Source organism: Megalops cyprinoides, chromosome 1 (assembly GCF_013368585.1).
Source record: "Megalops cyprinoides isolate fMegCyp1 chromosome 1, fMegCyp1.pri, whole genome shotgun sequence".
Taxonomy (NCBI): Eukaryota; Metazoa; Chordata; class Actinopteri; order Elopiformes; family Megalopidae; genus Megalops; species Megalops cyprinoides.
The window spans coordinates 17,850,396-17,994,574 of record NC_050583.1 but is presented as its reverse complement, the minus strand read 5'-3'; the positions used below and the strand labels follow the sequence as shown (position 1 = coordinate 17,994,574).

At 41.4% G+C, this 144,179-nt stretch overlaps 1 protein-coding gene and 1 non-coding gene across 6 annotated transcripts; both read left to right on the top strand.

Moving 5' to 3' along the window:
• Positions 1-77,574: 77,574 nt before the first annotated feature.
• Positions 77,575-141,644, top strand: LOC118779527 (axin-2-like). Of its 5 annotated transcripts, none has more exons than XM_036531689.1 (15): positions 77,575-77,621; positions 80,248-80,322; positions 83,947-84,105; positions 95,529-95,597; positions 104,548-104,640; positions 124,094-125,019; positions 127,781-127,921; positions 131,335-131,437; positions 133,171-133,311; positions 134,101-134,594; positions 135,177-135,359; positions 135,787-136,017; positions 136,433-136,528; positions 137,339-137,506; positions 140,202-141,644. In XM_036531689.1, the coding sequence occupies exons 6-15, from the start codon at positions 124,196-124,198 to the stop codon at positions 140,326-140,328; spliced, it is 2,508 nt and encodes an 835-aa protein (XP_036387582.1). In that variant the 5' UTR covers positions 77,575-77,621; positions 80,248-80,322; positions 83,947-84,105; positions 95,529-95,597; positions 104,548-104,640; positions 124,094-124,195; the 3' UTR covers positions 140,329-141,644. The 5 variants fall into 5 exon arrangements, with proteins under 5 accessions (XP_036387582.1, XP_036387574.1, XP_036387591.1 ...); XM_036531681.1 differs by having other exon boundaries at positions 104,548-104,648; positions 140,202-140,328; XM_036531698.1 differs by lacking the exons at positions 77,575-77,621; positions 80,248-80,322; positions 83,947-84,105; positions 95,529-95,597; positions 104,548-104,640 and adding an exon at positions 122,050-122,360 and having other exon boundaries at positions 140,202-140,328.
• trnas-aga lies at positions 96,973-97,054 on the top strand. Its single transcript has one exon. It is a non-coding gene; the product is annotated as a tRNA-Ser (tRNA).
• Positions 141,645-144,179: the final 2,535 nt, after the last annotated feature.

Genomic DNA, 144,179 nt, shown 5'->3' with positions numbered 1-144,179 from the left:
TTCGCTAAAAAAGTTTTAGATTTGCTGTTGTACTATTTGCTATTTTCATTCTCAGTGCTGAAAGCTTTTTGTTTTTTCTTGTCCCCCAAGAGCAAATAATAATGTATTACTTGTAACTTGTTCCTGCATGATATTCAATAAACTATATGGAAAGTGATCCATACAAGACAACAAGACAAGCTACAAGACAATAACTTTGTCTTGAATGGGCTATATCAAATTAAAATTGATTGACTGATTGATTGATTCCCATCATAAATGTAAGAGCACATGACACCGCTGCTCATGACAGTAGCACAATTATGCATTCAAAGCCCATGCCGTCTAAGACCATCTATTCAATGTCTGACAGGAGCTGTGGGTGGTTACAGTATATATGAAACAAAAACAATAAAATAGCATCACTCTTGGTTTTCAATTTGTGTTTAATTGTTGAAATGAATACAAAATTTTCATTACTTTGTGTCTCATTGCAAGTGGCATAGGCCTAGCTGAAATCAGCAAGCCACACTTAGGTATGCTTGTGCAAAGCTAATAGTACAGTTAACAATTCTAAATATAAGTTGTTTGTTTATACAGCTGTACATTTACTGAAGTAGTTTAGGGTAAGTACCTTAATGATACAACAGTGGGTCACCTTGAAATTGAACTTGTCCCTCTCTGGTTAGGGGTGTAACAACTTAACGACTCACACTGACTCACACGAATCACACTGCCAGCCATGTAGTGAAATTGTGCTATATATCTCACAAGGAAAGAAGAAACATAGATAAATTCATACTCAAAGAGATTAGGTTAAACCTTGCAGTGTACTGAAAATAACTGAAAATAATGTAAGAATAAGTTTCTTTAAATATTCACAATGTAACTGTCCAAAAGTCCATACCATCTCTTGACTTCAGGTAAGAACAATACTAATATACAGTATGTACAGTAAGATCACACAATGAGAATTCATTATTGGAGGTCATTAAAGAGCATGCCCTCCTTCAGCAGGAAGTGAATCATGATGTTTTATGTACGTAATGAAGGAAGGAATTTTTTTCCTCTTTTTTCCCCCTTTATACACCTCTCATTTAGGAATGGGCAACTGGACACTGTTGTATCTCACCATTGCAACCACTGTATTCATACAGGAGCATGGGGAGCACTAAAGACAACCATCCCATGTGTTAGCTTGCCAATTCACACTGCAAGTCACCCAATGCACTACAGTGAGATAAGTGCCTATTGGCCCTTATCCTATCCTTACCCTTTCCTAAGTGGAATGAAACCAATTTCCTCCACTGTTCATGGTCTCCCGGTCATCGTCAGCTAGTGACATGACTGGAATTGAACCAGAGCCATAGAGCTCAGCTTGCTCTCAAAGCAAGTGCCTTAACCACTGACCTACCCAGGAAGGAATATTTAGTAGGATACAATGTTAATGTGTTTTTGAGTGAGACAAATCTTTTTTTTTTGCTAATTTGCATAATGAATGTAGGAGGATATTTAATGTATTAGCATATATAAGGCCTAAATTCGTTGTCTTATATATTTGATAATGCTAATTTTCTACATATAAACCCTCAAATTTTACTGGCAGTCTCCAAAGTATCAAATCTACCATGGTTTAGACAGATTCCTATGGTGCTCCTGTGACCACACAATGTTGGCCCACAAAACGGTTTTGGGTGTTCAGAAACCCATAATTAGGTTCATGAGTCAGAGTCAAGATAAGAAGTCAATGTATCCTGAGCAGCCGACCATGGGCTGGCTGCCATATGCAAGTGGTTGTCTGTGACATGGGATTGTTGTTTTTGTCTTTCCCATAAGTGCATCTCAAGTTATGCAAATAAAATATGTGATCACATCAGGTGTAATGATACTTGACTGGGTAGATTACAGTTAAATTTTGTCATTCTGTAATTATTTTCATTACCTGACCCTGGCTTTTCCATGGTGAACACACAGTAAAACACTTCACAACACAAATAAAAATGACTTTTTTGCATTGTTCATTACATCAGACACATTTTCTGGATACATATAAATATCTACAAGTAAAAAAAAATGTCTACAAGTACAATGATAATACTATACAAATATGTCACAGATACACTATGTATATATAGTATACAGTATATATGTACAGTACAATATACTGTAATACAGCACATTCTTGCAGATACTGCATTTTGAAAATTATATAGGTAGATATAAAGATGCTGTTAGATAGATGGGCTGTTGTCATGTAATTATATACCATGTCTTTTTCGAACACATGGGTGTACCTGTACCCTATGAGCCATAGAAAGAAAGTAATTACTTTCTTACCGTTAACAGTGCAGATGAGATCAATCGTTTACAGTCATTCCAATTACTGAATTGAAATACAGGAGACAAAAGTCACTGTTAAGACATTTTCTTGTGATGGCCAACATTATCTGTTCCCAGATTGCTTCTACGCAATTTCACATACCCGTGGGGAGCCGGGGGGGGGGGGTTTACACATTTGTAAAACCTTGTCGATATCTATATAAATAACAGACTCACATTATTTCTCTCTTAAAGCTGCATTATTCCCCCTGAATGCTTACTGTAGAAGATGGGCAGTGCGGACATAATGATAAAAAAATTAATGCAGTCTCTCTGAGAGAGCACAACTCACAATCAACAAAAGAGGAATCCCCTTTCATGCCCTCATGCTGCACGGTTTTAGAAACATGTGGTATCCGTGATCATTACACCCCCCATGTACTAATCTTCAAAGTCTGTAGGATTATGCAGATGAGAGGATCCTTCTGATTTAAAATTTTGCCATGCATTTAGGAGTTAGAGGACTTGTTTGTCTGCAGACAGCATCTCATCAGGCAAGGGGTCTCAGCAACAACGAACAGAGCTGGGACTGAGTTCTGTGCAGCATCTTGTCCTCCGCACTTACATTCAAAAACGTGCAGCATCTGATGATTAAAAGCTGATCAGCCTAGGGGTTGACTAGTGCCATAATTAAAATAATTAGCATCAAATACTAGGCATACATTACGCATTGAGTAAAATATATGCACACACAAAACAGCCCTTTGATTTGGAGTCATTAGTGGAATATCATGGTGTTCCATTGTGAGTATGCATCACTGCTTCTTCAGTGCTGCACTTTGGAGTATAAAGGGCTGTATTTCTGCAGAATGTAATAAAGTGTTGGCACCTCTCCATACCTAAATGACTTGGAAATAGAAAGAAAGTCAGTGGCAATGGATAAACAATGTAAAGAATATAGAAGGACAGGCATAATTACACAAATTCTAAACAAAATCAAGTTTCCAATTATTTTAGTTGTTTTAGCAAGTTGATCAGAGAAAATGGAGCAATGCTCTGGTCATCAACCTGGAGTCTTGTTTGATGTAGAAATCCCGTAAAAAACCTGAAATGGCCGTCTTAAAAGCTGGTACCATGCTTCTCTCCCAGGAAGATTTTGACTGGACTCTCTCTCTGACTCTCTGACCCACTGCTAAGAATGCGACCAAAAATCGCTACTTCAGGAAAAAGTAGTCAGAGAAAATTGTCTTTCCTCCAACATCCACCAAACGAACTTCCCATCCCTTTCCTTTCGGCAGCCTTCATCTCCTCTCTGACTCATTTTGAGGATGACAGGCTCTGAACAAGAGAGCATCTCTAATGGAGGAAAAAGAGGGAAGATGTAGTGATGTCTTCTGTGACTTCTTTGGAGAAAATAAATCATTTTTCATTGTTTGTAGGCTTCTCTTCCTTCAAACACAAGCCTGTGTTCTGTCGTTCCCTTGCCTCTCTCCCCCACTCTCTCCTGTGAGCATTTGTGGCATCTAGTTTCACAAAGGCATATGTACATCAGTTAACTTCTGCAGCCTGTCGGCAAAAACAGTGCAACAAAAAAATCAGAAGAATACCCGCCTTACACAACCATATGTATGTATTCCCTGGATTATTGACATGATGACTATCCAGTTCCTAACATGTGTGACTGCACAATCTCAGATCAATGAAGCCGTTGCTGATATGTCACTGATTGTCTATAATATACAGGTGTGCTCATGTGACAATTACCAGACAGAGACAGAATGGTTGAAACATTGTCACTATTCTAAAGATCACTTGAGAGCATAATAGCATATGTGGCTTCTAAACAGTGAGACCAATGCACCTCTTTACCTTACCTCTTTGACAGGAATCAACGAGCATGTTTCCATCCTCACCAGCATTAGCATATTTACCTTCTTTCATTATAGCTTTTTTCATTTAGACAGCACAAAGATGAAGCAACGACATGCTTTCACTCACCATTTGCAATAGTTTCATAGCTGTACAGACATACATTGCATATGTATTTGAATAAAAAAAAACAGGTTGGTGGTAGGCCTCTCTGCCTGGTTCCATTACTGGCAGGCTTCTATTACTGGTCCTCCTTCGGCCAGCTTTAGTGTTGACTCTCCTGTCATGGTTTCCCAGTCCAACAGCAGACAGTGAGGTCAGCTGGTCCAGGCCGCCATGCCGGACATCAAAGCACCTCATGGAGGATGTTAATATTTGCTCAGGTGCATCTTTCAGTCTCTGTTCTGGGTTTATAAATATATCTAGAGCAAAGATCCGTCTGAAGACGGCATCCTGGTGAGAAAAGGGGGAGTGAACATCACGCCCCCCCTCCTGCCCTCCGCACTCTGCACTTTGAAACCCATCTTTTCTTCTCAGCGACTCTGTGATCTGTGTCAGCCCTCTGGTGGGACCGTGTCTCAGGGGCAGGGCGACACGGCCCCGAGCAGCTGGGGGACAATGAGCGCCCGCCTTTGAACTCCTGTTGCGGCACGGAGCGGTGCGTGGAAAGCACGCCCTTGAAGGGGACTACTCAAAGGAAAACAAATATTTTCCAATGTCCAGCCAGGAGGTGAGGGGGGGGGGGGACGCGTCAGATGAAACGTGCCACCCCCTGAAAGTCACCCTGCCTCCCTGAAAACGTGCACCCTCCCCGTGGTCACACTGGCCAGGGCGTGGGAGGCATGCCGCCGCTCACGTTGCTCGCGTTCACAACCCGCGGCTTCCAGCGGCCCGAGTGGCCCGCGAGCGGCGCGCTGCAGATCTGTTGTTTATTTTGTGTTCTCTAAATAAGGTCTAACCCTGGCCACATCCCATCAGGCCGTGCAGACAGAGACTGAGGATCTTGGAATTCCAGTCCCTCATCAAAGAGTGGCGGTACATCTGTGGAACAATAACACGGTTCTCTCTCTCTGCCAGACAATAGGCGGATTGTTGGAGACTGGCAGAACTGGTCCAGTAGGTCGGCGCGTAAACTCCTCCAAACAGAGGAAACATGGCAGCTCTAAAGGTCTCAGGGAGGTGAGAGTCTGAACGGTCTCTGTCTCAGAGTGGGGCCTTGCTGCCTGGTATGCTTGTTGAAAATAATGGCCATATTGTACATGTGGAGTAGGGTGCCTGTCCCTCTCTTTTTCAGTTCTTCTTCCATCATTTCTTTAGGCCCTATACTTAATGCAGGTTTAAATAATCATGTTCTTGATGGGGCAGGAAAAAGAGTAGTTGCTCAGACATCTCAGAAGTACTGAATAAAAGTAACCTTAGCATAAATACATAAATACACACACACACACACACACACATATATATATATGTCAGTGTATGAGTCTCTCTGTCTCTCTCATATACATACAGCTGTACTAAGGAGATACAGTAAACCACTTGTATTGCCCCTTTAATCTTAGTGCAGCTCTATGAGTCTTATCTATTCGGTCCAATACCAGTCACCACATCAATAAATTAGCTTGAAAGTGGGAGGTAGTTCAGAATTATTCCTGCCTAGTGGCATGAGTTACTGTATGCTGATATTGTCCATCACTGCTATTTCAAAATCACTGTTTGAGAAAGACATTCCTTATGATAACACTGAGGAACTGAGAGCTTTCAGGCATTACATGTATGCAATGAAAAAATCTTGGAAAATGCTGTTGGTCATTATTTTTATTAACATGATGAAAATTGAAGATTAAGGGTTTTTCTATTATGCAATTCATCTTTCAATTAGTTCTTGCTGAACTCTTGATGAAGCCATCTGTTCAGTTACAAGCTTGTGAAGGTAACCATATCTTCAAGGAAAATTAATGACAATGTTTTTCTACAAATTGAAAAATTATTCCTTTGTACTATATGATGCTTCCACTTTTCTTTGCTACAGACAGTCTATATGCAGGAGAAAAGAGGCAATAAGCAGAGTGGATGAACTGCTCACAATGGTCTATCTGCAAGACCCCTTGTTCTTCTGTCTGGTGGAACACTTGGATGATATTGAAATCCCTGTTAAAAAGACCCCCCACTGAATATCATGTCATCAGATATTAAGTAGGTTATACCATACTGATATTTGTAAACACAAATTGTGTTTACTAAAAACTGAAACTTTCATGAGACCCTGACATTAAACATATTTCTGAAAAGTAAGCACAATGCACACTCCGGTTAGAACAAATAATTACTTAAGCTTGGTTTCAAGATAATAACTGTAGAAGTAGTCAGAATCCACACAAAGTGGCAACTTCTCCTTCGAAGGGTTCTGACATATTGTTGTGGATCTAAATTAATCAGAATTACTAACTTCACAACCCGAAGGCCTATGCGTAGCAAGACAATTAAATGCAGATTTGTAAAATTCTGCTACAATTAACGTTGTTTTGCTGCTTTGCTTGAATTAAAAAGAGGGCTGTGTGCATCGTGGGAGACAGCAGTATATGTTGTGGAGATGAAGTTGCCAGTACTTGTTTTGTTATAGGAGAGTTGGCTGAGCTCAGGAGACTCTCGGTTACTACTGTTCTGACACAACGTAATGGGCAGTTTTACCCTGGACCAACTTGTGAATGATAAAGCCAAAACAAGACCATGTCTTTGCGACATAAAGGTCACTAGAAAAGTGCAAGGTTTTGGAGGTTTGTTTTGGTTTTTTGGCCTCTGACTGGCACAAAGAGGTTTGGTATTCTTGACATCCTGTTGTAGTCACTTTACAGGAAACACCGCAGCACACATACAGTACACTGGCACATTTTAGCTTGGTCTCTGTTCACACAAGAGTTTAAACTAGTGTAAATGACTTATCGTTTTTATCATTTTCTAAAATTAGGGGAAATCAGGTGAGTCTGAATTTGTTTCCAGTGAAATAAAGAACCAAAAAATAACAAGATACGATTCCATATTACAGTTATCGGTTTAAATAAAGAAAACTAAGAATTGAAGGGTATTTTTGAAAATCGTTTTATCGCCATCCTTCACTACCTAGCTTAATTGGATAATGTCATTATCAATGTCAAGGTTTTATATGTGAATGATCTTAGCTAAATATACTATGCAGAATAAGTTACTGTTTTAAAAACATTAGCTAAATGCCAACAGTGTTTTCTTATTATAATTAGAGAACCAAATTAACCCTAGAAAGTTAATTCTTCCAGACAGTTTTCAAACAGGAAAAAAAAACATTACCTAGGCATAAACATGCAAAGTGCATTAACATGGGGGAGTGAAGGAGTCTGCATACATAAAGACTGATTTGAACTGAAGTTTTGGTCAAATATGCTCAGAGCCATAATAGAGGAAATTTTAAGTGAGCTGTGTTTTTAAGTCTTCCTGTACTGATAAGACTGTGTTCCGAGTGTTCATTCCAAGTTTACTTCTTAATTCAAAAATGATAGAGGAAAACTTACAATATCTGGCTAGCTAGGCAGGGTGTACTCAGTAAAAACCAAAGCTAAACGGATGTGTGTCCTCTGACTTTCCTTTGAAGAAGCGGTTCAGATGTTTACCAGTTGTGATACTAACACGTTGCTTATGATGTAAAAAAAAATTCTCATTATGGGGTTATGGTTCTTTGTTCTGAAGACATCAGCTCAGTATCCTCTCCAGGTTTGTGGGAGGGTATCCGTTTTTTCTACAGATGGTTGGGTTATGGTGCCACTACTGCTGTGCTCCTGCTACCAGGGCCATGTTTGGTATTCATATAACCCACACCTCTTTGAGCAGCTCAGGATTTTTGACAGAGTACGATGAGACCTGTCTGGCCTTTTTAAGCTTTACACCAAGGCTTTTTTTCATCTCACCTTGAAAAAGTTTTAAAGGAATCAATATTCTTCCCAATATTTGAGGACGTACAGTGAGGCCTACCCCTTGCCAAGAAAAGCCTTTGATTTTTGCAAACCGGAGGGTCACTCAAAAACACCAACTCAGGACAAAAAGAGATAATCTTGTACAAGCACAGCCAAAGAAGTGAGGAGTCCAGCGCAGACCCTTAAGTTGCCTTTAATATATTTGGAAAATTAGCATTCAGCGGCTGTCACAGGTAAGTGTAAATACAGGGGCCAGTGGCCGCTGTCCTGTCAGCAGGAATGAATTTAAGAACCATCAAAAGCAGCCGGATCCTGCCGAGCAAGCCCCCTATTTAATAATTAAACAAGGTACAGTTCAAGGCATGGCTTAAGATGAAAGGGGCTTCTGTCACTGGAAATTAGCTTTTCTTAGTTTAGTTTTTGTGTGTGTGTGTGTGTGTGTGTGTGTGTGTGTGTGTGTGTGTGTGTGTATTCTTAGTTTATTCTGATCCCTCCTCTCACTTTTCATAAGTTTGAGGTTGTCAATATTTCGGTTAAAAGAAGATGGTGTTTGCCGCTCTCTAGTTGGTGATTGATGTCTTGATATCAAGCTCTTTGATATCTTTTGTTTATCTTTCTTTTCTCTTCTCCTCTTTGATTAGTGCACTGCATGCTGGTGTTATCTTTGTTGGTGCATAAAGCAAAGCATATCAAAGATATGCTATACTTATGATGATGTCATAGTTGCCTTTTTGGATTCTCATTGGAGAGCAAAAGAAAAGTACAGTGTTTGATCAAAGACTGCATCTTAATATCCTATCCTGATTGCATGATTCTTTAAAAAAGTTACTTCTAAGCTTTGTTTGACTTATTCAACCACTCTCCCCTTGATATTCAAATTCACACACAAACCTCAATCTTAATGTAGTGATCTGATCAATGGTAACGCAGCCGTTTAAGCACTGTAAAACTTCAAATGGGTCATTTAAGTAAATCTTTTTTATTATGTCCTCATAGAAAGAGTTTGAGGAGAATAACATCAGTGAGGCTAGGCAAAATAAAGCATTACATCTGAGTTAGACGTACTGATTGAATGAGCATTAAAGTAGAATCAGTCACCTCTTTATTTCCCCCATGACCCACACATGCAATCAATGCATTCCAATGAAAGAGATTCCAAGTATTCAAGAGCCAAAGTGCTGGAAAGAAAGCTCCGTGCCCCCTCTCCACGGCTCTGCCTTCTGCAGCGCACCGGCCGCTGTGTTGACATCAGTCCGTGTGGTTGTGTGGGTCCAACGACACGCGGAGCAGAGCACGTCCATGGCAAGCTGCCCCCATGGGAGATGTCCCTTGTTTGGCTGTAGTGCGCTGTGATGCTGTCCTGGGCAGATAAGAGCACCAATGCCTTTTATCTCACCTCCCGAGGCTTTTATGGCGGTAGTGCATCAGCCATCCTCTGACTCGAATAAAGACGAAGAAGTGATGTTTTAAACCCGGCTGTTAGCCTCTAAATCTGGGATTTTACTGTGCTGTAACTGTTACTTGGTAAATTGGTGAATGAATGCTCTTTTGTGTCTTTTTCATCAATATTTTGGGCACACATATTTTATATTCAGTAAGATTTTGAGTGGAGAGATTCAGGGATTCTTCCTACTATGCATAAGCAGTACCTTCACATAGGATTTACGAATCCTTGAGTTGTATCCCACCTGTAATTCCAACTCACATAGCCTCTGAATCTGACATCTCCTAACACCACCAGGTTATCCTCCCCCCCTAGAATCCTTCCCAAGTCATTTTCACTTAGCTATAGACTGCCTACTCCTAATTTCAATGCTCAGAAGTTGAGTCAGTAGAGTGGAATTGTGTATAAGAGACCAGATTTCTGCATAGATTCCGGATCGAACCTTCAGGATGGCAGTTTCCCTGAATGACAAAATATATCCACATAGATAACTATGAACTATGTAAGTCACCTTGAGTAAGGGCATATGCTAGGTAAATAAAGAAATAAATTATTCACAGTATAGATCCTTTTGTATGCCTTGTGCACCTGTTTCACATAAATAAATGACATTGTAGGCAGAGCTGCTTCCAGCACATTCCAGGTACTTCACTTAGTGTCCCTATGTGTTTTGCAGCAAGGAATAAATCCAAATTTTGTGTTAGTATATACAAATAATTATTTGCCCACTCTGTACAGAGTCATAATATAAAGTTGGTATTCTCATCTTATGCTTGATTGTTGGTAGGTGTTGAAGTGTGTGATGGTGTACAGGAGTGTACAGGAGTGTTCAATGTTATCAGGCATCAAAGAATTAAGTACCCCCACATCAGCAAAGGTTTCACTTTTCCTTGAATAGTTTTTGTTGGGTACGAAGACAAAGACCTACTGTCAACATATACTTTGCTGACCGTTCAAAATGCTGCCTCCATCAGCACCATCCATTTTCATCGGCGCAAAAGGCTGTAGGTGTATATCTTTAATCAAACGTCTGTCATCAGGCATATAAAGCTGCACCTTCTGCATTCCAAAATGCTAGCAGCTATGTGTAGGACATTAGCAGCTATAATTCCTTTTCATTAGAGGGTATTACGGGGAAGATCTGTTTGACTGTAACTGCCAGGAGAACCACAAACCGACTCAAATATGAGGAATTGTAAATCTATATATAAATCTCTCATGGCTCAGATTCTTTGAAAAATGAACTTCAAGCTTAGGTTATGAAAAATGTTCTTTTTTCTCTTCCTCTCCTATGTGGCAATGTGTGAGCATTGGCCTATTCCTCGGAGCATGTACACATAAATTTTACACAGCGAGGCTTCTGAAATAAATCTGAGGGCTGTCCTCTATCTTTTACGTTTAGAGGTTAATGGAACCTCAGACCAGGTAGAGACGGCCTGTTTAAAGACTGTAAGCGCTTACTGTTAACAATGTGTCTCAGGGACAAAAAAATGCAACACAGGAAAAAAAAAAAGAAGGAATCTGGGAGTTTTCAAAAGGCACTACAAATATCATTGTCTAACATTGTTAGTTTCCCAAGTCCCTTTATCTTATTCCTAGTAAGAATGTTCTGTAACATTTATATTTTGTATAGAACAAAGGGATCACGGCAACATCAAAGGTAACTTTTGAAAATAACATCAGATAAAATCTGAAAGGCCTTTAAAGTAGGCCTCTGAACGCTGCATGAAATTGGAATTGGATTTGTGGTCCGCGGTGCATAGCCTGCTGAGTAGCACACAGCACAGTTCAGTTGTACTGAAACGTGTTTCTGCAGACCATGTCAGGGAAGACAGAAGTAAGATGCTTTGCACCGAGCAGACGAAAGAAAGGCACTCTCCTTTTTTCTATTCCCCTTGATTAAAATTACAATAATTCGCAAAAAAGGGATAGAAATAACAATGATAGAAATAATTTTGCATGTAGAAGCGAAGTCAACACAAACAAAATCAGTATATAAATACACAGGCCACAGGATGCTCCTCTTTGTTTTACATAATGGAGGTTTTGCAATTATTGTCGACTTATATTGAAAGGGGAATTCTGAGTTGTGGCTGTGGTTGGAAAACCATAATTACTGTTGTGCAACTGTTTAGTATGCCTCGAAATTCCTCAATCTCTGAAAATATATATTCATCTCTAGGTTTTGGACACTCATGAAACAGAGCTATCTGTGCACAAGCGTTGTCATCGTTGCTATTAGCATACTGGGCTGTTATGGTGAATATCAGTATTTTTCGATTTCTTCTCCTTGTCCCTGATGTAAAAGAAGGAGTGAAAGCTAGTTATAGTTAGTTCTGCTCTCAGGCCTAGCACACACTGAGAGAGGCAATAACAGAGGGCATGTGCTCTGCCAGTGACAGTCGTTAAAATTCTAGACTTGTGACAATGGGGCCTTGGGTTCAAATCCCCTCTGTAGGCATTGCTACTTTAACCTTCTGTGAGATACCTTTCTCTGACTGCTTGAGTGAAATTCTCAACTGGATTAATCGGCTTCAAAAAACATCTGCCAGTTTCCAAAGTGAGGAGGGAAACTTTAAAGGCAAAAGATAGCTGCTGTGATGACCTCCGGTGCAGGAGAGAATGGTGAGTCGCTGGTGAACCGTGGAGGAGGACCATGGAGCCACGCTGTGTCAGGGGGCTGAGCGGGAGCTCCACATTGTAGCCATCAGCTCCGAGCTGCAGGAGTCCCACTGCAGGTAAGCGTGTCCCTGCTGTCACTTGCTCCTCAGGCCTCTGTGTATGTGTCCGTGCTGGGGGGCTCATGTGACCCGTGACACCTCATTGTGACACACGTGGCATCCCTTCTCCACTGATTGGGCCAGGGAGGTCACTAGGAAAAATGGACCATGAAGTTTATGCACACAGCCGTGGATTCGTCTTTATATAATATCTGATACGACGTGGCTGTTTAGATTAAAAGATCACAAAGATCAGGTTGTAATCAACTAATAAACCAAATGCAGCTGTTGAAGTTTTGGTGCTTTCTATGGAAGCAACAGGGTGTTTTGGGTCTCCCTGCACCCATGAATATCACTTGAAGTCCTCGCATTGTTATGCAAGTGGGGGAATAAAAGATTAATGAGCCAAGATATGTAGATTAAAGTGGATGACTCGCTTGATTCCATGACTTCAGTGATTCTCAGTGCAATAATAGTACACACCCAAGGTATTAGGTAAACCTGCCCAAGAGCTTTGTAACTCATTCAGCTTGCCCTCCTAGGTCCTTCAGGCATGCACATCTTTTTCCCCATTCATTATGAAATCCATGGAAATGTTGATCTATGTCCTACTTCCTCATGTCTTACCCATGAGAAATACTGTCTGGCCCTCAGCTATCCTAGCTGTTTAATTTCAGTACGTTCAGCTTTGAATGTTTTAAACTGTTTTTTACCTGTATAATCATTATTATCCTCAGGAGCATTAAGGGCTGTACTTTTTTCTGCACTCTGTATATGTGTATATATTTTTTTGGTCTTTGCTTTTCTGAAGCATGGCCACTCGGGGAGGTGCAGAATGACCTAGGAAGAGTATGACTTATGTCTTGTCCCTTATTTGATTTGCAGTGAAAACTTCATAGACAAATGGGATGGCCTCTAAACATATTTCCCTTTGTCCTTGGAACATTGGTTTGTGAAAACTGCTGCCCATGCAAATTCACATCCAGGCCTGCACTGGTGATAGCCCTGTCCTTTAGAAGGTACCCCAAGGCTACGCCAGTGCGCCTGAGTGATAAGGCTTGATGATAAGGACAAGATCTGACAATGAAGCAGTCACATCAGTGAGGGGCCAGTACAGGCAACATCTGTTATTCACGGGTAATAAATGTGGAATTTCGTTTCCCTTTCACTTTGAGTACAAAAGCAGCAGGTAAGGCGACATTGCTTTATCCATATTTGTTATCGACTGTGTTTAGTATAAAAATGTATGGTTCAGCTGCTGGCCAAATATGACACAGATATGGGACTTTAAAACAGGAACATGCTTTAACAGCTGCCAAGGCAACCAGATGTCATGACAACTGAGGCTTCTCTTGTTATGCACCTGATGTCAGATAGAAGCCTGTAAATATAAGCATTTGAGTACACCGATTTAATTTAAATGGAGGTAATATATGACTGATCAGTATGTTGGCAGGGGATATTTTTATCAGTTAAATTATTCTAATTATTTTCTGGTATAGATAAAAATTAAGTTGTGGAGACCCCTGAAATCAAGGTAATATTTAACACTAGCAAAACATGATCGAAGAATGATCAAATTTAACGGTTCGGTTAGTTGTTCTTGCAAGCATGTAAAGTTGCAGAGGACCTGGAAAATTTTGTCTCAGTATAACTAGCGGATGCAAGACATAGAAGCAGTTCTCTGTGAAATCTGAATTTTCTCTCGTTTCTTTTTCTTTAGCAGGTTTTCTAAACCAGGGAAGATCATCTTAACCTCTGAGTGCAGGGTGTGTGCATTGAGCCCACTCATAGACCTCATTAAAGTCACACAATTCCAGAAAACACATTCAAAGCCATTTCCCAAATGCAGCCCACGACATCCACAGCTTTCAAGACTTCTAAGACTCCTGTCAGACTGAGTTGTGTTTGTGTGGAGTTGGTTTTGGATAAGGAATAGAGAACAACAGAAAAAGGGGGGAGAAGCCTTTCATGTAGCTGTCAACATTTGTCTTTTTATGTTTTAAAACACCATCTTGTCTTTTCTTACCCAAGACCAGGAGGGCAAATTTCAACAGAGTCAGGCTTTCAGCGTAGAAGTGAAAAAAGGGTTACCACCATAACCAGTGAGACCTTGCAAGGGCCTGTTGAGGCGTCCTCTGAATCAAGCAAGAAAAATGCCTTATCTATATATTGCCTTTACACTTTATTAGACTTCACTTTGTCCCCTTAAATATTTTAAAACTTGATTAGAGTATGAAGAAATGTAGCTTATGAAAAGACATTTGAGAAATGAAAACGAAGGAATTTAACTGCGCGTATATGCCATTTTCTTCAAATGATTTCGATCACTTAAAGAAAATGGTTTCCCTGTAAAATCCATTTAGCCGCCTAACGATAAGGTAAAATCTGAGCGCTGAACCTGGGCGGGTGCCTCAGGTGGGGGTAATTGTGTTTTGTTAAACGGAATGAAAGCAGTTGTGGCAGGAGCGTGCGGCCCGACGCGGTTGTGCTGGGAGCAGACCTCGTAAAGATCAAATGCGCCGTGGACAGATCAAAGCATGCAGCACGCAGTAAAAAAAAAAGGGAGAAGCGATGGCTTAAATGAATTGGCCTTCATCCACTATATCAGGTGGTGGTGGTGGGGGGGATATGCATGTTAAAAAGCAGGGGAAACACCTGGTTTTTGAAGGCAGACGCGCACTCCCACTGTCTGAATGGGGTTGTAGAGCGGGCCAGCAGGAGGCTGTGCGGAGCTTGCAATATGTACAGAGGCAGGCTGAGTGCACCTGCAGGCCACTCGGTCAACAACCTCTTACAACCCTTGGGCTTCTCCACTCCACCCCCTTTGCACCCCTTTGCGCGGGACATATCCCCAGTGAGCTGCTTTAGCACCGCCATCGTTGCACGCGTGTCGTAGGTTCTGAACACAAGCGTGGAGAGCTGTTGCTCTTGCTCGGGTTCCGTGCTTCAAAGTGAGATTTGGATGGCCACAGGAACACAGAGTAGGAAGGGAGAGGGTCTTTTCTTCTAGGGAAGGGATACAGAAGGAGCAGAGACAGAGAGGCACAAGCTGGGTGAAGTCTTCAGGTGAGCGATTTTCCCCAGTTTCACCCTCCTAGTTACAGAGGAATGCTGTTTTTGACAGATTCATATGAACTGAATTCAGTCCCTTTGCTTTCTTACACACACCATGATCATGTTGTTTTCCCCTCTTGTTTTCACAGTTTTTTTTTTTCTTTTTCCCATCACATATGATGTCCTCATTTTAATTAGTTCCATCTTATCTTGTTGCCTTGACTATGTATAATTTATTCTAGTTATATTTTTTCATGCGTGCCCCCCCACCCCCCAACTCCCCCACCCCCTCCCCCTCCTCAGTAGGGGATGACATTCTTTGGGTATACAAGGCATACATCATTATAACAATAGCACCCCCACCCGCTATCCATAACATACGGAATGTCCCCACCACCAGCCTCCTCCCGCAAGCACAAAACAACTCTGAATCCCAACCTCTCTTTCCCCTCCCATGGATGTATACTGTCACTGCGAGTCACAAATGACACAAACCTGTGTTGTTTGTGTCAAGGATTTAATAACAGTTTGATGAGAAGTCTGTGAGGGTTATACAGCGTAATGTTTTGTATGTGTTTTATGGTTAAAACATTCTTCTAACTGACACATAGCTGCTGTGATTTTGACATAGTTTGTTTTCTGAATAAAATGTTGCTTCTTACTCAATAAATAAAGTGCCTTTGTTTGCTTAAAATGACTTTATATGAAGACGAATGACTGCTTATTGGGTCTCCAAGTATAGAGGAAAAGGACACTACACATGCAGAACTCCTCATTACTCATCTGCCAGTGTCATTTCAGTTTCCTGAAGCTCTTGCATTCCCCAAATAAACTTTATAAATCATCTTTCCCTTTTGCATATTATCAGCAAATGCCATTGTTGTGCATTAAAACCTCCAGATAGTTTCTTCTTCTCTGTTGTGTCATACACACTGTTCAGCATGTTTAATAATTTAGTATTTGGAATTGTAATAGTTTGTTGTAAGTAAACCTGAAGGGCTGTCACACATTTTTTTTCCAAATTTTTAATTCTTCTGGGGAATGTTTATATCAGTGTCTGTTTATTCATTGTCCATTGTGAAGCGCAGCTATCAAACAAGCGATCAGTTAAGCTGTTTAGCATGCAGTAGGTAGAATAGATTAACTTCCTCTCTGTGTTTTTTTCTCGAGATGCCATCAGTTCCTTTTTATGCTTGAGGCTGTAGCCAATGAGATTATGAGATGTTTGTGATTTTGTGAAGGTTCCATAAAATCTAGAATTATTTAAGAATTATTTTTGTTGGAAATGTGTTTTTTTTTTAACAAGATCAGAAAACTAGATGTACAGTTTTGTTGACACAGAGGTCATTTACATTTCCCTTTTTTCTACTTCATTTTTTCAGCCATTGCTAATGTGCAATGGAGATGGAATTGCTTGGTATAACATAATTAATACAACCTCTATTAAAGTCTTGTTCTATTGTCCCTTTTATCAGTTCATTATCATTTATTATCTCACCTGTTACATTTGAAATACCTTTGTGGTTCAAAGTAATGTCTAAACAGCAAAATAATGAAAATATAAGTACTTAGAGATAGGTATCAATTTTAGAATTAATCTTTTTTGATGGTAAACCGTACACAGAGGTAAAATATCAATTACTCAAGAGAAAAGATATCACAAAGGTTGTCCTGTACTGTTGTGAGAGTCATGACCAATCACTGGTTTTGTAGTTGTGGAAATTGCAAGGTTTCAGTCCATCTTCATTCCAAAGTTTCATTTCTTGGCAATGAGCAACCTCTCAGACACAGGGTTATCTTAGTCAACAAATCACTCTCTAAGATCTCATCAGGACCACAAAAATTTCAAGGGAGAACTCACTCATCACTTGGAAAAAATACTGGAAGAAGCTTTTTATTGATTATTTAGGGCATAAAGTACAAAAAAACATGACTCTGGTTCTCCCTAATCTATAGAGAAGTAGTCACCAATCTGGTATGTATAATACAAAATGCTACACTCTCAGCCCGAAGGACATTCCTGAAGTGATCCCTAGTGATGTCATTTTTGGTTTGTTCCCACATATGATGTCATTATTTACTGCTTGTTTACTTGGCTTTTGCCCGTGAGATATCACACTCCACTAGCATTTGCTTTCCAGAGTTAATTACTGTACACTGTAGTCAGCCCAAGCCCTTATTTGGTGTCCGTATTTGGCCTGGAAAAACAAAAATGACATCATCAGCAATTTGGCTGGTTGTTGCGAGGATGGGGGAGAAGGCTGTGGGGTTTGTCTTTGCACCCATTTCCTAATCCCATCGAAGGCCATTAGGACCACCATTCGATGTTTTACTGTGGAACGGCCATGTTCACCTCTGTGGAAAAGTCCCTCCCAGGCTCCCAGAGTTTCTGCCCCAGCTTTGTGTTTCCTATTCCTTCCTGAAGCATTAGTAAGTCCCTGAGAGCTTTTCCTCACTGCCAAGCATAAAACAGCATCTTATTCAAAAGCACTGTACAGTAAAGAGCCCTTTTATGAGATCCTTGCTGTAATTAATAACATACTGTACATTACCAGGTCATGCACAGATTAATGACCTCCTAAAGAAATCTGAATGCGTTCTGCACAATTAAACACTAGGCATGCAAATGTCAAATATGCTTGAGTGGCAGCCAAACTTGTTTAGCTCCTTTTATGTCTCAATGCTCCACCCAAGCAGAACCGCCACCTCTGGGATGCATGTTACCACTAAAATATTATGCTGCTGATCTTTTTTAATATTGAATGGATTAAAGAGCGGGGTTGTTACTGTATTGAGTTTCTCTTTTTTATTTCCCCTGTGACCTGATTGAAATAAAAAAAAACTTTTAACAAATCACAAATTGCAAACTCCCAAATCAAACAGTGCCCAGAGAGTCAGTATCACTTCCATTTTTACATGTTGATGTGTGTAAAATGGTGCCAGCTCTAATGGTTAATACAATGGCATGCAGCGTCAGGCCATCTGATGCCCTTGTCATTAAACATTTATCATCATCAAACAGTTATCATACTTCATTATGCCATTAAACATCACACATAACAACATATGATTACACCCTTTTTTGTCTTTGCAGAAAGAAAAAGTTGTTTTTTAGAAGTGTCACACAGTGCATTTACATTTTATCAGTAATATGTTTAGAAAACTATTTGTCTTTTTCTTTTCAAGGACATCAAATAAAGATTTTAGTTTCAAAGACTGAAATCATCTATAAAAAATAAGATCATCATCTTTTCTTTTTTTAACCACAGAACTCCATGCAGTGTAGCCCACCCATGTCTCAGTGTAATAAGTACACAGTATTATTGCCGGATGTGCACCTCCCAAAAAGATCATCTTGTGTGTCTTCTCTCGCAGTCCTCCCAGACACTGCAGAGCATCATGTTGAAATTGCAAACAGATTGGCATGAATAAATTATCCATCTTTAATAATGAGGCACGCAAGCTGGGATTTGTGTAAACGGCGAGAAATGGCGAGTGTCATGCCGGCCGCTCGGCAAGCGAAACACTCAACGGGCTAATGAGGTGAGGTCTCAGCCCGCCGCGCGGTGCCGAGGACAGTCTGACTCCGCGTCCATAACGAGCTGTCACACCCCGGCTCCAGCGCGGCGAGGCCAGTAGCTCCCAGCTTTAAAGCCTATCCGGGACTTCAAAGAGGAGTCATCATGTGCATATCAAGTCAGCGCTGCCTGATCGGATGGGGGCTGGAGTGAGACGGAAGCAGGCGCAGGGACCAAACGGAGGGCTTCCTGTTTGGTGCAATGTTAAAAAGAACGTTGCCGTGCGCGTGCTGTTTCTCTGCATTTCAGACAAATGCTGCAACCAACTGCTTGCATTCACTGTTGTCTTTTTTTTCCCTAATGCATATTGTTTCTGTTGCTGTTATTGTTTTGTATAGCTGGACAAGGTGCCTTTTTGTGGGAGAGGCCATTGGTTTGTCCTCTGTCACCTCTCTCCTCTCTCTCTATTTCATGTCTCTATTCCTACATGCAAATGAGGGCCAGTGCATTGATTTGATTTCCAGTTTCATGTTACTATAGCAACAGCATAAAGAACTACAAAGCGCAAAAAAAAAAAAAAAAAAAAACAGCAAAGTTTCTTTCTCTGCAGTACTTTCATCCCTGTGTGACTCTGATCATCACAGGAAATTAGCATACCGGGAAAGAGGGAGCTCGCTGTGGAAACCAATTGTTCCTTTGGAAGGCTGCTCTGGCGGTTTGGAGTCATAATACGAAAAAAAGAGAGAAGAGAAAAAAATAATCATGAAGGAAAAAAAAAACAACATCCTCCACTCAGGAGAGGGTTTCAGGGCATTGGCATTTCCTTCTCCGTCAGGAATCCAGCTGTTTGTGCAGAATCCTCCTTGTCTCCCCCACCCCTCTCTTTATCAAAACCATGCGCCTCTCAAAGGTGCAGTACCGCCCCTCGTCCACCGCTGCGCGGTGCTCTGCAGCTGACTCTACCTGCTGTTTCGCACCAAAGCCGTGCGGTGCAGGGCAGGGGCAGCGGCCGCACAGGCCTGGAGGGGGCACAGGGAGGGGGGAGTCAGAGGAGATTTGAAGGCCGACATCAAACAACAGATCAATTCATTAATGCTTGCTCAATAGGCTGAGGTGGAGGGAAAAAAAAAATGCAGAATGGAAGAAAAAAAAAAACATCAAAACATCATGAACTGAAGATCTTGACCAGTGTATGTGATGTGGATTGTTGTGGGCTCTGTCTGCAAGCCTGAAGATTTGTGTTTTTCATTCATATTTTACAAAGCTTCAAAAAGGAACAAAGCCCAGATGTAGAGTGGAAGGAGTGGATGGAGCTTGTAAGAAGTCGCAGGAGTGCCCATCTTAACTGCAGCTGTGTTTTGCCGCTGAATGTAACGTACAATGAAATTGCTATGCAGAATGAAAACAGTCTGCTGAGAGCATTTCAACTTGTGAAGTGCATAGCAATTAAAAAATGTAGGAAAGGTAATTTATAGTTATTATTTTTTTCATTACTATAAAAGCGGGTTAGGCACAGTTGAAAGGCGTGCATTTCAAACCTGAGGCACTCACACAGAACAGTCTGCCTGACAGCTACCCAGCATGCAATTCTGAAACAAAGAGCCCCTTTTGATTTTTACACAGTGTGAACTTTTTTGATTGGGAGAGATTGGTCGGCATGGAAATCAATAAGCCGATGTGCATTTGAAGCTGCCTTATCTCTCCCCACATTCCTCCACGCTGTCTGCAGGTAGACAGGGGAGAGCAGAATAATGAAGCTCTCCTCATTGGCCAGAAATGGAGCTTCTCTGATAGCTGGAGAAATTGCCTGCTTGGCACCTCAGGGGGCCTTTATAAACAGCGTTTACAAAATCTAATGCTGTCTGAAATTGGTTTGAATGGGGACAGGCCTGGAAAATCGAGAAGCAGGAGAACTGTGGTGACCCCTCTGATTAGACCTATTCCAGCGCATCCCCTGATTGGACGATCAGGGGCTGCCTTATCACCTTCATCTGTATTATTTTACCCATTGCCAGTCTTTGAACAGCTAGAGTTGTTACCAGCTGGCAGACAGACAGATACTTCATACTCAGATTTGTACTTCTAAAATACATCTTGACACCTCCCGGTACCTCAGCAAAGGTGTAATTCTTTGCAGTGTAACTTCAAGGTGTTTTAATCTGAGGGGAAATCCAATATAAATAAAATCTGGTGTGTGTTTTCTACTTCGTATACAGTGTGCTTAAATTTATTCTTCTTAAAGTTCTTTAGTGTTCTTATTTTTCATTTTATTCCATGTTGTTCACTACCATAGCATTTTCTGAAATGATTTTACAATATGGATAAAATGCACTCAGCTAAGCATTTTGGGATGATGATGATTTCAAATTGTGATTTAAAACTCAATACACTAGTACATGAAACATCAGATGGTATAAATAAGGATTTTGAAACTTTAAAGGATTTTGAGTGAAAAATAAATTAAGAAGGGAGATACAAATAAATAAATGAATGGAGAAAAAAACTGGTCTTAGTGTGTGCAGAGTCCAAGGATTTTGGATGTTGACATGATTAATTTGCAAAGAGTAAATAGTATTTGATTGAAAGGATTTCTTTTTTGTATCAAAATATTTTTTTCACTTTACTACCCAAGCACAGGGCAAGGGTGCATGTAATCCTCATATACATACACAAGACAATGCTATTATTTTAGGCTACAAGGCAGACACTGGACAAAGGATAGGTGCATCCTCCCAACAGTAGCTGACATGCCCAAGTGAGTTGCAAGGTGCTAGCAGTGTGCTGAACGAACAGTGGTCAACCCCCGTCCCCCATGTCTGAGGGAACTGTGGGCTCCCTATCATTGTTGGCAAATGACATTGCCAGTTTGCAGCCCCGCTCATATGGCTTGACCAGCACTGATAGCAAGTGCTTTTATCATCACTTGGGACTAAAATGGCAAGATTTCTAAAATAGCGAGTTATGATCCCTCTGTAAAATGAAGTCACTGTACATGTTCTCAGTGTGAGCTGAGCTCTGTGAAGTTAGAATCCCTCTGTAAAATGAGGCTGCTGTGTATGTACCACAGAATCTTTCCTAATTGACCTGGATCTCACATTTGGCAAAGCTTGTAACAGCAATCATTAGCCTACTGGGTAGTCTGGATCACACATTGTTTTATTTTCTGTCCTTCTTTTCCTTTGGGCATTGGATTCAGTAGTTGCAAAGAGGACACATACCCCCCTTTGGTGGTTTGACAGTAATAGATATTTTCAAAATCTCACAAAAATACTCACAGTGAGAAATGGAAGATTCTCTCCTTCCTTTGGTGAGGAGGCCTTCTATCAGTCACTGAAAGTGGGTGCCTGTGTGATGTACCTGTACTGGAGTGGTATGACACCTGAGCGTAAATGCAACACTTAAATGGAAAACAGTGGATTTATGTCTTCATCTGGCTGGGCCAGAAAAGCCACCCTCAAGCAAAAGATGGCCGCTCTCCAAAATACTGATTACCAGGTTTTGCCATTCATTGTTGTGACAGTATTATAATACTGGATGGCCTGTTTCCTGTGGATACAGATTCTGGGCCATTCAAAAGTGAACACAAACTTCTGTGTGCAGTCAGGTGTTTTGATGTGATTGGAGAAGTGTGGTGTATCTCTGTGCTGCAATTGGAGCAAAGGTGAGGGTCAGGACTGGGCTCTCAGTGGAGTTTGGCCCTGGATCAGACTGGGTCACTTTCCTCTGACTCTCTCTGCCTGGTCAGGCACTCACCCGTTCCACTCTGCTGCCATGCTGTGGGAACCCACTGAGGGTCAGTGAAACTCAAGGCAACTCAAGGCAAGCAGCAGGGACCCAGAAGGTAATTGAACTTCATTCAACACACAAGGAGGTCTGTTCTTTTCCCTCTCAGTTAATGCAAAGAACACAACAAGGAGAAAATGTCCAGGCTCTTTTATTCAGCAGTCGCTTCAAATGGTTTTAGAAACTTTTCAAAAGTCAGTATCTTTGTAAGAATTTGGCCAGTGAAGAAAACATTGGTGTTGCGAGGTGCCTGCATCTATTTTATAAAGACAACTTCAAGGTTTTATCGAGCCACTGACTGTAGATGAAAACACTTCCAACTTCAAACCATGCCATTTACAGTCTTTCTGAAGTGTTTCTTCAGAAGAAAATATTTCTTTGAAGATGCATGTAGCAGTCCAGTTTATCCCCAGTCAAATCCTGGTCAGCAGGCCCAGGTGGAGGTTAAGCTGAATCATTTCTGTCTTAATAATTCAGCCGCCATTCCCCCTCCCTCCGGAGACTGCAGCATTTTTGGAATATTTCACACTTCAAGTGGCAGAAAATTAAGCTTTTTCCTGGGTTTGTCTGTCATAACATCACATGAAATGAGTTCTTCTGTACTGGAAGACAAAGACATTTCTTTCTTCTTATAAATGAAATTGTCGAGTTTTTGCAGAGTGACTTGCAAAACAAGTCTACACACTAAATTAAAACGTTGACATGGAAAGAAAAGCAATATATATTACAATACTGCAGACTGACATCAAAGTTTAAGCATTCAGTCACCTTTTTAAAATGTGCATGCTCAGAAATAGAGGAACAAAAGGGCCACATGTTGAAATCATTATTACAAATAGCATTCAATTTATGTGCTTATTTGCTCTAAATTGTCAAATTTAGTCTTTCAGTCAGAATTAAGTTTTGCTTGGGTGATAAGATACACATCTACAAAACATGCAGCAAAAGTACAAAACAATGCATAAAAATGCATATTAATTTTATGTATGAAATACCTAAAATTACAGAATGAATGGATGAATTAATGAACGAAAATTCTATATTGGGACTACAAAAGATGAACGTGTCCTCTAATTAGATGGATGGACATTCTGTGTCCAGTTTCCTTTGAGAGATAGAGCTCTATTGTGCGTATCAATGGAAAACCAACCAGCTGTTTTCGCTATGCGCCTCCAAAGAGCATCTGAAACCATTTAAATCAAAAGCAGTCACAGTTTCCACAGTGCATTATAGGCATTCCATCAGCCCTTCCTGCATGCTGGGCTGACTCTCTCTGTATGGGGCACAATATAAAGTGGGCACACAGCACTCAAATATGCAGCCCACCATGTTCCCGTCAGGAGCCTTCAATAACGCAATGCCAGAATAGCCTTTGAGTCATCACCCTGGCTCAGGGTTCAAACCCTCCTGAACTCAGGGAAGACCCTGTCTTTTCTTTCTTTGCCTCCATCTTGGAGAAAATATATATATTTTTGGTACATGCGTACATCTCAATATATGCTTTTGAGGCAATGCTGGATTGCAAGCAGCAGATTTTTGTGTGTGCCAAATTATATATTACATTGTTCATATTGTGGTTGTCAACATAAATATATCTGTATTTTATTTATCAACCCAAAGTAGATCAAATCAAAGATAGAAGCTGTCTTTGTACAATGTACAAGAGCTTATTGCTTATTTTATTGATCATTGTTAGTATGGTATAAGTATGTTGCTGTTGAGGATTATTGTTTGACATCATGTACCCATTGCTGTTGTTACTGTAATATGCATCTATTTGATCTTGGCATGATACCCTTATGAGTCACTCTGGATATGAGCATCTGCAAAATATAAATCAATAACAATCAATTTGAATGAAAACAGACACAAGAAAAAACAATGATAACATTTTTTTGTTCATGTAAGTTTCCATATGTGCTGCTTTGCCAGGACGCTGTACTGTACTGACGAAACATACCAAGGCCTCGCACATAATTACTGTACATCCACTTGGATCCAAATTCACTAAAACAATACTCCTATTAAGGTTGTTGTTACATGTCTCAGTTTGGTGTTTTCTCTTGAATATAACTTGACATGGCTACGTAGTCCACTCAGACAGATGAATGTGTGTTCCCATATTTGAGACTGAAGTGCTACTAGTATTGAGCTGGTGACTTCTGTTTTCCTTATTGTTGAAAAAGATCACAGCCCAACATGCTAAAGGACTCATTTCAAATCAACCAAGCATGGATGGCATGAAATCAAATACATGGAGGGATGACAAGATAGTAATATTATATGCTTTGTGGATTACATTTTATGTTGTTAAATATATACTGGAGTATAATAATAACCCTTCTGCACTAAATAACAGTTCAAATGAAATGCAGAAACTGTTTCCGCTAGCGGTGTATTTTCAAGCAAAAATGAGTAGGTATTCTTAAGACGAAACTGTAGTGAAGACTGTTCTATAAGCAGCAGCACTGCAACCAGAGACCATCTGTCCAAGGTAACTGAAAAGCATAGTGGGATGCATTATTCTCCATGTTGTGAGTAATTGCTATTCACATTGTACACACTAAATAGACAATGCAGACAGACAAATATGATTTTTGCATCAGTAATTTAATAATCTGGCAACTGTTCAAGGGTAAAATGGGAAAAGACAGATGGCAATTTACCAGATGCCCCAAGGGTAACATTGGGCTGCATAGCATTAATAATTGCTCTGATATAGTTTATGTCAATCCAGGTGAAATCATGTGTGAGACCTTGGCATGTTTTTGATATCACAAGTTAAGCCAACTGAAGTGGCACAGACTTGGCTGTTTGTTTTGTTTTGTTCTCTTTCTTTTTTACATCAAAGATGTCTTGGATAGATATAAGTTTTTATTGCTTTGATATTGATGGGAGTAATGATGATAGCAAAGTCAAAAGATAACAGAAACACAAAAGAATGTTGCTGAGTGAAACACAAAGAAACAACAACACCGCACTATCACTATAGCCTTCTTTTGTTATTGAACAATCATAAGTGGATTATAAATATTATATCATATATATATATATATATATATATATATATATATATATATATATATATATGAAATATATATATATGAAACATATATATATATATATATATATATATATATATATATATACACACACACATATATATGTGTATTTACACACATACACATACACATATATATGTGTGTGTGTGTGTGTGTGTGTGTGTGTGTAAAAGACTAGATGTAGGCAATACTTTATAAACTTTACCTGATGAATCTCTTTTGAAAGAGATCAATCATGTTTTGTGGGAATTACTTGAGCAGTTTGACTCCAAGGCCTTTATTGTACAAGCATAAGAAAATGAACCAGAAGCTACAATTTTAACAAACGCATCATGGATAGCATCCTGCTCACGTGCATGCTGGGAAGCCATCTGCATCTTCTATGCATCATGTGAGCTAAAAACTTTTTACTGCAAAAGAGTACTGGGGAAAGGGTGGTATTTTTAAAGCATGTATAATCTGAGTTCTTGTGGTGATGTCTATAGAAACCATATGAAGCTTTATGCCTCTTTATTTCTGCTGCCTGGGGCTATGGAGACATGTAATTTCTATCATTACCTGATATGTTTTTAAAAATTGGTGTCAGCCCTGTGGAGTGACCTTAACGGAGGTTCCTGTCCACCACCTTGCATTTAAATGCTAAATGATGTATTATTTTAACACACAATCAAAAGGAGATAATGACTGCAGGAACCTGAAGAGTCGTTAAGGTTACTAAGGTATTCAGACCCATTTATTAACCCCATATTTCACTGTCCAACTATGGGCATATTACTCAAGTTAAACTTTTAATAGCAGTTATGAGGCATCGCAGTGGCTGTGACTGGGGAAAGTGGGGGTGACAAATGGTGTCCATCAAACAACTGCTGGATCCTCCTCAGCCCCCAGCAACCACTGATTACTGTAGTGAAATAATCCCTGCTATCTGTCTAAGGCTAGCATAAAAAGGAGTTAAAACTTCAAAATGGCCACTAGCCAGAATTAATTATTCTAATACCTGACACTACACCTGTGGCAAGAATTTTAAAGCATTTCTTGACCACTGACACCACTGACTCTGAGATCCTGACTCAATTCATGGTTTCTAAAAATCTGTGTTTGAAAAAGTCATTCAGTGTAGCTGCCGGGAAACATGAATGAACTATTGCCATACCTCTGGCATGGCAGAAACTTTTGAAACATATGTAAAGTAACATGAAATGGACAAAATCCTGACCATTGCCCATTGGCATCAAAATTTACACTTCATCTCTCATACTTCCTTTGGAAATTTCAGTTTCACATCAGTATGCACAACAGCTCTGATTTATGTATGTAGTCATTTGTGGAATCCTTACTAATCTGAGTTTATGATTTACAAATAAGTGTGGTGTCCTCCTTAGACTCACCCACAACTATGATTTAGGATTTTTCAGTATTTTCTACATAGGTACTGGACACACTCAGTCCCCTTAGGGAACAATGATTAGGTAAAGAAATAACAAGTCTCTTACACTATACTGTTTGCTCTTTCCTACAGTATAAACATGATGGGTCCCCCCCGATCGTATTACAACATTTGTTTTCTAGAATTCTGCTCCAAATTATCTCCCAACATGGCCACATGGTTAAGGTCATATTTTGAGGCATTCCTTCCAGATTGAATTGATTTATTTTCCTTTCATTGACCAAAATGTCTCATCTTGAGAGAGTTTTTTTTCTCCCTCTCTATTTTCTCTGCTGCTTCCGCAATTGTCATGTTTGAATGTATGTGTTTACTTGTCAGTTATGAAGCCTCAGAGTTGTAATGCCTCACTAGCAGCAGTGTTTCTCCATCTCCCGGGAGGGAAAAGAGCCCTGTTTTGAAGCAATGAATATTTCAGTTTTGCATTTCTCTCTTTTCTTCTCTTTTTTTCTGTGGTCCTTTGATCTGGCTTTGGTTTCGTTATCATTCCATTTGGATGAGTTCACACAGCCCCTCTCCATCCCTACACCAGAACGAAGGAGTCTACACAGATTCCATATGTTTCTGCACTTTTTCAGCCCCCACATATATATCCACCCACATACCACACATATGTAAGGGTGAATCAGAAAGCTTGAAGCCTATAGGTTGAGGTTCTCAACAACATTGATATCCCAGCTGCTCTGTGTACTCACCCCAGTGCACTCCAGTCAGGGTTCAGGAATTGCTTTGCCCAGTTTTAGTGTTTAGATACCAAACTATAAATTATGCTTAAAAATGGAAACATAAAAGAGAACATTAAGCTTTGCAACATCGGAAATGCATAAAGCTTAGGAACTGTGTGTACTTTAAGGACTTTCCAGCTGAAAGCCTTTGTGCATTTCAAGACATTAACACCAAGATCATGGTGACTTGTTTGAATAAAAATCCCGAGAAAACGGGTACATGTACCTTTAAACCTGAAGTTCAGTGAAGTAAAGTTGGAGTAAAATGTGGTGGCATTAGGTGGGGATGGGTGAGTTATTTTTTAATAACCACCATATGTTCCTTTATTCATCTGGCTGCTGAAACCTGAAGGAACTCTGATTGACACCAAAGGCCTTGGGGTTGCTTATTCCTGCTTCACATTCAAGGAAGACATAACATTAATGAGTGGAAAGAAGAAAGACTAGGATTGTCACTAATTGCTGTGTTGGACGTTTGTTGGTAATGGTGCCCTTGATGGTAATTGTGAGAAGAATGCTCACCGCAGTTCATATTCACACCTCATTAAAGTCACCTAAACATTTAATCATTTCAGTTTTAAAGAGAATACATTTACATATTTTTCCTCAACCTTTTGCGGTCCAACTACAAAATTAATTTGTGGTTGATGAGTAAGTACAGTATAATGGGCTCTGTATCCGTGTGCTTTCAGGCTTGACTCAGAGCCTTCCTCCATCCTCTGTCTCAACATCAGTTTTTGAATTGTTGTACAGATATATGTTGAACAAATGAGATTTACACACTGAATAATGTATAAATACATTAAATGTAAAGACCGTCATTAAATGAGGTATTATTCTTTTAATTTTCTGTTTCTGGCTTTGGTGTGCCTCTATATGCCTGGTAATCACAGAGAAATAGCCTGGTCATATTGAGGACATCTTCATGACCTGTTAAAATGCCATTTAGTTTTACATTTCATTCATATAGGAGTATGCAGTGGATATTTTCTCAGTCAAAATTTCAAGCGTGCCTAACCCAACCCATTCTAATGTCTGAACACATGGTTCTAAAGCTCTACCTTGTAGAGGAAGAATGCATTTTAAGGGCGTATTTACATAATATAAATACTCCTACAAAAGAGTTGATAAATTGCTATCTGTTAATTTAGTAAGACTTGTTTTGGAAATAGTAAACACATAGGGAGCACACACAGTAACAGATGAACAACATGAATAGATACAGTAGTGGATTAATAATTAGAAAATGTAAAAATGTCTTTGTGTATCTATGTTATAGTTAACTTCTAACACTGGTAAACATCAAGCCCCTGGATGTGGTCTTTTGTCCCTCTTTTGTGAAATTAAATACGTGGAAGTGCATTTGAGAGTTTTATGTAATTGGGTATGTGGCAGTTTACTTCCATGTGTGAGGTCTGTGGTAGCAATATACTGTATTTGGAAAGGTATAGTCCTAAAGTTGTACATATTGCTTTGCCCTTTTCATGCCACTTTATTGGATGCACTGCGGAAGTCATTCTGGATAAGAGCTTCTGCTAAATGATAATAGTGTAATGTAACATTGATATTTACAATTAAACTAAAGACAGCTTAGTCACTGTCCAAAAAAAGCAGTCTACCAACAAGGAAAATGGAATCATATTACCTGTTTACTACAGGTTTATGAACTACCATACTTAGTGAATAGGTTATAACTTATGTATTAAATGTGTCATAACACTATAAAGAGCCTGTTAAAGTAAAGCGCGATCTGAAACAAATCTCACCGCTGTCCTCATGGAATTCTAGAAGGGTATCTTAAACTGTCTTGTTCAAGAGTAAGCAGAAAAGGGTAACCAAATCGATAGTTCTAGGGCTCTGACTCAAGTTGTCATGTGGTTTTCGAGGTTGGGAAAATCTGCCACGAAGTGGGCCCTCCCGTCTCGTCTGCAACAAGCAACACTGGCCTTCGCTCAGACGTGCTGGCGGTACGTCACTCCGCTTAAAAAACCACAGCTTGAAGGATGAGAGGATTTCCTCGATTCTGCTGAGGCGTCTCTAATTTGGGTCGCCTCTCCTGCCACTTGCCCGACCAGAAACCATTTTAAGTCGTCGACCACAGAGGAGCTGGCATTCCCCTTTTCCTCCCTGCTTCTCCCTCTCCTTCTCCCTCTCTCAGTGCATCTCTCTGCCACCCCATTGCACGGTGCCGAAGGCCTAGCTCTTCTTCATCTCCCCACCCTTTCAGTCTCTGTCACCACACTTTGTGGCTCTCAATTGATACCAACATGTACATCCCCAAACACACCTACCAGGGATTCAGTGAAGCGCTTACGAGGGGACTACCTCAAAAGGATACATCGAGCAAATATTTTTCATACTATTTTAACAATAGCAATTAAATGTGCAAACGTCTCCAGGATTCCATTGAAACATGTTCAAAAATCTCTCCTGGATTAAAAATTAAAAGTACCTAATTATTAACAACACGCCCCAGGATTTGATCAGAATCACCTACCCTGTGATGGGAAAGTCACTTGTTTTTTGTTGTTGTTTTGATTGAACAGCTCTTTGCCTTGTGATGACTTGGCCATTTTGACTGAGCACAGGGGGTGTGTTGTGGCAGCTGAGGTGGGTATGACAGTATCAGGAGGTCAGGCTGCTGCAGCCTTATCTTCCCCTTCATCACTGCAATGTTGTGGCGGACAGGTGAGAGACAGGAGGTCTCTATTAACCGCTCTCTCCTCTCAGGAGTGCTTCCAGTCCACAGTGTAACAAACCGAAACCCCTTCAGGCTGTTCAAAGGGAAATCCAAATGAATAGCAAGGCAAGGCAAACACCGAGAACATGAAGGATGAATGTTTCTATGGCGATTTCTCTCTCGGACATAAAATGGGGGTGAAGCCGCGGTGTCCTCCAGTGAGTCCTATGCAAGGGCTGCAGAAAATTCACAGCAAGGAGAACCAGTTGAATAATAAGTAGCAAGTGCTGAATAACAAGTGAAACCTAAAATTTGCTGGTTCACGTTCAATTTGACAACTGCTATTGAGCCATGGAGCAATGTACTTAAATTGCCTCTGACAATACCTAGCTGTATAAATACATAACATTGGTAAGCTATGTATGTCACGCTGGATAAGGTTAAGCAAAATAAATAAAAATTTCCTGTTGTCACCAGTCCCTTTCTTGTGATTCACAACACTCCAACTTTCCTTTTTCCCTCGCAAAGTTTGAAACTGTTGTCAGAAAGTTAACACATCTATTTTGGTAGCAGCATTTTACTTCTTTTTTTGCACTGCTCTACATCAGAGATCCAGAAAAGGTCCTTTTGTGTCTGGGTTTGCCCTGAAGGGAGTCGTGTTGCGAGGCAGATTAATAATTACAGAGTACACAACATCGGGGAAAACAATTTCTGGATCTTTGATGTCAAACATGAGAGAGACCAAAATTACAAAGAAAAGGGTATAAAGAGGAAAGGTCCTACAGTTTTTCTTTCTTTCTTTCTTTCTTTTTTTGTTGGCTGTATTTCCTGTTTTTGTTACTGTCTACTGTTTGGCAGTACATTAAAAAAAATTAAAAGGAATCTATAAAGAAGGGGCCCCTTTCCCTGGGGGTGGGAGGTTGGGTTGGGTTGGGGATGGGGGGGGGGGCATATTTGTGACCAAAATATCAGGAGAGCAGTAGAACAAAGACACTATCTTATGTTCTTATTCTAATTGTGATCATAATGTTTATGCAGTTTTTGTCCATTTTGTCTTTTTTTTCAGATGCATTTAATTGGCTCATCCAGTATTGTGGGTCACAAATTGGATGGTTTATTTAAAGTGGAGCTTGCTGTGCTGTCATTTTTCTGCTGCCACATCCTGATCATGAGTTTTGATTATGAGGCAAAGTCTGAAATTAGAGGTGCTCCTCTCTTCCTCCTGATATGTTTGCTGGGGACACGTTTTAGGGAGTGTCTTACAAATGCATTTTTTCCCCTCTAGATGCAAAGAGGTCTTTTCTGAAAATTCAAATCAGCTCAGCTTCTATGAGTAATGAGGGAAACATCTTAACTCCAAGAGTCAATGGATCAACCATAAAATCCTATCACCTAATTTACTTCGTACTCCATAGGTTTATCTTGTGGATACATGCAAATTTTGGATTTGCACCATTTGCCTTGCTCATGCTCTGGGCTTGTCTGGGAAAGAAAGCTGACTATTTCAGGGAGAGAGGGGTGTGCTCACACTGCATGATATTCCTCATCCAGCACAAATCCACAAATGAAGGGAGGCAGTCGGCAGCAACATGACAGCTACTCTGTAGGAGTCTCTCCTTAGCAGAAGACGCTTTTAAATGTGACAGTGCTTTTGACTGGTGTCAGTCAGTCATGCAGTCTGTGGAAAGACGAGTGAGGAGACTTTGTTTTACACATCAAAAATAACACACAAAGTCTGATGGCCTGTTTGAAAATTGGTGAAGGGTGCTGTTGTGTCTAAATAATGTGTCCCTGAAAAGAAACCTTTCTTGTTTATTAGAATCATGACAGTTTAATCTACCTTATTTTTTGTCAATGTGAGTGTCAACACAATTGTTTACTTTAACAATGAAAGGGAACCTTCACATTTGAATATGTTATTCTTTGTGTGCCTTATTTTTAGGATTGTGCTCTATTGGCTTATCTTTCAGGGTTTCAACTTTTAAATTGACTTTTCCTTTGTAATATTTATCAATTTTGTTTTTTTTATCTTGAGTATAGGTCATTCTATTAACAAAATCATTTCTGTACAGTGGCTATTTCATTTGCTCTTCGATCAAGTAAAATGCATATATCTTCCATTGTGTTATCTTTATATTGGAATAATAATTTGATTTACATGGAATATATTCCTTAGATTTAAATGATCAGAGTGTACTGTGTGCAGCACAAAGCCTAGTGTGGTGTTGGGCCTTACCTTTAATACTGCTGCTATATGTTGCAGAGAGAATGAGTAGTGGATGGGGAGATAGGGAGACACAAAGGAAACAGGCCCAGAAGGCAGAGATTGCACTGGATCAGAATAAGAAGCAGGTGGAGCCCAGCCTAGGAGACGTTTAAACTAGCATTTTGCATGAAGTGCAGCCCAGCCGACAAGAAGCCTAACCCAACATTTGCACCAGATGGCTGAGGAATGATTTGAGGCCATTATTCCAGAAAATTCTGTGTTTACCACTTCAGTGTGGAAAAAGAAGATTGCTCACAATATGACGAAATGTACCAAAGAGGACTACTTCTGTCCAAGATGATATGTCTTTGAGGTCTATGATGACAACAAATTAATAAGAACATACCAATGAGATTGGGCAAGATTTCTGTTTGTGAAAGATTTAATCAGAGCCAATCACATCACCAACACAAAGACAAAATGCCCCTTCAGAGATTTGGCAAACATGTATCTATCCCAATATGGTTTCAATTTCAAACTGTCTATACTTGAATATATTTAGATTAGATTTCAGAAGAGTTAGTATATTTTCACATTTTGTAGTCAATATTACAGAGCACTCAGGTAAAAAAGGCTTAACCTTCATTACCACATCCACTGTTTAACAACAAACTATACTGAGAAGTTAGAAATAAATTTTAGAATCACAACACCCCATGGGTGTCCTGAAGACTTGAATTGCAACGAACACTGATGTAAACATTTTGGAGTCGCAGGGACAGTGTTCATGAGCACAGTGCCAGCCAAAGGAAATGGTCAGGTCGTAAATCAATACATTGTAGAAGATCTCTTTGGGGATTTTGTATCTTGCAGTATTTAAAAAATCACGATCTCCACAATGGTGATCGTCACACCACATGCTGAGTGCTTGTGTTTCCTGTTTATCAAAAAAGATCATGGAAAACATCTTTCTGAGAGAGGAGAGGAAGAGCTCAACAAAACAAAAATACATGTTTGCATAGTGAGAGTTGGCATAAACAGGATTTTTTTTTCTCTCCTCAATAGTCAAGTTGTTGACACATTTTGTATATATGAAGAAATGTGGAAACACTTGTTTTTTTTTTTGCCTCTTGATGTCATCTTCCCTGACCCCCAAATTGCATTCTCTTACCCGACTCATCTGGCTTCACCGCAAGAATTTAAATAACGAGTCACTTTTGATCAAACCAAGATAATACAGATGACTGGAGGGCTGTTTTACTCAATGCTGAAGGAACACATCCCAACTGCAGATGTGTCTTTGAAAGAGAGGGACGCCACTCTGTCGAATGGAAGTTCCTTCCCTTCCTTTTCCAGCACAGCTGGCGTGAACATGGGCTCCCTCCTATGACATTGCTCAAGGGTGTGGCCATTGCCCTGGTGGTACTATCCCTTTCCAGCCAAACACCAGACCTCCTCCAGGCACCTGTGTTTCTCAGTGTTCTTATTAAGATCATGGGTGCCTATGAAAGAGAAAGCTGAAAAAAAAGAATAACAACACACCAACAAATAACAAAACAGCTGCATTTGATTTCCACCCCCCTGCTGTTTCCATTTACACTGAAGGTTAGAGGACGTCTGCGAACACTAAGCCTGACTTTCTTTTGGGAGCATCAGCAGGGTGAGGTACACATAGGCATTGCTGATCTCCCATCATGATCACACTGTGGGTTTCAGTATAGGTATTAAATGGGTGGGAGTATGTTTCTAGCAGATGCAAGTATTTTTTCTGTAATCACTTATGTTTGTTTGTCCTTGCATCATAAAGAAGTATATGAAATCCATACTGATTCTTTCCATACTGAAAGTGAGCCAGGTGTTATTAAATTCAACAGTGCTTTATGGAAATTAAGTTAAATTTAAGTACTTAAGTTTAACATTTATGATGGTTCGTTTACTCTCTGCTGTAAAGTAATCATCTCAGATATCACCTGCACTCGCTGTCCTCCCTCAAGGGTCTTTGAGCTAAAGATCTAGATATTCAGATTGAAACCGGGACAAAATGATAGAGCTTGACAGAGCAATCTTTCTATGGCATGTTTTCATACAGTTTAAAATAATTCAGCTCCTTCACTGGTCTAACGTGAGGCTTTCAAGACTCAAACCAAAGGTGACAGATGTAAATTTCCATCACCTTGTCACATATGTTTTAGTCATGTCTTAGGAAGGAATATTTTTGCCAATCAATATTTGAGGCATTTTCAGATACCTTAGGGAGACCCCTGGAGCTCTGAATTTCTTTGAATGTTGAGCAGGACAGTCTTCTGGATTTTTCAACTTTAGTGTTGGAAGGGGGTTCATATGGGGTAAGATTTGTCAGTTCTGTCTTAATTCTGCCTCAACACAAACAACAATAAGACATTTCTTCAAAACAACATGAAGTCCTGCTTACTCAACCAAATGGAATGACTTTCCACAAACTGTAAGCATCTCTCTTGATCTATTTCAGTTAGTCAAGACCAGACACTTTTTGGGAAGTGAAATTAAAACTTGAGTATCAGTATGCTACCAGAACTCTTTTGGAAAAACTAGGTGGGTTGGTACGTTGGTAGTCAGGTCCAGCAGTTTTTTTATGGGGGATTCCTCCTTCACATAGTCTTGCACAACCCTGGGAAGACATGGCACAGTGTAGGAGGGAATGAAAGGAGATTATTTCAGCAAACAATAGATTTGTTTTCCTGCTGCTGGCAATGAGGCATATTACTTTGGACCTCATTATCTGCCGGCCTTATTAAAAGTCTCCTTGCTCTGCAGTGTGGCCTCTCTGCTGCTCCCAAAGTGAAAACCTGCCCACATCACCCCGATCGCTCCGTCAGTGTGCCCTTTACTCCCAGTCTCAATCTCCACCTCACTTCAAAGCTGTGCGAGAGCCTGGCTCTTTTCTCACTGTTAAGAATGTTTTTTTTTCATCTAATCATTTTCTTCTGCAGAATGATATTAATTAAAAAAAAAAAACAGTATCACTTAGTGTGATGGAAGGAAACGAAAAGAAAGAGTCTGACGATCTGTATCTGCTTCATGACCTTTCAGCTGAGGAATGCGTTACATTATCATTCCACAGTACACGTGTCTCAAACTGTTTCAAATTCTACAAGCAACATGCTGTTTTAAAAGACAGCAGGTTCTAGCAGCATTGATTTGATCTCATTTGCATAGTTTTATCTGTGAAGTAAAATCCTGTGGGGAAGTTAATTATGTTCATGATGTATGGATTCTGAATTTTTAAATACTATTGGTATATTGTGCATTATCCATATTTCATTTGGATGTCTATTTGCATTGTAACACTGGTGTAAATATCGAAGGCGCAACCGGTGCAGCGCACCGGGGCCCAGAAGCTGTCAGGGGTCCATGTCGGAAGGCGATTTTTTTTGCTGCTTTACTGTTGTAGGTGGGCCCTCTCACACATCGACCTTTTCACACAGTCTTCAAAGTAACCATTCAACAATATTACTAAAATTACTTGTAATTGTGATAGCTATATATACCACTATATATACCACCGTTTTAAGTCATAGTGCACGAGCGTGCGCTTGTGTTTGGGAGGGGGATGGGCAAGAAAAAATATTTGCACCAGGGCCAATCACAATTATGTTACGCTAAAGAATTGTAATATCCAAACAATCTTAGAGTTTTTCATAACTATGTGTGTGTGTGTCTGTCTGTCTGTCTGTGTCTGGGTGTGTGTCTCTGTGTGTGCTGTTCAGGTTTCAAACATAATTTTTTTGATCAATTCCTTGAAAGTCGTAACTTTAAAATTAATTTAATCAATGATCCATACTACACTCTGCTAACTGTGTTTGGCAAATGACTAATGAATACTTCTGTATCTATTTCTTCATTTAAATGTTAGACAACTGAATCCTGCTCATCATTTGTGTGATGTTTCCCTTTCTTAAAATGAATCAACAAAGCTTTGCGATTGCTATGCTGGCATGATCTATGGTATCAACTCAGAGCACGTATTGGACCTTAGATCAATGTTGCCTGAGCTATTTATAGATCAAAAACAGAAAGCATATTTGTGTGAAGTGAGGAATTCTACCTTCATCATGCTATGCGAACCCCTACGTATTATTGTGTATGATTATATATGTATATATGTATGCTTATGGAAAAAAATGAATTAAAGGAAATGCACATGGACCAGTGTAAATGAATAAGTACCCCAAAAGGCATCTAGAGCAGAGTGACAGAATAAAGCACTAAATCACGAGGGAAACTGCTGTTAGTCTGCTTTGTAAGGACCAATAACCTAGTACATCCTTGGCATGTCTTCCTTGGGAAAATTAATGTCAAAATTTATTGTGAGAAATACTGTCTACATTTTCTAAAATATTTTAATGCACCCCACTCAACTGTTGCTAGTAGCCTTATGCCCCTATTAGCATGTATATTGTCTACTGAAAACTTGCAGCTTTGCCTGCATTTCTGTAAATTAGTCATAAAATACACAAAACCCCAGTGCTTTGTCTATAAAATAGAAAATTCAAACATTTAGTGGAAATGACAGATACAGCAATTACATATTAGGATGATAATGCAATAGAGCTTGGAATTATGCAGAGATATACAAATAGGCTGAGTGTACTGATTCCATAAAAATTTAGTCAGATGCATATTACTTTCAGATATTATTTCCTTAGAATCCTATGAGTTGAACACTTGGGGAAAATTTGTCTTTGGAAATTTAAAGAATCAAATGAAGAAAGATGTTAATTACCAGGCAAATAAATATTGCCTCATTATTCCAGCCTCTATAGATAAGCAGTTCTGAAATACACCAATTGTAACGAAATGTGCCCATGCACCTGCTTATTCCTTCCACGCTGCTTGGAAATCACTAGATTTTACCAAAGGACTATATATGTAGTGACATACAAACAACTTGGAGGAAAAAGTCTTATTTATTAACGTAAAAGTCTAACTAAAAATCGTTATCAGACAACCATGATCACATTTTTCCATGTACAGACTTAAAGCTTCCACGTGAGATGGTTGACTTCATCTTTCCAGAAGGCGCCTGTACACAGGCGGCAGCAACGCATGTACAGGGACGTATGTAGAAGGTTTTCAAGGATGCCTTTGCTGAACGTTTTGAATTGATGGCCTGTTTACAGGTGGGTTAACTGAAAATGACATTAGATGGCTGGCTAAAATATGTCAATAAATCACCACTTGGTAGCCACATATCAAGTATGCTAACTAGTCTACATTTTAAACTCTCCCTAATGCTACCTAAATTAACTAGCTAATTAGTAGTCAGTACGTTTTTACAATTAAAATGAACGTTACTTTTTAAATTCATAAGCCAAGAATAAAACGTGTATGATTTAAGGAGGAAAAGCGGAAGGATTTTGATGTAGATCTGTCTTTCAGAGACAAAGGTTGTACACGGACACGTAGTAAGCTATCTGTGTCATGTCGTCGCTGCTTCGGGGAGTTTGTCAACTACTATGCTCCTGACACCTTGTTTGCGAGGCTAGCCTGAAAATACATGGTAACATGTGTTGCTTAAGCAGACGTTCTTACTGAGAGAGGTTTACAAAACGTGCTGCCAGCAGGGTTATACAAGTAGTCGTATAGATACTCAACCACTAGTGTAGTGTCATACTTGAAATATACAGCCATTGTTAGAAACGTTAGCACAAAAGCACCACAGCCACTACTACCGCCAATTTCTATCCACCAAGTTTGTAAACGTTATCGCTACAAAATGTTCATCTTCAGCTGTTATAGCAGACTGTCTTTTGCCTCGGTGTTAGGAAGGAAAGCAGCTGGAGTTTGGGGAGCCAAAGTGTAGTATGAATATGTGGGTTTTTAGACTGCATAAAATGGGCAGTGACACTACTGTGCCAACTTGAGGGGAGTAGGAGAAAGGCATGGTCAACATGAGCGACCAGAGCTAGCGCGGTTGAGCGCATTATACTCAATATACTCCCACCTGGCTCATTTACAAAACTGCCTTTGCTGAAAGTGTGCAAGTTAATGTCTATCTGCATCACAACTTAGAATTTCCATTCTGGAAGATTTTCAGGGTGCTGGTAAAATTCATGTTAACCCTTGCTTATGTGTTTTAGTTTGTATGTATTTGCGCTTTTGTGATCCAAATGTAAATAGTACAGATTTAGGGTGCAATGTCTGATGCACTGTCACCAGGTTAAACATCCAGGTGAGTTGGAGAGAAGAGTGTTTTGTTGACCAAAGGTAACTACACAGATTTTGAGACTTACATTGTTGCTTTGTTGAAAGCACAGTGTAGATAATACATCGTTTTGGTTGGGTGTATAAACAAATGAATACAGTGCAATTTTAACTCTGTTGTAGTCTCATTTTTCCCTAAACACCCACAATCCAAATAGTTCATACTATACCTGCATCAGCTGGATCCCCCAGCCTCAAGTACCCACTAAGCCTCCGGCTGGCACATGACTATGTTGTAATTTCAATGGTGGAGCAATTTACAGTGTTTCTTCTTTTACTCAGCTGTGATTATCTACAGAACTGTGGAGGAGGAAATTGCAGCTACTCAGTGGTGTTGCTTTTCCTTGTTTAATCCCAGTATCCACTGTATGCAAGGTGATAGTAGACAGCATCACATCCTCACATTTTCAAGTTAGATATGATTACTTCCAAACAAATTACATTTATGTCTTCTGCATTTCAAAAATGTAGTGAAAAGACCATTGTATATGTTATAAAAGAATACCAGCACAGTGGTAGTTTCCAGGTGGAATGCTGAATCTTTGAAGTAAGCCTTATCTTGGGGCGTGCAAGTCTACAGGAGCTTAGACTGCACTCCTAGAGCAGTGACATCAGCAGGGTCCCATCCAGAGGTCAGATGTCAACAGGTAGGAGAATGTCAGCAGCACATCAGGCATGTTAGGCCCCACACCACTGTTACTGAGCTGCTGTTGAGGTTGGTAGCTCTTTCTACAGGGCCACAAGTATGGAAAATGACCGATTCTCTTTCATTGCCTTTGCAGATGGGAAAAGTGGAATCTGATCGGGTGAGATCAAAATGCCTCTGCAGTGTGCCAACTTGACAAGTTCTCCTGGTAGACGGATAAGCATGAGCAAAGGTACAAGCAACAGGTTTGTGCTTTTCCATGTTGGTCCTGGCATCGGTGAATCTCCATTGACTTGTGCTTAACCTCGCTGTTGACCTTTGTCTGTCACTCAGTCTTTGTTTTGGCTGATTTGTGCATTTACTTGCTCATCTGTTTATCCCTCCAACTCTGTCAATCAATATGTATGATCAATGTGATGATCTGTCAAAAGATAAACATCCCAGCATATCTCTCTGCCTAGCAATAAATCAATCTGTTCATCTCTGTTAATGAGTTTGCTTTGCAAATCACTACACAATAAATGTGTGGCACAGAGATATTCATAGAATGCTAGATGACGACAGCTTGATAAAAAAAATTTTCACCTTATTTTTTGTATTATAAATAAAAAATCCTTAGAATCTAGAGCCATTTAATATACATTACAGCAATCTAATCTCATCCTCTGGGCATTTTATTAAAACATGTGGATTCTCTCTGTTTTTCTGATGCAGACTTCACTGTGAAGAGAAAGGCTAATCTTCAGGAGAGATCGAAGTGTTGGTCTATGAAATATTTTACAGTTTGCCCAGATGGGAAATGAGAGCTTTATTTGATGTTTTATCTGATGGCTCCATCATTTTGTCTTGATTAAAAATCTAATAGCACTGTTTAATATTTTGATTAAAATTTAATGTGTTGCTAATTGTTTGCACAAGGTGAAAATACATTCCTATTGCGGTGCAGAAAGTCACCTTTGATGCATGTATAATTTTAATTAACACACCTGAATGTCTGTTATTTCTGTGACGGGACCGTTTGAGAAAAAGGAAGAATACTCTCATACATCCAGCAGGACATCTTTATGACCAGTTTTTTTTTTTTTTTTTTTTTTTTTCCACTAACTGCACATTACAGCAGAGAATTGTTAGGAGGTTTGAGTCAAACCCCAGGCTTTAAATGGCATCCTTTAAAAATACATTCCAATGAAATATCCAATAGAATCTTTCAACAAAAGATTTTTGTAGTGTAAAAATAAAACATTAGCTCCAAATTGTTCAGCACTTACCCTGGATTAGGTAACATAGCAATCACAATGCTATTTTAGAATAACAGCATGAATCAGGGCTTTCGGGGAGTTAGGCAAGCCTGAGACTGAAATTGTGCTACTTTAAAAAAGATTTTGCATCATCTTTTTTCCATGAAGCTGGGCACTGCCTAAATCCACCAGTGGCAAACAAAAATAATGCATTTACCTTAAGCCATCTGAAAATACAAAGGAAAAATAAACAGACACTCGATATTTTTAAAAAAAACAGCCATAGAAAAGAATCAGAATGCCAAAATTGTGGACATGCAGTGGGCCCATCATTCTTAGTCCTCTTCTTTGCCAAATAGTCTTAATTTTTTGTTTCACTACAATATCAAGTCTTCCCTTCATTTGACTGGATTTCAGTGTGCACTTTTTAAATAAATATTATGACCAGGTTTTAACTCATTGAAGCATCTGAAGAATCTGCCAATTTCATGATGACTCTGCCTATCACAGAAGACTAGCCCAGTTCTGGTGGGAGGGTGCCCATGACAAGTTTTCATGTAGCATGAGTATATGTATCAGTGAGTATATAATGTCTGTGTCCAAGTTTAGACTGAATTTGAGCCTTTGAAAGATGGCACATCTGACCTTGTTGACCAGTGTCACCTCACAAATAAAAACCACATTGCTTTGGTTTTTGGCACATATGCATAAAATGTAGGTGAATTGCAGTAGATTCCATTGAGAATGAATGTAAGTACCAAATGCCAGTTGATCAGCAGACGAGGGATCACGTCTTGAAATTGTGTCAGGTGTATTTGAATATGATTTACCATTAGTCTACACAAAAAAGCAGAAGTTTTAGTCAAGCTTGTAAATTCCATGACAGTACTTACTGTGAGCAGATGGGGGGCAACATCCAAATATAATTCCCCTGCAATATTGTCATCTGATCATCAGTTGCTCTTGGGTAGCACAGACGGAACTGTTTGCGTAGCCCATCTAACAGCAGGAAATAAGTTTGTGCCATGACTATTTCTGATCTCTTTGAAGTCTTATTTTACACTGCCTCAGGGGGGGAGCAGCCAAGGCTGGGGCACATGCTGAAAGGCTTGATAACCCAAACTGCAAAACCTCATATTCATCATTGGGTGCCAGGAGGAAAGGAGGTGTTACTGAGCCTGGTTTTGGGGCTTTGTTCAGCCTGGATTGCGTTTCCACAGTATGCCCTTCCACCTGCTTCGCCAGTATTGACATTACAATTACACTGTGCGTTGCTTTTGCACTTAGCAGGCCTGTGCTGCTGACATGACCTTCCCATATCTACTCTAGGGCATTTGCAGAGGTGTATACAAGGCATCATGCTGAAGGTTACAATGACTTACTCCCACTTGAAATTCAGACCCATGGCTAAGTCGAAGTCCCATGCTCTGTCTACACAGGACTTAAGTCCAAATGAGTTTCCATCTGGAGAGCTGGAATCAGTGCATATGCAGTGGCTCCTTTTCATGTCAGTCCCTTCCTTCCTGACCAGCCCAGGAAGAGCTGAGCCATCACAGATATGATATTGTTATTCTCTGTCTAATGTCTGTTTTATGAACCCTTTCATGTTCTTGCTTGACATCTGTATATGTTACTGATGCTGAAATGATAACCCACAAAGACTTTCAAATCGCACCTTTTTTTGAAAAGATTACACGTACTATGTCCTATATGAAGATGTAGAGAATGAACCATGACAGGACTATCATGGTTATTCAGCCAGAGGCTTTGCCGAGGGCTTTTTACCACCCCGGCAGTAGAGTATACCATAAGAACCACACTGTTTGTGTATCAGTGTGGTCTGAGCGGGAATAGACCCTGCAAATATCCCAACCACATGACACAACTTCCTGACAAGGGATGTGATTAGCTCAATGTGAAAAAAAAGTCCCAGGTCCCATGCAGAAAGAACTAATCGGGCTCTTATCTTGTCTCTAGGGAGGTGATGTCACTGTCTGCAGTGGGTTTAAGTGCACAATGATGATGGAATGGGAAAATGACAGAAGCACTGCTACTGAAGTAGATTTGAGAGATGATCTGGACAGGGTTTCAAAGGAAACTTGCTGACGTTGCGCTTGCAGTCACGAAGCCCCTCAGCCTGTCATTGACTTAACATCCTTTTTTCTATTACTGTTTCCATATTATGTGACAAGCACACACATTCATGTCTGTGTTCAGCTTATCTGATGGGGAAGGACTTTGAGTTAAACATTTAGTTAGGTATAGTGTTACCAAAAAAAAAAAAAACAATCAAAATGGCTTTGTTTCCTGCCTTTTCACTCTGTTACTTTTTTGTTAGTTATATTTTCTTGTGGAGGTTTGGCAGAAGATCCTTTAGAAAGTTAAATGGTTTTCATTTTGTTTCACTCACTGGTGAAACTGCACTGCACTCCAAGTTTCAGCTGGAAGAACTCAACAGCAATTTATTCTGTTGCCACATTGTTTCCTTGCTAGGGACATAATCTGTATTTTCATTTTTTTTTTTCAAAAATCTCTGATCTCTGTTGGTATTCTTCTCTGTTAAGAGAATGTTTTTGGGTAAATTGTTTAACTTCATGGGTTCACTTCACTTAATATTATTTATTTTGTTGCATTTCTATTGCCAGACTCACTTAGCTTGAATACCTTAATTATTTAATTAATTTTGACTTAATTTAATGGGAGTTGTGGTGATTTCTTTATTGCAGGTCAGAGAAAAATACAGAAAGCTACAAAAACGTAATATTAACATATGTCCAGTAAGGACAGATTCATCTTTGAAGAAGATATCTATCTCAGCAAGACAGCATTATTAATTGCTATATTTTCATTCACTTTTTGCTGATGACTAAGAATTTTATGCCAGTCCATATTTGAGCTATATATTTTAAAAGTGGCTTTTGCTGAAATGCATGTAGTTGCTGTTTCAAACCATTCCTAATAATTTTAAATTAAAATCTCCTGTCATATGCCATACCCAGTCCTGTTAAAAACACATACATGTACTCATACAGTTCATAAAGTGGCTTCTACACATATAGACACGTATTGCAAACTTTGCAGGCCTGGTAAAGCCAGCAGTGCGGCATCGTTTTAAGAAAAAGGGTTCATAACCTAAATGTTGCTGGTTCGAAGTTCCAAGCTTCGACAGAGAGTTCCAATGTCTGTTGTTGAGCAAAATATGAATTGTCTCAGTAAATATCCACCTGTATAAATAGATGACATATGGAAATGATAAGATATGTAAGCTGCAATGGATAGGAGTGTGTTCTAAGCAAGAAGTGTAAAGTATCGTGCAGTCACATGAAAACTGTGTACATCTTAAACGGCTCCACCTTTATCTGAAGTACAATCAATCAACTGATTTTAAATGTGGCAGTAAATAGTTAGTTGAAGTGAATCCATTTTTTTAATCAGGTAAACATCTTGCAAATCAGTTATAATTGCTCCTCTGTCATTGCATCATAAAACGGAATTAGTGTAACATTATGAATGAGAATGAGTGTCAGCATGAAGCAGCAGCATTTAATATTGGCACGAGCGCACATTCAATCATATGTATTGACAGTCAAGCAGTACACTATGTTATTCCTTGTGTAGCTTTGTGTAGTGTGATGTCAGCTTAAAAACTGGGAATATGAGTACAAAGTGCAGTATACAGAACATCTTGTACTCCTGCTGCGCAGCAGTAAAAATGATGTCAGCACTTGCGAAAAATATTACATGTTGAAATATTATTTTTGTCTTGCTTTAACACATTTGCTGGAATGTAGTGCTGCATTTAAAAGCAGCTTGAGCTTGAGGCTTGAGCATGTCACAGAAAAATGAAGCAAAGTTCAGAGAGTATCACAATCCATCTGGAAAGGACTTGCTCTATCCCAAGCTTTTCTTTTGTTTACTTTAGATAATTAACTTTAATTACTTGATTATTATGAGCCTGGAGAAAATGCAAGTGGAGAGGATTTTATTTGGAAATGTAGAGATCAAACAACACCTCCACATGTAGTGTTTAATTATTTCCCCCTCAGCTGTACAACAAATAAATCTATTATTGAAGTTGTACTCTCATGGTATCACTCAAAAGAATATCACAAATAATTATCTTCTTCTAAGTTCACCCACTGCAACAAAGAACATGTTTTATGAACAGTAACCATGTAGTTTTGCTGTGCAAAATGAAAAGCATGTGACAACACAGAACATTTTTTTCCACATTAAATTTCTCTTTAACTCGTTTTCAAACATACTTTTATGATGTTTCTATTTTTGATGTTTTGCAAACTATTTTCTAATTAAAAAGCTATCAGAATAAATTTATTCAGTGGGCATGTAAGTGCATGTATAAATGCAGGCCCCCATAACAGACCACAAGTGAAGAAGCACATAAGTTTCTCATGCAGTCGTGAACATGTTCATTTCTCTAATTTATGGGTAGAGAATGATACCAAAATGATGTGCCACAGATGTTGTCAGTCATGTAGTTTCACACAGTTTTATACCAGGAGTGTAACAGTGTGGCATAGAGCTAAGGAAAATGAGCTGCAACCTAAAAGATTCCAAGGTGGGGTTACTGCTATGTACTGTACCCTTGTGCAAAGTACTTAACCCAAACCGCCCCAGTAAATACCCAACTGTATGAATGGATAAGATATAAAACATTGTAAATTATATAAGTTGCTCTAGCTGAAAGTGTCTGCTAAGCAAATCAGATGAGCATCAGATTAGTGCACATTGGCTACGCTGTACTAAAGTTTTGTGAATTTAAATCTGTTTCAATTGTTTTTCGGCAGAATGAAGGCACCACATTATACAGGGTGGTGGAAAATAAATGACAGAGACCCAAAATTAAAGAAACGAGCAACCTCTGAGTTCCAAAGCATGGACATTTACTGAACTTTGGTGCAAAGCTAAGGATTGCTTATGCAGCACTCAAATAAATGAGGGCGTACAGAATATGGTAAATTGGCTTGCAGCTGCAATGCTTTTCAACCAGGCTTCTTCACACAGCACAAATCAAGGCACTGCTTGACCATTTGCAACTGTGCTTTCCTTAAATCCAGACACTGGGATCTTACCACGGCTGCAACTGTAGCTGATATATGTCTACATTAATGTGTCACAGCTCTCCATTGTTTTGAATACAGATAGCTTTTGTCCATTAATATAGGTCTGTAACTGGTGATTGAATGTTGCAAAGTTTGTAAGTGGATAAGCAGATCATCTTGCAAGTCTGAGCACATTAGGTGTTGAAAATGTGTTGTCTGTGTTGTTAAGTGTTTAGGCCTGTACTTGGTGACTGGAGACTGCCAAATTCAATGCACTTGCTAGAACAGCAGAATGTAACTAGCTAGAATGGTGCAAATCAGGTCAAGTTAAAAGTTTTTCCCAGATTACTTGTATCTACATGTAATGCTGACAGCTACCTTAAAGTGATTATAAATATGAAGCATACATGAAATTAGAAATTATTTATGGGGAAAAAAGGATGTATGGATTTTTTTCCTCATAGAAAAATCATAGCTAATATTCCTGTTCCTCAAACAGGCCTATCTGTCTATTTGTTTTAGAGAGTGAGGAAACTGTTACATATTCAGCTACAAGTGATTGTGTGGTGTGAGGCTGAGGATCACCCTTTTCATTTTCATTTTATGAAAATAATTTTCTATTTAGCTAATTATTTTAGCCAGCCTTTTTGAATGGTGGGCATGTGCTCCATTTTGAAAGAGGGGCCAGTATCCATATGCATTGTTCCCACAACAATGACCCCCAGTAACCCTCAGACGTCACCCGGACAGCACTAGCACTGTCCCTTGACACTGAACCGTTGTAGCTGGATTGTCGAGCGGGCGAGGGGGTCCCCGGTCCAATTCCCTGTACGGCTTGCCAGCGACAAATTTGTCCCACACTTCAGATCTCCGGGAACAGCGACGACAACAACAACAAAAAAAGTGGAACGGACCCACACCAGGCCTTTTTTTTTTCGACACCCCTCTGAGAAGAATTGATGCCCCCCGCTGGGGCCAGAGCAGGCCCCGCTCTGTTTCCAGACTGGGGCGGGCGAGGGCGGCCTGTGGTGCCGTTTGAGCTGCCTTTGCCAGCTCCAGACAACTTCACTGTTCCTGCCCTAGCAGGGGGCGATAATCACATCAAGCTCCCTGACAAGATGCATTGAATTCAGCTTCGGTCCCCTTAAGAGCCGGGCACCCAGCAGCCTTTTCTTCAGCGTGGTGACGTTACAATGAGATGGCTGCGCTTTCATTTTTCCATCTCTTTTTCTCCCCCCTCCTTCGCAATTTGTTTTGATACGGATTTACGATTTCACGTCACGAAGCGAAAACGTGAATTTTTGGACGTAAACGCTACCTCTTGTTATGGTCTGACAGTGCAATGTAAAAAATGGTCTCTGATAGGTTTTTGAACATACAGTAAGCAGGGTTTTTAACTTCAGATATCTGCTGAACAGTAAATTAAACCTGCTATGGGAAAAAAAAAACATGATTTTGACATGAATCATTTTCCAGAGCGTGTATTTGGAAGAGCTTGCTTTTGCTTGTGTAACTTAGTGTGAGTAACTTGCAATGTCCATATGTACAATTCGTAAAACTGTATGTACTCTGAAGCAGCCGAGGCATCAAAGACAGCCGATAAGATAAAATCATTTAAATGCAAGTTACCTGCTGTGTAGTCGCTTTGTCGGGTACTTTTCCTCTTTTTATGGCGAAAAACAGAAGGGCGGTGGTCATGAAAAAGGGATGCTATCACTTTAAGAATAAGAAGTCCAGGCGCTATCCTTTAGCATACACTCGATCAATTCATGCAGGCTCCTACGGTTAGCTGCTTTATATTTCTCTAGTTGTTTATTTATGTGTGTGTGTGCATGTGTCTTAGTGTGTATGTGTGTGCATGTGTGTGTGTGTGTATGTGCATGTGTGTCAATGCACAAGTGTGCGCGTGCATGCGTATGTGTGTGTTTCCCGGAAGATTTTATTTTCACCCTTTATATCGCATTCAAATATATATGCATATATTTGCAAATCAGGAAAAAAAAAAGAAACTCATCCTTTTTCTAGCGAAATCCACCAAAACTGAAGAAAAACGCGACTGACTGTTTTAAGCAGCTTTTGTGGCCTGCACTTTTTGCTGGGGGAATCTGGCTTCCTGCAGAAACCCCATTCATCACCTGCTTTCAATGGCTGCCGCGCAGCCTCTGGCTGGCAGGCCAGGTAGGGTGCCGTGGCGCACAATGTGGGAGGATTAGTATCAAAGCTGCGAGGACCAGGCCCTCGGTCTGGGGCTGCCTTTCAGTCCTGGCGGGGAGAGAACGTGGGACCGGCCAAGGTCATCGTCTCCAGCGTGGAGGGGACTGGGAACGGACCCTGGGAATCGCCAGCTTTCCTTCTCATCATGGCGCGGGCTTGCAGCACAGCAGGTGTCTCTCTGTTAAATGTACATCTGTTTGTGCGGGGATACCGTAGCTGACAACGAGATAATGCCTCTGCTTTCTTCCTTTTTTTCTTCTTTTTTTTTTTTTTGTTTTCCTGTCTTCCTAGCTTTATTTTTTTGTTTTTTTTCGAGCGTGTTTTTTTTTTTTTTTTTCCTCCAAATGACAACTGTATGTAGGTACCGTTCGTGGAATTACGCTTTGTCTTCAGAACTTTGAGATATAGAAATAATAATGTACTAATGATAAAGGAGTAATATGTGGAAAAATGAGACGGATTTAATGACGATGGGGGGGGAGGGGGGTGTGGCAGTTGAATGGAAGAGAGGGGGCGAAGGCAACTTTTTGAAGTGCCTTTTAAATAAGAGAATTGCACAAACTGTAATGGTATTAAGGATAGATTAGACCTGCAGAATTAACCCTTGTATCACATTCATCACGTTTATTTCTTGTATGCAGTCTGTCGGAAAGAATTGGATTACAGGTAAAAGTAGCCTGCTGGAGCACATCTCAGCTTTTGTAGGTTTTTTCTGTGTTTTCACTATTCTTTAACCGCCTTGTATTATATGAATAAAGCGTATAATAATGATTACAGGCATCATTTTAAGCCGATTTCGCGAAGTGCTGAATCGGACAAGGCTAGCTGGAAGGGGCAGATGGCTACAGCTCCAAAGAAACCGCCGCAGTGGCCTACTCTGAAAGATCGCAGGATGTAGAGATTAGTAACGAGGGTGGGAATAAATATAAAGAATGAGGTAACGATGATGTAAAAGCGTGTGTCGTCGTCTTAGATTTTGAGGCAAAAAGCGAACATGTTTTTTTTTTTTTAAACGGGGATATGGGCAAGTTGTCATGACGACAGGGATGTTCTGCTGATGAAGTCTTGCTCCTCGTTGTCCAATCAGATTGTGGAGCTAAAACTGCAGCACGAACAGGAGAGGACGCACCTATTCCAGCAGCACAATGCCGAGAAGGACAGCCTGGTCCTGGACCACCAACGGGAAATTGACAATTTGGGGCGGCAGTCAAGGGCCACGATGCTACCCCACAAAACGCGAACCCAGGAGTGGCGGATGCGGGACAGCCAGGTAGGGGGTCATTGTCATGTCCGACGCTAGTAATATCACAATTCGGAGCTGTTGTGAAGATTGTGTTAACATTATTTTTTGTGTTATCAAATATATCCTTATTGACAATTTTCGTATGGGCGGCATTACATATAGTATGATTTTAGGGGTATGTACAAGGCGGAGATTGAATGGGGCGAAAAAAAGAGTTTTCCATTTTTTGTCCTCGTTTTACAACGCACTCTGGCAGGTGGTTTCTGCTGATGTGAACAGCCGAAAGAAAATAAGAAATGTGAATAAAATGACAAAAAAGTGAAAAAGCGCACATTTTACGCAATTCTGTGTTTGCCCGTTTCGCAGCGGGTTTCAACGCAAGAACAGAAAAGATTAATATGCAGAAACCACAGGTTGCCAAACGGAGAAAAAACTCTCCTAGCGCAATGTAATTCGGGCCTTTTATTCCAAACCCTGGGTTGCATTTTTCTTTTCTTCCCCGGTTTGGCTGAATTCGCACCAGCCATGTTTAAGCGCGGATGCCTGTAGCCCTGTAAAATATGGTGCGCTTGGTGGGGGCGCCCTCTGTTTTTTTCTCAGCACTGCAGGTAGCCATTACGGTCATCCTTTCAAACACCATTTCTCTCCTTATTAAATCATAGCTGCCTATTATGAATATGGGACATTTCCAAACACTGATTAGGGACCTGGTGATAAGGTTATTAAAATTTCCATCTTTCCATCAGTAGGCTTGTTGTGCCCTCTCCCACCCACCCCCTTCCCTGCCTCCTCCTCCTAGTCTCCCCCCAAACTTGCTATGATGGGCTTTGGAGTCTCTGTGGGAATCCATTTGACTGACTGACCCCCAACTGTGGATGTATTTGACTCTTCAGACTTGGAGAAGAAATGTATATTGTCAGCATGGAAAGGCCATCTTTATTGGCTCCTAGCTGGAAGTCAGCAGAGTTGATGCTGTGTGGAGGACAGTGACTTAATGGTAGGGACACACAGATAGGTCTCTATGAAAGAGGGTAGTCTGGAACCTCACTAGCTTTACCTGGCAATACACAAAATACACACCACATATCGCAGTCACACGCAACTTCATAGTGATCTTGATGTAATTTTATATGTGCAGATGTTAAGCACAGAAAAATCAGTTTAATTCAGAACAAAGTACAAGGTAATAACTTCATGGCTATAATTATCTGAAATTCTTCCTCTATCCTTGATAGTGTACTACTAGATCAACAAGTCATGAGCACAATTTACAATGTGTCCCAGAAATCTCAACATAATTTTAGTGTAAGACTTTAAAGCAGAAGTTTGTTTCTGAAAATGAATCAGAGTTCATAAGACCTTCATCTTTGAGCATATTTACTCAGTTGCTTTTTCAGAACTGTGGGCGCTCTAGTACTGTACAGTGATATTCAACCAATAGTATGTGTACTTACTGTTGGTATCTCCCTTGGGGTACATATTTTAATTTGCCTGCAGTCTCTGGAGCTCTGCATAATCAGCAGAAAAAGAAAAAGAATTCAAACAGCACTTGCAAAGACAATTATTCATTTGCAGCATTCTGCTCTATAACATGCATGTACCTGTGGACACCAGGGGTAACTGATTCTCAAGAGTGCATGCTGTGCTGCATATTTGCTGCATATTCAAAATGCAATTTTGAATTGCATTCAGTGCTAAGATGTGCCTAAAAACATGTATGGACAATGAAAGCAGAAGTTCATAAAATGGGTGGAAATTATTATTATAACCATTCACAAAGAGCAAAGCAAATTCATTAATTTGCTGAATCATGACCTGTTTGTCTCTAATTGCGTACTGCTGTTTGTTTATCATGTCACATGTGAAGGTGAATTTTAAGTGAAGTGGAATTGGGGAATTGGGAGTCCTTGTAGTCCTTGGTACAGTCCTTTTTAGTTGAACAAACACTACCTAGCATTTTCTAGTCCACCATGTGTGAACTGTGATAGCTTGTATGTGGCTTGTGAGTCCAACCATTGACTAGCTGAGTTTAAGATTTAATTTATAGACACTTACTTTTTTCCTGTAGCCTTAAAATGTGTTTCACCCTTTGCTTGAGCAAAACGATTAATTATTTTCCAGCATCAACCAAAGGAACACTTTAACCATGCATTATCTCAAAATTTGTCACAACGTGGGTTGTACTTTTGTCTGAATAACTTTTATTTTACAGCTCCAGATATGCGTTTGATTTCAGTTGGAGTAATGTTAATGGGCTGATATTATGAACTGATTGGCTACCTCACTGTACATTAAGCCTTAATAAAAAGTCACTGGTGACTTGTATTCTTTGCTTAGCATGTGTGTACAAAAAGAGACAACGTATTTTGAAGATGTAACTACTACTGCTTCGAAGTTGCACAGTCTTATGGGAACTTCACTGCTGTGGCAACACAAATAATACTTGAAATTCTTACATTTATCCTTAAAATGTCATTGAAAGGTCCTGGTTTAATTTGAATGTGTGTAAAATGTGAAGTTCTGGGCTAAACAGGAAACAAGTTGACTGATTCAAATTTCTAGGCCTGAAGCATAGAGTAAGATGTTTGCTGGCATGACTTTAACTGTCTTTGAGGCTTGGCTGATCTGTTTGTGCACCTTAGTTTCAGGATGGGATTGAGGTCAGTAGTGTGTTAAAGTTCTACACCCCCGCAATTTGCCTCAGAAAAGTAAGCATCTGACTGCATGGAAACAGCTTTTCTTTTTGTTTTGAAATGCTGTCACTAATTTGTTGCGAGAAACTCAAGTTTACATGTTAGATTTCAAAAATCAGACGGAAATATTGTGGTTTGTGATGCATGATTCCATCAGGGGTGCACAATTTTGCAATGAGCAGTGTTATGCTATGTTTTTATGGTGACAATCTGGAAAGAGACAGTGACAAAATATTGAATCTGCCATTGTTACAGCTCAGGCTGTTTGCTGGCACTTACGAGGGAAAGCAGAATTTAAATATTAAGTGAATTTTAAAAATTGTACCTTGGCACTCCCTTGGAGAAGCACATATAGGTATATTCCGGCCATGTTGCAATGGAAGTGTGAAACGTTCTATCGGAGGAGAGTCTGTTTATCTTTTCCCAATGGACTTAAGTACCCAGTACATGGCTAAGCATGTCAATCTTACAAACCAATTTGAGATACAGTGGGCTACAGTGGGTGTTTGGATTGAAAAGGTAGATATGGGAAGGGGTAGCAGGATTTAGGTGAATGCTCCCGGAACTGCTACCATTACTGGGAGGCAATTTCTGGACTATGACCAGTCTTTTGCTTGTTTAGATTCCAATCAAGACTGGATGGGACTGCTGACAGGTTGACGAAGAACATCTTTTCACAATTCAAGCTCAGAAAGATTGTGCTCAGTCAGGGACAAAGAGAAAGATGGGGGTACTAAAAGAAGCATATCAACCAATGTTATAGCATATATATTTTATGTGTGGGTGAGTGTGTGCATGCAGGTGTGTGTGTATGTTATGTGTGCGTGTGTGTGTGTGTGTGTGTGTGTGTATTTTTTATGCTGTGCTGTTATCTTTGCATGGCTGTGCACAGACCATAATTCATGAATGCACTTTCATGTTGGCAGTAGACCCATTAAGATGGATTCTATGCTTTGAAGTATCATCTGAAAGAGTGAAGTAAAATAAGTATCCAATCATAATGCCATCTTCAACTTAAGCAATGGTTCAAGGGCAGAAAATGTAAGAAAGATACTGAATGATTCTTTTACTCAGTGTTATTGCTTCTCCACTGCAAATTTGCTTCTCTACAGTTTCATCAGTTTTAAAGTCGTCTGAATTCAAAGTTACATTTAAGTCAAAAGGAAATATTCAGCAGAACACAATCACTGAAGTCTTACCACTGGTGGCCCAGTAACTTTCAATATTATTTTGACAATTTATTATCATATCAATAAGTGCCTTTGATTTACTTGCTGTTGCGTAAAACGCTTCACATGTTGAAGGAAACAATATTTTATGACCTAGTTACATTTCCAATGTTTCAAAACATTACAAAATGAAATGAGTGCTCAGAAACCTCTCAGTCGTTGTGTCAGCACTCTGGTCAAGAGTTAGAGACCTGCAACTTTGTGTACAGAGCAGCAATATGGTGGCTTGCGTGAAGCGAATCCTCTTGAGGGAGGGTTTTAGCGTGGAAAGCAGGCGGGGAAGTGGTTCTCTTGTGAAGATGAGTAAGACTCCACTACCAGCAGATGGAATTCAGACTCATCCATTGATGTGGTGAGTTTTCTCTGAAAAGGGGGATTGTCTGGCCATGTGTTTGGGAGAAGGAAAGAATGAGTCTTGCCCACGTGAGATCTTCCTGAAGAGCACAGGGGCTTTTGTCATAGGAAACTGTGGGCTGTGGCATTTCTGTCCCAGGAAAGTGCTGGGAAGATCCCTCTGCTGAATCTTCTGGTACTGGTGATCAAACAGAGCTCAATAAAAGCAAAGGGATTGTGAGGCCACTCTATACTGTGTTGGATGAAAGAAAAAGCATCCAGCTTCCTTGGATGTGTCTAATGTGCTGTATTTTGTTGTATTGAATCTGTAGTCCTGGTGGAGTCCTTTGTTCAACTCCTCTCTTCTTTCCACAGTCTGACTCACCATAATGTCACTTTCGTTGACTCAAATGTGGCACAAAATGGCCCATTCTGACATCTGGTTTGCGCTGCATTGGTGATGACCCCAGAGGCCACCAAGTGCACATGCTAGATCACCATCCCAGGGGCCACATCGGCATGTTTTAGAGGGAGGAGGGACTACTTCATTTCAGAACCTGGAAGTGGAAGTTTGATGCCCTCAAGGCTTGGATTTTCTTTTTTCTTTTCTTTTTTTAAAGATGAAAGGACAAACAAACAAAATCAAACATTATGGTAGTCTCCGGAGATGGAGGTTTTACTGTTGGCAGTCACTATACGATAGCTGTTTATCCAAAAAATGGTCGCCTGGAGCCAGTTCTCAATCCACACTCTCTGGCCCAAGAGACTGCCGGAGCTTTCTCCATCCACACGCTTTCACAACTCTGCTCTAAATCCAGAATTTCTCTTGTACAACAGATACGCTCTGTCTGTGCCTTTGATTTACTTGCTGTTGCATAAAACACTTCACATGTTGAAGGAAACAATATTTTATGACCTGGTTGCAATTCCAATGTTTCAAAACATTACAAAACACTTTCAGCTGTATCTTTGCAGATTTGAGCATCTGAAGGATATGCAAAAGTGACAGGCATGTAGTACAAAGAACTGCTTCACAGGCCGTGATCAATCTTCTCTGACACATGTGTTGGTATCTATCAAACTGGGTTGATTGGCCCACCCCAGGGTCTGCCATTAAAAGCCACAGAGCGAGCGCAGGACCTCCGGCTCCGTACACAGAGTGCGCCTGTCGCCACTCCGCCGACAGCCTCTAATCAAGGACAAGGGTCTCCGAAATCACTGGCATCTCATTCATAACAATTACACTGAGTGCTGTGCTAGGAGGAGCCCATTACCGAAACACCATTATTACAATAAAGAGGCATCAGCGTCTCCGTTTGAGGTTTGACCTGACTTGCCGAAGCCCGAAGCCAGGCCCTAAATGCTTTATACATATTGAATGATGGAGCACCGAAAACGATGCTCTCTTCCGGTGATTTGGGGGATTCTGTCAGGCCCTGGCGCTCGAGATGATTTGTGTTGGTGCGTTTTGTTTCTCCTTCGTGTGTAAAGAGGTTTTCCTGAGCCCGGTAATGGACAGCTGCGCGGCAGCGTGCAGAGTTCACACTGGAAACATTTCGGACGCGGGAAGGGAAAGGCCCTGTTACGGACGGGGTTTGATCTTCGCAGAGCTGTCCCCTTCTTCTGACAGGATGGAAAGAGATGAATCAGTTTTGTCTCTTTAATCCTGTTTTTCTACCCAACTTTCTTTGGCTTATTTCGCCAACAGCGCTTTCGGATTCGGCTCTGTCGTTTACTGTGTCCAGTTAGATTTTAGAATTTAAGCTTAAAAGGAGAAAATCAACCGGGAAGACATCATTCCCTGGAGGCTGTGAAGCTGTTTTTCCTATAAACAGCCATGTAGAACATTGCATCGTATCCAACACAGATTATTCTACCTTTTAATTTCCCACAGGACAGCAAATATTGTGCAGCACTCATGGTCCACTGTAGCCATCCTCCTTTACCACCCTGTGATTCCACCATGCCAGGTAAAATGTCTGCTTTGTGCCACATTGTCCAGCACGGTAAACACAGTGGGAAATCTCACTTCTACCTCATTTAATGTAGTGATTTATTGGAATAAGCAGCTTTAATTTTGAAAGGACAAAGCTGAAGCTCTCCTTTTATACTCAGGCGTACCCTGTGCATGTAACTGCATTCTGCGTATTGCATTTGTGAATTCTCTACTATTGTAGCTTTACACCTCATTAACAGAAAGCACCAAATATAGTGCACAGGCACATGCAAGAACACATTGTACTGGATCTCCTCAATGAAAGACAGTCAATACCAAGTACTCATAGACCAGTTTTAATTGCAAGGAAAACAACCCTTCATTAGTCTTGTTACAGGCTGATATTAACATTCTCTTTGATATTGGTGGATTTGGATAAGTCATATATGTGAGCTTGTATTTCAGGGAGAAGAAACTAACAATAGAAATTCTTTAGGGCTGTTGTCTTTGGAAACATAAATATTTAATTGGGTCATTCCACGTCAGTGTTTTATTCCTTATACTTTGGAGGCAGTATAGTGATATTTCTCCAGCTGCGTTCTCCTTGCCTCTTCTATTTTCCTTTTTTTTCAACAAATTATTCTTGTTCTCAATACCATTAACATCATATGGACTTCAAACAGTTCAGAAAAGAAAGATCACAAGAAGATAAAAAGCAGCCTTTTTTCCAAAGCTGTGACTGGCAAAATTATCACTCTGTCAGACTTTCACAGAGCTTTCTTCCCAAGTAGCTAATTAAGACACGAAAAATGAAAAGCTTTACCGCAGAGGAAATCCTGCCTGTTTTTCGGATTTGTGAATTTTTGAAACAGCTTGTGACAAAACGCCAGACGTCTCACCTAATAGACTCAGCCTACCTCTCTTTTTTTCATTCTGGTGTCATGTACCAGGATACCAGCGATCTGTCTCACTCATTTTGCTAATTTCATGTGAGATGACAGATCAGCTAGATTTTTTTTTTTTTCCGTTGAATTACATTTTACATAGACTAGTAGTCTCATCTAGATTGACACAGATGCATAACTGTGGTACTGGATTTTCTCCACTTGGTTTCCCTCTAATGTTTCACCTGTAAACTTGTAGCAATAACATTTGCTATTATGTTGTTGTATATCTTATATGTATGTAGCTCAGATGTGTGTTGTAGTAGTGTGTTGTTCTTTTCAGGGAATCTGTCTGATTCGACAGTTGAACACCTCCAAGTTCATTACTGTGTTGATGTCCTAAATAGTATGTGACAGTTGACCTTAGTGAAGAATATTCTACATAAGGCCTTATTTTTAGTAGAGACAAAGGCAACAACAGTGCATTAAAAATTAAAACCTTTGAGACACAGGATAGGTGTCAAGTGAGCATACCTCATCATACATCAGTGTAATTTACTTGTTTTACTCCTTCTCTCAATTAGTCCTCCACAGTGCTATGGAAAAGGTGTGTTTTAAAAAGTTCCAATCCATTTTCCCTACTGGTCAGTTTATGTTCTAGTTGTAATAGTATTTACTGATATAGCACAGGTAAATTTTTGTACAGGAATTTTTGTACCTTGTTTTAATAGCACTGCATTGACAGACATGACTATTGTAACAAATCCATTCCACATCACTAAGACCAGTTAACATCTCTTTTGAGAAGTAAGTAGTTCTTGTAGTAACCCAGCAAATGAACTCTGATGTGTAATGTTAATAGGCTGTGAAATAAATAATGTCTCAAAAAGCCAGTTTGTTAACAAGCTCCTTCACAGGCTAGCTAGGTGAATCCAGCAGCATCATTTAGATAATGCTGAGAAAGTTACTGTGAGCTAAGACTTTCACTGGCGGTTTAATTTAATAGTACAATGTATTAATTTCAGTCACTTTTCATATTTTATGTTGACTCTAGCTAAGCAGGGTTCAGCCAGTTGTAGATCCTTTTTATAAAAGCATTATGGCACTCAAACCCATGTTACACCATGAATAGTGCACAGATAGGGGTTTTACTGTATACAGTATCTGAGGAAAGAAAAGTAATCGAATACTTGTCATGTATGTATTTGTTTTGTTATCAGTATTTCCTAGGGGAATATTGTTGTATTATATATGTATGTTTGTATGTATTTATGGTGACAAATGAAGACCTGGGCTGTCTCGTGTCTTAAACTGGGGCTGCTTATGACTACTGCTTATGCCTAGGATAGGGAAGCCCTTCTGATCCTCAAACAGCATAAAGAAATTGTAGACCATATTACCCTCCGCACTGTATGGTTCAGCCTGAAAAGCTTTTTCTTCATCACACATTTTTTGTTATTACAGTTTTGGGCAGCCTTGATAAAACTGCTACTCACCCTAGGGCAAGGTACTTAACCCACAGTTGTCTCAGTAAAATATCCAGCTGTATAATGGATAACATTGTAAGTCGCTCTGGATAAGAGCATCTGCAAAATGCCAATAATGTAACAAAAAGTAATGTCTTTGAAATCTGCAAGAGCCCATAGTCATGCCATACCTGTACCAGTTAAAGTGGCCATCATTCTTCACTGCACTACACTCTTGTCATTTAGCAGACACTCTTTTCCAGACTTACATAGGTTACAATATTTACATGTTGCCCATGTACACAGCTGGATGTTTACTGAGCCAATTCTGGGTTAAGTACCTTGTCCAGGGGTACAGCAGCAGTGCCCCAACAGGGAATTGAACCACCAACCTTTCATATATATATTCATATATCAGTTATAAGCCCTGCTCTTTGCCACCATGCTATATTGCCGGCCCTTATTTTCATAAGATTAACACGCAGGCAACAATTTAATTTGGGACAGGTTAGGCGGCCCCCAGCCATCCATGTCAATGAGAATGCGTGATGCCATAGATGCTCTTACTGTTCATATTACCATCTAAACTAAGAGTATGTGGCTTTTAAAACAATGCATTAGAGCAAAGTGTGAAAGGAAAGTGTCAGTGGAAGATGTCTGCAATTCAGCTAGCCTATGCTGCTGTACACTGTTGAAGCCCAATTATTTAAATGAGGTAGTAATACTCTATACATTAGATACAATTAAACCATTGTTCCAGAGTCTGTCCCCTATGTAACATATACATTTGAATTGTATTCAAAAAAGTTAATGGTCGTTTTGTAGAGGCAATAAATTGCTTTTTATTAATCTTTGAGTGTGTTAGGGTCATGTATAGTATGAGCACTATATAATACTCATAGTAGTACATATGTTACTATTGGAAAGTTTTTATTAAGAATATCCCCTTGAGATGTACCATCTCATTTTTGAGGGGGTCCTCAGAACTGTACTGTATGCTGTTAAGTGTTACTTATAGTGATAGTGTTACTAGCATTAGTAGTGCTGTTAATATGATTAAGGATAAGTTCTAGAAAAAGATGAAAAATAGTGAGAACTTGGTTTTGCTTGATTTTTTCTTTGTCATTCCAACTTATCTGCATGCATGACTGTGGGTTTTCCTCTGATCAGTGGAATGTTACTAGTTGGCTTGTTAAGGAGCCCATTAATCAGTAGCTGTTTCAATTAAATCGGTCCTTTGCAGGTGCTGCACCAGGTGTTACAAGTAGTGCAAATAGCCCCTTTTGAAAATCGAGCCATATAATTTGGGAGCAAAACTTGCAGTCAAAACGCACTGGGACCTCTGTTAATTTGCTCCCTCTAAAACTCCCTCTAAAGCTGGCTGATGGCGTGCTTTACATTCACAAGGTTTGGAAGCATTTTTTATTCTAATGATGGCATCACAAGGGCCAAAGTTTAAACTAAAGGAACACATTCCAGTTTTCTCTTGCTCCTAGAAGCTATGGCTTCCCCTCCTGAGATACATGTTGCAGCAAATTCCTCACAGACTGCCTCTTCCCACATTTATGTGCAATTGCCATTGCAGTATGCCCTCATGAATTATCTCTATCAAAGATTAATCCCTTCCTCATGGTGCGTGCTGTGCTGCATATTGGATGTTCTTTTCAGGTCAGACAAAACTCAAATGTTATCTCTGAGTATCTGAGTAATGTAATATTAGAGTTTCTCATGGCCCTATCAGTTTAAATGGGCTTATATACAATATCTACATCTGTTAAAGTTAGAAACCCCTGCGAAATCACAGTGGTCTCTGGGCCACTGTGCATTCCCTGAAGTCAAATTTAATGATTGCTTTTTTTTGCCTCAGCTCACTAACATCTTAGAAAGTTGTAACATCTGTTGGACTGAGGGCCACTGGTGGAGTTGAAGGGGAAAGGGAGGGAGGGATTACTATCCATTTATCATTCTTTCATGTCCATTGTTTTTAATTATAGCTGCCCCTTTCAAGATGGAAATATGCGCAGTTCAGATTGGTGCCATCCTTTTGTGTGTGTGTGTGTGTGTGTGTGTGTGTGCGTGCGCGTGCGCGTGCGTGCGTGTGTGCGTTCAAGTGCATGTGTGTATGTCTTATTTTTTTTTGCACAGCTGCGATAGAAATAAATTGATGTGGAATCCAAGCTGGGACTTTAAAGGCAGAGGCTCTGACAGACGTGGTCTTGGTACCAGATGGGGCTACATGATGAAAAGGGTCTAATCCCTGCCCGGGCATCACTTCCATCAGTCCGGCAGTACAAAGTGATTCATATAGGCCTTTCGCAAGAAATTATCTCTTTTTTTTCCCAAACAGCACAAGTTTTTTTTTTCTCTTGAAGACTTGCAAATGTGGCATTAGCTAATATTCAGAGAACGGCTCTCCTTTTACCCACCAGGGACCTCTGATTGCGCTACAGTTCTCGAATTGGAAATGAGAGCTGCGCCACAGATATAAAGCTCCTGCTTCTGATTTGTATTCAATATACATGTCACTGCAGGACATGCTAGTTGGAGGCTGTAGGATTTTTTTTTTCCTCCTCTTCCCAGTAGAAAAACAGCTTTCTTGGCTGTACTTTTTTATTGTACAAAGAGGCAGCAAATTAGGTACAGCAGCAATTAAAGCGTTAGATGCTCTGACATGTGTGTCAGTGTACAGCAGTTTTATCAAATGTTTTATATATATTAGGGCTGCAGTATTAATCTGTTACTATCTGGCTTATTAATGTGTTTTTTTGGGGGGAGGCATGCTGGGCCTAGGTTAATTGAACTGTGGAGTGGGAGCTGGGTTTATAGAGTAAAGAGAAAGTCTTGGTTATCTTTTTTACAGTTATTTCCTGCCGAAGTAAATTGCTGAAAAGACATGCTGTCCAAACTATCCACAGTTTACCTCCACACACCGGGTTCACTCTCTGATATCGAATGAAGTTATCTATGTGTCTCCCAGTGCAAGGGTTAGTCTGGGAATGGTAGAAAAATAAATATTTTAAAGGAATTGCTGCTTGCACATGTATTCTGTTACTTTAAAGGAAGCCAGCTTGTTGCTAAAACTATTTAGCTAACAGTGCAACATGCCATTCACAAGCAACAAGCCAACTTGTCAGCGATAGCTCATTGCAAAATCACAACAGTGCAGGTACAGTGCAAACTGTACTGAAAATAAACACAAAAAAGTACTGCTAGACTTACCCACAATGAAAATAGTAGTCTTACAATGGTAATTAGAATGCACAAATGTGCAGGAACTCATATACATCTAAGTAACTAAATCATAACTTAGTAATCTATCCACAGGGTTGTTTTTAATAACTGACAGCACTCTCTCTCTTTCTGTTTCCCTCTCTCTCTCCCTACACAAACACACACACATATACATGTATATGTAGAGAGAGAGATGATGTGGGTTCTCTCAGTTGCACATTTTTATTTATACTAGAGAGAATGCCATACCTAAATGTACAGTCTTGATATTTCAAATTTTGCTGTATCATTCTCAAGTAAGGCAGATGGTCTCCATTTGAGTTGCTAGGATTTGATAGTGAGGCTGAGGCCATAACAGGCCAGCACAGAGACCTCCCTATGACTTCCCAATTCCTATAATATTTCCTAACAGAAGTTTGTCTCTGGTCTAAGTCACAGGTGGGCAACCAGTACCGTGTTCACAGTTGTTAGGTCCATCCTGAGGAATGAAGACTGGAAAAAATTTTATTCCAGAGTGAAAAAGAATTATAACAGAAACAAAGAGGATGTTCAACTGGCTTCAGCAGAGCTCTTCTCATCTTCTCTGTTTTAATTAAGTTAAGGAAAACATCACCCGATACAATCCAGTCAGCATCCCTGTGAAAATCTGTGTGCTTTATCTGCGGTGCTCGAATTTTGGTTGGCCTCCTTCCAGGTGGGGAACTGAAGTGTAAACAGTTTATGGATCTGGCTAGGAGGGTGTAGTTTGCTGTTGGAATGTAACTTGAACCCGACTTCACAGGGAGGCTAAAAATGTTCATTCACGCATGGCATCAGGTTCACAGGAAATGGCACAATGTTCCAGGAGACCCACGTAAATCTGACGCGTCTGGGCCTTGTGTGATCTGGCTCATGGGCTTACCGCTCTGAGCCCTGGTCAGAGGGCATTTGGTATGAGCAGGCATCTCTGACTCACGCCTGTCTTAAATCACATGAATCATATGATCATACCATGCTGTGTAGCCCTGAACGTGCCTCCATAGCCTCAGTCAGTGATCGCGGTGAACAGGAAAAAGCATGCCCAAAATTAATCGATACGCCATAATTCTGAGAGGAAACAAACTGACCTTAAACATAAAAGGCAGAAAGTATTAAGCAGAATTTTAAAAAGCAAAAACTAGGATACCTGCCAATGAATGTTCACTGTGGGTTTCACAGCCTTCTGATAGTGGAGTTTGAAGTGGGGAGTTTGTGGAGGTGGAGATCCCTGGAGATAGGACTGGGGGAAATGACGCACCCTGTCCTGACAAAGGCTAACTGAAGCTGTATTGAAGTTGCTGAGATAATAAAAGTCATACAAATCTGGCTTTGTTATCTGCTTTGAAGATATTTTTAAAGTAATTTTAATTTCCTTTAATCTATAGCTCAAAGGCCCATTACAGTGGAGATCCACAACGGAGATATCATTGTGTCTTCCCAGCAATGGATCTGGTGGGTTTTTATGTCATAGGTTTGTTTCCTGGTCTCTGCAAGCCTTAATTCTGGATTGTTTGTCATTCAAATATCAAATATTACTTCATAGTCCTCCTTAATTATAGTTTGATTGGTCTCAAAAAAAAAGCACTTAATTAAAACCTTTGCATTTGCATTACGTCATTCCTCATCCAAACAATACCAGTCTTTTTTTTTTTTTTCCTTGGAGTTATTTTATGTCCCTGCCAATGTTTTCTTTTTTCATTTTGTTTTATTTTGTCTTCTAAGATGATTTCCAAACCCATGAAAAGCAAAAAGGCAGAGGGAATGAGGCAATGTAAGACACTTCAGAAAGCTGAGGCCTAATAACTGGGTGCCAGTGGAATGGATGTGGACAAACCCGACCGCAGCTCCAAGCGTGACATGGAGGCCTGGCATCTGGGCCGGTCTGCTTTTGAAGTGGCAGTGGCAGAGAATCGCCTCCATGCCCACAGCTTGAGAAAATCTCTTGTATGTTTGCCATGTGATTCCCTAACAAGTCCCTTCCCTGGGGAGGATCAAGACAGGAAGCCCGGGCGTCTGAAGAGCAGGGAATCGTAGTCTGATGTGAGTTACCGCGGATCTGCCAGGATCTGAGCCCAAACCACTTTCACATGGCAGACACGCACTGTCTCTGCTGAGCCCCGCACAGCGAACGCCGTGATTGATGTCACATGTTATATGTTTTATTGTCCCTGAGACGTGATCATCAGGCTGAGGGTTCCTTTTGCAAGAGATAGGAATATTGAGGTATTTGCTTTTAATTATTTTTTAATGAAGTTCTGTGTTTGTCCATGCATGAAATCTTAGACAGCTCTGCTAATACTTTAAAGCTAAATTTTCATTCAGAGGTTCATTGCTATTGAGCAAACAGTTTCTACAGTGATCCAATTTTTATGATTTCCCCATCTATGCACCAAATGACTGGTTAGGCTTTGAAGGGGAAATTGCATGCATTCCTCCATAATCTTTAAGAGTTATTTACATACACTCCCTAAGTCATTATGTGGTATGCTGGAGCATCAATAGATTTTTCACAAAAGTATTTTCTATTATTTACATTCCTAAAATGTAATGCGGTTTATTTATGCAGCTGGATGCAAAATCAAAGCATTCATTCCGGCAAAGTCAATGCTGAAAAAAAAATCAAAGCTTGCAAGGTCAAGCATGAGGTCACCCTATCAGAGTCACTGTAGCAGACATGAATGCATAACTACCAATTGACTTTCTAATGGAGGTCCTCATAAAATATGCAGTTTAATAATGGTTATCATGAGCCCCTTTTTGTTCCTTTTTTTTAATCCATCCTCCATTTAAGTGAGCAGTGCGATGAATAATGAACCACTGCTAGCAGTGAGTTCGGCCCTTGTTTTTGTTCAGAAAATATTAAATGGGAAAAAGCATCCATTCCTTTTGGGTAACAGACCATAGGAATCTTGCTGATTGCTTTCATTGAATCAAAGCTCTGACGTTGTCGTGAGAGTTGCCTCTGATCTTGGACTCCGTGACCATGATACATAAATTCTCTCCTTGGCGGAGATTTGGAAATTCTCAGCTCGGCTTGATTTGATTCGAACCACAGGACTTTTTTTTATCATAGCAACCAGTGCTTCCAAAGCATGATGGATCTGCTGTTGCAGCTCTTGCAGAGCCGTTTTCCCAACAGCTTTCCCAACATGACTTTCTCTTGTTCTCCTCTTCCTCGGCAGAGCATGCTGGCGGTGGGGGCTGAGGGCCACACCCAGATCCTGCACCAGCTGATGGAGCAGGGGTTGGACGCAGGACTACCCCAAAGCAGGAGGCTGCACTGGGACAGGGTGAGGGTCAGGACCGAACAGACAGGCTGGACCTGGGGAGGACCAGGTCCTGGTGGGAACGACATGGTAAGAGAGGAGATTTAGCGCGGCTACATTGTACATTATCATCTCAATGTCATTTCCATAAAACACACCACAGACCAATGTTACATGGCAATACTACCATTGAAGCATGCAAATCTTAAAAGTGCAAATTAAAAATTTAACCACCCATCAACCCAGCAGGAACCCTGTAGGCCTAAGCTCTGACGCAAAGACCCTTCATACAACTAGCACCTGCATTTTCTTAATGCTGTTATGTTGATGTGGATTGTAATATTTGGTTCCTGAAACCTACATTTTAAGTATTCATTTGAAACAATGCAAGTTACTACATGAACAGAGTCAGCGACTGACATTTTGAACATTGTAATATATCATTCAAAATATGCAACAAAAATGGTTTGAATAATATTATGACTAATTTCAATAGTTAAATACCTGTTGATAATCAGTAAAAAGCTAGGATGCATGTGTGGCCAAATTCAGGTGTTCTTTCTCATGTGGATTACATTTCCCTTACAGTGAAATAATTCCAATGAATGATGTAGGAAAAAAAAGGGAAAAAAAAGTATATGTGTTCAAGGCCTGGGAAAGGAAGAGGGCCAACAAGATAAGTTGATGCGCTGATTTAATCTGGCCTAAAACATAAATTAGTTAAGTGAGCTGCTGGGCTGCTTGGTTATCACCACTCAATTAGGAATTCAGTCTTAGACAATAATGTTGTCTGATAGGGAAATCTTCATTTTAAGCTTCTCTGCCCTTGGTAATTTTTAATAGTATCACTGCCACAGCTGTTTGCTCAGCCCTCTCAGAGCGCTGGTTTACAACTCCTGATTACTGATGGGGAAGTGACACAAACAGCAGGCAAATTAAATAAGTGACATACAAAGATGAAGTCAGTACTCAGGGGTATAACATTCCTGTAGAGCCAATTTCTCAACAGACGGTAAGAGTAGACCACTACTCTGCAAGGAATCGGAGCCAGCTAATACTATGTGCAATAAGTGTCTCTCGGAAGTTGGTCTTCACCAAGTTGTTATTTTTACAGGTTGCGATGGTGTGTGAGGTTTTAGGCTTTGGCAGTGGGGAGCACAGACGTGGAGCTGGGGCTGGACCGGTTTAGCTTGGCAGCCATCTGACTGTGGTTTGGAAAAATGTGTCGCTGTTTCGTGAAACCCTGTCTCTTGCATCACCATACAATAAATATATGAAGTCAGTTAGTTAAGGAAGTGGCCAGCAGCATATTAGTTTTGTGCAGAAGGATGGAAAGACAGATAGACATACAGACAGATGTCCCAGTACAAAAATTGATAAACACCACCCTGCCTTTTAATAGTACACACTCCCTCCGAACTGTGTCGTGATTGATTTTGCACCACACAGAGTTCAGTATGCCAGAAGAAATACACATATTACCTGTGCTTACTGTCTTGGTTGATAGGATTTGAGTTCTCCATGAGTCAAAGTAATGTTGAATCTTATCATTCAATTCACTGTTTAAGATCACACATCTGTCTAAGAATTGTAACAGAATGATCCAAATAGCAGTTATTAAAACTGATGCAGAATTATTGCTCTGTTCTCATGTGCACTTTTACTTTTGGATACAGAGCACAAACAATCTCCTAATCTTACGCACCTTACAGAATGTCCAGTTTTACCATTTGTTTGCTTTTGCCCATGGAATAGGAAAAGGGCTCATCTAATAATTTATCTCAGTTTTTTTAATGTAAGAGTTTTATTTATACTTCATCTTGGTAACAGAAACCAGAACTGGAGCATTGTGGTAATTCTGTGCTGGGCCCACAGAAACTGGATGAAGGTGGCATTGATCAGGGCTTGCAGGCCTGATTAGGCCCATCAAAGCGATCATCTTTTCATTAGAACGCATGCGTCACTGGTGGCAGGCTCCCAGAAGACATCTGCTGTACATTACAGTGGTATTTGTGTGTGTGTAAATCCAGACTCCGTTTTGGTCCCATATGTAAGTGCATCAGTCCAAATCAATCTCAGTAACATCAGATGCATAAATTTGCCGAGTTCATTTCTACTTTTAACTCGCGACTCGTATTGAAATTATTACCTGTGGCCCTTAGACTTAGGAGCAGCAGCAGAGTGAAAGAATACATACGGGTAATGGTAGTAGACAAAGGCAAGGAGTATCACACGATATGGACATAGTCAGCCAAGGTTGTGGTTATGGTTCTCTGTCCTTCTTCACTGGATGAAACAGTACAGACTGAAAGAGCAATTGCAGGAGCTGAAAGGTCACTGAGGGATAAAGTTTATCACAAGCTAACCATGATGGGAACTATCAGAAGCTAACTGAATATATGGTGACTATCACCAGTTGCCAGAATGATGTGATTTTCACAGGTTAATGGAATGGAAAGCCAAATGAATCATGGTGGCTACCATAGGCTAAAAGAGTGGCAGTGTGATGGCTACTATCAGAAATTAATGGATTTGATGGACTGATAGAGGCTATCATAGTCTGAAGTAATGGAGATTGCCAGAGGCTCTACAAGACCAGGTTCAACCATTGCCTGGAAAAAAAGACATCAAAGAGACTCCTCCAGTCTGAGCAATGTCTCAGCTATGTGGATAAACAGGAATATGTGGGTATGCCCCATTTCTATATATCATGTCTTTGCTGGTTGTTTAAGAAGAGGAAGTACGGTCTACACTTCTGGTGCAGTCGATGATTCCCCTCTTCCCCTCATTGCTTTTATCATCCAACAATGCAGATGGTGATTAAAGTCTTCCCATGGAAGGGAACATTTATTATTAAACAAGGGCAACAGTGACAATAATAGAGATTTGTCATACTGTTCTACGGAATAATTACTGATGTGTTTATAATGTTTAGTCCGCTCTCAGAAACAACCGAACAAATTTGCTGTATTAATGTTCCATTTGGCTCTATTTATTTAAATGGGAACAGATTTTTGTCAGTATGTGAGTTTTGCTCAACCTACCAATTCTGTAGATTTTTATTGGGTTTTTTTTTTTTTGAGAAGTGACTTGGTCGTGTTCTGTAAGTTGAAATTTCTCATTGCTTTTAACGCTGACAGAAATACTCTCTCTTCTGGAGTCAGCAGTTCTTAAAATGGGCTGCCGGAGCTCCAGCACATTCTACAAATCCTGGAAAAAGAGACGAAAATCCATTAAACCCATGAAACCCAGGAATGTATTTTCATTAAATAAGCTTGTTTGAAGGGATTGTGGAGAATAATACCGAGAAACAGAATATCAAAAACGATCAGATCGTATAGTTGATTGCCCCAGTGTCTGAGCGCTTTTGAAAAGGAGAGAGAAAGAAAAGATAAATTACAGAATAAAAGGACGTCGAAAAAAGGAATTTATTTTGCTGGCTGGTTGCTAACGAGGTTTATCACCCTGTGTGAAAAGCCCCAGGTTTCCAATCCCCAGCCGCCACAGAGCAGACGGGAGGATCGAGAGCCCTGGACCACCAGATAAACCTGTCTTCCCTCTGGAACACCCATTACTGAGTTCCCGCACGTTCTCTTATTTATTTATTTCCTTTTTTTCTTTTTCCTTGAGAAGTAATTACAAACCAAGGAGAGCCAGGACTTCCTTGAAGGAGCTTGGCTTATCAGAATATGCGCCCACCCTAGAGTGTGTTTAGGGAAGGTGTGACTGAGAAGACACACGCATGCACCCCCCTCCCCACACACGCACACCCACACACACTCCTTCTCTCTCTCCCTCCCTCTCTCTCTCTCTCGCTCTCTCTCTCTCCCTCTCTCTCTCTCTCTCTCTCTCTCTCTCTCTCTCTCTCTCTCTCTCTCTCTCTCTCTCCCCTTTCTGTATGTTAAGTCACTGGCTCTAATTTCACCACAGTGTAGCACTTAACTTTGTATCTTACTGACCTCTTGTAGTACTTTGCGATAACTACTCTTAGCATATTGATGCACTTATTTGTAAGTCTAAATGAAGTTAATGTAATGTAATGTACAGTTTAAGAAGAGCACCCTTCTCAAACTTAGATTTCTTCTTCTGATTTGAAACCTGATTTGATCCCCACAGGTACAGAATTTACTCCCTCCCTTTACGACTGATCAACAAGTTTACCACTTTTTGTGAATCAACAACTTCTTTGAAATAGAACACAATAACAATAAAACAATAAACAATGAACAATAACACTTTTAATTATGATTCTTACAGAAAATGATACCCACATAAAGACTTCATAAGCTCTACATAACACATTCATAAGCCTTATATGAACATTCAAAAACACTTATGCAAACAGATATAGGCGATCATAGACTGTTCTGTGTTACAATCCATGTCATAAGTGACATTACCCAGACATTTGGTATATCATGTCACTCCTCACATTGATTGTAACATTTCATACCCTATGACAGGTGTGTTTATAAAAGTAAATACACTCCTTATAAAGCCTTCATGCATTTTTAACATAGGTCCAAAAAACATAAAAAATAGAATTCATTCATTCAAGTTTCTACCCATACATTTATGGCTTTGAACCTATTATGAAACATATTGAACCAGAGAACAAACTACAAAGTATGACCTTTTGTGTTTTTTTTTCCAAAGGTAAAATTTTGTGTGGCATATTTCTCTATTCATCCACTTGAGCAATTTTTGTTGGTGTTGGTGTAGTAAATGTAACATGTTTTAACAAGCACCTTAACCAAAGTTCTGTTGTGACAATTTGTTAATGGAGCTGTTTATCAATTTTGTGTATATCCCATATGAACTCCTTTGCTAATGGTATGGAAATTGTTACAAAGCAACACAAGTTAAAGTACCCCAGGCTGTCATATAGCAGAGATAGTGAGTGCAGTGTTGAAAACACCATTGACTACAATGGACTGAGATTTTTTTTAACCAAGCTTAAAAATTGCCCATTGGTGTGAAAGCCCTGTTAGATACAGTATTTAAAATCAAGGGGTGCAGGCTGAGCCTCACAATGCATTGTGGGAAGTATTATGTCTTACATTATCTCCTTGCGGGCAGAACTCAGAAACACAAATACCCCTCCGTAAATTTCTTAATATAGAGCAGTGTGACTTACTCACGGCTTATGACTTCGACATGAGGCTTCTGCAGAGAAGAGAGGTGGCTAATAGAGTCACTGCAAATGTTTTGAATCAGTGCCTGAATAATCACACCCACCTCTGTGTTTCCCTTAGCTGTACAGTCCTGCTACTACTGTGCTGTTTACTATACAACACATACACACACACACACACACACACACACATACACACACACCATAGATTCTCTCAGCTTCCCAGCACCATAACACAAAATGATCGAGCTTCACCTGCCATCAGTTGTGTACAGTGTACTCAAAGTATTTACCTGAAATCTGAGGAGTGTTTCTTTTTGACCTGTTAAAATGAATTGGAGCTGTGCTTGCTCTCTTTGAAGTTTCTGAATCTAGTGTGATTTCCAAGTGCTCGAGAGAGGATCACAGCGATGCTCAAAGTGTGCTGGAATGAAATGTGACCCAGCTAGCCAACAAAACACAGGTTTTCTTTGACCCCGTTCTCTGACCTGAACAGTAGTGTATTAAACCGTTGTGACTGCACAAAACAGGAAGTGCAAGCAGGCAGATACAGTAGCTTGGTTGGCACACAGATCAGCACAGTAGAGTTCAGAGTGAGGGTCATTTCAGCTGTGCATAAGTGTCAGCGGAGGCATAATCGCTGAAATGGCAGTGTGGATTCTTATGAGGGCACTGACCACTCGCTGCACCCCCTACCTCCTCTTGTTTATCCCACAGCTGAGGGTCTGAGGGACCACCCCTGAATAAAAGGCCGTCTTGCTTCCCCAATCAATGGGAACAGCCCATAAACCCCCTACCCCCCACCCCGACAAAGGCCCAGTGCGCAAGGACGTGCAATAGGTGTTATGATCAGAGGGGGTGTAAACTGATACACTGATGTTTTTTTTTTAAATGTTTCAATCTGTGGACCATATGAGTTTCATCTTCAGAAGTACACGGTCTCCCTGTCAGTCCTCCCCATTTCTCCTGTCAATCTTGTGTGCGTGAAAGGAGCAAACGACGCCAAAGCGCTGTAGCAGTACCTACCAAGCGAGGCATTTTTTTATATTGTTCTGCCCCGTGTATATTTTGGTCTCTCTGTGCTTAGCTGGTAGAAACAGCAGAATCCCTGCTCTGTCTTGGCATTGAAATCTCCACGGTAACTAGGTGTACAGTACACAATCGGCGCAGATATTTTTAAGTTTCAAAGGAATGGAAACAACAACAAGGATGACAAAGGGAAGTGAAAAGGAGGAGAGCAGAGGCAGCTCGGATAAGTGCGAGCAGATGTGCGTTTTCTGGACTCGGGGTGTTGTTCAGAACCATCTGCAGCGCCTCTTCTTGTCGAGGGGAGGTGGAGCGCTTGACAAGCGTGACCCGCAGCACATCAGAAGACGCTGGAACAATGCTCTGCGGAAGTAACCTTGGACTGCTGAAAAACAGCTTCGGAAACTGCCATATCTCAGTGCCTCTCTGCAGTATTTATATTAAAGAAAGAAAGAAAGAACGGAATGCACCAATGAGCGTTCCAAGTGCCGGCACTCCTTTTCAAACTCCCGCAGCTTGCTTCCTCTGCTTGTGACGGTGCCCATTATCTCCTTTCCTGCCCTGCGCCTAATGCCAAGATGGGTTACTTGGGGTTGAGGGGGGACACAGCCCTGGACCTGGGGTCCGGCTAGGAGGGCTGGGAACTGCGCAGGTTGCCGTGGCACGGACCACCAACGATGACGTCTGACAAATGAATTAAAGCCGCTGTGGGCTGTTCCATGAGCCTGTGTGAACATACTGAGTCATTACGGGGCCAATACTGCTCTCTCTCTCTGCCAGCAACGACCAATAAAAATTCCATCTGGCCTACCTTTTACAGCATCTTTATGGATTGCATACAGCTTGACATCTTCAATAATCCTCCTTGCCGGGATATCATAGCCAGGTCACGCCTACAAGCCCTTATTTAGTCAATCCTCAACCTTATATGTAAGTATAGTATGATTATGTATTGTCCTCAATATTTTCATCAGATTCTTTATTTTTGAAAGTGTCTCTGTAAATAAAGTAGGTCTTATTAAACAAAAGGCACACAAATAAATCCCTGGCTGTCAGGCTTGAACAGAGTGCAAATAAACCCATCCAAATAAACAGTCTTCTGCCAAAGTCTGTGGATGTATACACCCGCCCCAACAACAGACATGCCGACATGTAGAGTTCAAAGTCAGAGGAGAGGAAGACATTCATGCATGGCTGCAAGTCAGTTTGGATGTGAACTAAAAGAGAAGAAGTGGTGTCCAAATAAATATGGTTACTGCTGGCTGTGCACATTCTGTAAATACCTTTTTTTTTTTTTTTGAAAGAAAGCTGGAGCAGAATGCAACCCTGCAGAGAGAGTGCAAGCCACTACTCAGGACAGAGATGGGAGGCTGGATTCATTCAATGCTTGTGTCACTGGATACTGGGTACTGGAGCGTCTGAATGATGATTTGTGTATTTTGCTGCCAGTTTTTTTTTCTCCCTCCCTTATGCTAAGTTATTAATTTCTGTCAGCTGGTTCTCTGCCATTTGGAGATACACTAAATCACATTATTTTTTGTCATGGATTATGTAGAGCAATAAATTTGGAAAAAAGATCAAAGAAGTTTCACAATCACCTCCTAGTGGCGGAAGGGGGGTGGTGGGGAGCTCTCACTCACTCAGAGAAAATCTGATTTAAACTATCTTGGCATTGTGGATGTTTCCAGCGATTGCAGACTGTTCACGTGAAGAAAGTTGTTGTTGTTGTTGCTGAGAAATTGGACTGATTTATCGGCTTGAACGAAGACGACACGGAGTGACATTGTGCCTCTGCTTCTGAAGAACTGACTCCCTGTGTTGAATCCTAGCTTAGTCACTAGTTTGCTGTTTATCTTCGTTTAGTTTCAGTCGCCTCCTCTTGAGCTTGCCTAGCTTCTGGAGAGAGATGATTATTTTTAAAAAAAGTACATGGGGGTCCAAGACAGTGTCAACAAATAACCATCAAAAGTGTTCAGAATTTTATTTTATGGCTGGGAGAGAGCATAGAACCTCAGTACTCCAACAGAGACAGGACACCAAACTATTGTGGTTGTGATGATCATGTCTGTGGGTTTGAGCAAGTGTTGAACCAACCTCAACCATCGGATCGCATCCAGGTTTGAACACCGGTGCAGCAAGGAGATGCACCAGTGTTCAAACCAGCTTGTGGCTGGACTCAAGAAAAGACTCGGTGGTACTGGTTGGATGAGCTCACGGAGAGCTCTGACTCAAAGGTGTTGAACTAGTGTGAGTCCAAATGAGGGTGAAAGGGTGAACCTCAGAAAGCCCTAGGAAAGGGGTGAAAAGGGTCAGGCTGCCCATTGATGGGGCCTCAGAGTGTCACAGGAAGGGAAGCAGGAAATTTAAGGCTCTACCACCCCACAGTTTAAGTTCTTTTTTTTAACTTCAAAAGCAATGTAATTGATTTGGTTTGCACCCTGGTGTCCTGTGCTGGTCCTGTCTGCAAATCATTCAGTGGGTCTTCAAATGGAATGACATGTTGGGGGGTACTTAAGATATTATAATGCACACGTGCAGATTGCTTGGGTCAGAAACAAGTGGTGTATGTCCTGAATCTCCTGGCAGAAGCACATGTGTCCTGTCCAGCCCTTACCCCAGCACTAGACCTCAGATGTCCTCCTAATGGTAGTGGCCTTAGAGCATCACTGCTAAAAGTGAATGCACCGCCCTGTGTTCCTGGAATTCAGCTTGAATTTAATAAGTACTGTGCTGTGGATTGAAGCTGTCACTTTGTAATTACTGCTGCAAATAAAAGTGTGTGTGTGGTAGTATGGGTATGGGGGGATAAACCAGGAGAGGCTGAAAGGCGAACTCTGGTAGAAAATCTGAACTGACAGACCAAATAACATGATGATGTGAAACATAAATAAGTAAAGTGAATGAAGTGCCATGTTACTCCAAGGCTGGATGAGGATGCTGAGCTGTATATATATATATATATATATGTCCTCTACTTTCATCTGAAATTAAAAAGAAAATGTCTGATATCCCATCTCATGATGTCAGCTTGCTCACTTCCTGTAAGAGGGTCCTGTATTTTCTGTAAGTAAACCACTCCAATATTCACATTCTAAAATGTAATTTTCTTTGTACATGAGCAATTGGAAAGTTAATGTTCGGCCCTGGCTGTTCATATATCAAGCAGCGTTATTTTATACTACAATTTATATTGAAATATAAGATCACATGGTAAAGTGTCCTCTGCACCACCCACGGCATTCCTCTACTATTCTGATAGGACATTGACCAATTAAGATAGTGAAGAATGACATCACTAATTTATCAGAAAGCTTGTGGGGGTATAAGGTATAAAACTGCAGAGACATTGTGTGAATCTAATAGAATTGAATTGTGCAATTAGACCTGAACTACTCTAAGATTTTAATCTTATTCATATAAATAATTCATGATGGTTTGTGAAGAAATAAATCCAGAGGAAATAGTGGACCTCTTCTCAGAAATTGCAGACTGCTATCTCTGGAATCTTTTTCATGATTTTGTTCATCATTTCTGAGAAAATGTCAAAGCAATAACCTCCCAAGTTTTAGTAAAAGAGGAAAAATGTCTACAGACATTCTTCTTCCTTTTCCCCAGTGATGTAGCTCAGTCTGGGTTCTGTGAGATAAAGACTTGGATTCAAAAGTTTCATGGAACCTGTACCTTTCAAATCAACCAAAGGAGTTTGCCTACATGCTTGTGTGGAGCATTGAGAGAAGTGAGATCCTTAGCCCAGGCTTCTGTGTCCTTGCTTTTGTGTGTGTGTGTGTGTGTGTGTGTGTGTGTGTGTGTGTGTGTGTGTGTGTGTGTGTGTGTGTGTGTGTGTGTGTTTATTCCTCAGAAACCTGCAACTGGCTTTACAACTCCAAAGTGTTTTTTTTTTTCCTTTTCCTCCCTTTTTCTTTTTTTTCTGCACTGTGACTGTTCAGTGTCTGGCCGGGTTCCAGCTATAGATTGTTAATTAAGTTTTTGTAAGCGGTGCATGGTCTTGCTTCCAAATACTATACCAGTGTTCTTTTACAGACTTCAAAGTCTCACTGTTCCATTCCATCAGGATTAGTGATGGTAGTATCTGATAGCGTCTCAGACTGCCTTCAGCATTAAATGCCTGTGGCGGGGTGCAGGTACTCAGCTATAAAACACACACAGATGCCATTCAGCTTTTAATACAGCTCAGGAGCATGTTTCTGTGCCTCCCATGTCCGCTTGTCTGAACAAGGCCCAGAATATTCTGGTGCATTCGAGAGCAAACCACAGCACAAGGCTCTATTTTTGCCCTTGCAGAAAATTAGATTTCAGCATTACTCCATATTTTGTAGCAAATCGCAATGCTATGCTTGTCCTCCACCAAGTATCACATTGAGATCCATCCAAAGTAAATTGGATTTGTAAACTGGTTCTTTTTGATCATGCCTCTCTCCCTGAAAAGTTTTATTTTCTTACTAGAAAACCTAATGAAACAGGAATCAGTACGAATTGTCTCTATAGCAACAATAGTGGTGATTGTACAAAGAAGGAATGGCAAGTGTTTAAAGGGCTTGAGGGTTTTTTAATGTTCTGTTTTGCTTTCACTCTCATCAGCTGAAAGGGCCTCTAGAGACAGATGAACAACAAATAAAAGACATTCAGAAACATATTCAGAGAGAAAAAAATCTCATCCTTAACGATCAATGTCTCCTTTATTCTTGCTTTTTTTTTATTTCAGCCATAGGACAGGAGAAAGCAGAAGAGGATTGTTGTTACGTTGCAGTGGCTCAGAGGTTCTGATTATGGGCTGATTGTCTGTATGTGCATACGGATGTATTTAATGATGTGCTCATAAGTCCATGTTATGATGTAAGCCAGGTATGCTCTTTAACTTCATCCCTATTGTTGCCATTGTGGATTGCATGTGAAGCTGTTCTTGCCAGTCTTCCTCTGTGAATGACGTCATAATTGATTGTCATTGTCCAAACCGGCATGTTCTCAACCATACATTCATGATTGAGTATCTGAGTTAGTTTGTGTCTGGTAGTTTATCTTTTAGAGGAAAAAAAAGAGTACAGCGGATTTAAGCAGCTAAGAACGTAGACCCGATCAACCATGTTAAATGCCATGAGATTCCTCAGACCTACATTGAACACTGTTATAGCAAAAAGGGGCATTTCTCTTCTGCAGTGATCTAATGTGTCTGAATATCTGAACATGCAAACGCTTACCATTTCAGTTTGTTGTGATGCAGGTATGGCACCTTCCAAGCACTATATTTAGCCCATATTACGCATATATGCCAGAGAAAGTCACTGCTTCACAGCTCTGTGAAGTGTTGATTTCTATCATGGCTCACTAATGGGTTTGTTTTTCTCACGAGTTATTTGGTTGAGGAAAACAGTTGCAGACTGTGCATGGCCATCTCAGTAACCTGTGTGGTTAAATCACTATAATAGATGACTCAAAGTGCCTGAGTCATAATGCTGTGTGAATGCTCAACTTCAGCAATATTCTGTGTCATTTTTTAGTTTGCTGAAAATTGTTTTCCAGCCTTACCTGATTCACCTGCAAGTACATCACAGAAGTCACAGCAGCAATCACAGATTGCCACTACAGAACCTTTTTTTTAGAGGCTAAGTTACAAAGTAAATTTCTTACAAGATTATCACACAATAATGGAAATCCTCCTCCTTCTTACATTACTCCTTTTTGTAGGTGACATTCTTCTCCCAATATTTATTTCCTGATTTCCTGATTCATTGATTTGAAAAGAGGAAATATTATTATTAAAAATCCTCATATAAGATTTTGTTGTCAGTATGGTTTTCAGGCACTTGCGTCATTCAGAATAAACAGGCCAACATTAATAGATATATTTTAAAACTGGGCTTCATATTCATCACAAAATGTTAATATTGTGTAAATGTTGTCAGGGATAACACAGTTTCAGTTTTATTTTGCTAGATTTCTTTTTCATGTTCAGTTTCTGTCTTCAAAATTCAGTCTGACAGAGTCAAGTGGCCTTGGTGAGACCTCAGATTTAGCACCTGAAAATAAATGAATAATCTACTTTACAGTTAGAATCCTGAAGATGAACTGTGACATCTCAACTTCCTCAAATTCTCTTTGTGGTTTAAAGTGCAGGTGGTAAATTTAAGGTGATGTTAATGCTTGATGACTAACCCCCATCATTCTTTCAATCTTTTCTGTAGTTCCCTGGAAACATAAACCTCCTGCATGTTCACTACAAACATAATCCTTACAGTATTTATTAAGTTCTTGCGCTATGCGTAACTTCTCAAGCAAGCATGCCTGCATGGTTTGGCTTTAACCTGTCTGAGCATTTTTGATAATAAACACACAATAAATACTTATCTGATGTGAACACAGAATGTTCATTTGTCTTTTGTCCTTGAAGAGCTACATAGGGTAAGATTTATATTCATGCACACACAAACATGCACACGCACAAACATACACGAACAAAGCCACATGCATATTTACCACTAGCAGGTTAGCACCCTTTTACAGCCTCAATCAAAAGGCTTCTTTGGCGAAGGTGAAGTCATCCTGATAAACTTGTGTCTTTTCTTTTTTTTTTAACTCCTCCTCTTTCTCTTTCCACAGAGGCCTTGATGTTTTTCTAATAATTGGCAGCAGAGGTTGATTTTTTTTTTTCCCCGTCTTCTTCCTTTTAAGTGATGAATAGTTGGCTGCAGATCAAAGGCAGACCCCTGCGCTGTTCTGGCTGCCACAAAGGGGCGTCAGAGCTGGCGTGGTGCCTGGGTCTTCAGCGACAGGCATGCAGATGAGCCGCCAGGCGCAGAGGTCAACAGCAAAGTGTCTGTGCGTGCGCTTCCTGCAGGCCGATCCGGTTTCATGTTTCTCTTCTATTTCTCTCCCCCCCCCCCCCCCTTCCCCTCTCTGTCGTTCTCTCGCTCTCTTTTTTGTTCTTCCCGGGCCAACAGCAGGTTGAAGCAGAATGAGCACGAACACAGAGGGGAACTTGCCAAATCTTCTCAGGTAAACTTTCCGTTTTTATTAGGCCAGTGTTTGAGAGAAGGGACTAAGATTCTGCGGAAAACAGAGGAGCTGAGGAGAGATATACACCATACCCCCCCCCAACCCCCCCGCTTTCCCCCACACACCAACTTTTGTTTAAAAACCCACATCCCTGTCAAAATTTATACACAGTGCTTGGAAAAATAAAGTGAGGTAGATAAAAAAAAAAACAATTGTATATCTCAGTCACACAAATATATGCTGAAGGCCCTCTCGTTTCTTTTCATCTTCTCGGAGAGCCTACCCCTGCTAGCCCCCATAGTTTTAAGATTAGGATTGTTGAGAAGCATTCAGAGTTAAAGGTAAATGATATATCAGGGTTCAAGTGCAGCACTGCACAAATCCCCCTCCTCCCCCACCCCCCATGATATTTGTGTCCACTGCCCCAAACCCACGTCTCAATGGTTCTCAGTCCTGTGAGTTGTTGCATGTAGCCGTGATACACCTGAATCTACATGTATGTTCCATGTGATACAAATACACCACTGGTACAAGTTAAAATAATGCTGGGCTTGTGGCAGTAATTGTCATGTTTTCTGTGTGGTCAGTTCAACCTACATCTGCCAACATTTTATTTCCTCCCTTAAAATGGGGGATGGGGGTGGGGTGGGGGGGCACTAATGCAGGTCTATAAGTTAATGAAACAGCTGCAGAGTAACTAAAATTGATGGTGTAAGTGAACATTTTAAGTTGAAAATTCTAATAATCACAGCCGGCGCCATCTAAACCTAAATAGAGACAGACAAATAGCATGACGGTGTAGTAAGTGCATCTTGTCATCTTTAAGGCAGATGCCTTTGCTTGCTGGCTGTTCTCTCAGATCTCCTCTCTGTATTGGATGCACTTATTTAAGCCATACAAAAATTTGGTGCCCCTTTGATAGTGACTTAACCAGTATGTAGTATGACTGCAAATGCAACACAATATCCCACACACACCAGAGGTGGTGCTCTCTTCCGGAGCTTGTGGTAGGGTACAGAGCTTTATGCAGGTGCTCACACAGGGGTCTTACGCGTGTCCACAGGTGTTTAAAAGCTGGACTGCTCTCTGTTCTATCAGATGGCTTCATTTAATGCGGTGAGGCCCCTTCTTAGGTCCGAAATGTGGACATCTGTGCTTGGTTCTGTGATAACGTGGCGCATTTCCTTATTTTTGTCATTCATTTCCATGCTTTATTGCCATTTTTTGCAATATAAAACAAGGCTTCAGATATGTTTTTTACATTTTGGGAGTGTATGTGTGTGTGTGTCCATTCCTCTCCTCTGAATTCACACAAAACTGTGGAGGTATCAGATCAAAACGCTGGTATTTTTCCACACACAGCATGCCGTCATGAGCAGTTTGTTTTTGAAGAAACTCCTCAACTCCAGCCATATGTTTAACATTAGATTTAATCTGCTTGAACTGAATGTAGTTAACCCAGTTCAATTCTCCTCACTGCTCATGAATCAAACAATAGGGGTTATTCCTTAGCCTTGCCCAACATGTATGTGCAAGATTTCAATATATCCTATGGCCTTGTGGTAAAGCTGAGTTGATAAAAAGTCCTCTTCCTAACTACTGCCCTAAGAGAGACATATATAGGCTGATATAGTTGCACTAATTTCTCCAAAACTCTCCTGACAGTGCTTGGAACAGCTAGCATGCAGACATTGTGTGAAAAAACAGTATCTTATCAGGTTACAGAATCCCTAACATCAAAGGGTAAGATCTTGTGCAAAAAATATTTAGCTATCTTTTCTGTGCGCATAAGAACTGTTGACAAAAAGCCAAATGATTAATCCTTTTAGTGGCTTAAAGCTGGTATTGAACGATAAGGAACAAACATTGTCCTTTTAAACTGCATTGTTGTGAAATGACAATTCTTTAAAGGAGCAACTGTAGCCAAATATCAAACAATAGAACCTCCTGATCGTCATCTAAAAAGCTTGAAAACAAATTTATATATTGTAAATTCAAATCCTAGATCATAAAACCAACAAAATAAGGAAGTTGTAGATGTAGATAGGTCTACAAACAATGAATCTATGTAATTTTTTTAAAACAATGATTGTGGAAAAAAATCAAACTGTCTTTGTCTGTTGCTTGCATTGTTTGAATAAATCAGTTTGTATATACACCACAAATATGCTTACATTACCAGCACTTGCAGGTGATGCGTTGCATTTGATTATATACGCTATTTGCAGTATGAATGTTTTTATAAGATAAACTTTGTTTACCCCAAAATTTCCCAAGAAATTACCCCTACCCTATACATCTATAGTATAATAAATTACTGACAGTCGGATTACAAACAATTGTAGATATGGGAGGAACTGCCATTTTAAACAGCTAGCTAGCAACGCCTGCTGTTGGAATGGCTAAACCATGATTGAGCAAGACTGAACAACTTCTAAAAACAGACTGATGTCTGAAGTCTGGGATTTAATATACACTTGACGTTTCTGTTGTTATCTGTTTATCGTGCCAACCTCAGCTGTAGCCAGTACAGCCTAGCTAGCTAAAACAACATGCCTTCAAGCTAGCTTTGCCACATTTTCATCAGGGCGCACTCAGGTAAATTGACGTTTTTTGTTTGTCTTAGGTGGGTAGTTAACATTCATCTACGGTAAAGAAGCGTCTGGATCATCAGCAACCCATCCCGCTCACCTGTTCTGTGGTAAGCACATTTTGTCTGACATGAGGCTCTATATGGTATAAAAGCATTTTGAAAAGCAAAGGTTGTTGGAAAGCACTGTTATGACATGCTAGTGCTATTACGTTCTTACTTGAATTTCCTTACTTTCCTTGGCTTTGTTGACATTTAGGGTCACTTCAGCCTTTTTTGTCTGGACTGAAGACACAAAAACACATAGCAATACAGATAGTCCTTTGTTTATGAAGTTTCTGTTCATGTTGTTTGATATCACATTGTTTCATTGATATTTTGATAGTTAGTTTTTGCTGTGAGTCCCATGTTTCCACTGTAACAACATATGAAAGTTAAAAGCATGCTTATATTACTAATTATTTTCTCTGTGCAGCAAAGTGTAGTGTTTTTGCTATTATGCAAAGCTACACATGGGGTAACTGTCTGGCAGTTGTGACAGTAACAGTGTACTACATCTAAATTGCCTTAAACACTACAAGTAGATCTGGAAAATGGCCAGTATGTCCAGCTACACATACAACAGCAAAGAGGTCATGGAAATCAATTCTCATAGCAGAGAATTTTAAAATTGTTACATTCAGGTGAACAGGTGTTGAACATTAAGGTTGAGCCCTTAACTTATCCAAAACCACACACCAACTATATTTTGTGAGAAAGCTGACAAACTGAAAGATTGTGTCTATAATGTGACACTGTCAAGTGCTAGTAGAATTATGAAGGTAATAGACCAGGTTACTGGCAACACAGAGAGATGTTCTTCCATTTTCCTGTAAGGACAATCTCATTAATTAAACAATGCATTAATGGGAGTGGAAAGAATATGAACAAGCTCTTCACATGGCATCCATAGCTCCTCACAAGTTTGGTCCCTTAATGGAAGTTGTCACCAGAAGCATTTGGAAATGCAAGGAAAACAGCTTCCTCTTTCATCTGACCTTTGTGTCATCTTTTCATTGTTATTGCACAGCACAGCTCATCATATAAAACTGTTTGTATCAGAGTTTTTTTATTCTTAGTTTTCTTCAATTTTATAATCCTGTGTATTAAAGAATGAAGAATGAAAATGGAATCAATAAAGCAGAACACACTGAATTGGCCAGCTAGTTCCCAAGAGGTAGGTAACATTGAGGAAGTAAAAAAAAAGATAGATATTAAATATTATGGCAGCACAGCATTTGCAGTCAAAGAGCCTAAAAATAGTGTAGTGAGGCTAGAATAACAGGAACAGGAATATAATCCCTCAAGCTAAAGACGTGATGCAAAGAAAATCTATATTGCTAAATAGTTGTTACAAAGACGACTGATGCTACCATAATAATGGGCCAATTTTTATACTTTTATGTGGTTCCCCTACTGCGAAAATAAGCCTAATCTCTCCCTTTGCGGTTGCTCTAACAGGTCACTCCCACTTCCCACACAATGAATGTATTCTAGTCAGATTGCTTCTCCAAAGTTTGCACACAATAAACAATTACGTGACTTGCCCAAAGCAGGCAGCAGTGCCCCGTTCTCCTTCCCTTGGCTGCAGTTTAAATAAAATGTTAATTTTGACTGTAGGAGGATTTCAAAGTGACAGCCTCTACTTTTCATCTCGGTATATACAGCAAGTTCGCCAACACAAATCTGTGTTGCACTTCCATAAGAGGTGGGATTTTTGTTCTGAATGTATCTTTTTTTTTGTCCTGTTGTCTCTCAAAAAGCAAATGAAAAACCAAGAGTAGCAGTCAGCTCAAGGTGTTTCTCTTAATGGTCAGGATTTATATAAACTTCCTTTCCCTCCAAGCCATTTCTTTCTGACAGATGTGTTATTGCTCAAAGCTCTTTGCTGTTGCAGTTTTGTTGTCTTCAGCCTGAGATCTTATTGTGAGAATGCATTGGTTTTTGGTAAAGATTAAAAGGTTAAATCAAAAAGGCAGGTCATCGAGTCAGTGTGTACACCATACTGGATTATCATAGTTTACTACTTTTTATTTTAAACTCAAGTCAACGTCCAAGCGGTCAGTGACTGAGGTCCATGAAGGCATCTGAAATGAAGCAGGAGACTGCTGCCTTGTAACGCACCAGTGCACAAAAGATTGTATTATGTTTAATTGATAAAAAGTACCTAAATTAATAGAATGGTGTTTTCTAATGAATATGTTGACTGACAGATATTTTGTAAAGTTCCCAAGCCACGCTTACTTATTGTGGTACATAGTTTTCAACCATTGTTAATTATAACTTATTGAATGAAACTGAATTGTATTTCTAAAGCTTAGATATTTAATATCATTTGTAATAAAAAGCCTAAATGAAAAAAAAAAATTATTGTGATCACGATGGTGGGTCCAAGTTGCTTGCGGTGTACTCTGTCCACATCTAAGTAGAAGTCACAAACTTATATGGCTAGGCTCAAACTTGAATCCAAGTCCTGCACTTCTGTGTATTACATTGCTGCCTTGAAGGTTTAATTTTTGCCAATTTTCCCCCTGCCTTGAGCCCAGCCATCACAATCTTGGTACATTTCAGTATTCAGTTTGCAAGGAAGGAAATCTGGTAACACGACAGGTGCTACGTCTTGCTTGTGAATGTGCTATGTAGGCTATGCGGACATGACATCAAATAGTGTGTTACAAGAAATAGCTAATATATTGTGAAACATACTGTTTTTGAAGAGAGCACTTAGGCTTAGTGCCTTTTTTGTATGGACGGAGGCATTCCTCGGGAAGAGCCACAGGTTCAGGATCAGGGCAGCAGTGGCACTCGGAGTGGCAGAGGCCACTCAGAGGACATGCTGCAGAGCAGGCTGGCTCGGCCCAGAGCCCTGGGGTTAATTACAGGCATCACTCAGACATGGCTAATTCTCCAGACGGTCACTTCCCGAGCCGAGCGACGCTGGCGTCTGTCCAGATGCCCAGCAGCGCGCAGATCCTCCCCATTGGACCGGGGTTTGGGGGCTCTGGCTTTGTGCTTCACACCGATTCCAATGGCCAGCGGTCCTCCTTGATGCAGGCAGTCATGCCCGTGTTTCATCAGCCAAAAACTAAATGCAATGTGCAGTTTGCTGTGAGGGAGAGAAAAACACACTCGTCACACAAATTTGCAGACAAGACAAAATATCAAGGTCTAAACCTGGCTTGTTCATAGTATGAGTTTGTTCTGTTTCTCCATTTGAAAGTGTATATCACTCTGCTGATTATTATTTTTCTTAATACTTATCTGTCATTTTTTTATTTAAACCTATCCATTTCTGACTATCTACCTACGTGTATATTTATGAATACAACTTGAAAATCTAGCTCTATCTTTATGAGTCAGTAACAAAGGTCGAAGTACGGCCTACCATTCAATGAAGTCATTGACAGCTTGGTTGGGGCAAAAAAACACAGGGGTAGCCTCAGGACTTTTTCTATGGATTGTTGTTATTGCATTAACGGTGTATTTCTGTAGCAACGGTTTCTGTTCTCCTCGTTGTTGGCCTTCCAACAAAACAAAGAGATGACAAAGATGTGCATCATCTAACGTTATGCACATTGCAGTGTTGCGATTGATATGGTAATGCCTTGCCTAACGCTCCAGCATCCATATGCTAATGCTGTACACCTGGGCCCGTATGCGGTGCTGATGCTACTGAGGTCTGTGTCTTTTGTGTAGGTGATAGCGGATCCGTAGTCCAGCATCCACACAGACATGGAGGGGTGCTCACAGCAGCAGATCAAGGCAGAAGGACTGCTGCTATTGGCTGCAGTCTACAAGGAGGACGAGAGGCGACAGATCACCCGTGGTTTCCATGGCACACATAGGCTCCGCAAGGTGTGTACAAGACAGAAAAGGCATGACGGCTATACTTATGACACAAACAATCAAAGACCGGTGGTCATTTAAATGAACAAATCCACTTTAATGTATGTATGTGTGTTTATATATGTATGTGTGTGTGTGTGTGTGTGTGTGTGTGTATTTATATATTTAAATAATTTGCATGTGCGCATGTGTGTGTTTTCAAACAAAGACTGCATCTGATGGGAGCTCAAGTCTCATGCAGATGCATTTTTCAGCCTGTCGCAGCTCTAGTCAGATCTCACCTCCCAGAAACGTTGCTCACTGTACATAAGGCGCCCCTGTCTCTCATTACTGCGTACATTCCACAGGAGGGTGGCTGCTGAGGGGCTTAATTAAGCAATCCACTCTGAACTCTGCACCTAGAGTTTCAAGATTTACACCACTTGCATTCCAAGCAAACACATTTTGACTGACATTCATGGATTAATAATGGCCCTCTCCTATTTCCATACCCATCTCAGATGCTCCAGACATTCCCCGGCCAGCCTATCACATTCCAGTCATAATAACCCATACGCACGGGCGCTTGTATGACAAAGCCGCGGCCTTGCGCATGCGTTCAAACTGAGCATTCTTTGGCGTCTTCATTATCGTGAGCTCTGAGAGCCAAGTCAAGTTAACAAGGTCCAATTAATTGGTGACTTGTTGATTAAAGTCCAAAGACATGGAGGGAAATACAGACACTGATAAGGGAGGGAGCAAATGCATAAAACGTGCGTTTGTCTCTGGACTGGAACAGTAACCTCACCATATTGTCCGTGTTTCCGTGCCTCTCACTTCAAAGGCAGCTTATAAATGCTAAAGGGTAAAAAAAAAGGAAAAAAAATAACTTCAAAGTATAGTGAATTGAAATGTAAGAATTCTAATACAGTGGTTCTGATTGCGCTGCCTAATATTACAAGACCTTTTTTTTTTCTCCATGAAGATTAGACCACTGTTTGCTTTGAGTTGGCTTAAAGTCAGGCTTTCTCTTCAGTAAATCTCCAGCAAAGGGAGTGCAGGCCTGGCTTAAATGCTCCTCTCCCTGGCTTTCTAATTTCCAGTATTTCAAAAGGAGCTTAAAACCAAAACGACTCCTCCTTCAAAGTGTGTCACTGTCCCCATGTTTGTTTCCTGTTGCCTATTTCTGATCTCCCGTCTGTGTGGTTCACCATGCAGGGACCCCGCACTCGGTAGAGTAAGATCAGAGCAGAATTATGTGCCCCTCTTGTTTTTTTTTTCTGCAGTAATCTCCACTGTAAAGGTGGTTTTGGCTGGGGGTGTAACCTTCACGGTTTTTGCATACCAAGTCATGCTTTGTTTAAATTCCAAAGATCAAAGGCTCAATGCAAATTCCTGCAGACGTTACCACATTTGATGTTTTGTAACACAAATTGCCGTAGTGATTACAGTAGCTGGGCATGCTGTCGAACGGGGCCAAGCAGCCTCCTTGTTGTGGCTGTCAATTAGCAGGATGACTCCTAGAAAACAAACGCTCGTCTGAAGCCTCTCCACAATAAGAGAGCTGTTTGTGTTGATAAAGTGATTTGGCTTCTCATCCCTTTCATCCGGCCGACACTGGGACATTTCAGGCTTGGCTCCTACACTTCAAATTCCCAACATGAGAGGACCTCCCCCTTCATAACAATGCACCGCTGTATTCCATTTAATGTCTGAAGCCAATTGAGCACTGTCTGCTCCTTTTGCACCAAGTGGGTCATGAAGTATTCCATTTATCCAGTTACCAGTAACAGGAAAAGCAATGCTGCAGGGACTTCTTGTCACGCATAATCAACAGAGATTCAAGATAGACTCAGGTGTCTAACACAGTGTTCTGAAAAACAGAATATGTATATGCTGTGGATATGTTACCTCTCCTTGCAGGTGTTCTGTCCCCCAGGAAATGTTACAAAATGTATGCTTGATATGTACACCAAGCAGGTTATTACATGTGTAAAGGGGAAATAAGGAGTTAAGACTCCTCACCTGATATGAATTTTTGTAGGTCATTATCTCCCAGGACACTCTCTACAATAATACTAAAAAAGCTTTTTAATAGCCATATATAATGATCATCTTAGTTAATAGGTTTGTTTATTTTTTTCTACCAAATTAGAGCTATGACATTTAACCTCAACTTAAAGATTTCAAAGTGCAAACAGTCAGGTGTGCATCGTTTACATGCCACTTTTGTTAAATTTAGATAAAGTTGTGACTTCTCCATGAAAGAACAGCTGAGGCCCAGAGAGAGATGATAGCAGGATTTGTAAGGGCTTTAGGTCGGGTGCAAGTTTTGGTCATGTGACAAATTTCCCACGCTGTACTGACAGAGAGAGGGTGCAGAGTGAGCAGGATAAAGCTTTGGGCTCCTGTTGTCCATGGCGATTATCACGGGGAGCTCTGAGGCCTGTGCCACTGGAAGTGTTTCTCCTCTGTGGAAGTTGATTTACAGACTGTTGAGACCGAGCCTGTCTCGTCTAAGCTGGGGAATTCACTAGTAAATAAACAATACACCCCTCCCTAATGAAATTAAAGAAAACTTTTGGCCGCTTCCCTTTGATCAGATCTGTGATCCTTGTTAAAGTTTCACATTCTGTAAGCAGTCTCTTTGATTTGTGGCTCTGTGTATTTAACCCATGACACAGATGAGAACAGATTTGTCTTTTTCATAGAGCTGTCTTGTCACGGAATTTGTCACTTGTAATGGAATGTAAACTGTTTTTCATTTTAGACAACAAATGAAATGGTAACAGAGGACGATGTGACAAAACATTTATTGTACAAAAGTTGCTAGGCAGATTGCACAAGTCAACCCCATTGATGTCTCTGATGCCTTTGGTGTTGACTGAGTGACGTCTCTCTTAGAGCCAGCAATCCTTGCTTCAGTGACTCTATGAGTGTGGCAATGAAATGCATATGTCTGTTTGTCTATGTGTGTGAAAGTATAACAAAAATATCCATGGAATTGTTTTTATGTGACATCCGTGTGATATGTGGGGGTGTGTTTTAGAATGTCAGTATGATGTGGTTTTGTGTATGTGTGTGTGTCTGTATGTGTATGCGCATGTGTATGTGTGTGTGTGTGTGTAGTCACGTTCATAAAAAAAATCTGCTTTAGTCTTTGTGTATTCTGGCATCATTCTGTTCAAGATCGTTGTGTGGTCCATTACCTTTGTGCAGATGGAAACAACAGGGCTTTGCAGGACTAAATCTATGTCCTCAAGACTTGATCACAAAATTGCATGTAAGCAATTAAGGGGAATCACTTACTGCTTGTCTGAAGACCCCACAGAACCAGTCTGACAATCAAAGCTGAATTGCACATTTCCATCAACAGTAAACAGTGGTTGGATGTTCACATATGACATAGAATAGACAAATGTGAACTGGAATTATTGTGTTTTCCATATTTGTCTGTGCCATTGTGCATGTGTAGGTGGTTGTGTACATGTATGGATGTCTGTATCTGTGTGTGTGTGTGTGTGTGTGTGTGTGTGTGTGTGTGTGTTTGTATGCATGTGTGTGTACGTGAAAGAGAGAATGCTCATCAGCAGGCCTTTTGGCAGAATTTCAACTTTTAGTTATTTTTATTTGTCAGTTATTGAAGGTAGCAGACAGCAGCAGCACTTGAAAAGATAACTTTGCCTGTGGGAAGGACTAGCTGCAAAGGATCAAGCTCAGCCTTTTTTGGTAATACTTTGCATTCCAGAAGCACAATCCCTGTTCTGTTTCTTTCACTTTGATTATCTCTTTAATGTCCCCCCCCCCCCTTCTTGGTATAAATTAATTTAGAGGTAGAGGTGAATAGGTGACTGTGGTAGGGAGGGAAGGGTTTGGTGCTGGTGGTTAGATATCGACGCATTTTAGACATGAACGTGTGTTTCACAGACGCTTGTTCTCAGACAGGCCACTGCTCATGAAAGCATGTGAAAGAGCCCCAGAGCGCTAGCTGTGGCAAGCTCTGGCTGCAGTGCTGTGCAGTCCTCCTACACCTGCAAGCCTTCCCCCCTTCACCTGTCAGAAAGCAATGCCTGGATTAACTCCATGCTTCTTCACTACAAACGGGTAACTTGCTGTTCCAGTTTCAGCGTTAGTATTGTAGTGTTGGTTGTCTGCTTTGTTTTGTTGCAAAAATTCAGGTATAAGCAGTTACTGAGGAGAGTATGGTAAATGACGAAATAAGACAGCAGTAGTTGAAACTTGCCAAGATGAACAATGCTTGACACGTTCCTGCTCTCTCATTGGCCGTGCGTTAGATCTGGATAAGGCTGTGTCTGCTTCTGTCTAATGGAGTTGTGTTTAGAATAACACTGCGGAACCAAAGAGCTGCACGTCTTAATTAAGAGTAATTAGTGCTTTCCCCCAATCAGGGGTGATGCGGCGTGACAGTAGGGGAAGGTGCCTGTAGGCGCTGCGGCACAGGGATAAATAATTCTGTAAGAAAACCCTCCTCAAGCAGACCCACAATGGCAGTAAAGCACGGCACCAGGGAGTCACACAGCATCCCGGTTCAGCACAACAAATAACCAGTGTTGTCACCATAACATCACAGCAAGACATTTTTCCAGGTTTTTTTGTGAAACATCAGTGTACAGGCATTTAGAGCTGTGTCAAGTGTCACTGTGCGACTTTTGACTAATTAAGAATTAATCAGAAACGAAAACAACTGAGAATTAATCAGTAATTTCTATCTAAGTTGTAAAATCTTTTTATTTTAAGATATAACAACTTCATATTGATATTGACAGTTGGGCAGTGATACCAGGTTCCAGATAATACACATCCTGTAGTGGCAGTATCACATCACATGTGTGCAGTATATCACGTCATTTGCATGGTAGACACCCTGCTCCAGGCCAAGTTAGCACGTTGATACACGCTTGATATGCCCTTGATATGCCCTCAGTGCCCCTGGGGAAAAGGACTTTGTCAGGTACAAAAGGATTGCCTGGAGTTCATGGCCCAGTGCAGACATTTTTGTGGAATCTCAATTGAGACAGCATTGTAGGCATGTCAGGCTTGATGGGATTTTGTGTAAAATAGTGTTATCATAGCAAGTGTATCGTAAAGGGAATTCACATTAACAGAAACTGGCAACACATGTCCTAGGAAGTATGATTTGCTCAGACCCCCAGACTCAATAACAGATACAAAAACCTGCTTTGGTAGCACAAACTGTACTTTTGGGCAAAAGAGTGGTGAGGTGCTGAGATCACTTGATCCAAAACACAAATGCAGAATGCTGGTTAGGAGGCCCACTAGGCTAACTCAGTGGATACATTACCACCAGGGTGAAACACTCTAGTGTTCTGCCAGAATTATTCTTGTACAGCAGGTTTGAAGACTGAGAAAGTGAGAGTAGGCGAGGGAGCACTACCTGATTTCACTGAGAGCACGACATGCATATTCCCAGAAATGTTTGCGCCCTGAATCAGAAGAAATAAACTGAGCTCAGAATTTAAAAAGAGAAATCCCAGACAGTAAGCATTGCATTTGGATTATTTAGATTGTCTGGGCAATTTGCCAGGACTAAAGGTGCACCTGTCTTTTGAAACTAAAATGATATCGTTGTTATTCATTAACAGTTTCGTTCATAGTGGTGATTTGTTTCTCTTTAAAATGTATGTGGTGGCAAGTATGAACCTAGGGTTGTTCTAATAGAAGCTGATGATTTTGTTTTCTGTTTTCTACAAAAATATAACCGTATTAGATTTACTTTAATTATACTGTTCAGCGGATGGACTCTTTTTTTTATTCCGGTAAAGGCTTTTGCGTTTGTAGTCGGTTCAAGGATTTATAAAGGATGTGCTGGCATGTGCAGGCCTTGGCACTGGAAGCAGGGGATGTATTGAACTGTTATTGTTTGAAAAGCATGTAAGCGGCCTTCACAACAGCACAGCCACCGCCGAGAATGAAAACCTTGCGCGGCTTGACTGACGCTTTAACAGGCGAAACAGAATTTCGTCTTTGCATCGAGACGTCAGATGCCTTGCCAGGAGAGAAAGAGACAAACCACAAAATCTCTCTCCCTGTTCTCCCCCCACCCCCCACCACCCCTCTTCCCTTTGCTGTAAGTCTGTTACAGAATGAGAACATCAAAGGACATATCCTCAGAATATACATTGTTGTTGCAGTAACAGGAAAAAAGGCAGGGATTTTTACAGAAATAGAAAGCTGTGGAGGATTGGGTTCAAAATGGGCAGATTACCACTTTTATCTCCTCATTTCAAATATCTTTTTCTTCATCACCACCTTCATTGTCCTCATGCCTGACCAACTCTTCCACAAAGTAAGAAGTCCATCCATAATTTAGCAATTGAAACGTAATCCTACCCAAACAGATTGATGAGTTCAGCAAGACCTCGGGGCCAGTATGTTGGAGTTTTATATAGTTGGAAGTAGTCATACTCCTGACTTGTTGTCATTAAAGGATCTCTTTAATCTGGTTCTTAGAAAAGTTCACAAAGCATACCACATACAGAAATTCCACTTGAAGAGAAGTTTTGATGCTAGCAAAATAAGTACTGGAATTTGAAAGGATCCACAAACTTGTGCTTTTACTTACCCGAGGGTTTAACATACTTGCCTTATCTTTACACAGAGACCACCCAGGAGAGACGACTACTCAGGTCTCACCTTTTGCACGTGTGTGCACGTGTGTGTGTGTGTGTGTGTGTGTGTGTGTGTGTGTGTGTGTGGACGAGAGAAAGAGAGAGACAGAGGGAGAGAGAGGGAGAGAGAGGGAAACACCTCTCAAAATAGAGCCCCTGGTTAGAGAGATTATCTATACATTTCTCTGTACATTTACAGAGAAGGCGGACTCAAGCTGTCTGGGGAAGCTCCTAGAAGCAGCCCTTTGTCGTTTTCATTAAAACAACTAACAATAAGAGGTACACACCACAGAAGATGTTGTGGCATTCTTTGGCTATTTAACTTTTCTAGTGAGAAATAGTTCGCAAATACATCTTGAATCATTCACACCCACAGTTTATTTACTGTTAGAAAAAAACAGTTCTAGAATTATATCTGAGAGAGCAGCCTTTTTTGATAAAAAGGATGCAATTTACATGAATGTGATTGTGATCTGTCATCCCTCCATGTCCTTTAGAAAAGCTAGATTGAACTAACCTCTGGAGAACTGAACAGCTCAGTATGCAGCAGTCTGAGCTTTATGTTTGCTTCTATGTTTATTACTGAACAAATACCGAGGGTTTGTAGAGTAACCTATTTTGATTTGTTGTCTAATCCACCTAAGATTGTTCAGTATACAGTAGACTTTTAAAAAATGAGGCGGTCCTACGTATAACACATTCCTCTCATTTTCATCACAATCACAATACTTCAAATAATATCAAATAAATATTTTCTGATCATAGAAGGTGTCACCTGTGATCTTGTGCTATTCATCCAATGACAGTTTTAAAAGGCCCCCAAAACCATTTACATGCTTTGAAAAGGTTTTTTTTCTTTTCTTTGTAGATTTTATTGTTTTTTTTTTTTTTGTTTTTTAAGAGTGTTTGTCAGAATGTCTCACACGTGGTATCATCACCTCATATCATTTTTGGCGACACCATATTTTTCCATTTCTGTTGACCTTTAACATGGCTTCCGTCTGCCTCCAGTCCCCGACATACACAGCAAGGTTTCTCCATCCAGAGATATAAAAACTGCAAAATGCATTTTGGGATTGGGATGAGACTTTGGTTGCTGTGCAGTTGCTTACGGAACCACAAAATAATTTTAAATTAGCTTTTTTAATTGCTTCATAACAAGGGGCCTCTCTGTGGATTCCTCCTTTGATAAATGCAAGGAACAACACTTCATTTGTGTAATTGCAACTGAATTATCCTTAATTGGCATCAAAAGTATTTCTCAGCACCTTGGATACTTCAATATGGTCGTTGCAGGTGGGCCTATCCATTTTTTTTCCATTATGTTAGTAGTATACCACGACTAGTGAATGTGCATTTCACCCACAGACATCACTTTGGCCAGTGGCACCACCTTTCACCACTTAGCATTAGCATTAGTAATTGGACTTGTCTGCAAATAAAGGGTGAGTTATTTGAAAATGTACATTTTGGAGGAAATAACATATATTTCTATCTTCATCATATTCAAGACTATATGGTAATCACAGCATCTTCCTAATGGCCCTTTGTTATCTTTTCGAGACACCGGTTTATGAAGCCATATAGGTGTAGATGTTGTGAATAACCAGCATCTTGTTTAGTTGTTTTTCTGTATCTGGCTGCAAGATGCAAGACATGGCTGTTCAGATGAGATGAGACTGGCTGACAACCGGAGCATTACGGTGTAAAAACATCAAAGCGATGGGGTGTGTAAAGTAAGGTCCCGTATGTCACAAAAAATGTCCAAACAGGTCATGTTTAAAAGCAGTTCCAAATCTTTTTACTCAATAATTTGTGATGAGAAAAACTATATACCTTAAAGTTATACCTTTTGAGTTACACCTCAAAACACCATTTGCACATTGTCCTACAGGCTTCCACTTTGAACACACCTGAAGGTCATTTTTTTCTGTCTTAATGGCAAATCAGTTTACAGGTGTGTATACAGTATTACATAATTTTAGCTTATTACATCGTCACATACCACACACATCAAATGCATTGATGAATTTAACAGGAACAGTGATTTACAACTGATAATTGTAACTGCTATGTTGAGTTAAGATGCATCAGAAGAAATTACATTTATGCTTTCGTCATTTAGCAGATTATCCTGAGCCACTCACAGTGTGTAAGCACAAAGTGCATCCAATAAACTGGCATGAAAAGTATTGCAAACAAGACAGTACTGAAGGGATTCAAACTTCCATTCGTCATTGGCACGTCCAATGCTGAGATCACAAGTAGCCTACATTCCTTGTTCAATATGTAAGTGCAACACAATATACCCAACTATAGGACTATACCCTTACTAACAGAAAGCTACCACATACCATGCAGAAAAACACTGCGGTATAAGATTACACATAAGGGGAATGAAAGATTGTGCTTGGGTAGGAGGGCGGAGGTGCAGTCTGAAGAGGTGGGTTTTCAGATAGAGCGTGACCAGTGACTCCGCTGCTTTAACTGTTACAGTAATTAGATCCACCACGCAGGTGCCAAGACAGACAGAGGATGCAACCAGCATTGATCCTATAAACTGTGTGCGATCTGAACTGCCTCTTTAGTGGGTTCGTAGTCTGGAAAATAAGCCTTTATGGGGAACACCGGTGATGAACCATTCTCCGTAACCACACTCTCCTGTTGGAAGCCCCCATTCACTTGTAAGATAGTGAAAGGTAGTGAAAATTAATCAGAGCAGATAGCAAAACCTTCAAATATACCATTGAAATCAAGGTTATGAGACAAGCTGTCTAGTAGTCCAGTGAAAATATATTGCTTTTTTTGCATTTTATATAATCCTCCAACCTATGCGCGGAAAAATCAGACAAATGTATGTAGTTTTGCTCTCAATAACTAATCCGTGGAAGACATGTGGAGAAATCTGTTAAGTGTTTTCTTATACTATAATCGTTCAGCTATGCCGTGTCACCTCACAGTGAATGTAAGTTCACACCCAAGCTCATGAATCACTCAGCAACATAAAGCCAGTGTCTACCAACAATTGATGGAACAAATAATTATAATGGAACTGTACCTTGCCAGTCTTGATTGAATGGCTCAGAGAGAAATTACATGGCTGGCTAAGCGCAGTAGCAGACAGGTAAGCGTTGCTGCGCATGCTGATGCTGATGTGGACGCGTTGTCCGTGTGGGGGTGAAGACCAGGTGAGATCGGTGGGCGGGTGAGCGTGAGTGCCTGCTGGCTGGGAGCCTCACTCCGGGGGCCGCGGCCTCTCGGCAGCGGTCAGTGAGACTGCGCCATGGCCTGGCGCTCAGTACAGCAGGAATGTGTTGAGTTATGCAGAGCTCCAGACTCACCCACATGGCTGCTTATCAGACACCGCGCAGCAGTTCAAAGGCAAGAGTGGGGCCAGTGTCTCCGAGCCAGATTGGGCCTCTCAGTCCTACATTGGAAATACTTACTCTGACCGCCCCCCCCCCCCCCCCCCCCCCCCCGCACACACAACCACCACCGCTATTTATAAAATAATAATAATAATAAATCATGAGAAATGTGAGAATAATGCTGCTAATGAACATAATGAGTTCATAGCCACCATCCTCTGTATTCTGCATTGTTGACTGAATAATTCAGCAGCCATTTAAAATGGTGGGGTCACGATTAATTAACATCTTACTGCTGATAAGAGATTGGGGTTGAACAAGAGCCAATGTTTGGATTGAAGAAAAGTTTTAGGAGGTGCTTCCACAACATAATGTACTGTCTGTGCCCTGGACAGGCTTTTTTGTGAATGGAAGGCCACTGTTTGTTTTGGATGGCGGAGACACGCTGTTAAAATCCCTGTGTTAAAACACCATGTTGTCCCATCTGTGGGTTGTATGGTAACCTAGTGAAGGGTGTAGCCACAGTGTCTGTAATGGGCACTGTCTCTGTGTGTGGGAACAGGAAGGGCCCAGTCTCCCTGACACTTTCCATCTCCATTATTTTTAGACATAGGGCCGGTTCCTTTGGAAGATTTTCCAATGTTGATCCAAGTGGATGGCAAGTCGGAGTGACCACTGGGCTGCAGACACTGCCCACAACCTGAGCTCAAATGAAATGCTAGGGTGGTGACCAACTTCCATGAAAAAATGACTGTTAGTTTGAGCTGTCTAAATGATGTACATAATTTGTGCACCTTAAACAAAGGTGTGAATAATTTTGGAGGCGATTGCATGTGTGCAGTTATATGTATTGGTCAATGCTTATCACATACCAAGATTTCAAATACACATCTGGCCCTGTGACAAGCTGCAACCAATACTGGTGTGTGCTATTCAATACTGCTGTGATCTCTGGTATTCATGAGTTGTAATCAAAACAGAAGCCTACAGATTTATGCTAGAAATATTTGTTTAATAGTTCTCTGTAGGAGCTGGGCCTTACCTTCCAATTTTTTTCTTCTGTCCACTACTTTCTATTTTCTTTCCATCAGAACTGAAAAAACATGTCCATCCTAACAGACCCAAGAAAAGGTTGCATTCTCCCTAAAGTTAAACCACCATCCATGTTGTGAACATCCTCCATTATTTAGCTGAATGAGTAAGATGATCTTTACGTTAATTGTGACTGGCCTTCCTTCCTGATGTGGGATCACTGAAACCTCAGCCGGCTAATAGAGGAAGTGTTTATGTTCCACAAGTGTTTGAAATCACTATTAAATGTGCCCTTCAAATAAACACTCTCCTCTGTGTTTCATCATCAGTCGTCTGTTTGCCAAGTTCATCAGCTTGACCACTTGACCTTTCTCTCCTCTTGCTTTAACTTCTGGCTCTTCAGGACAAGACGAGAAGTCCGCAGAGTGTGCAGAATGGGCTGGACAGGGAGCAGCTGGAGGACCGGGAGCAGGTACAGGAAGCTCATTATTGCACACCCACAGTCCCTGCCCCTGGAGGATAGGAGAAAAGGACAGCATTTCTCACTAAACCTGATACACAACTTAGCCCCCCCCCCCCCCCCCCCCCCCCCCCCCCCAACCAACCCACCCACCAGACTGAAAGGCAGAGGTACGCCTCTCGCAAATTTCCCAAATTCCTCGAGATTCGGCTTCAACAGTCGGTGCCAGGGGCAAAACGGCACACTGAAGTTCAGAGGCAATTGCCGTTTCCTGTGTTGGCTGTTTTAAAAAGGTTACCTCAAAGAAAGGATTGATTTGGTATGCAAGCAAAATATACTTTGTCTTAAAACCCTGAGCTTCCAGCGTATCAGACGTATTTTGATATTGCTGTCTTGTGCATCTGTGAAACTAAGAGGATTTCACTGACCACAAAGCTCTGCTGAGTCTCATGGAGTAGGATCAGCCTCCTCCTCATGTACCTGACCTAAAGCCTCACAGATATGCTGCTTTTCTATCCTTGACCTGTGTCTTGCCTGTGTAGTCTTAAAAAATGCCCCAGAAATAAAAATGGTAGCTGTTAACACAAAACTGTTCTAGCATTTAATACATTACCTAACCAATTCAAATTTAAATATATACAGTAAAACAAGAGCATTCTTTCAAGATCATTTGAAGGTGAACATTTGATGTAAAAGAAAAATTATTGAAATAATATGTCTGTCTGAAACCACTGCAGGAATTGATAATTATTATGAGGCTCTGGCATGAATATTCTGCACAGGAAGTTTCAGCCTCTGACAGTGCACTGTCTGCACATTTAATAAATGTGTACAGTTTAAGGTGTTCCTCATCTTCACCAGAGATAAGGGGCAGTGTGCAATCTGGAGGCAGCAAGATCTAGGTGGATATATTCTATAGAGCAGCCCTGCAGAGTCGTTTGTTCCAGTGGTGTTTATTTTGCCTGTGTAAGGAAAGTGCAGTTCTGTCAGAGTCAGTGTCTGCGTGCAGGTCAAAGTTGCCAGGATGAGATCATTGATTTTTGGAGAACGAGCACTGTGAGGCACAGAGGAGAGGGTGTGGCCTCTGGGAGTGGGTGGAGGGCACTGCTGTTCGCTCTGCTAGGAGAGCCTCAGGCGCACCTGAAAGCCCCTGGTGTGAGGGTCTCTATCTTAGGACTCCTGTGCTGTCAGGTTTGTCCTCTTAGATATCAACGCAGAAGCCCTTCATGGGTCCCTGACACAACAGTGCCAAAATCTGAGGCTTTATGAGCCCAGAGGGTAGAGCAGGACATAGTACATCCTGCAACTAATAAAACCTTATTAGGTTATGATACATGCTGGCATATCATGGCTTATGGGGTTTTTTGCATTCAGTAGTTGCGCAGATGTAGTCGTGGCCGAGTGGTTAAGGCGATGGACTAGAAATCCATTGGGGTCTCCCCGCGCAGGTTCGAATCCTGCCGACTACGGCTTTGTCTTTTTTTTTATCTATCTGTATGAATGGATAGCATGTAAAAACTGTAGACTGTGTAAGCTGCTCTGGATAGGAGTGTCTGCCAAATGACAATAATGTCATGTAATGTACTCAAATGGTCTGTGATATTGACATTTAAAGTGCAATCTGGCTGCATTCACACTGCAGGCCTTAGTGCTCAATTCCATTTCTTTGCGCAGATCTGATTTTGCCATCAGTCTGTTTACACTTATTTTTGAGGCCCACACTTATCACTCACAGATATAAGTGCTAATTATGGAAGCCTGTGTTCTCATGCTAACCTTTAAGATGATTTGTGGTGTTGGCCGGCTGCAAAATCATCAGAAAATGACTGAAGTCATAGCTTTAGTGTTCTGCGCAGCTATCACCACAGTCTGTACTGACTATATCCCGCACCTCACTGTCACTCCGTCAGTAACTGTCATTCTCACTGTCCTCCATGTTATATGACGAATTCTCCTGAAAATGCTGAGTTATGACATTTATGAGCACCCGCGGCATGAAGAATGACATTAAAATCACCTGGGCCGCTTTAAACACGTAACAATTTCGATTTTAGTGTTTGCACTAAATCACGTGCAGATCACATGAATTGGTACTGAATTTAGTACTACATAAATATGTGCGATACATGTGATTTTTCACTGTTCACGCTGTTTGGAAAACACTGGATCTGTATTGTATAGAGGGGAAAAATTGGAATGGGGTCACTTTTAGCTGCAGTATGAATACAGCCTCTGTTCTGCTTGTTGAGTTCCTCTAACCACTCTGTTAAGACCACACCATTTGCTAAGAACAGGTGATAATGGAAATCTGTGAGCTCCATCTATGAGCTACAGATTTGTATTCCCTCCTATGTTTAAATTTGCCTCCCTTAGGAGGCAGCACAACACAAACACAAAGTCACTCTTTTTCTTACAGAAGGGATATTGATGTAGCAGTGCTTTCACTAACGAATGAACTCATTCACAAACAAGTATAAACAGGTAAGGATTGCAGACATTTAGCATCATCATCTTTTTTGATTACAGAAAGGATTATACTCTCCAAGGTAGGAAAAATGTAGGTCAAATCTTCATGCAAAAAAGTTGTGAAGACTCCTCTTTAATACATAGTGCTGTTAACGTACTTCCAATCATGAAGACCCTGAAAAGGACACATCTGCTACTACCTTACATATCCATGTACCACACCAGTTCTCACCACACTGAGTATGGCTATGCCCCTGTGAAGCCTTGAGGTGAACGCCTGCATGTGTCCTTATGAAGTCAAAAACTCTTTCCTTGTAATATAATCCCTCAAGTGCAAAAAACAAACTTCAAATAGGTGTTCCCACATTCACACGCCCAGGGATCTCACAGGTGTGTCAGATATAATTGTTGGCTATAATAAGCCGCGGTGCTTGATGTTAACAAGCACAGAATAGTAGAATTTGAAGTGATCATGGAGAAACAAAAAGAGGTCCTTTTTCCCCAGTGAAATGAAGGCAATGAGTAGATGTAGGTAACCCAGTCTTCCCGGGTGCTTGTTTTAGAAAAGAGTAGCCTTGTTTTTGTTTTCTTAATGAAGTGGGTTTATTTTAGTTAACAGCAAGCCATGATGAATTCGTCTGAGCAGCCAGAGCGACTTCATGTAATTAAGTCATTCCTCAAAGAACAGAAGACGCTTTGAAGACCTTAGACAAAACAGACAAAAACTTGTTTATATATGTGTGTGTGTGTGTACATTTTATATATATATATCTATATATATATATATATATATATATATATATATACATGCACACAAACAAATACTAGCCTTAATACTGGTTTTATATATGTATCTGTGGATCTGTGGATTTTGTCGTATTTTATCTAATGTCCAGAATTATACCTTTTATCTTACACCAAGAAGACATCCAGTTATCCATCCATTGGTTGGACTGGGCCGTATAGATACTGTGTGTTTCCTGGAAGGCTGCGAGAGGGTCACATCTGGAAAGAATTTAACATTTTTAAAGTGCATGTTAGGGAACTCATACTAGTCATAGTGATATGCTACTAGTGAAGGAAGTGTGGTTCTCTGGAAGCCTCATGGGTGACCTATACCCACAAGTTGAATGATATTAATGAATATATGACATGTTCCACCTGGTGGAACTTTGGACATTGCAGCCAACTCATCTGGAGTGAGCAAAATTTGCAGCAACTCTAGCAATCTTTTCTTGCCTCAGCAAACTCAGTCCCATTTAAGAACAACTGAGCCTCACTTTGTATGGTCCATTGCCTCTTGCTGCTGGAGAAGGGTTGCTTTAATACAGAAATCATGGTTGAAACGCATGCAGACACAAGTCTCCTGCGCACGAAACCCGATCTTCACTAATAGCTCTGCACAGATCGAGAAGAGAGCCCAGATTAAGATCAGAGGAGCCATGCCATGTGTTTGCTTGTCAACCGCATGTGTTTTACATTGTGATCTGATCCACCCCTGCTAATATCAGGTGAAGGGGCCAAGAAGGGGAGGTAGGATCTTAAATGCTGAGCATAAAGAAAAAATAAATATTCATGAAGCTATATTGATACGGAGGACTGGCAGTGCTTCAGTGTCAGTTTTCCAATGCGTCTTACACCGGTATCTCTGGGATTCATGAAAGAGTTGCATTCTGGCCATGTCTCTCCGACTGTGATACCAATCCCACAGGCTGCAGTCATCTCCTCTGCAGAGCCACAAGCTCATTCTTTAGACCAAACATGCCTGAATGACAGTAGATTTTGCTGACACAATGAAGGCTGAACCGTTAAAAAGCAGGTGCTTTCATTTACAGGGAAGACAGATGTAATTAGCTACCATACCTCCCCTTCATATAAGCACACACAACACCACCCACAAATACACACATACACATACACACGCACACAGAATTAATGCACAGGTTTTACATTACCCAAGGATAAACCCCTTGCTGTGTTGAAAGTTTATAACACTACCCTGCTATTTTTTTCCCCCTCAACATGTAACGTTATGGGATTCAAGCCATCGCATGCGACTTGAGATCTGGAGATGGAAACTTTGTGAGCGAGGCAGGTTTTGATGTACCGGGAGTTGTATCTGACAAGGTTTTGTCACTTTCAAATTTTCAAGAGCGTGTGCATTCTCCCTGCCTCTTTATTAGCATACATCAAGCCCTCAACGATGTGACAAACTTAATTTGAATCCTCAGAGCATTGAGGCCTTGTTTCTTTCAACTGGCAGCTGTCAAAAACATCAACATGTGACACACAGCGCGGGGGAAAGTTAAATCGAAGTACCATTTAAAGGCTATACATAGATGACATGTTGTCACTTTAAGAGAGAAAAAAAGCACTTTCTAAGTTCTAAGTTGGGAATGTGGAGAATGCTTTATCAGAAGCAAAAACTTTTAAAAAGGGGGAAAAGATGAAATGATTTTGCTTTAAAGCTATAAAGTGAGATCATTTCTAAATAAACAGATGCATTTAAGAGATCTGCTTTTTGATCACCTGTCCGTCAAGGAAAGCAGGCAGTACTTCCTGATGCGCCTGATTGTTAAGTGTCCTCAAAGTGTCTCAAAATCTCTTTGTTATCATCGAATGCGTCGATTTAAGAACTGGGTATCATTTATTCATTGAACCATTCAGAGAGTGAGTTGCAGAGTTTGAACACAATTGTGTCAAATTGATATCTACCTTTACAAAGCGAGCTTTATTCTTGGAGATGTGTACAGAGAAGGAGAGAGATGTGGCAGAGAAAGAGGTGGCATATTTTAAAATGAAAGCCATATAATTCAGTGGAAAGCATGCGGGATGCATTTGAGGTGAAATCAGTGTGATGTTTATTTTTTTTAAATGTAGCTTGCGTTGTGGGGAAATGCCACTTTCCAGTACATAGACTGAATGGAATATATGATCTACTGCAATGCAACTGGATGACTTCTTGCAAACAAACGGTTGTTCCGGATGTGTGTTTTGCATGGCACAGATAGCAGTGGACCCTCTGTCCAGAGATGAAGCAGCCAGTTTTATTTTAGTACACTGTGCCATTGCAGAAGTACAACCTGCTCGGAGAAAGCGCTTTCATCACCTACCCACGGCAGAATGAATGAGGACGAACTTGAACCCATACGAAGCTTACAATTACAAATAGTTTGTCTGAGGAAATATCACAGCTGTTGAGGGATCTTGCACAGTCTCCTGGCCCTTCAACTTGCATATTACAAGCAAGAGGTGTTTTTTAAATACAAAAATACCACAGATCTCTCAACGAGACACAGAGGGGACACTACAAAGAAACCGTGGCACATTTTTCAAAATATGTGAGATAGGATTACCAAGTCCACCTGCAGCTATTTTCAAAGCAGCTGCATAGTATACTCACTGAACAAGGAGGAATTTAATGTGTCGCCTAATATAGTGATCTAATGAAGCTGGCCTAATTAAAGTGCTGGCCAGGTGTAGAGCTTTACTCTAATGCTTATTTCTGTAAGGGGCCCAGCTCCATAACTGGAATGGGCATTGCTGCTTGAAGAATCTTTTTTTTTCATCGGGGCTTATATAAAGCAACTACTCCCTTAATGTTTACTGACATTATATGCCGCAGTGTTTATTATTTTGTACTGTTTGTATTTATTCCTGTGTATTTGGTCAAGTATTTATTCCTTATTAAACTCATAATTTTTGAATGCGAGTGTATGGACTGATGACTATGTCATTCACATGTTTTTTTTCTGAGAGTCTGTTTTCACGTACGCACCTAGTATTTCAATAGAGCAGCGATTACTGTCCCTGAAAATGTTGGGGTATATGAAAACATCAAACTGCTATTTGCTACAGGTGGAAGTGTGGAATTCAACTTGCATTGAAAAGATGGTTTTCCACTAGATTCTAGCATTGGATACTGATTGTATATATGTGACTCTTTGAGCAGGTACCCATTTGTGGGCATGGGTTTAGACCGGGCACCACACAGGTCCACAAATATTTATGTAATATGAATGTGGTAGCCTGTGTCCATTATTGCAAAATATAAGCATGACATGGACACCATCACCAAAAATATGATATTTTTCATAGCATCACCAAACAACTCTAGCAGCAACTCTACAGTGGTCCCGCGAGTTGTCATGAAGGTGATGCATCAAGCATTACATAGACCACACTGAAACTGAGTGGCAATCAGATAAATGGGCTCTAGAACTGAACAAAATGAGAATTCATTCTGTTATTTTAACTTCAGAATCCAGTGACAATTGCAGATTTTTATATGTGAACATGACTTCAGTTGAATTTTCCCCCCAAGGTAGCAATAATGATGCATGACAGCTTGGCTATCGTGAACTTGGACTGTGTATTACATAAAGTTTTATGTGTCGGCCTGTCTGTCTGTGTGTGCTGGCAGATCAAGATCCCATTGGATGGCTGCTTTAAGTCACTAGCCGTTGTTTTCAGTGCTTATATTTTATCATCTTCACTTTTTAACTAGATGAATATCAGTAGGAAAGTAGAATATGAAGCTTTGACTTTGAGTACTTCTGACACTCTTTCTGTCTTCCTTTTACCCTGCTCTCAGTAACCGCTTTGCCTGCACAGCTGTTAAAAAGACAAACTACAAAATCCAACCTGAAAAAAATGAAACCCTTTTATGTTACTTACGTGTTGCTCTGCTTAGGTTTCTTAGGTTTTCTTCTCGTAGAAAAAGAAGACGGGAATTGATTAATTTTTAATGTTATTGGCCTGACACTTTAGATGGGGAGGGAAAAAAATTGGCAGAGTGGCAGAGGCCTAATCTTCTGCACACTGAGCTTGGACAAAAAAAAAAGTGTGCGCTGGGCAGATAATTTATACTCTCCCCCTTTGAAGTGCTTCCCAATCCTTTCATTGTGCCCAGGAAGATTAATTACAGAAAGCCAGAACAATCAGTTAAATCCACAACAGGAAAATTATTTTAGGAAAATCAATCATCTTTTTTCTCGCTCTCTCTCTCTCTCTCTCTCTCTTTCTCTGTCTCTCTCTCTCTCTTGCTCTCTCTCTCTCTATTTGTCTCCTTCTCTCCTTAAATCCTTAAAAATTAACATCTTAGGAAATAAGGGGAAAAAGAACAAAAAATGCTAAGGCAGACATCAGGACACTGGATGTGCCCAGGTCTCTGCACAGGCAGGTTTGTTTGCTATCTGAACCTCCCCAGACTTTTGAGTTTTGGTGTTTACCGCTGCCTTTCCCCAGCATATATATGAGAGCGATAAAACAGTGACACCCTCATGCCCTTTTCTGCATGCTGGACTGCTGCTGGGGAGGGGGGGGGGGCGGTTGCAGCTTATCTGAAAGGTGTTTGTGGGAACGCTCGGTCAACACACAGCTCCCAAACCAAAGTTTGCCTGCAGCAGTGCGTTTATGATGGCAGCGATCGGCAGCGCTTTGCCTGCTTGTGCCGGCATCGTGCCGCGCGAGCGGGTGGATTCGTGGGTCGGCCCGTGACTGTCGATGTGCGTTTACCCTCGACACTCAAAATGAAGCAAATAAATGAAAATGTAACCAGTCCTGTAGTTCTGTAGCAGTGAGAAAGACACATGGCAACATGAAGGATGGTACATAAGACACCACTGGATATAATGGAATATGTGTATTTAAAAGCTCAGTGAAAATCTCACTGCTGTGGAAGCTCTGTTATGTGCTGCAGAGCTCTTCCTGCCTCCCCCCCACCCCTACTGCCTGAGCAGCCTGACTCAGGTGCTGTCCAGCAGCCATCCTGTTACTGACATCCTCTTTCAACATACTGACATTCGTCATTGTCATCAGACAATATGTATCCTATACAATTAAACACACAAACAGAAGTAATTACACAGGCAATGGCTACAGTTGTAAAATGAAGTACTTTGTCATCTCTGGATCATGTTTACAACTTGAGTGTACCAAAAGCATTGCAGTCTAAGTATGGTTGTCTGCCTGTCACTTAGGCCAAACCTGTCAGGCAGAAAAAGGCATATTTGTTCTGCGTCGTCTGCCTGGCCACTATAAACCAAGATAATTTGGTGATATTCATTTTCTCATGTACATCTTTGTTACTGCTTAAAAATTTTAAGCAATATTAGATGTTGTATAGTTATATGTAAGCTTTAAAGTTGATATTAACTTTACTCTTCTAAGTAATGGAATTAATGGAAGAATACATATACCTAGTTATATAATACATTACCTACCTATTTGGTCACTCCCTGAGAATAATTTTCTGACTACCTAATTAACATTAGTGATGACAACCAGCTGATCACTAGTTTCCATAGTGATTAAAACAACAACAGCACTGTTATGATTGAAGAGAGAATTTAGTTTTTTATGAACTGTCAGTCAGCACTGTACTAATATTATATGAGTTGTACCCTACCCACAGGTGAGCTTGCATGTTGTTTCTACAGTGGTGCTTAGACTGGACATGCGTGCAATGGATGAGAGTCTGTGCTTCTCTCTCAAGGTTACCCAGGAGAACAAGCTGAAGATCAAGCGTCTGACACCTGTGGCCCTGAGACAAGAGCCGGAGGGCACCATCTCTCTCCTCCAGTCACAGGTGAGATGGTACGTTACCTGTGAGCCAATGATTGTGAAATGGCAAATAGATGGGCCTCAGCTTTGTCGGCTAAAGCCTGTGTGAAACGCCTGTGTTTGAAAGCAGAAGGTCTCGACACTTTTGTTCACACCTTATATGGATCACATCCAGCAAAAAAATCACCTGCTCAAGGGAACAACATTAGCCAGGATTGAGCAGGCTTTTCCTTTCACTGGCCTCAGTAGTTTCAGCTGAAGTATTAGTCCAATACCTGCCGGTTGCAGTTTCAATCCGTTTATTTCACAATGACGCATGTAGGGCACATACAGGGATCTGCCTGGGATTACCCCAGAGGTTTGAGCAGACAGAGGCAGGACCCTTTTCTCAAGGTGTAAGGCTTTAAATGTGACAGCAAGCCATTAAAAACAGGGAGCTACTCACAGCGACGAACCCACAAAGTCCAGCAAAGCCGATGGTGCGGCTCGCACTGCGTGAATGCGCAGTACCTCCCAGTTTTCTGTTTACGACCACATTCTGCTGTTGCGCGAGGCTGAGCGCATCATCACAGAGCCTCATTCACTGTGAATATTTGTGAAATCAAGGGTGTAAAAAAAAAAATATCAAGGCCGACAAGTACTTATTATTGACCAAATAAAAATGGGGACAAAAAGAAAGACACACTCAGTGATGAATTAGTGTAATTTGTCACTGAGTGGGTCTTTCAAGTTGTCCCCATTTTTTTTTCGGTCATTAACAAGTAGTGCAAGTCCTCTGTTGAAGACATGAATTTGATTTAGCCATGGCACTTTGAAGTCTCTGGACTGCTTCATCAGTTTATAGACAATTATACCCTGCAACCACATTAATGCAGGCTTCAAGGACTCAGTAAAATTAGTTATTAGTTACAGTGGTCCTTGTTCTATGTGCAACTGTGGGGAAGAATTTGTTAAATATTTAAAATCTAAACAATAGCTGTTTTGTACTGGCCGAGGTCAGGAGGCCCCATGAGTAACATTTTCAAGAGCACTTTCTAAAGGCCTAATGCATGTCATGGTAATAGCTGTAACAGGATTCTTTTCAAATAATCACTACAGCTTTGTGATCAGATGTGTTTAAACATTGCAAATTATGAGTAGAACGGATTCTTCTTCTATGGAATATTGCATTCTTGCAATGTATTCCTGTTACAAAAACCAGCCGCATCTCAGCCAACTAACCGCACTTTAGTTTGCATATTTTTCAAAAGTGGTACCAAGATTCCCAGTCCACTGAAACAAAAGCCTCTCTCTGGAGGTTTCTTAAGGAGTGCAGCCACAAGCGCCTACAATAAGCATTCCCTTCCAGAATAGAGACTGCAGGACTGTGCCAGCCCCATTCTTTGATATTCTTTACATGGATTGTTGCATCAGAAATATTCTCCCCTCTTTGAATGACTGTCCTCGATTTTTTTTTTTCATCATTGTGCCTAGTGCAGTAAATCAAGTTCGGTCCCTATGACTGCAGAGCGGACACACCGGTCCTTAAACTCAGATTCCTTCGTATTGTGTGCCGTTCGCTTTGATCTTTGTCATTTCGCAACATCCTGTTACCGGTCGGTCGTGCGAGCGGCTGCTTATGTCATCCCCGGCGACACACCTGACTGTAAAGCAGCATTACATCATCTCCGCTCCTCTGGCGGCTCTCAGGAGCGCTGCTCCCTCCAGACCGCAGGAACAAAGAGCTACACGCTCTCAAAGATGCAGATTGCATTTCACGTGTGCCCAATGAAAAACAATGCGGGACAGGAAGGCCCGGAAATCAAAGGAAACTGAGGGCCGTGAACAACAGGAGCCATAGAGCCGGCTGCCTTTGTACAGCATGGGGTGGAGGTTTTGAGGGGTGGGGGGGGGCGGGTGTGGGGGGGGGTGCAAGGGGAAAAAATGTTCTCACCTGCAAAGTGGAAAAATCCGAAAACCTGCATAATCAGTGATCTTATTTCGCTGTCTCTTCACAAAATCCGATGGCATCCGCTCTCTTGAGAAATGAGGAGATTTATTTCAAGTTGAAAAGCAGCAGGGTGACACTTGGAAGAGCATAATGAAGCACTCTAATGGAATGTGTTTGAAAGAATTCGCCCAACTCCTTTTTTCACATACCCCAGTGTAGTATTAACAATAAACTCACTGTGTGATCTGTCAAACATTCGCATTAGCTGATACCACCATACGCAATGCACACTACCCAGAGAAACTAGAGGTCATTCAACATCCTTGGCAAAGACCTGGTTGCTGCTCCTTGTGTCATTTTTCACATAAAAGCTGAAACTCCATAGGGAATCACAGACATATCCGTCTACTTCTGAAAGGACCTTCAGTTTTTGCCATACTTCCATGTCATAATACTTTTACTGTCTTCCATATTACTTTCAGTATGCTGGGAAAAAGTATATTTTTCTCTCTCTTTCTTCTGGACAGCCTGGTAATTAACTGATAACTGAAGCTTTCCATCATTTTGTAATATCGTGGTTTGTTTCTAGCGAGCAGTGCATTGTGTGGGCATTTGGTTTTCCGAAGATATTGTGCGGTTTTTGTAGGTTTTTTTTTTTAAGTGACAAAATGATTTTGGACATTAATGAATTAAAATGCTCCAACTGCTGCTATCACACAAACAGATAATTGAGTGTGTACTATCATTGATATCATTACCTTTTTATTTTGTTCCGTCTCATTGACATGGTGCTCTTCGGGAGAGCAGCTGGACGTCACAAGTGTACATGTATGTGCATGTGCATACACGGACACACAAACAGCAACACGCTCACTGTCACACGCACAGTACAGACATCGGTTTACCTGAGAATGTCAGAGAACCACAACCCAGCATCTATAGGTCAGTCCAAAGCAATGAGTAATTCCATCTGCCAAAAACCAATGACTGATTTCAGTTTCAGATAGGCTCGACTAAATAGCCCTTAATGTGTCTTCATGATGAGTATAACTAGTTAGTAATATTCCCTGAATGGCGGGGTAGCGTTATTTACTTGCTATTTGCTTGCTTTATCAAAATCTGTTGCTAGTGACCCTGAATTCTCAGTGGTCCGTCTTGCAGTCAGATGTCAGATTTCGAAGCACACGAAACAAGGAGAATGTTGAAATGCACAGCTGTAATATGGCATGGAGTGGGAATCGGATTGCTGATGAAAGTGCTCAGGCAAACAGCACTCTGCGACCCAACAGGGTCATCAGTCACACCCATACGGTAAAACTCGCAGGCAGTCCATCTCCAGGCCTGCAGCTGCCGCGCAGGACCTGCTTTCCATAAATGATTGAAGGTCCACCGGGTGTGAAGCAGCCCTTTTGATCCTGCTACTCTTCACGAGAAAAACAAACATTCAACAGTCGTTCCCCTGGCTGCCAATTGATATTCACTTCCTCCTCCCCTTTAATTGAAGTTCTTCTTGTCTTCATTATACAAATAATGCCCTACTTGAACTGTGAATGGAGCTGAAATGGGAGCTGTGAAGTGGAGGGGGGCGCAGTCATCCGAATGCCGCGCTCACACGGGTCTGCGGCTGAAACGTGGAGACCTTACGCGTGGATTCTGAGTGCATATGAAGGATGTGAGATCTCCCCCCACAGAGGTGAGACTGTAGAAGATTCATCACTTGGCCTCCACCTTTTACATTTACATTTACATTTATTCATTTAGCAGATGCTTTTACCCAAAGCGACGTACAAAAGTACATACAGTAAGTATAGTGACAGTACGAGGACGGGATGTGTACAGTTCCGCAATGAGACCATAGTTCTCAGCTGAGAGCAAAGTCTGTTTGAGGTTGCAGTACTAGCTAATTTATACAAATACAGGGTATAGGGCAACTAACAAGATCCGAATTCAGTCTTACAAAAACAGTGTAATAAGTGCCAGAAAAGAAGTAAAGACAATAACAAAAAACACACAGCAATTTCTAACATCACTGATCCAAATGGGGAGCTGAAAGATGACAGACAGGAGTTGGGAAGTATCTGGAGAGTCACGCAGGCCCTAGAGTATGGCCCCCATCGTTGCACTCTCTTTCTTGCCTTTCATGCTCAGACATGATTGTTTGCATTTTAATTCACATACAAAATGTATTTTTTTTTATTTTTCATAATGCATTGTGAATATCACTTCATATCGCCACCATGTTGTCTTTGTGATATCATCTATGAACTTACAGAATCAAACATCAGCTGTGTGATATGGAAGTAAGCACTGTTTTCCTCAGCTTCACATCTGTTTAGCAAATACAGCGGTTTCGTTGACCTGACTTTGGTTAGTGCCTTGTACTGATACTAATTACTGTGAGTCCATAGTTGCAAAGCCTCATATTCTACTAGTTGCGTACTCTTAAATGACATTGAAACATGCTTGCCTGTAATAAGATTCAAGTTTCAATATTGCCTCTGAGTGTATCTGTTATGATTCACCATTGCTGGTGACCTATCTCCCCCATTTCCTTTTTAGACAATTCAGTAGCATTTCCAAAATGCAGGTTTGTTGAAATTGTTCACCATATTTGACCATGCTTAAATTCTAAAACTCAGTATTCTATTGAGTGCAATAGCGTGCACTTAATTGGTACAACTAGAATTTCATTTCACATTCTTCATTTTGGCTAAAAGTAATTTGATGCCACAAACACTAGTATATTTTCTTCACATTTGTCAATCAATCGAATTAGAGGTGGTAACTTGCTGGTATGTTAGCGTTGAGTAGCTATTCTATGCATTGGAACATCCAGTGTGTTCAACTGTAGTGATTAACTGTAGTGGCATTACTGTAAGTCCTTTCACTCCATAATGTGTATTACCATACATTCCCTTATGATATATTCTAGTAAAATTGATGGGGTCACCAGTTCTGGAATAAAACTGATCATGGGATGTATATTTCTTATTTTGGAAACACACATCTGGATGTACAGGAATATGAAATAGTGATATAAATAGTAGCCGTAAAGCTATAGATGGCATTATATTTTGATGATTGGCCAGATATATTATTCTTTTCACTAGAAGCGAAGTACAAAAAGAGTTTGTCTGCAGGGTATTAAATCTTGTTGATTTTTCAAGGCCAGATGCACAATTAATGGAATCACTACATTCTTTAATAATTATGAACATGTTCACTCAGTCAAAATATCCTAAGCAGCTACAATTTCTATAGAACATGCTCCAGGTAAACTTCAGTGTGCATATGCTAATGTCTATTCCCTCAGTGAGTGGGCTGACTGACACGGATGGACAGAGTAGCAGTTGGTTTGACAGTGTTTCTCTTTCTTGGTCTGTAGGTACTAAGCATTGCTTGTAGGTAATGTATGACTGATGAAGAAAACCTTTGCAGATCCTGTTTGAGGTGTAGTGTTTTAAACACGTCTACTGAAACAGGTTGTCCTCAGAGAGGTCATCTACTTTACTGTATTTGTCTCAGACATCTGAAAGAAACAAGATCATCTGACAAACAAGTCTGTTGTCCAAACCAGCAATTTACCTGTGTCATTCCTCTCTTCAAGGAAGGGGCCTTTGGATGTAACAAAATAGCTGTGTATGAGTCTAGGCTGATGTTTACTTGTTTAAGTCACGTGGTCAAGAATCCATGTTCTTCTCAAAATTCACCTTTTTCAGTTTAGAGGGGAACAAAAACACTGCCAATGAGGTTTGCTCTTGGAGGAAGTCCAATATAAGATAAAGTAGTTGTCATTTTCTTGTCATTGCCCTTATTATTGTATTTTGGTCCATAAAAGTACATGGCAGTGAATAGAAGAGAACAGTAGTATGAGTTCAGTGCTGAAACACAAAGAGCAGAAGGCACCACTTCGGTGGTCCCAGCAGTACTCCACAGAGAAATAAAAAACCCTACATATTTCCCATGTAATGTCTGAGGGGAAATAATGGCTGTCCTTCTGTTTGAACAAGTGTACAAATTTATTGCATTTTAAAGTGAATGTTTTGTTTTTGTTTCTGATTTTTTTGCTTTTTCACACTGAATATAAGAAAGGATTTTCAATCAAATCATTGATTCCTTGGATTCTCTTTCAAGACAAAATATTGTGTTCCCCTGGATGTGCAAGCCCTGCATGCATTAATTTGCACTGTTCTCAATCAAGTTTGAATTCTATAACTTTGTTTGTGTCTCAGTTAATGGATTCCGTTTAAACTGCAATTTGTGGGCTTTCCAACATCGGTTATGTGGTGAGATATTTAGGTTACGTGGTGATTTTGCAGCTGGGGTAAAGAGGACTGTTGATCTAACATTTGAGCTGCAGGAATGAAGTCTCTCAATGTAAATATTTTAAATGATAACTGAAAAGCTGCTATCTGGCTTCTCTCCTGTCTTCGGGGGGTTCAAGGCCCAGGTGCGTCTTTGCCTAGTTAAGAAAGTTGTGCTGGAGTTTACTTCTTCATAGCTCAACTATGTCTTTCCGAGAAGCCTCTGCTGGTGCTTTCCCCAGTGTGATGGTTTTTTTTTCCCATTGATTAGTTTTTAAATGTGAGTCTGATTGGGGGCACGGTGTGTTACCTGAATCCTGTTGGTAGCAGCAAGCTGTTAAGTCCATAAATCACAGTTTGCATGAAATACAAGAGGGAGTTAAAGGTCAGAGGAGGAAATTAGCGGCTGTCCTTCCTCCGCTTTCATGTTGGGCACAGGGGTAATCGCTGTCGACTGATCAGCTCATTTACATTTTAAAACAAACTACTGACAAGCGGGAGGAGGGGAGGAGGTGCCTCGCCTGTTTGCTCACTCCTTACATTTTATGGCACCAGATTTGATGATTGTTTCTTCCTCTTTTTCCTTCCTCCCTCTTTCTCTCCCTCTCTCTCTCTCTCTCTCACTCTCTCTCTCTCCCTCTATCTGGTCATAAAATGTGTCAAAATATTCTGGATATTCTGTTGTAAGAACTGAGTATTTCCCACATCTGGCCTTTATTTTGCTGTGAATAAGAAGTTATTCAAAAAGCAACAGAGTTAAAACAGTACAAAATGGTAATACACATGGAAACTTCTACATCCATGATAATTTTGAATATTTTTCAATATGTCATCTCCAAACAAGTGAAAATACTAAACACTTGGGTAATTTCTTCTTTAGATGTAGGTTGGTGACATTTTACTTAGTAAGTAGTTTGTCTAATTCATTTAAGGCAGATGGAGAATATCAGTGCACCACTGCAGGTATGTGAGGAAAAACAGGAGAGCCCTGTCTTTCAGAAACAGTATCACCGTCTAACATTTCATCACCTCTGGCATCCGGATATTGTCACTTCACTACATTCGTTCTAAATAGATTGTTGTACTTTTTTAGTAATTAATCATGTCTATCACACTAAGAGAAATGATTTAAAAGCCTTGAGCAATTCATTTTAAAATTCCCCCATTTCTTATTTCACTTGGTAGGACTGCATATAAAGATAGATATCAAATTTCCACCCCAAACCTCACATGTGTAAGTAATATGCGGAAAAAAGTTCCGATAAGCTTGTAGGTCCTACAACCCCGTTGGTTTAGCATCCCCAAGACTGTGTTAAACCTTGTTAGTAGTTATGCCTCACGGTGTGCTCCCTGATTTTACTTTATCAGTCGCATTTGGAATTAGACGTGATGATGGTGATGCTCTTTCATTGCCAGAGTGAATCCTGTTTTTTCAGGGTGTATGTTTTTTTTTTTTTCCCTCCTGTCCCTGTGTCTATGTGAATGTTTTTTCCTAACTTTTTTCCCTTCAATGCGAGCTCAGAGAGAAGTGCACGGAAGAAGGTTACTTTGTTGTTGTGCTTTTCTCTCTTTCTGTAAGAAGTGTTTTGAAGCTCAGCCCCTGCACAGTTGCAGCAGCTGAAGAGAAGTAAGATGAATCAGACACGAGCCAGCATCCCACAACACGGCCGTCTTATCTTTAACCGCCTTCTCTTAGCAGGGAGACATTCTCTAGAAATAAATATCAAGCTGGTCGGAGAGAGGTCAGGGGTTGATGCACCTCCTCTGCATTTCACTTGAAATGTTGACCCCCCACAGTAACTTAGCTCCTATGCACCAGTGTCTTTCATGTTATCCTAAACATTCAGGACAAGACAACCGAGCAGATAATGCAGCTGGGTTTCATGGACTGGTGGTGATGATCTGTGCATGGAACCGATTTGACAGACTCAAACAGAACAGGAAAGTCACATTGAGAAATGCTGTACTGCACTGAGCAGTAATCACATCTGAATAAATTACATGGTGGTGAGATACAACAGGGATAGGTTAATTCATGTTTAAGTCTTTCAGTTGTGACATGCAGGTATTTTCCTGTGGATATGGAAATATTGTAATGCCAGGATGGCAGCAGTTAGTATGTATATGGCAAAACTGATTTCTAGGGCTCTATGTAGGACTAAAGTGGATGGGAAAGTTAAAGATAGCAAGAGGTTATTGATATGGCAGTTTCTGTTCTAAATTCTGCCATGTGAGATCTTAGAATTCACAAACGTCACCTCAGCTGAAAACCTCTGAATATGCTCTCCCCGTCAAAATTATTTTGTATTATTCCCTTTTCTAATATGGGAGAATTACCCTAACCTCTTGAATCATATGCACTGTGTGCTTCATTTTCTCTGCACCTTACGGCAACGGTCAGTGGTTTTAAAGGCCACATACACAACCGTCCAATCATAGACTTCCCTGAGGTTCCAATCACAAAGTTCCTATGTTGATGCGGGCATGAGATCTCAAAAATCGAAATGCTTTTCTGGTGCATGAATCATCCAGTGTCAGATCATAAGCCATCATGTCATAATAAAGTTTTCAAGATTGCTTTTAGTTGTGGGTGGTAAGAGGGATGACCGGGTAACTAACATCTTTAATTTTGACTCTTGACTCCACACAAATTTGATGTCAACTTTTCAACCAAGTTTTCAACTTGGTTACTCCGTCTGACTTTCAGTATTGTTGGATAATTGGTCCCTTTAGTCACCCATGATATTTCTGTTGTTTTTTTTTTTTGTCTTTTGCTTGTTTTGAAATTTTGTAGAATTGTTTTATTTTATTTTGGATGACTTATTTTCCCTGTATAACACTGAATTCTGGAATCATGAGCTGAGAAACACTGTGTGTCAGGAAAAAGGGAGACCATGGAAAGGAAATGCTCAGTAGAATGTGCAGTGCACCATGAAGTTTTTTTTACTTTGTATCAGAATATAGGAAGGCAGACAAAATTCCACCATATCCACATGCAGCTTTCTGCATTAGGAAGCGCTCTGTACAAGTCTGTCGTGCTTTTTATAGACTTCTTCTCTAAGTCAGATCCTGGGAGGGTATGTTCTTTTTTTTCCACTGCATGCTGCATGAAAAAAAAATCTTTTTTGAAGCCGCTTTGCTATGTTTGTGTTTCATTTGTGTGCTTGTTTTTAGATTGTCACCACACTTTTGGGCCACGGTTGTCTTTTCAGGGAACGCTGAAAGTTGTCGAGGCTATAACATTTGATCAATCGGCGCGATTCATTTGTCTCACTGCGGCATGGATTTCCTGTCATGGCCATACTCGGGGACGGCGGGGTGGGGTTAAGAGGACTGCAGTCAGTCAGACTGCAGACCACATTGTAGGTGCCATTTTCCTTTACATTCCACCTGCTTTAATTTTGCATTGCAAGGTTAGTTTTTCTTTGGCTCGCATGTCAGTGTCATTGCACTCTCTTGCTCAGGTGGACCAAGAGAAAGTGAGTTTCCCCTGATGCCGGTCATGCCTGTTTCTGCATATGAAAGACCAAACGAAGCACCAATAGAAGATCTTCTAGTGGGCCACAGAGTTCATTTCATCTGGTATGCTTGGAAGCATAGAGGCTGGTCAAGCCTACAGACTGTATTCTGCTCCTCAGGGTAACATCAGCAGGTGTAGAGAAGACTTTTGTGGACAAGAGAGGTATTACTTTACGTGGTTGAATCATCGGATCTGTATTTCCCTATGGCAACAGTGTGCCAAACTTGAGCCAACAGTTTGCCTACCTCCAGTCTTTCTGTGAGAGGGCTGAGGAAATGCAGGCTGATTTTCTGTCAGAGGAGTCAAGAGAAATATCAATTTGACATTTTAAGTGACATTTTTCTCAGACTAACCAAGAGATAATAGTGTGTTTGTTTCTTTCTGAATATGTAAGTTCATACTGACAGGTGGCTAAAGAAAGATGAATACTGAAAAACTGCATCTGCCACAGTGATTATCTAAGGTTGGCTGGTGAGCTAAGTGGGAACGTGTTTTTTTGCTGTTGTTTCCAGTTTAGCTTTAAACTCTGAATATCAACTCTCTTGGTCTATGAGAGAACAGACCTCTGATAGCCACTACCCTCACCACATTTGGGTTTAATTATATTGTGTGCCAGAGCTCAGGGTTATGTTTATTCAAAGCAGATCAGCACCACAGCGATAATCTGGAGGATCCTTCTGGAGGCATTAATGAATATTGAAAAGTGAAACCTTTAAGATGTATTTTCATCACCCTACCAAAAGAGAGCAGGGAGGCAAAATGAAAGCCATATTGCAAGGCTTCATTGATAGACTTGAAGGTTTCATGGAGAGAGGGATTAGGATGCACATCAGACATTGTTTCTATACATTGTTAAACTTTAAAGTCACCGCAAAATGGGATTAAAACAAAAAAAGTCATAAATACCCTCCAATGTGCATACCCAGCCCTCCTGCAATGCACACACAACTTCAATCAGAACGTAAGGTTTGTGCTGTGCTGATATTTTTACCCATCGCCCACTTCCATCCTTATTTAGAGACTATTTCAAGTTGAAATTAAAGTTTATTTTCTCAAATTGGCCCTTTTAACTATATCCTCTTAACAACCCATAACAAGCCGATGAATGGTAGCCCTTTCTAACTTTAAGGGTGTTATGTACCATGTCCAACTTCAAAGCCCGTCTTAACTCCACACTTTAATTGTATCTCAGCCTGCTGCCTGCATGACATCTGATTCTGCTGACAACTGCACTCCTTCTCTCCGTCTATCTCTCCCACTCTCTCTCTCTCTCTCTCTCTCTCTCTCTCTCTTTCTCTCTCTCTCACTGTCATCTCATCCTTCCCTCTCTCTCTCTTCTCACTTCCCATGTTACTCCTCTGGCATGGTCTCACCACTGTCACATTTAATTCACTGGAAACGATCATTTTCTCCAAATTGCCCAGCTCTTTTGACGCGTACATAAGTCACACAAAACTAACGGTTAGTATCCCCCATCCCCTCCCCCTCTCTTCCAGGCCCTGTAAAAATGGACATTCGCACTTCTTTCCGCATAGACCTCCTCCGTAATTGTCATAAGCCTCCCCCTTGGTTTCATTTTCTATTGTCCTCGAAATTCTTCAGTCTGGCTTGAGATAAAGGGATAATCACTTCAAAGAGAACTGCTAAGAGTTTAACCCCGAGCTGAAAGAGAAGTGGACAATACGATAATTGAGAGCAGTAACTGATCATAGGGTTTGTTCAAAGAGAAGTGCAGGCACACTTTCAGATGCACTTAATTTTATTGGTGTTTACTGCAGTGTTGCAGCCAAAATGGTCAATATAGCCACATCAGTCTCTTTGAAGATACATATACTAGATTTACTCAAGTTTTTTTTCCTATTTATCCTCTACATTCCCAATTAAATCCAGATTTCCAGCCGGTGATCACTCTTTTAATTATGTTGCTTGAAGATTTTAAAGTAATATCCGCATACAACTCAGACCATGGTTAATATGAAGTGGACAATTTTCATGTTAAATGCCATTATAGGCCAGCATATGTAACTAGTTCCTTTATTTGTATATGCTTTGAAACAGCAATTATTTGTAATTTGTTCTGTTGCATGACACTGCTTCTACCCTACTGGTAACCCCGTTTTATTGCAGCTAAACAAATAGCCATGCCCCATTTCTCACTTCCTCTGACCACTTTGATTTGCCTGTGAAATGGCAAGAATGGGATATAGGGGTCAAAGAGAGGCTTAACATCAAATAGGGTCATAAGGAAATTTTATAGTACCCCCCACCCATGTCTAAATAACAGAGTTGGCAAGAAATAGTCCACAGTCATCTTCACACAGTTTTAGTTGTATTCATGTTTGTTTAAAAATACAATGTTTGTGAAAGTTGACTTTTGTCACTTGGCAAGAAGAAATAAAATATATGGTCCTACAGAGGTTACATAGCAAATAGCACTCTTGCGTCTTTAGATTTACTTTTATGTAAAAAAAATTATAGTATATTTTTATATTATATTAGTAATTATATATAATAGTAAATTTTATTTTAAAAAGTACAATATTAAGCCTCCTAGAAATGATTAGATTTATGTTTTATGTAGTTTTCATTTAATTTTACCCCTTTTTGAGAAATCATGAATCGCATTTCTGAAGTAACATGATTAACATTTAAAGACTGGAATTGAAATTACATTAAACATTTTATCTCAATTATCCCACTCAAGGAGGACATCTTTGTAAATTGTTTACATTTAGTATATTTTCACTGTTTTATCCATCTGTCAAATGTCCACTTGCCTTTGGAGACCAGGGTCTCTTTCTAATATCATGTAGTATTTGCCTTCTAAACAGAATTTCATTGGTAATTGAGATATAATTTAGCTGCGTTTCTGAAAAAAAGTCAAACCTATTTCTGGAGCTGCCTCACGCTAGAACCAGATAGGAAAACATAGCCGATGCAGTAAATGACTGACATTGGTACGGTTATGTCGCTTTCTCATTGAATTTGTTCAGCAAGAAATTGACTCTAGTAGGCAGGAAATATTAGTGAGCATAGGCCTGATGCAGTTTTGAATTGCAATACTTAGCTTTCATTAGCTATCTCAACCTTAGCCCCATGAAATTCCTGTTTTAGCTGTGCCATTGATATGGCTAGCTATCTTGCTTATGAAGATGCGCTTATGCAACATGGATAACTGGGTTTCTCAAAAGGCCATTACAAAATATACCAAAGTAAATGTTTTTATTCATCACTGTGCAATGTGAATCACTGTTTTACATGGTTAAAACAGTTTCAATTTAACTGATGTAGACTGATGGAATAATTGATAGAATGATGCAAGTAAAATAATAAACAACAACAGAGAGGTCCTTGCTGAAGTAATTGCAAGATATTGGCACTTGCATTTAATTTTAAATTTCACCAAAAAACAAGAGTTACATTACACTGAATTGAAGCAATGTGACTGTAATCAAAATTTTCAGTTTATGAAGGCTGTAAGCAGTGTTACACATGAAGTGACTTTGTCATCTTCCTAGCTCAATGCCTTAAATGGTGAATGTTGAAGCTCTTCAGATGCTGTATCTCTTTTTAGCTTCCTTTGCCTGGCATGTATGTATGTTTCTTCATACTAAGGATTGGTTACAAAGACTTTGTCAGGGGAAAATTGGTAATGATGTGTAGGCTACGTTTATCATTTCTGCAGTGCGAAGGAGGATTCGTTTCTAAGTCATCTCCACTGTTTGATGTCAGGGCTGTAGTAAGGAAAATCTGTAGGTATGCAGAACAATGAATTTGTCCATAGATGACTGTATCTAGATGGTTCTTACCTCTACCTCCCACTGCTCGGTTGTATAAATAGGCCCTTCAGTGTGCATGCCTGTGTAACATGCAAGTCACTTAAAGGGCATTCCATAGTATTCAGCTTTTCATGGAGCATTTGGCAGCTTAAATACAGAGACATATTGCAGTATTTCTATAAATAGCGTAATTTAAAAGTTTAAATTTTCATTAATTGACCCAAATATACAAACAGCTATCTGCAAAGAACATGCAGAAGCAATGTGAAATAACTACAACTGATCTAATTGTTCCTCTGTGAGAGTCTGGTGTGATGATGGAGAAATAACTTTGATCTATACCGTGATGCATGTTCATATTTAGTCAATTTATAAGTTATAAGTTGGAAAAATGGGCTTATAGTTCTATGAAAAAGGTGAGACAGTGTGCTTTATTTGCTGACAAATGCATACAGTTGGCACAGTGAGCTTGCAAGCCAATTATCTGCTCCCCAGAAAGATTGCTAGTTAAATACTTGCAATCCAACTATCCAAATTAGCTTGTTTGAGCTCTACGATCTTGCTAAGATGGGTAGTGAAAGCAGTGGTGAAGTTTCTGACTATTTTTCAATTGAAAAAGAACAGTACAATACATAAGACAGAACAGAAAATGACTTATTTAACAATTATTATATTTCGTACATTTAACATTAATTATATTTTTATAGATGTTTACAGAATACAGGTGTGTGTGTGTTGTTGATTCAATATTTAATTTAGTCTCTTGATTAAATATATAATGTTCATAATTACAATAACCATTCTCAGCTACCTCATGTAAAACATGTACTGTGTCTGATATTCTAGAAACTCAAAGGCTCAGACTGTCTATAAAATATACATTCGATGTTACATTTAACATCAAATTATTTTTTGTTCTCATAGAATGCCCCACCATTAGAGATGCTTGCCTCTAGAATCCTGCAAGTGTAATTGTATCAGTGTACTGAAAACAAATTCAGCTTTACAACAAGATGAAACCATGAAAAACCTGTAAATGGGAAATGAGTTCAAATGGAATTTGTGTGACACTGAGCACAGTGTATGCCTTTAGAATCTGTCTGCCACCATTTTTTTTTATTCCCACTGGACAGAAGTTGTACTTTAGCCCACTTTCCCTACCAAATGAGGTAAATAAACATTCCCTTAGCTGTACTACTGCTCATCACAGTTTACTGGAAGATCAGTGCTTGCCAATGCCTTCCTGTTAGACATGGCAGACAACACCAATGCAGAACGTACAACCAAGAAGGAAAAAAACATAAGTTGTTTAATGGCAGACCGTTCAGCAGAGGTAGGCTTGTCATTCTGCGTATAGCATAGACTGTAGAGTTTATGTAGGGCCTGATCTTGAACACTCCAATGTTGTTTGCTACCAATATCAATCTTGTTAAGCTGTCCCATGCATTTATAGGTGTAAGTGAAATTGTCTTTTGATGCCAACACTGGAAAGTGTTCTTTGACTGACAGTATGTGTCGGCTAGTTATTTCAGACAACCAGACTGTTTGGTGTGAGGAACTAGCAGTGTCTCTGCCACATATATGGACAATATCTTTTTTGAAAACAGGCTTGTCACTCCAAAATTGGAAAACTCCCCATTTATCCCTGCTGCTATACATACTATTAGCTGCAGCCCGCTCCAGGTTGAGCTTCCTCACCCCTGGTGGAATAAATGAGACTGTGGAAAAAACTCACAGCCTTACACATGTGCCATAATGGAGGTGCTGTGTTACAGCTCCTCCTCAGTCCAACTGCACGTCAAGATCAGCTGTCACCAGGGTTCCTCAACTGATGTTAGGCCCAGGCTTTGAACTGGTGTCCCCAAGACCCTACCACTCAGCATGGGTCAATACTTACTGTCACTTAGGAACGCCGATCAAAAACGGATCTGTCTTGCCTAAAATAAGAAAGTGCCATGTGAATGCAGCTCTGAACATTTTAAGGTTGGTAGGGGTCACAGTCCTGCAATGACATTAAAGATTTAGCAGAGTGAATATATTTGCAATAATATCTGAAGTGAGTTTAAATTAATCTGTTGTGCATGACCATATCTGACACTTTATCTGTTATTACTGGACACTCACGGTGAAATTATGATGTAAAAAGCCATTGATTTAAGACCTAAATAAAACTGAAGCAACGCATGTGGAATATTATACTTTAACACCCTGTAAACCTTTTTTCACCAACCTTTCATCATTACATTACATTATTGTCATTGTCATGACTGGTATCACAGCAGATAGCAGTTTAGCACGTCATGTGGTGCAGTAATTTTGCTGTATTTGATTCATTTTGTACATAAAACCCCACTGCTGATCATGTCTTATATATTCATTTATGTAATAAAAATTCAAAACATAAAGGACATTTGCCATTTGTTTAACTGTCCATAAGGTTTTGTTTGGTAGAAAACACCTTAACATAAAAAGGAAACAGAAGAATGCCTTGCAGGAAAAATCCAAAATTATAACTTACTCTGCCGTGGTATACAAAGACATTGCAGGTATTGGATTTTCACTTCGGCACATCATCCTAAATGAGAAGGTAGAGCTAGCCACATGAATGTCTTTTTAAGGGGGAAAACAGTTCAAATGAATGGCTAATTATAGACGTTTGAGGTCTAAAATGGAAGGGGTGAATGGTTTTGCCCTAAGTACAAACCGTCATGAGACAGCTCTGTACAATTACCTTGGCAGCTTTAATTCCATTGTTATGTCCTTGTCTGATGCAGATGTCTATCGTAACATTCTCTCGCACGTGTGTGTGACGCCATACAGTCGACATACATTAGAAATTTGAATCAGCAAACAACTGAACATGAATTCCCTATACTAAATTTATTACGAAAAATTGATTCTGCTTTAGTACTCCGCTTTGCTGTCAAACATAGCCCATATTTTTCTGCCAAGCCCCATTCACGGTATTATCCTGTTTTAGTTAGGATTCATTTATTTCATTATATCTTGTTCTTTAAAGTTGATGTTCAACATCAAAGGAACAATATAGTCTTTGAAGTACTATGGGGTAGGATCAGTGTCTCATCTTCTCTTAAAGATCCCCGCAATGACGCTTGGAAAGTCATCCCGAATTAGAAAACGCAGGGAGAGGCTTCCTCTCTGCTCTCGCTGTCTGTTCTACAGTGCAAAATCTTCATTTGTTTAATATTGTTTGCAGTAGAAAAAATAATGTCTTTGTTGCATTCCTCTTTGCGTTAAAATCTAAACCTATGCTGATCAAAATGTTTCTGTGTAACTCAGCCCCCGAATTGCTTCAATAGCGATGATGTGAGGAACTAGCGAGCTTGGTCATGCTTTAGTTATTTTCTCCTTTGTCTTTTATTAGCTTCTGAAATGTACAAGTAAATATGTAAACAATTAGCGAAATCCATGAAAAATGGCTCCCTGGTGGATCGCTGTTGGTCTCGTTACATAAAATACACAACTCCATTGTGTATACTTCTGTTTCTTCCCCCCCACTGCAGACACGAAGGGGTTAAATTTCAAACTATGCAAGAAGGGAGGCCTGTGTCTTTAAAGTTTATGTAGCAACAGAGGGATTGCAGGCATAATGCTATTGGGGCGGCAGATCACTTACTTCTGACGTTCCAAAGCCTCAGGGAGTTGGCTCAAGATTGCTAGTCTTTGATAAGGTCCTTGCAACTTAGTAACAACTTTGTTGTTCCAAAAATAAGACAAAAATTGTTCAATCGAGTCTCTGAACGTTTCCACTAACTCTCGATATTTTGCGTTCGTGTTAAATCGTTGGGTAGTGGAGGAATTTGTGAATGCAAACAAAGAGGTGCCGTTTTCTCTTTAAAGCGCAGAAAAGCGTAATTGTTTTCTATCTACCTTTCGGGACCAGGCCGTCGGTTCCTTACTTTGATGTCCACAGTTAAACCTTCAGCCCAGTTCGTATTGGAATAGCCTAGACGAGATTCGCCGCCTGCTATGACTGTTTGAAACACTACCTGGGAAGAGAAGGCGAAACGGGTCCTTCGTTTTAGAGGAAAAACTCACGTTTGCATTCACCGTCTTTGGAAGAATAGCGATTCGAACGGAGCGCCAGAAGACCGTCGATCAGTTTAAATTGTGGATTACTTTTGGATTTCGTTATTCTCCAAGATATAATCAAGATTTTTTTGGTGGAACAAACTCATGCACGGATCGATGGTAAGTTGCTGCAAGAATGTATCTGATCCTAGTGATTGTCACTCTGTGTGGCGCTTTGATGTGCTGTGGAGTCGCTTTGAAGTGGAAAAAAATGTTTTCTGTGTGTAGGCGAGAAAATACGGTAGAAATTCTCGCTTAACCGAGATCGATGTTGCAGTGTGAGCGTTTCCATTTTTTCATAAGCGATATTGATAGGGATCATTTCGGTATCCAACTGGGCAAGGGGGAAAACTTAGGAAAGTGGGCTGTGTGTGATTAGTTTTACCTCCTCCTTCTTGAGATTGTGACACCCCCTGTGATCAAAAAAGGACTGCCTGTGTTCTTCGGGGTCAGTTGTTGAATGGGACGGGGGTTCATCATACAATCCTCTTTGCACTAAGGACACACATGGGCTTTTTGAATACATCTCTCGCATTCCTGCCTTTTGACGGATTATTGTTGCGTTCAACGGAAAGCGTTTTGCTGGACTTACAACATAAGAAGACGGAGAATAAATATCCCGAGCCTGTTTTTTAAAGTCGCTATTCCACCTTTTTTCCGCCTCTCATCTGGTTGTGGTCTGAATGCATAATGGTATGTGTTAAGTGCTTATACACGATACGAATCATGATGTGATTTCGCTGTGTATTGAGCATGTTTTACCACGAAGATAGCTGGTTAGATAGGTGCTATTTTATATAATCGTCGTTTTCTTATCTAGTTGATAACTCGCTGCGATGGTAAAATGTTATAGCTTCATTTTGCGTCAAAAGCAAATGTTGTTTAACTGAAACGGCAACATCAGGGCTAATCTTATAAGATCCGTTGATGTTTGGTGGGTAACATTGATTTCTCATTAAGCTAGCAAGCTAGTGGGTTAGTTTTAAGTTTAGCAGCGCCAAAGTCGCATTTCAAAGGCGTGCTCTATTGGCTGTGTATTCGAGAAACGAATTGGTTGGCTTTAATCTACGTAGCCTAAATTAATGACGATTGGATTATTTATTATTTATTTTCTGGCGAGCAAACGGAGCTCATTTTAATTAGTGAACGTAAGGCAGAGTGTGCCGCGTTGCTGAGACGCGTTGCTGAGCGGGCTCTGTGTCCAAGTGTCGTGCGGTACGTGTGAGTTCAAATTAGTAGGCTAGGTTATCTGTGAGAGTGATCAAAGCATTATTCCTATTAACTGTGATCGTTTCACGCATTCTCGCTTTCCCTAAAGCTTGTATCTTCCTTCTGGTTTGCGCTTCGGTTTAACCCACTGATTTTTTTCTTTCTTTTTTGTCCAGTTTTTGCTTACAGCTAGTGAAGGGTAGTGGCTATGTGGGGAACGTCAAAATCATCATGCGCTCAGTTTATGACATGTGAATGGTACAGTATTCGTGTTAATAGGATATTGCTTTAGTCCCTGCTGTAATATTGTTTCAGGTGAAATTGTTATGCATTTTGAAGCATAAAATGTGAGCGATGAACACTTAGCCATGGACACTGCTGTAGTGTTCGCTGGTTTGAGATTTCACATCAATTAATCTTGTGAAGGTTAGAATTGGGTATAGGCTACCATCGCTACTTAGAGCTCAAAAATTCTGATTAGGCATATAATCGTACCTGAGTCGTCTTTTTCTTGCCCGGGTTACTTTCTTATTTTATTCCGTTCTGACAACCTGTAAAGGTCTGAAAAGACTGAAGCCTACTTCATGTCTCACTTTGAAGTTTGGCGGATCTGGTTTTGATTAGATCAATACTTTCTGTTTCAGAGAGAAGAGCTGAGAAGCTCCCCTGCTGACTTAAGAGAGTGAGGAGATTACAGTCAAGCTCAGAGGACGCGAACGGCACACAAGGAAACAGGAGCTGGAGTCATGAGCAGGGCGCTTACGGACCACATCATCAGTAGCTTCAGAGAAGATGCCCCTCGTCCACCGGTCCCGGGGGAAGAGGGAGAGGCGCCATGCCACAATCCCAGCAAATTTGCCATGATGCGACCCCAGAATAAGGCTAAATCGGCTGCCGTCGTTCCTCCCGGTTCCACGCCGAGGAGAAACGAGGATGGACTAGGGGAACCCGAGGGGAGCGCTTCTCCGGACTCGCCGCTTGCTCGGTGGACCAAGTCCTTGCATTCTCTTTTGGGGGACCAAGACGGTGCTCATCTTTTTCGGACATTTCTGGAGCGGGAGAAATGCGTAGACACTTTAGACTTTTGGTTCGCCTGCAATGGTTTCAGACAGATGGACCTCAAGGATACCAAAACGCTACGAGTTGCCAAAGCTATTTACAAACGGTACATCGAAAACAACAGCATCGTTGCAAAGCAGCTGAAGCCTGCGACTAAAACCTACATAAGGGATAGTATTAAGAAGCAACAGATAGACTCTGCGATGTTTGACCAGGCACAGACCGAGATCCAGTCAACAATGGAGGAAAACGCATACCAGATGTTCTTAACTTCTGACATATACCTCGAATACGTCCGTACTGGGTGTGAGAACCCTGCTTATGTAAACCATAACGGGCTTGGGAGTCTCAAGTTGATGTGTGGGTACCTGCCCACGTTGAATGAGGAAGAAGAGTGGAATTGCAACGACTTGAAGGCTAAAGCTTTGGCGTCTGTGGTTGGGCTATCTACAAAAACACTTCGGGCTACTGCGTCCATGAGAACGGCGGAGGTGTTGGAGAATGGGTACAGGTGAGAATGCGGCTCAGTGTTTTAAACCTAAACATACCCCATGTATGATTTATAGATAACGTTAGCAGGTAAAAAAAAAAACTAAGAAAGTCAATGCCATCACTGACTGCAGTAACTATATGCATTCATACATGTGTGTTTATTGATAGTCAGGTAATTAATCTCCTTCGGTCGCTCATCGTTCATGAAAACGATAGATTTTAATACGTGTAGGGTTTTGTCCTGTGGGTAGCTCAAACGGAAATAACCGATTTGTGTTTTGTATTTTGTGATGTTAATGGATTCTAAATGTAACTTCACTGGTTGTTTTCCGATTGATGTTGACTTAAATGATTGTGAAACGCTAAGATCATTCCGTCTCCCATTTGTCCTACGCGATGTCTTCTCACCTGCCTCGCATTAAGTCAGAGGGGGGAAACATCAATGAAACGGGTCTTCCTTTTAAGTAAATGGTGTCTCGCAGGCGGCCCTCTGCTGGCTCGCACCAGTTTCCTGCGCTTTGAAATTGTTCCGCAGATAGAGGCTCATCTTGCATGAAGTTCAGAGACCAAGTCTGGCTTCAGCTATATCAAAGTGTATGATGCCATTGCAAAGTTATGCGTCAGCCTCGCTGCTATTTTTTTAATTCTGTCAATGAATTTCGAATTGGCTAACAAAAAAACTTCAACAGTGTTGTAAATGCCCAATGGTCACAATAATACAAGAACAAGCCATATAATATTTTCATTTTGTTTTGCAGTTTGTTGGCTGCTAACAGAAAACCTTTCCCTTACACACATGCAAGAGTGCGCACACACACATGCACAGAAACACAGACACACAGCCAAGGTTAGATCCTTTTGTAACAAGATGAAAGATATGACTTCTTTGGAAAGAACCCACACTCTTTCTTAAGATCTCTTCCCAAATGTTGCCTGACAGCTGCTTGCTGTCCGCACAGGGAACATTATAAAACTTTGGTTTTTTTGTATTTATGTGCATCTACAAGGAGTAACAAAACTTTTTGTAGATATGTGCGTACATTAAAACACAAACATCTGGGCACAATTACAGTGGATTGCCAGAGTCTTGATCTTTATAGTAATCTCAGGGAAACGTTTAGATTTTGATTGGTAACATTAGCTTTTAAGGGAAATGCTCTGAATTTCTCCATGAATTGAAATTGGTTTCTCAATTTGCATGTGAAGTCATGAATGAAAATAAGTATTGAGGAGATGACACGGGATTTGTAGACCAACTAGACGAACCATGAAAAACAAGCCTGAATTTGTGTATTTGTGATTTTTACACGGCACATTACTGAAATCATGAACTTCACTCCAGAAAGTCGTTTAGTGGTGTGAGAGTTTTGGTGCCAGACGAATGTCTGGCAACCTAAAGTAAACTGTTGGCACTTAGTGGGCCATTGGGCCCGATCTGCAAGATAGAGCATTTGGGAAAAAAAACCTCATGGAGACAGTGTGAGGTGCTGGCATTTCTAGTATGGCTGTTTCATGAGAGAATGAGTTTGTTGACATGGAAGCATCTCTTTGGGCTCTACTGGTGATCAGTGTGGTCTAATCTTCCTCTGAAGAAGGAGAATGGGCCCCCCCTCTCCCCCTGCTCCGCACCAACTCTTTATGTCACTAAATTTCCATCTGAAACATGTGGAACTAATTTCACCACAGCTCGGATTCTTTTTTCCCCTGAATCGAGCCATTCCAAAAAAACCACCACCAGCACAGCTCTTCAACCACTACTCTCTTGCTTATGATTTTTATACCCCCCACCCCCCAAACTACTTTTATCTCTCTCTTTTTGAAAAATCCCACTGACAGAGACTAAGCATGCTTTGGAGGGAAGGGAAAGGAAAGACAGGAAAGGAGGGGGGTGATCATGAAAGAAAGAAAGAGAGGGGAAAAATGTGAGCCCAGCTGTGCTAAATACCTGACTCTTTGCAAGAACCTCCAAAGGTCAGGTTTGAGCTGGGGCCTAAGGCTTTAGTCATGCTGTGTCTCTCCTCACAGCACTCCGGCCAGTAGGCATTCTCATAAAGAAGAGGCCCTTCTTCCCCCTTTCTCTTCTCTCTCTCTCTCCCTCTCTCTCTTTCTCTCTCTCTCAGCTTCACTTCTACCCAAGCTTTAAGCTCAAGTTTTCTCTCCCCCCCCTCCCCTTCTCCAGTGAAACAGGAATGCATCACAGCAGGAGAGAGTCGAAAGAGAGAGAGAGAGAGTTTGGAGGGCGGAGGAGGTGGGGTGGTTGTTGGAGAGGGGGAGGAGGGGCCCAGAATTAAGGAGGGTAGAATGGAGGAAAGTAAAAAAAAAAAAAAAAAGAGCGAAGCTTCAGAGGGTTGAAACGTGCGGGACCAGGGGCCTTGCGCAAACAAAGGTTCCAGAGATAGCAGAATAAGGGGAAGTGCTGTTGTCCATTCACACAGCTGTGCTGCTCACTTAACTTCCCCCCCAGTTCGCCCTGTTCCAGGGGGGCTGGGGGGGGAGGGGACATGAAAGAGAAAGGGGGGGAAAAACCCACAGATCTTGTTGTCACATTCCAGAGGCCCTGAAGCCGCGTGGAAGCGACTCTAATTATTAAAATCCGTAGACCCTCGCAGAATGAAAACAAAGACACTTGTTTTGAAATTGGGATGTACGCACCCGTATACATAAACCACACATTTGCATAGATAATTAATTAACGGAGCTCTCAGGCCCCTTCTGTTGTCACCTGGAGGTGTTTCATTTTTGTTGTTTTCGTCAAAAAAGCAACTGATTGTTTCTTTCAGACCGCACAGACTCGGAGACCCGGCGAACCCCTATCATGTCAACTCCGGGTATGTCTTTGCCCCTGCCACCAGCGCCAACGACAGCGAGGTCTCCAGTGACGCCATGACGGACGACTCCATGTCTATGACGGACAGCAGCGTGTAAGTGTCCAGCATGTCTGCCAGCTTGTACAGTGTGAATGTGGTTCTCCCCCCCCCCCGCCCCGTCCCAGAGCTGCTGGGCCCAGCAAACGATCCAACACCTTATGGGGCATTCTTCAGTCCCATAGACCCTCAGTTGTCCATTGTCCGTGCATCCCAGACAGCCCCATCTTCACCCCTTTCAAATGCGCATCTTGAACCGTTCAAGGAGCCATCGCCCTGAACGCGGATTGGTGTGCACTCTAGATGGTTGGGACCAGGTTAACGTATATTCTAGGTTTGATCCCAGGCCCTTGTTTTGGGATGTGTCTTATGATTCATTGTTCGGGCCTGGTGATGAGAGATAGAGGAGACCCGGTTGGCAGGCAGCACCTTGGGTGTTATATTTAGGAATGTGAGAGGACTTCAGCTAAAACAGAAGTGTAGTACTGCTGAGTGGCAGTGGGAAGGGGTGTTTGTTTTGGAGTGGGTCTGCAGTGTGGGCCTCATGTGCATGTTAAGGCTGCTTTGGTGTGCTAATTGATACTACTTTGTGCAAACAGTGACATAACAAGGTGACATTTTTGCCTTTTAGCTGTGAACCAAAGGTGTTTTTTAATGTTTCTGGCTCCAGCTCCTCCTTTTGGACTCTCAAAGCCATACAGCCAAGACACCCAGAGCTCAAAAACATGGTTCCTGTAGGCTTCTCAATACTTCCCGATTCCATTCCTATTCACAGCTGTGTCTGTTTCTTTAGAATATCCAAAGATTCCATTGTAATCACACCAGGACTGTTACGTTATTGGTGTATAAAGTCATTCGTATTTTTAAAAGTAAAATATGTTGTTTGTTTCACAGTCAAGTGCTCTTTCACTGAGCTCAAAGAGTTGAGTCCTTCATGCGGGAACAACCATTTAGCTGTAAACACATTCATCTGCTTTCCTATGAAGTATGACTTTTTTTTTGGTTCATTATTTTATGTTGGGGACTAGATGATTTTATTGTTTAGTGCCTCTGTCCCTGGTGGAGATGACTCTATTCCACCCATTATCTAGAATCTTTTGAAGTTTGTTCTGAAGTTTTTACCGGAAAAAAACTCTTTTATATGGAGGTGCTACCCTCTTTCTCATAAGAGCAGGGGCATCACACCCCCACAAATACCCTCTTTTTTTAATCATTCCATTGTTTTCCACTGAAGGATACAGGGGAAAAAAACACATCCATTTGTGCCTTAAGACAAAGTCATTGAAAAATGTTGGCAGTAAATGAAAGCCGGCTTACTCACATGGTGGTTTGATTTCCTCCTGCTGGGCCCGGCGTGGTGAGATCATGTGTCAGTAAGGCATTCATGGGGTTGGTCATTTCTGGACCCCAGGACAGGTCACCTGGGATCCATAGTGCTGGGATTAGGGCACCCCCCGCATCACCATGCCGCACCCTTTCTCGCAACACCCCCCCCCCCACACACACACACACACACACCTCCTTCCACCCCCCCACCGGTCCCATCTCCCTTTTGCTCCAGTGCCAATTGTAGGAGCGCATAGCCGAGTGCAGGGAGTGAGAAATAAAGTGCATGGAGGATGAAAGGCTTTACTGAATCGCTTTCAGCCCATTGTTAGGCTCCGGGAGCTTAGGGGGATAAGAGGGTGGCTGGCTGCTTTGAAAATTACTTGCACAAGTGAATAGGAGATCCCCATAATGCAGGCCCATGAAAGAAGCCTGGCTGTTTTTCCTGCCACCACAAAGGGCCGGCCATCGCAGGCTGAGGGAGGCCAAGGGGAAGCTTGCTTCATTAAACTGCTGGGGGGATTAATATTTTGGTGGGGGTGGGGAGCTTAGATTGGTTGGGGTGGGGGGGGGGTGCGGGTGCATTTGTGGGGGTCACACTTAAAAGTATACGAATGGGGGAGTAGGAACTGGGACAGGATTCAAGATGGGTCATTGGTTCTGGTGGCCACTCCTCTCCTCCTAAAACTTTTAGGGTAGAGTTTAAGCGCTCACCATGTTTTTGGAGTTGTTTTTGGTCTTCTCAGCTGAGGAGAAAGAGCCTGGTCAAACTCGAGATGTGAAGAGCTCGTGGGAGTAGTCTTCTGGAAAAGGTGAACTCTGGAGTATATTTAGCTGCGTCTCTGCTGCGCTTCCTGACAATAAGCACAGCCTAAGTCTCAGAGTTGGAAACCCCCCCCCCACAGAACAATCCTCCGTATCAAGGTGGCACACAGGCCACTGACACGACCAGGCTTCTACTCTGCTCCCTCCCCTCATCTTTCACAAGTTGCCGCGCTAAATAATAAAAAAAAAAAAAACCTGCTTCCTCTTCGTTGGGGGAACAATTTGATTAGTGTGTCTTTTTTATTATGGTTAAAAGGCACAGCACAAATTTGAATCTCATTTCTAGATAAAGAAAAAAAAAAGGGGGGGAGAGGATTTTTTGCTTATATCTTATTTATGGATTTACTTGGACGCAAGGGAATGCTGCTGCGCCAACTTCAAACATTACCTTATCTTACAAACCAGCCTTTTGATGTTGCTGAGATCAGAGGCTCGCTGCAGAGCCGCTGCCAAATGAAGATGGCAGCGAGTGCATGTGCGCATGAGTGTGAGATTTCAAAGCGCCAGTAAAAACTGCATTTGGGCTAGGTCAGACACTTCCAAGTTTAAAAAAAAAAAAAAAAAAAAAAAAGGGTGGGGAGGGGGATAATTGGCCCGGCGTAAATGGCGGCTAACTGCTGACTTTGTTAACATTCCTAACGGGAAGACTCAAGAATGTGTTGATTTCTTGGTGTTTTAGGACGTGCATGTGTATATGTGTGTATATAGGTGTGCGCAAGTTGAAGGATGTCTTTGTTTCTTTTCCTTGGTCTTGTTTGGGGTTTTTATCAACGTTGCAACAGTTTGACTGCAGCTGGAATATCCCTCTTGATTTGTACCGTATAAAAAGCAGTGAGCCAAGAATTGCTTAAATAAACGAACCGATGTAAGTGATGCGGCCTAAATGTGATGGTTTGTTCTGTGTGTTTTTGTGGGAGTAACCTGAAGTGCTTTTGGCACTTTGATTTCCTATAATGTCCCCTTGAGGGGGGGGGGGGGTTGTGTTAGTGTTAGATTCTTCACTTGAGTTGCTAACGGCATCCCCAGGGATTCCGTCCGCAGTAACCGAGGGGAAGGAGCCTTGTGTTGCTAGCGTCCTTTTGGTTCCGGAGGTTTCTCAACACGAGAGCAAAGGGGAAGCCGTCCCACTCATTGATAGAGGAAAAGGGTTTGCCTGTTACACAGTTTGCTTTCTAGATGCATAACGATGCGCATACGGCTGAAGGATGCACATAGGCTGGGAAACAGAATATTTGGTGATATTTCCTCACCGGTTGGGTTTGTCTCAGGATGTCGGTGTAGTTTCTGACCCTCTTGTTTCCCTCCGTGTCCCCTCGCAGAGATGGCATCCCTCCGTACAAGCTGGGCATCAAGAAGCAGCAGCAGCGAGAGATGCACCGCAGCGTCAAGATGAACGGCCAGGTGGCTCTCCCTCACTTCCCTGTAAGTGTCACTCAAATCCCTGCTTCTGCTCCAAACTTTCTTATCCCAGCATCCAACTGGGTCCTTTCTCCTTTGGGAGGTGTTTTTTTTTCCCGAGAACATGTTTTGACAGAATACTATATTTTTTCACGCAGCAACAGAGCCTCATTTTCATATAAAAGTCAGCAAATGAAAGACGGAATTAGCATACCATTTTTTCCTCTCCTTTTCAACATCACCCCCCCCCCCCCCTCCCCCTTAGGTTCCCTAAAGCTGTCAGAAACACAAACTAATGTTGTTTTCGCACTTTCCTCCTCAAAATCCATTCCAGAAATAATAATGGCAGCAATTCTGGAATATGATAAGCGATGGTGGGTGATGATGTAAATGCAGAAAGCGTGGAGTCAGGTCCTGTAAATCTGACTGTTTAGACCTGGGGCTCCCGAATCAACTGGCTCTTCTAGATAGTGCTTTGATCAGGGGATGAATAGAGCCAGCTTGTGTAAAAGTGACAACTTCCAACAGCGTGACCCCTTTTTTTTCACAGCACACCCCCCTCCCCTACCCCCACACCCTCCCCCGATCTGTAGATCTGAGCAAAGAGTCCCAGTGTTATGTGTGAGCACGGGTTTTGGAGGGGGGGAGGGAAGGGATAGGGGGGGCGGTGGCTGCTCTAGGCTCAGTGCTTCAAAAAGGCAATCATGGGGGTTGGGGGGGTTAAACTTGAAGGGTTGGGTGGGGGTGGGAGGGAGTTGGGGGGTGGAGTGGGGGGGTTGCATGATGGCAAAAAAAAAGAAAAAAAAAAAACAAGTACAACAAAACTGTCTCCCTCTCCTTCACAAACACACAATGTGCGTGCACTTTCTGACGGGGGGGGGGGAGGAAAAGAGCGTCTTGTTGCCTGTTCCTTTCTTTCTCTCCCTCTTGCACTCTTTCTTCTCCTTGTTTTTAATGTCTCCCCCCTGATTTGGAGATGGCTGCCTCTCCCAGGACGCGGCAGCTCCAGGCAGCGGGAGCCTGGCGCAGCGGCGAGACTGCCAGCAGCCGCGCGCTTTCTTCTCTCCCTTCATCGCCTTTACAAAGAGATGAGAGGAACCGAAAAAAAAGTCAAATCAAGAAAGCAAGAGCGCAAAATAATAATAAAAAAATGCACATATAGTTAAAAAAAGGGATAGTGTCGCTACCGTACCTCAGAGGTGCCCAGCGTGCCGTCAGGAAATAAATGATCGCTTCTCCTCTGATCTCAAACCGTTTGACTCCTCTATCTCTCCCCCCCCCCTCCCTCGGCCTGCACACATCTCTCCATCTTATTTTTTTCTTTTAATTTTCTCCCCCTTTTCTTTTTTTTTCCTGTCGATATCTGGCTTTTATTCTGAGATTTAAAGCTGGTGTCCCTCCCACCCTAGTGTGTGTTTGATGTTTGACAAGGGGCCTTTGAAGCCATCTGACTTCAGAGCGTGTGCTGATGGCTTGGTTGTACTACAGAGGGAACAAGCAGGGGCTCCTCGGAGTGAGACCAACTGCTCATGCCGATGGCAGGCTTTGCCAGCGGCGCCGGGCACAGGGGGAGGAGATGAGCAGGCGGGCGGGGAGGGGAAGAAGGGAGAGGGAGAAGGGGAGGGAGGGTTAGCGCAGGGCTGCGGCTGGAGCGAGGGGCTGCCGCGGCAGACGGGTCGCCTCGCAAAAACGCTCGCCGGATCAACCATCCCCCCCCCCCATCCCTGCTCAGATGTTGCCTCCCTGTCGCCCTGCAGAGGACCCACCGCCTGCCCAAGGAGATGACCCCTGTGGAGCCCGCCGCCTTCGCCGCCGAGCTCATCGCCCGGCTGGAGAAGCTGAAGAGGGAGCAGGAGACCATGAGCTCGCTGGAGGAGCGGCTGCAGCAGATTCAGGAGGTGAGCGCGCCAGCCCGGCCCGGGCCTGACCCCACAGGGGCGGCTGCGACTTCACGCTTACGTACTTGCATTAAGTGACAGTCCTTCGGTGTATGCACTGCAGTGCGTTAGGCATAGTCCTTTTACTTCTCCATGCTAACCTCATGGTTGGCAGCTAGTGCTTGTAGCCATTCTGCTTCTGTGTAATTTGCAAAGAGTCCAAGTGAAATGACAGGATGGGGGACAGAGCCAGGGCAGTGCACTTAGCTCCATTTAGAAACGTAGTCGGGCTCTCTCATCCCGGGAAGTTGCGCCTTATCTTCCTCGACATACTCTTAATTCTTTAAATAGCGAGCGCTTAGTGGCACTCAAGTGGCATATCATTGAAAGGGAGTAATGTCTGTGTCCCTTTGTGCGCTGAACCGTGCGTAATGTATTAAATGCAGCAAAAGCCTAATTGCTGGGACAACAGCGCTCAAATGGGAAGTGACTTGGGCTTTCGCAATGCAGTTATGCAGGACCAGCTGGTTTCAGAGACCACAGAATTTACATGGCACTGCTGGTTACAGTATTAACCTTGCTGCTGTCCAAAGAAAGATAGCTGCATCTAAATGTTTTGATTTACTGGATGCGTTGCAGTGAGAAAGTTGTTGAAGACCGAATAAGGCAACTGACTCCTTGGCATTAAGCATTAACGGTGTTGTTGCTTTGATTGTAAAAGGATAACACAGCAATGTGACTTCATCGTGCCTGATGAGGTCCCTCTCTCATGCGGCTTGTGTGTGTGTGTGTGTGTTTGTGTGCACACAGGAGGAGGAGAGGGATGAGAGCGAGGTGCCAGGCAGTGCCCCCCTCCACGGCCCTCACCCCCTTGGTCTGCTGCCCTCGGGGTCCTGCGAGGAGGATCCCCAGGCCATCCTGGACGAGCACCTCTCCAGGGTCCTAAAGACCCCCGGCTGCCAGTCCCCAGGCGTGGTCCGCCACTCTCCCCGCTCCCGCTCCCCGGACCAGCATCCCCTGCTGCACGGCGCCGTGACGACCAAGCCGCTGCCCGGCCCCGCCCTGGGCTCCTACCCTCTGGGCTGCGGGGTGGGCAAGGCCTTTGTGTCCAAGCAGGCCACCAAGCACATCCACCACCACTACATCCACCACCACGCCGGCCCCAAGACCAAGGAGCAGATCGAGGTGGAGGCGGCCCAGCGCGTGCAATGCCTCTGCCCTGGCTGCGCCGACTACTCCTCCTACCCCAAGTGTCGCAGCCACGGCAAGGACCAGTGCGGCAGCCCGGCCGAGTTCGCCCTGGGGTGAGCACCGCACGACACCCTCCTAACACGAGCAGGACCTCCAAGTCTGCACTTTCCCGCCGTGGGAACAAAACATTCTATAGAACACCTGTTCAGCTCATCCTCACAGAGATACTTTTTGCATTTTTGCTGCGTGTCGTTATATTGAGCATTAGACTGCATGAATATTATATCAGAGGAAGCGAAGCTTTGTTGTATTTCTACAGCAGCGAATTTTGACAAGGCAGGAACAAAGAGGCAGAGTCATGAGGAGTGACGGCCTGCAGCTGACTTCTTCCTGGTTCTATTCCAGATGGAACTTTTTGAAATAAGTTCTGTTCCATCACTGTTGATACTAAAATTCCCTTAATGTTCCTTTGCATGTCTTTTCCTTTGACTGCATTCTTCTTTTTCCTTTCTTGTGCCATGTTTCATCTGTGCAAAGGAGCATTAATTTTTAACCAAATGCAGTGTTTTATTTCTCTGCCCTCCGAAGCCTCTAAACTCTGTAGAACTTCATTAAGGGGCAGGCGGAGTTTCGCTGCTGCTGGGTTAGTCTGGTGGCATTCGGCGTTAATGGGCGTCTGTGTGTTTCGGCGGCAGGCGTTCCGGCACTTTGTCCAAACGGCCGAGCAAGTCCAGCGAGGGGGCGACCCAGCTGAGCAGCGACGGCGGGGCGGTCAGCGGCGGCCCTCCGCAGCTCCCCTCGGATGGCACCGACCGCTCCCAGAACGTGTGGCAGTGGATCCTGGAGAGCGAGAGGCAGAGCAAACACAAGCCGCACAGGTGAGAGCGCAGAGCGTCACAGCGCAGGTTACGGGTGAGCGCAGCGCACATGCACAGGGGCAAGGGTAGGCTGCGCTGCTTTGGCTCCGAAACCTGTGCATGTTGCATGTGCAGTGAGTCCTTTAGTTTTCACCTTTCATGGGGGACGTGCCTTTGACTGCAACGAAACTTAATTGCAATTGCTCTTCTTTCGACAATAGGCAATTGACCCTGTTACTGGTGTCTGTTCAGTCCCTTTCCTGTCCATAGTGAGTTCTGTTATTATAGGATATTTATGGTCCAAATCATTAATGAAATTTGTGTTGCAGAAGGGTAACGCAAGCTGTTGTTGTCAATGAGAATAACAGTAAAACGGAGAGATGGCATTTCTGACTAATGTGGAACGCAGCGTAGGCGGTGCTAACTGTCTGCATGTTGGTGTCTGCAGCACTCAAGGCTTAAAGAAGGCATACCCGATGGACCCCTCCTCCAAGACGCTCCCGGGACGGGCCCACTCGTGGGGAGCGGCCGGTGGCAGTGGCCACCTCCGGCCTCACCATCCTGCCCACCCTTTCATCCAGGACCCCGCCATGCCCCCCCTGCCCCCTCCCAACACCCTCGCCCAGCTCGAGGAGGCCTGCCGGAGACTGGAGGAGGTCTCCAAACCCCCCAAACAAAGGTACAGCCTCCCAAAAGCCTCTCAGCTTCTTTCCTCTTTATGTCAGATTTTTGCCCTTTGATTTGAACTAGGTCTTGCATAATGTCATGAATCCAGTCCTTAAATTCCTGCCTTACTGGCAGGGCTCAAAATATCTAGATTAAAACTTACTGGGCCAAGTGTTTTACAACTTCACTTGTTCAGAATGGATGAGGCTTTACCCATATTCGAAACGAATATTGACCCTGATCGGGAAAAATCTGCAAGTGGTTACATCTGGCTGTTAATTTGAGTATGTGGAAACGATCTTCCAATAGGACTTGTAACAGGATTTAATATAGATTGTGAAAGTTCTGGGAAATGGCATGGAAACTGGGATTGTGTGTGATACTGTATCAGCTATCCTCGCCATACTGATCTGATTTTTGTTTGTCAGGCATTCAACGTCAAGCCTTCAAAGAGACAGGAGTCATTCTGTGGCTTTCCAGAGTGGAAATGCACCTCTATCAAGTCCCGGGCTTCAAACAGAAGAGTATGTTTCTCCCTTTGTTCTCCATGTGTATCTCTTTTTTTTAAAAGCTGTACAGGCATTATGGGGCAGCATGCACTTTTCTTTGAACTCAGTCTTCTCCCCCTGTTGAATTTTTCTAAAATTCTACACCAAAAATGGGAAGCAGACACACACACACGCAGACACACACATATACACACGTGAAGTCTTTCCTGCAAGAGTTAACGACATCAACAACTTGAGCCCCCCTCCCCCGATCCCTCCGTCCTTCCTCTTGGTCTTCAGCAGGGCCGTGTTTGAAGTTCAGCCGCCGCCACCTGACTGCCAGCCTTTTTATTTTTAATTGGCTGACCTTCAGTCTGCCAGCTGTCTCTGGCTAGCAGGCGCTTTCTGAAGTTGCGTTACAAAGCCTTGGAAGTGAATGAAGAGGACTAAATTACTTTGGGCCTGCCCTTTGGCGACCCCCGTGACACATGCAGCTTCAGTCCACCTTCTGCGGAGGCCCGGCCTACAACCGCGGGACGGCGGGCGGCCCCCTCCTGCTCCTCTGGCAGCCCTGCAGCGCGTGGAGCCTGGGCTCGTCCCCCCCACCCCTGTCCCGCACGGTGACCCCAGTGCACCCCGGTCTATAGGCAGGCTGACTCTCAGCACAATAACCCACAGCCAGCCAGGCTCAGCAGGGCTTCCTCTGCATATTCAGCATTGCAGGGCTTTTTAAATCTTTGTCTCTCCGCCCCTTGCCGCCGCCGTGTATATATTTGTTGATGGCGTCTGTATTATGAGCACAGGCTGATTTTTTTTTTTTCCCCCCTTTGTGTGCTGTCTCTGCAGGTCGAAAGAGCCAAAGAAGCAGGCTGGTGCCCACGGCGCGCTGGGCACTGAGCTGGTCGTCACCTACTTCTTCTGTGGAGAGGAGATCCCCTATCGGCGCATGATGAAGACGCACAGCCTAACGCTGGGCCACTTCAAAGAGCAGCTCCGCAAGAAAGGCAATTACAGGTAAATGCGCCTCCATGCTTTTGCCAGTGACCAGCGCAAGGCAAATATTTTCGCTCAGCAAATTGATAAATAGATCGTTTCCTGGGAGAACGATTTCTTCAGATGTAGGGACAAAGAGTGGGGGAAAAAATGTGGGGATTGTTTATATGGCGGTGGCAAAGGTGGGCCGGGGTTCATTTGTAACAAGCGCTTAAGAGTAGGAGTCCTGATAATGAGAGAGAGAGAGGTGGTTTCCACACTGCTTACCAGGTTTTTCTGCTACTAATCTTGGCGAACCGAGATCTCAATTTTGTACCTTATCTCTTGTCTGAATATTAAGCAGACCCATAGCTGACCTTTGTATGTGTGTGCAAGGGGTTTGTACATGTGTGTGTGTTTGAGAAGAGTGAACATGTGGTGTGTGTGTGTGTGTGTGTGTGTGTGTGTGTGTGTGTGTGTGTGTGTGTGTGGTAGTGAGAGAAGGAGAATGGGGAAGGAGAGGGGGTTGGTATTTTCACTGTACTGAAAGAAAAGGGGGAATTTTAACTAGAGCGATTTGGTCACATCTGGTATTGATTTCCATCGTAAGGCACACTTAATAAGCATGTCTTTGAAGCTCAGGCCTTTCATTTCATGCACAAAGACTCGCGCAATTGGTAGGCGCTCAAATTCTTCAACGATTGTATCAGGCAGCATCACATGCTTCTCTTTGTTTTATAGAAACAATATGAATATGTGCGTATATATAAATAAGATGGCTCATGATTGGCGCAAAAAAGAGATACTGTCAGTTTGAAACAAGTCATTAGCTATTCATGTACATCAGTAAAGATGAGTTAGTGCTGTTTTTAACCACCAGGATGACACATGGAGTACTTTTCTTAATTACCTGAGACCAGTATAGATATTCCCTGTGGTGTAGGGATTGTCAGATACATGGCGTGTATGTCAATGTAAAGAATGTGAAGACATAAACAAATGGTTCACAGTGATATTCCAGTCACATGTAGTTCTTTACAAAGAGTTGTGCTGAAAAAAAAAGGAAAATGCATTTAAGACTGATGGTTTTAATAGCAGAATATGTGTGGAGTTGGTTAATTTCAACATGGCAGGAATTCAACAAAGAACAGTACGGCCAGGGCTGCCAGACGATATTGGTGCCAGATGTTGCAGAGAGCAAATCTTGCCACATAAAACATGTTCCAATGGAAAGACTTTTTTTCTTCTCCTCCTCCTCTCCTTTTTTCAATCAAATAAGAGCAGTGTTTCTTGTTTGAAGCTTTTGTGGGGGAGGATGTTGCCTTTTCCTCTGAAATAAGGTTGTAATTATATGAAATGTCATACAGCTTTTATTTTATTTGATTTTATTTACAAAGTTCCATTTGGCTCACTGCAACACTGCGGACCATTTCCGAATTGCATTTAGTTGCGGGTGAAAAAATCGCCAATCTTTACGGAGACGTAAAGCCTCTCGTTTTATTGGACCCTCTTGTGAATCAAAACGTAACAAAAAAAAATGTGCTGCCATATTTTTGTCACTCTTCCCCAGTCTGGATGTGACTTCAGTCTGGATGAGGTACCTCTCAGATGTCACACCATGCTAAGCCTGGTCTTTGTTTGCCAAATGTTTTTCTTGCGTTTAATTAAGATGCAAAAAAAAAAAAAAGAAAAAAAAATCTTGCGTTGTTTGTATGACTTAGTCAACTTCACTCATAAAACACTAGCTATAGGAATTCCAGGACTCAGCACACATTGGTAAAATGAGGCATTTTCCATTACAAAGCTAATCATTAAAACTCCCCTGCTGATCTCTCTGCTTTTAAAGCAAGGGGGAAAATCATTAGCAACCCAGCGGACTCATGGACCAAAATGAACCCTCCCATTTTTTCAGGCCCTAGTTATGCGACCTTGCGACCTCCAGGAGACCCTTGCTGTCTGAATTACTGCTTTTCCTGGGCCTACCCCTCCGGCCGGGCCTGTTTCCAATCTCCCAGCCGTGAGGGGGTCGTAGGAAAATGACTCCTCTCTCTTCCCTCTCTTTCTATTCTCTGCTGGTGACTGGAGAGTTATGGAGAGGAGAGGAGACAGTGCGTGTGTGGAGGTGTGTGTGCACACGGATAAGTAGACTTGCAGGCACCCGAAATTTCAACCTTTGTGACAGAAAACCCTTCATTTGACAGCGGGTGTACTTAGATGTTGCTAGACAGAGGAGTTCAGAGACAGAGGGGGGTTCAAGATGACTTCTAATTAGGTTTTTTTTTTTTTATTTAATGAGTCCCTTCTGGCTAGAAGGAGATCTTCAAAATGATGGACAAAGTGGTTGTGGACTGATGGCTTATTCTTTCTTGGCCTGTTGCGTTCTTGGTTGCAGTAGTTTTAGCAGTATTTATGCATGAAACATCTTGTCTGGAGGGGTGGGGGTTGGTCAGTTCCATGTAGAGTTAAAAGGGTGGCAGTCATCCTTTGTCCTTGCGAGGCTGTCTATGTTCATTGGCTTGGGCTTCTGTTGATCACTCGTTGGGAAGCTGCCCCTGCAAGTGTACACTGTAGGGCTTTTGAGCTTCTGCAAATTCTTACTTGTTCAGAAACGTAATTCTCAAACAAATATATCACTGCAGTGTGGGGGGTGGGGGGGTCATTGGTTGCTTGCCTTGGTGGCCTTGTTTAGCCTGGTAGGCACGTTTTTTGACCCCGTCTCTTTCTTTGTGTGTTCCAGGTACTACTTCAAGAAGGCCAGTGATGAGTTTGAGTGCGGGGCGGTGTTCGAGGAGGTGTGGGACGACGGGACGGTGCTGCCCATGTACGAGGGAAAGATCCTGGGCAAAGTGGAGAGGATGGACTGAGAGCCCACAGGCTGACCAGTGCAAGAACCAAACCAAACTCTGTGGGGAAATTCAGCCTCGCATGGGAAGGAGCTGACTTTTGAAGATGCCACATTTAAAAACAAAAAAGAAAAAAAAAGGAAAAAAAAAGCTAAATAAAATTAATATATCCAGCAGACCGCAGGCACAAGAAGCTATTGAAGGAACACGAGCCAATGAAGTACGGGGAGCCGGGAGCAAAGAGACCCCAGCCAATGACTTTTTTTTTTTTTTTTTTAAACCAACCAGCCTTAGAAACACAAGGGAATGGTATTAGGGACGAGAGTGGAACCCTGTGCACAGCTCCACAGGGCTGAGAAGGACAGGAGAAACACTATGAATATAACCACTGTTTGAAGATGCAGATGACTGTTTTGTTTGAAAGACTGCAGTGCACCAACGTATGGCTTCCTGGCGATTCGCGTATGGACTGGCATTGAACCTAATGTTGTGCTACTGCTTTCTTTGTGCTTATTTTAAATGTTCATACGTGTGCATATACATACCTGCATATATGTATATATACATGTATTATATAATGCTTTTGTCACGATTAAAGTTTTATAAATATTTATTGAAAACTGTCGTTCCCCTCCTGCCCCCGCGTCCAGAAGATGGACGAGCTGCTTTTCTGTAATTGGGAGAAAACAACGGTGATCTTTCCAATGTTCTAAATGCAAGGTCAGAGTCCGAGCCCCCATGACAACCCTAGCTGTACCAGGAGTCTCTGGAGGTGAATCTCTAGCCAGTGTCGTCTGCTCTAGGAATCACCCGGTCTTAATCAATGCTGCTGTCTATGGGTATCCCTCAGTCTCTCTGTAGAACAGGATTTCCAGTTTGAGCTCATTCTTTTATTTTGCGCCTAGTGCCTTTGTTTGTGGACCAGGCATCGCACAGGAAAAGGAATAAGAAAAAACATTTAAGGAAATGAAAAAATTAATAACCTGGAGCACAAGTCCTAACATCGGACAACAGAACAAAAAATGTGTTTACATTGAATAGAGCAAGCACACCAAAATAATCTATAGCAAAACGAGTATAGTTCTCTCTCCCAGAACAGTTACTGATGTCTGACCAGGAAAGTGTTTCCATTTCAGTCAAACATACATGCAACATGTGTAAGAAAATTCCCTCCATGTTTGAATTATGTAGTACAACACTAAAAACAGAGCTCCTGTACATATTGTAATTATGCATTGTAAACAAGAGAAAAGAATACACTATTGCTAGTGTTTTATTAGTACAGCACCTGTGCCTACATGGGACTCCATACCATGTTTTACCCTGATTCAGGGTTTAATATTCCCTTGGTTTTCAGAGGGGTTTTATGTTGAAAAGATATTTTTTATGCTTTTAATATCTTGTAATCAAAATTTTCCTGTGTTTTTTTTTTTTTTTTGTTTGTTTTTTTTTGGTTTGTTTTTTTTTTTTGCCATGGCATTTTTTGTTCTATCTAAACTGTAAATTATGCATTATATAAAGAGTTTCATTTAAAGATTACTTGGTACTATAATTATTGTAATTATTAAGAGATGTAGCCTTTATTAAAATGTTATATTTTTCAAATGAAAGCCCTGTGTCTCCTGGCGCCTGTGTTGTGTGGTGTGGTGTCTCTGGCAGCCCTTGGTGTGGCTGTCGGGGACAGGAAGTGGCTTGTGAGCACAGTTAATGTGCTGGAATGTTGTAAACTGGCTCCCGCATTGGCTGTTTCCATGATACATGAGGCTAAGGCAATGTTTGAAACCGGAGACCTTCTACACATTCGGGTATACCCACAACCCTCACAATAATATAGGTGACAGAACTGAGGGTCTGTATCATCATTAACAGTGACAGAGAACCATGGCGGGATGTGGTCAAAGGAAGCCTGGACAGCAGTTTGTGTTCACAATGGTAGTGACACATTTGGCAGAGACAGAAATCATTGTGAGAGGGATTTTGGAAATGGTAGTGGGGAAAACGTGAGAGGTCAGACCAGTGTTCATGAGAGATTGTTCATGTGGTGTGGCTGATGGGCTAGATGTTGCAAAGAAAACCATGAGGTTATCAGTTATCAGCAGTAAGAACATAGGGCTCTCAGGAGATGCTGGAAGGGCAGGAGGAAAAGTGCCTTGATGGTAAGCCAGTTTCTTTGTACCAGTTCAAGAGAAATCTCTGAATATTTGACACACAGTTGGCAACAGGACAAGCCATTGTTTGGGGGGAAGAATCCGGCCCAGGGTGTCCAAACGTGGCTTGGATGTTTATCTCGCTGGTTATGCAAATTGCAGGCTTCTGACATTGTGCAACGATAGGCATCTGGGTTGCATTTTGTTGTAAAAGAGGCCATTTCCTCCCACCCAACAAAAAACTGCTGAAACTCCAGCTTGTGCTCCCTGCTTCAGTTCTCCACACACCTGTCTTGCCGCTGCAAGATATAGCTGCATGGGCAGTCCATGGGCATGTTGTCTTTGTGCATTCACCAGGGCCCATTGCTCCTGTGTTTCACTGTTGCCGCTGCTTCCAAGGCAATGCTAGGGGAGTCTGTTCCTTTGACAATGAATTCAGCATGGCTCCTTTTCTTGGTTTTGCTTCGGACATTCCTTGATTACAGTGACTCTGTCGTCCTTGGCGTTTATTATTATGGTCTATATATCCTGTGAATAATTCTGCTGCCCCACCTGCCATCTCGCTACCTTTTTTGTGCTGACCCATAGCTCGGTTCTTTGCACATGTTCCCTTGTGTCTGCTTGGATTAGCTTTACGATGCTTGCTCTCGTCTCATCTTGTGGACACCTTTCTGTTCCACTTTATCTTCCTTCACTCTCTATTGTCCCCGTAGGTGTTGATCGTGATTCATTGTTGTTATGTTTTAACTTTTTAAACTAAATTTTACTTTTGTTTGTTTGCTATTAATATCCTTTCATTTGGCATCTTCTCTGGGGTAACCTGCAGAGAATGTGAGTGCAGAGCAGAATTTAAAGTGCAAACAAAGTACACATGATAATTTACCGGCTGCGCTGATAGCCAATAAAGTAATGTACAAATAATAAAAATACTAACACCATAAAATGACACACAGTGTGAATAGATGAGCCAACATGAGAGCTGTTCAGTGTCTTAAAACCTTCTGTTGTTTCCTTTTCAAACAACTACTTCAAAGTCATGCCTCTCATACAAGCTACAGCTGCTACTCCTCTTAAATTTACTGTTCCTCAGCTCATGGTTAAACCTTAACTTTTCAGAAAGCTTGCCTTTTCAGCTGCGATATTCCAGGTAGAGCATGTGCAGCGTTCTTCGCTCATTACTGGGTTCCATTGTAATATTCCATTGCATCTTCCACATCGTGTGGTATTCGGTGTTTGCTGTAATTAATAACACTTGCAAAGTGGCCGTGAATGAGAGCATCTGTTACGTGCATTAATAAGTGTATTAAACACAGGGCGGGGGGGCGGGGGGGCGGGGGGGGTGCCTGCACACAGGATGGGCTTTATTGACATTTTAAAATGTGTCTGGGGAGAAAAACAAGCTGCGTTCAATCCCTTAATCTTCTCTTGGTTGCAGGACAACACATGCCTGTTGTGAGACATTCTGGGGGTGTGTTCCTTCACGTCCTCCTTCTTCCCTTCATTAAAGGAACAAGCGCAGCGGTGAGGAATGCGTTCACGTGGAACGTGCACACGGCCTTACACTTTGACAGACATCTCTTTAAGGTGCTGGGGTTTTACGGCACGCACGTATCGGGGTACCCCGAGCGCTGTTTCGCTTTGATTCTCTGGCGACTCCGCGCCTGGATCAGGTGCTGCCCATACAGCTGCGCTGGGAGGAATTAGGGGGGGGAAAATGGGCCTGCG

What these genes read in the sequence shown, in the direction of transcription:
- LOC118779527 (XM_036531689.1), top strand. Translation starts at nt 124,196, where the DNA reads ATGAGCAGGGCGCTTACGGACCACATCATCAGTAGCTTCAGAGAAGAT. An exon ending in GTGTTGGAGAATGGGTACAG is followed by an intron (nt 125,020 to 127,780) that starts GTGAGAATGCGG and finishes TGTTTCTTTCAG; the next exon opens with ACCGCACAGACTCGGAGACC. An exon ending in TGGCTCTCCCTCACTTCCCT is followed by an intron (nt 131,438 to 133,170) that starts GTAAGTGTCACT and finishes GTCGCCCTGCAG; the next exon opens with AGGACCCACCGCCTGCCCAA.